This window comes from Takifugu flavidus, chromosome 4 (assembly GCF_003711565.1).
Source record: "Takifugu flavidus isolate HTHZ2018 chromosome 4, ASM371156v2, whole genome shotgun sequence".
NCBI classification, from domain to species: domain Eukaryota; kingdom Metazoa; phylum Chordata; class Actinopteri; order Tetraodontiformes; family Tetraodontidae; genus Takifugu; species Takifugu flavidus.
In genome coordinates, this window is record NC_079523.1 from 7456198 (window position 1) to 7593932 (window position 137735).

At 43.6% G+C, this 137735-nt stretch overlaps 14 protein-coding genes and 1 long non-coding RNA gene across 27 annotated transcripts in view; 9 read left to right on the forward strand and 6 right to left on the reverse strand.

Annotated features, from left to right (window-relative positions):
* The window catches only part of LOC130524811 (protein CBFA2T2-like), an 18462-nt gene extending 10721 nt beyond the window's left edge, over positions 1-7741 (forward strand). For all 3 annotated transcript variants that reach the window (XM_057031257.1, XM_057031256.1, XM_057031258.1), the window contains exons 5-11: positions 1360-1544; positions 1620-1873; positions 3687-3772; positions 3946-4138; positions 5630-5698; positions 5776-5966; positions 6368-7741. In XM_057031257.1, the coding sequence (XP_056887237.1) occupies positions 1360-1544; positions 1620-1873; positions 3687-3772; positions 3946-4138; positions 5630-5698; positions 5776-5966; positions 6368-6712 (1323 nt within the window). In that variant the 3' untranslated portion in view covers positions 6713-7741. The remainder of the gene's footprint in view (positions 1-1359; positions 1545-1619; positions 1874-3686; positions 3773-3945; positions 4139-5629; positions 5699-5775; positions 5967-6367) is intronic.
* A 4001-nt stretch (positions 7742-11742) lies between these two features.
* On the reverse strand, positions 11743-32313 carry necab3 (N-terminal EF-hand calcium binding protein 3). Of its 2 annotated transcripts, XM_057031272.1 has the most exons (13): positions 32036-32313; positions 27890-27914; positions 24305-24413; positions 23346-23371; positions 21519-21616; positions 20829-20965; positions 19296-19408; positions 18012-18091; positions 16756-16809; positions 15135-15247; positions 14724-14801; positions 13694-13785; positions 11743-12697 (listed from the first exon to the last, which is right to left on the reverse strand). In XM_057031272.1, exons 1-13 carry the CDS (start codon positions 32159-32161, stop codon positions 12669-12671), a joined length of 1080 nt encoding a protein of 359 aa, XP_056887252.1. In that variant the 5' UTR covers positions 32162-32313; the 3' UTR covers positions 11743-12668. The 2 variants fall into 2 exon arrangements, with proteins under 2 accessions (XP_056887252.1, XP_056887253.1); XM_057031273.1 differs by lacking the exon at positions 16756-16809.
* A 185-nt stretch (positions 32314-32498) lies between these two features.
* LOC130524819 (uncharacterized) lies at positions 32499-36205 on the forward strand. 2 transcript variants are annotated; one of them, XR_008950252.1, is made up of 5 exons: positions 32499-33832; positions 33916-34098; positions 34288-35324; positions 35408-35574; positions 35649-36204. XR_008950252.1 is itself a non-coding variant. In XM_057031274.1 (4 exons), exons 1-3 carry the CDS (start codon positions 33563-33565, stop codon positions 34507-34509), a joined length of 675 nt encoding a protein of 224 aa, XP_056887254.1. In that variant the 5' UTR covers positions 32499-33562; the 3' UTR covers positions 34510-35574; positions 35649-36205. The 2 variants fall into 2 exon arrangements, 1 of the variants encoding a protein (XP_056887254.1); XM_057031274.1 differs by having other exon boundaries at positions 34288-35574; positions 35649-36205.
* Positions 36206-38746: 2541 nt separating this feature from the next.
* Positions 38747-43104, forward strand: rbck1 (RanBP-type and C3HC4-type zinc finger containing 1). 5 transcript variants are annotated; one of them, XM_057031263.1, is made up of 13 exons: positions 38747-38786; positions 39403-39450; positions 39539-39683; positions 39951-40047; positions 40347-40545; positions 40669-40805; positions 40909-41082; positions 41407-41567; positions 41638-41734; positions 41825-42004; positions 42086-42184; positions 42493-42636; positions 42736-43104. In XM_057031263.1, exons 2-13 carry the CDS (start codon positions 39411-39413, stop codon positions 42814-42816), a joined length of 1554 nt encoding a protein of 517 aa, XP_056887243.1. In that variant the 5' UTR covers positions 38747-38786; positions 39403-39410; the 3' UTR covers positions 42817-43104. The 5 variants fall into 5 exon arrangements, with proteins under 5 accessions (XP_056887243.1, XP_056887240.1, XP_056887242.1 ...); XM_057031260.1 differs by having other exon boundaries at positions 38762-38786; positions 39286-39450; XM_057031262.1 differs by having other exon boundaries at positions 38765-38893.
* Positions 43105-43248: 144 nt separating this feature from the next.
* Positions 43249-46613, forward strand: LOC130524815 (homeodomain-interacting protein kinase 1-like). The gene is made up of 9 exons (XM_057031269.1): positions 43249-43701; positions 44416-44585; positions 44685-44867; positions 45062-45237; positions 45322-45445; positions 45508-45627; positions 45754-45837; positions 45930-46096; positions 46179-46613. Exons 2-9 carry the CDS (start codon positions 44457-44459, stop codon positions 46504-46506), a joined length of 1311 nt encoding a protein of 436 aa, XP_056887249.1. The 5' UTR covers positions 43249-43701; positions 44416-44456; the 3' UTR covers positions 46507-46613.
* Positions 46614-48238: 1625 nt separating this feature from the next.
* Positions 48239-51052, forward strand: LOC130524817 (homeodomain-interacting protein kinase 2-like). The gene is made up of 7 exons (XM_057031271.1): positions 48239-49056; positions 49430-49605; positions 49678-49801; positions 49864-49983; positions 50102-50182; positions 50249-50415; positions 50491-51052. The coding sequence occupies exons 1-7, from the start codon at positions 49021-49023 to the stop codon at positions 50873-50875; spliced, it is 1089 nt and encodes a 362-aa protein (XP_056887251.1). The 5' UTR covers positions 48239-49020; the 3' UTR covers positions 50876-51052.
* A 605-nt stretch (positions 51053-51657) lies between these two features.
* Positions 51658-56983, reverse strand: tbc1d20 (TBC1 domain family, member 20). The gene is made up of 8 exons (XM_057031270.1): positions 56607-56983; positions 56215-56400; positions 55999-56079; positions 55427-55613; positions 55119-55220; positions 54344-54485; positions 53850-54028; positions 51658-53752 (listed from the first exon to the last, which is right to left on the reverse strand). Exons 1-8 carry the CDS (start codon positions 56644-56646, stop codon positions 53494-53496), a joined length of 1176 nt encoding a protein of 391 aa, XP_056887250.1. The 5' UTR covers positions 56647-56983; the 3' UTR covers positions 51658-53493.
* Positions 56984-57525: 542 nt separating this feature from the next.
* Positions 57526-59251, forward strand: prr13 (proline rich 13). The gene is made up of 4 exons (XM_057031276.1): positions 57526-57775; positions 58137-58192; positions 58265-58692; positions 58814-59251. Exons 2-4 carry the CDS (start codon positions 58177-58179, stop codon positions 58850-58852), a joined length of 483 nt encoding a protein of 160 aa, XP_056887256.1. The 5' UTR covers positions 57526-57775; positions 58137-58176; the 3' UTR covers positions 58853-59251.
* Positions 59252-59595: 344 nt separating this feature from the next.
* Positions 59596-67337, forward strand: LOC130524814 (poly(rC)-binding protein 2-like). Of its 4 annotated transcripts, none has more exons than XM_057031266.1 (13): positions 59596-59761; positions 60681-60803; positions 60901-60924; positions 61013-61045; positions 61159-61275; positions 61367-61498; positions 61591-61719; positions 61863-61937; positions 62560-62601; positions 63433-63532; positions 63678-63730; positions 63957-64126; positions 66170-67337. In XM_057031266.1, the coding sequence occupies exons 2-13, from the start codon at positions 60735-60737 to the stop codon at positions 66207-66209; spliced, it is 984 nt and encodes a 327-aa protein (XP_056887246.1). In that variant the 5' UTR covers positions 59596-59761; positions 60681-60734; the 3' UTR covers positions 66210-67337. The 4 variants fall into 4 exon arrangements, with proteins under 4 accessions (XP_056887246.1, XP_056887248.1, XP_056887244.1 ...); XM_057031268.1 differs by having other exon boundaries at positions 63460-63532; XM_057031264.1 differs by lacking the exon at positions 66170-67337 and adding an exon at positions 64619-66102.
* Positions 67338-67430: 93 nt separating this feature from the next.
* LOC130524810 (mitogen-activated protein kinase kinase kinase 12-like) lies at positions 67431-80390 on the reverse strand. Its single transcript, XM_057031255.1, is given in 15 exon segments — positions 67431-69060; positions 69408-69708; positions 69902-69969; positions 70076-70787; positions 70920-71057; positions 71291-71407; positions 71517-71607; positions 71610-71625; positions 72860-72968; positions 73202-73360; positions 74827-74985; positions 75380-75571; positions 75713-75896; positions 78094-78623; positions 80040-80390. Coding segments are annotated over 14 exon segments (2823 nt in total). The 5' UTR covers positions 78584-78623; positions 80040-80390; the 3' UTR covers positions 67431-68973.
* Positions 80391-80816: 426 nt separating this feature from the next.
* Positions 80817-84805, reverse strand: LOC130524280 (uncharacterized). The gene is made up of 6 exons (XR_008950095.1): positions 84671-84805; positions 84300-84387; positions 83894-83947; positions 83600-83784; positions 83320-83450; positions 80817-81972 (listed from the first exon to the last, which is right to left on the reverse strand). It is a non-coding gene; the product is annotated as an uncharacterized LOC130524280 (long non-coding RNA).
* Positions 84806-87766: 2961 nt separating this feature from the next.
* Positions 87767-101869, forward strand: myg1 (myg1 exonuclease). The gene is made up of 7 exons (XM_057029801.1): positions 87767-88142; positions 88666-88778; positions 92096-92255; positions 92891-93040; positions 93871-93993; positions 95276-95457; positions 101494-101869. The coding sequence occupies exons 1-7, from the start codon at positions 87879-87881 to the stop codon at positions 101684-101686; spliced, it is 1185 nt and encodes a 394-aa protein (XP_056885781.1). The 5' UTR covers positions 87767-87878; the 3' UTR covers positions 101687-101869.
* A 1887-nt stretch (positions 101870-103756) lies between these two features.
* Positions 103757-108818, forward strand: LOC130524069 (leucine-rich repeat-containing protein 3-like). The gene is made up of 2 exons (XM_057029802.1): positions 103757-104601; positions 105854-108818. Exon 2 carries the CDS (start codon positions 105932-105934, stop codon positions 106787-106789), a length of 858 nt encoding a protein of 285 aa, XP_056885782.1. The 5' UTR covers positions 103757-104601; positions 105854-105931; the 3' UTR covers positions 106790-108818.
* A 254-nt stretch (positions 108819-109072) lies between these two features.
* col2a1b (collagen, type II, alpha 1b) lies at positions 109073-136351 on the reverse strand. 2 transcript variants are annotated; one of them, XM_057029799.1, is made up of 54 exons: positions 136037-136351; positions 133075-133281; positions 131954-131970; positions 131681-131713; positions 131123-131155; positions 130899-130952; positions 129725-129826; positions 129102-129182; positions 127669-127713; positions 127075-127128; positions 126089-126142; positions 125480-125533; positions 125172-125225; positions 125021-125074; positions 124850-124894; positions 124706-124759; positions 124582-124626; positions 124412-124465; positions 123482-123580; positions 123286-123330; positions 123108-123206; positions 122945-122998; positions 122582-122689; positions 122422-122475; positions 121566-121664; positions 121045-121098; positions 120764-120862; positions 120538-120591; positions 120247-120300; positions 119929-119982; positions 119764-119817; positions 119386-119430; positions 119200-119298; positions 118435-118542; positions 118286-118339; positions 117967-118020; positions 117830-117883; positions 117448-117501; positions 116844-116951; positions 116672-116725; positions 116545-116598; positions 115758-115919; positions 114795-114902; positions 113787-113894; positions 113545-113598; positions 113354-113461; positions 113157-113210; positions 112966-113073; positions 112789-112842; positions 112596-112703; positions 111665-111953; positions 111085-111272; positions 110754-110996; positions 109073-110569 (listed from the first exon to the last, which is right to left on the reverse strand). In XM_057029799.1, exons 1-54 carry the CDS (start codon positions 136128-136130, stop codon positions 110423-110425), a joined length of 4476 nt encoding a protein of 1491 aa, XP_056885779.1. In that variant the 5' UTR covers positions 136131-136351; the 3' UTR covers positions 109073-110422. The 2 variants fall into 2 exon arrangements, with proteins under 2 accessions (XP_056885779.1, XP_056885780.1); XM_057029800.1 differs by lacking the exon at positions 133075-133281.
* Positions 136352-137542: 1191 nt separating this feature from the next.
* The window catches only part of LOC130523939 (uncharacterized), a 1174-nt gene continuing 981 nt past the window's right edge, over positions 137543-137735 (reverse strand). The window contains exon 2 of the mRNA XM_057029574.1: positions 137543-137735. This exon is cut by the window's right edge and continues 359 nt beyond it. Within this exon, the coding sequence (XP_056885554.1) occupies positions 137543-137735 (193 nt within the window).

Below are 137735 nucleotides of genomic sequence, written 5' to 3' on the forward strand. Positions count from 1 at the left end.
ACATTTTTTACTTTCCAATTTCCTACTGAATTGCATCCGTTGTGCAGGAATAAAGTCATTTCTTGCTAGCTAAAAGATTCTGTTTTCATTTTTGCTGCATTTTTAAATACATTTGGTCTGTTTTCTATTTAAACATACTGCTTCAATGCAGGTAACAGAATCAATTGAAATATGTGTGTTGACTTGTTAAGAAGCCTCTCGAGCCTCAGTGTAACAACGAGAGCCTGCAAGAGCATATGTTTTAGCAGCTCGCTAAAGCTGCCCATAAATCTTTGCACACAAGCAGGCTTTTTTTTTTAACACTTACCTCTTTCTTAACTCTGGAGTCTCTCCATCTGTCTGTCTGACAGTACTGAGACAAGAATCATCTGTTCCCTTCCTTCCACAAATAAATCTTGTGCGATTACAGTCCCCAAAACCTGTTCAAGCTAGAGAAAAGATTCTGAGACTATGAAATGTGGACAGATGGGGCAAAGTCATGGGTTGAGGAAGTGGAAGAAAAGGGAACGAGAGAGAGGTGGTTGAAGAGGAGTGAGGGAAAAGTGGGAACTCGGAAGTGTGAAACATGCCCATAAAGTGTTCCCCCTCCATTTTTATGAGCTTCAGAGTGCCATATGGAGCTGCTGCTCCATTAAAAGAGCATTCAACTGCCAAGGCATCGGCAATCTAACGCTCGCCCTGCTGAACCCGGAGAGCCCTCAGCTCAGGCTGACACGCAGCACATGTGGTTGCTAGCTGCAGCCTCGGGGAAGAGAGGAAAAGCAAAATAGTATTGCAGTGTTATGGATATCAGCTCTTAAAAAAGGTACAACAAATAGGGTAAGTGCCAGAGAAGGTATCTACAGATCATCCACAGGTCAGATTTAAGGAGCAGGGGTGCACATACATAGAATCTGTGAGTTGGTCACAGGAGGAAGCTTGTTGCCTAAAAACGGGTGTGAGGAAGTGCTGTAATGGCAAACACGCTGGAGTCTGCTCCCAATTATGGAAATGCGGGAAACAAAAGAAGGTCAGCAGAGGGAGCAAATGTGCTCTCTGAATCATTTTCAGCTCTCTGACCTTTCTTGCCTCTCTATTATTGTGCACGTCTACGCTGTTAACTGAATTCAGCTGAGCTTCTGTCAAAAATCACGTCTTTTATCGTGTCTGCTTGATTTTCAACGTGTGACAGTATGTCTGATTCCAACACGTCTGGCCTAATGCTAGATTACATACTTCGAGATTAATAATCACATTTGATATTAAGAATCATTTTAGAACTTTATAGTCAGGGGCTGGAAACAGCATCAGGACCTCAGTGTCTCTCCTCCCCAAACCGGCCATCCTCCTGAAAATCAACCTTCTTTTTTCTGTTTCCAGGCCAACTTGCCTCTTCTCCAGAGGGAGCTGCTCCACTGTGCACGGGCAGCCAAGCAGACCCCAGCCCAATACCTGTCCCAGCATGAGCACATCCTTCTGAGCACCACCATGGCTTCCTCTCCGGACTCATCAGAGCTGCTGATGGAGCCCCCAGAAGTCGGTACCAAGAGACACAGCCCTGCGAGGTGAGGATGCAATAGACCTTTCCTCCAGCAGGTTTGAGTTGTGGCCCCTCTTCCAACGGCTGCTCTGCTCTTCAGAGGGAAAGAGAATGGTTTCCACGAGCGTCCACCCGTGGCCCTTGAACCCGCAGCAAAGCGCATCTGCACCATCAGCCCCGCTCCTCGACACAGCCCTGCCCACCCGCTGCCGCTGAGCACCCAGCTTCACCCGACCCCTCCACCTCTGCAGCATTACGCCTTGGACGACATCGCAGCGCCACACATCCTCCACCGCGAGCACAGCCAGCGCCTGTTGGAGATCCGGGAACTCAAAGACAGGCCCAGGCTACCTGGTACGTGATGCAAAACTACACTTCACGCGTGTCTACGCTCACACGGAGATTCGCCTTTTCACAGATGACCCTTAAATAACAGAAAAGCGCTGCTGTTTAGAGGGTCTGTAGGAAAATATTTGTCATTAGTGACCAAAAAGGATTCAAGATCAAGAGGCTGTTTTGTTTTCTTGCTCTAGCCCTTTTGTGGTCTCTGGAAGGGTGCTGGAGCCTAGCCGACCTACATATGGGCGAATGCAGGCTCCACCCCTGAATGAGTCCCCAGCTCTTTGGGAGCAATTTTGGGTTCAGTATCTTGCTCAAGGGAACCTCAGCATTGCTCTGAAGGTGTTCTGGCATCTCCCCTTTCTATTGTTCTGTCCGCATCAGGTCTTGAACCAAGAACCCTCCACTTCTTAGCCCAGTCCTCAACAGGCTGAGCTAGCACCGCCCCATTAGCCTTCCATTATGATTATACCAACACCGTGTAAGCAAGCAGCATCTAATATGAAAATATATGCAAACATGTAGGCCATGTATTTTCTGAGATCAGCGATGGGTGGTCTCGGCATTTTTAGAAGGTCTTGTATATCTCAATAGTCATTGTGTGTATAAACAGAACCACGCAGAGCAATGGACTTCATCTTCCCTCCATTTGGGGCTTGTCAGCACACAGTGGAAACAGCAGTAGCTCAAAGACACATGTGCAGAAACACACCTTGATATGTTCATGGTGGAGGTTGCTGTGTTTATGAGGCCTTAGACTGTTGTCTGACAGCCTCCCGCCCGCCTGCCGCCACTTAACTCACAGGCAGGCTTGCACACACACACACACACACACACACACACACACACACACACACACACACACCCGCATACACCAGTCCTTACGCTCTTTGAACTGCCGAACGCTGATGAGAACCAGAAGAAGGGAGGAGGTCACGTGGAAGGCCCTACTTGTGTGTGTGTGTGTGTGTGTGAGAGTGTGCATGTGTGTTTGTGTCTGTGTGCGCGCGTCACTACATTATAAGAGTTTGTGGTTTGTAAAATTAACCATTATTTAAGATATTTGTGGGTCCTGCTTGCAGACATCCAAAAACTATTAATGCTCTGAAACGAACCACCGCCTATAGCTTGCATGCATAAGAATGCATGTGTGTGCATGTCCATGTGCACACATGCATGCACACATGCATGCGCGTGTGTCCTCACTTGTAAGGGTCCACAGTGAGTGTCAGCACGGCTGGTTGTGTTTAAAAGTGGAGCCGCTCCACTCAGCCTGAGTGTCTCCCTACTGGAATGCTGTGAGCTCCAGGAGGGGAGGTGCTAAAGTGTGTGTGCGTGTGTGCGTGTGTGTGTGTGTGTGTGTGTGTGTGTGTGTGTGGGGTTGACAGCTGACTTCCAGATGTGCTGGAAGTCTGCTATGCATCACAGGCCCTCTCCTTCTTCTCTTTCAGCACACCTTTTTTTAACAACTTGCATCTTTATCATAATATTTCCTAAAACTCTATATATTTATGTTGTAATCATAATATATTTCAAATAATTACATACTTAACGATTATTTAAAAGGATTTAAAATGAACATAGACTGCAGAACTGAACTGAATCACAAATGAAATAGCTCGCCAGGGCCTTGAACCTGAATTCCCCCTCTCCTCTTTATAGTTTTATTGCTCCACTTTATTGATATTTTATCTCAATCCAGCTTCAGGACTACACACACTCACACACACACACTTTTGTATCGATGCTATTCATTGTGGCTTCTGTTACATCAAGTCAGATGCTCATCTAAAGGGCCTGCGGTCTGTCCTGTGTGTGTTTTAATCAGGCACTAATGGGGGATACCGTGAGGAGCCAGTGGACCACAGGCTGACAGACAGAGAATGGGCTGATGAATGGAGGCATCTGGACCATGTAAGTCTGCAGACAGACACCACTCCAGCTAATGGCTTCTGATAGTGAAAGCACGCAGTTTATTTCAGGAGGGTGTTTTTACTTCTCACAGCCATGTGGTGATATTTGGAAGACATTTCTCCTCCTGGCTACCATGATCAATGCCCGAATGAGCTCCTTCTTCCATCTTGTAGGTGCTGAACTGCATTGTGGATATGGTGGAGAAGACGCGGCGGTCCGTGAGCGTGCTCAGGCGGTGCCAGGAGTCAGACCGCGAGGAGCTCAACTACTGGAGACGGCGCTCCAATGAGCAGGAGGACCCACGCAAGGGAGGCTCTGGCTCAGCGCCCTTCTCCAAGACACACAGCCCACACTCGGCAGAGTCGGGTGAGTACCGCACTGGCTTTTCACTCATGTGGGCCACAGAAACCTCAAGAGTTGTCGTCATTCCTGTGATTGGCGCCTATTGTTGTCCACAAGAGGGGGATTTATTTATTTATGTTTCATGTATGCTGGAATGGACCCAGACCAGTGGAAGTCTGTTAGTTATTACAGGTTACGCTAATTGCTGCCATTTTGTGGCCTCGCTGTTTTATTTGTCCAGGTTTTCGTGATGCCCACCCTTAACTTGTGCAAAATTCCGTGTGTGTGTGTGTGTTTGTGTGTGTACGTGCGTGTGTGTGTGTGCGTGCGTGCTCCTCATGAGGTTTGGATAAGGAGCTCTTGGATTATTGCTGATGTGTGATGTCATTAGCCTGGACTTTTGATACAATCCCTAAAAAAATGTGTTATTACTAAAACCACCAGGGGAAAAAAGTTATTTAAAACTAATGGGAATAAAATGTGGGCTTTTCATTGAAAGCTGATGAGTGTCACGAAACATTGTTGAGATTAAAATGAATGTGTGTGTTCTTTACCTCTCTCGACACACATGTGTCATGTTGAACTTTGATCACTCTTCCATTGCACTGATCTGTAAGGACACCAAATGACCCAGAAAACAACATATGTTTGAAGTCAATTTGTGCAGAAATAGATTAGAAGTTGCATTTTTTTTAAAGTCCAAATGCTGCGTGTGTTGCTGAGTCTCATCTGCGTCGTCCCTCCCTCTAGTGGACACAGATGGTACTGCAGAATCGAATCATGCCACGTCGGTCCGTCTCTCGTCAGTTAGTCCTCCCTCAAGTCTGCTGTGTATTGGCACGGTTTTGTGCGCCAGCTTTGCCATCCCCCTGCTGGTGCACAGTCACAGACAGGTGCCAGGATTGGCCTTGGCCATATCGGGCACAGAAGGGCCATGCTGCCATCCTGCAGGCTCAGGGACCCAGAACTGGCTGCCTCGCCAGAACACCATCTGGGCTCCCGACCAGGAAGCCTGCGCGGGCTCGGGCTGAGTAAGACTGTAGAGGGGGTGGAAATGCGTGCAGGTTTGCTTGAGACGAAAGGAAGCAAATGAAAGAAAAGGGCGGTGGAGCATATACGAGCTGGGCAAGGAGGAGATGAGGCAGGTGGCAGCATTGGAAAGCCTGCAAACGCTGTGGGGCTGGATTGGGATGCACAGAAAGAGACATTTGTAGGGAACAGGCAGAATGTTGACACAGCTTGTGGGTGCGTAATTCCCTCCAAGTCAAACACATTCCTTTCTAAAGCTGTCAGATCTCAGATCAGTCCCAGACTCTGACAAACAACTGTTGTGCGGCAAAGATACGCAGACAAGGTCGCATCGAGCACCATATTAATGAAGGACTAGACGATGAAGAGCGCGTCGCTCTCCCCAAGCACCTGCCACTTTGAGCTGTGTGTCACGAGGTCAGCCATTGGGACAGCGTCTTTAAGCCCGTGCAGGTGATAACACCTTCCGCCTGTGCTTCTCTGCAGACTCCCAACGCGACTTTGCCCAGCGGCCGGGCTCAGCATACGTTACCGATGAGATCTGGAGAAAAGCCGGTAAGGAGAGCATCTGACTGACAATCACAGCATGAAGTTATAAGGAAGCTAATGCTCGTCTTCCCCCGATCGTTCAGAGGAGGCCGTGAACGAGGTGAAGCGCCAGGCCATGGATGAGGTCCAGAAGGCGGTGGCGGAGGCCGAGCAGAAGGCTTTCGAGATGATCGCAGCCGAGAGGGCAAAGATGGAGAAGACTTTGGCCGAGGCGAAGAGGAAGGCTCAGGAGGATGCCATCATGATAATCAACGAACAGGAGGACTCCAGTGAGGTGAGCAGGGACACGCAAGACAGTGGAGATGAAAAAGACAATGAAAGTCTTCCAAAAGCATCATCACCTCTTTTTAAATTCATGCCAAAGCTGCTGGTCTGGCTTCACTCGACGCCTTTTCTTTGAATCTCAAAGTATTGACAAAGTCCAGAAGCTTTTGGATGTTTGCACTTTAGAAAGACTTTGGTTGGGAATCACCAGAAGCCCCAATCCAACTTAAATCTCCGGGACGATCTTGTATTTCCCAACGTATGGTTAGCATCAGAAGAAGTGGTTTAGCGAGGCTTTCTTTTGAGTGACTCTCTCAGCATTGCAGCTCATCATGACTGAGCACATGTCGACCTGCGATATGGCTACGCTCAGAACTAATAAACTAATATGGCTGTGTTTGTTCTCCTCAGTGTTGCTGGAACTGTGGCCGTAAAGCAAGCGAGACGTGCAGCGGTTGCAACGCCGCTCGCTACTGTGGCTCCTTCTGCCAGCATAAAGACTGGGAGAGGCACCACCTCATCTGCAGCCCAGGCCTTCAGGCTCAGCCCAAACCTGTGTCCGCCATCACTGCAGGCAGAGCAGCGGCGGCGGCGGCGGCGGCGGCAGCTGGGGCGTCTCCTGTGGGATTGGCTGGGGGCAAGGCCCCAGACAGCGTTCCGTCTGTCTCCAGCCCCGGTGGAGAGAAGACAGCGGTTGCTTCTCGCTCCTCCACGCCGTCCACCCCAGCCTCAGCCCCCGAAACCAACGGACACTAGGCGGCGAAGGACATCTGATGTGAACAGACCTGCCTCTCCTGGTTTTTACTGGGAAAGAACAGCAGGAGGGAACAATATTCAGGTTGAAATGGGATAACAGATCTTTTTTATCATGACCTTTGGCAGGAAAAGGACGAAATCTGGATTGAGATTTGAGTAATCTGTCCACCGGGATCGTGGCATCAAACTCAAACACATCACGGCAGCACGTGCTTTGATAAGGGCCAAAAGTCCAGTAAAACCAGTGGCTCTCCAGTATACACACATTATTTGCTCGCCACACTTCTTGTCTTCTTGCAGAAACTTTGTGCCGTCAGTGAATATTGTACAGTGTTTTTCTTGTCAAAGCAATATTAAAGTGAAGGTTTTAGGCTTTCTGCTCCTGCGTCACCAAAGTTTCCACTCGCCAAGAGCCGCTGTCGTTACCTGTAGCCACCTGCGTGGGAAGGATGAGATAATTATACGCTAACCCCGCATCGTATGTACGCTTTTAACGTAAAGATCTAGCAAAAACACGAAAAAGACACTTTTAAAAGAGGTAGAGAGGGAATAGTGCAGGGAGATGCAGGGAAAGACTTTATTTTCTGGTTGCAGTTTCATGTCTGGCACTTGTTCGCGTCACCTGCTACGTACAGTCAGGTGTTGCTCGGAAGATTCCGCCAATGCGACATTTGCATCATCATCCTCCTCATCCTCATCGTTTTGGTGGGGGTTTAGAGCGACACCTACCGTCCAGCAGAGAATCTCAGGAGCTAAACTGTATTTTAATGTACAGATCGTTCTGTTTTGTTTTTGCTTCTGTCACACTTAGATTGAAGTCATGAGTTTTAGTGAGAAGGTCTGTCATACATTGTTCTTTGTCTTTCTTTCTTTGTGAAATGACTTTGTAAAGAATACTATGAAAGAACGCCTTTATTTAGAGTCACGATTTCCTTCGTCCTTTAAAAATGTTCTTTTGCTACGAAGCCTAAGTTCCTATGAAAAAAAGATATCTTGACATGAAGAAAATAAATAGCATTGCAAAAGTGATACTTTTCTCTTCTGTTTGACTGAAATTTTCCTGGAATGCACACAGACTATGGTGCAAAACATAAAGCAAAAGTCCCTATCCTACTCTTCTATGGTAAATAACAAATAAAAACAAAGAAAATTGGTGTTTGATGTTTTGCATAGTCCAGAGGCTGCAGCTAAATGAGTTAGTCAGTGGCTTTCAGCTGTCTTTGCTGTCTTAACATCAAGCACGAAGACGTCGGTTCAAGGCTGTGCTGGTGTAATACCTATAATAACCACCGGAGGGCACCAGAGGCCAGATGCAACATTGTGGTTATATATAACCAATATACCGGTATATAAATAAATATCCTGTTAGAAGAATGTACATATTTTCCTTCTAAAAAAGTGACACCTATAGAATCACTGAAATCTATTGCTAGAAGCACAACCCTGGCATGCTGTCAAGTTTAATGTTGCACAAAGCAGAAAGTGTAATTACCAGCTGTGGTTCTCCACACAGTAACCTACAATGAACACTTGTCAAGGTACAAGGAGCCTAGTTAGTGATGATGGATTGTACCTAAACTAAGGAGTGTGTCAATGTGTGCGTGGCCGTATGTTTGGGTTTATGGGTTAAATATTATACGGCTGCAGTCAAGCCTCAACATCAGACCGATGTTCTGTGTACATACAGCATCCAGTCAATATTTGTGTAATAATAGATGAATCACATGTAGAAACAGATGCAATTATGATTTTAGGCTTCAAAACACTCATACATTGTCCCTTGTTTGAGTGTACCAGTGTGGAATATAAAAGTGAGCATGCAATTACCGCAGCTTGAATAACAATTCACTGTGTTCACAATTCCATTTTCCTTTATGTGTTCGAAGGTCTGTTTGTCCCATTTGTGTGCAAAATTCACAAACAACAACACCAGTCCAATTCTAATATCCCCAAACTGCTACTACTAATGCTGTGGACACAAACCTGATGCGTTGTGTTTCCTGTCTGTTTATTTGAGTACATATTTCTGATTTCTGTATGTTAAATAAGATGGATATAGATTATCTTCTAGAGATCATTCTCTCTTATCGCCATGGTGAATATTCTTTTTCTCTCATATTCTTATTCTGGGTGGTTTATTTATGTGTCTGGTTCTGTCACCGTGGTCATTTCACATTCTGCCTGTCGATCCCTGAAATCATGTCGCCAACCGCAGCAGAGGCATAGTGCACGTGCAGTCAGCTTCCTCACACATGGAAACCACACACTTTTTGTAACTCAGGAATGAGAAAGTGTTTGAATGCTTTTTCTCAGAATCTTTGACCTCTCATCCTTTGAGACGCAGATTAAAAAAAATCCTTTTGTTCTAGATAATTAATGAGATCAACAAAAAGTAGGTTGCGGAAACAGTGGAAAATGGGAACGGCAACAGCGAGGAGGTGCGTAGCCACGGCAACAGAAAACATCAGTATCCATCAGGATGAGCCTCATCTATACCAGAGTAAAGGAACGATGACGAAAGATCTTATGAGGATGTGAGGGAAGACGACTGAGGAGCATCCACAGGCACCTGGAAAGAGGATAAAAGACGACTCCACAATTATGGAAACGTTTGCTTCTAAACTTTCAAGGCTAAACACGACAATGACTCAGCGCCCTCGGAACGCGCGTCCTCCCCCACCGCTGAGGTTCCAGAAATGATTTAGCTGTCCCCTGCATTCGCCCCTTTTCTTCTCCTCACTGACACACCGAGCCTTTGTGTGTCTTGTGTGTTCAGTAAACTGAAGTTGGGAGACGACAGAGGCAGCAGAGGCCGTCCGGCCACCTCCGCCCGGCCTTTGGCTCCCCGCAGGGACGGCACGCACGTCACATCCAAGGGCGACTGGAAGTGAATGGAACAAAGAGGAGAGTTGCAAACACAGGCAGGAGAAATTCATTACTTAAAAAACCTTGGCCTGGAGTATTCGCTGGAACCTCCGACTGAATTCGGCCCTGACAACAATGACTCATGGTGGGGAGAAGAATATCAGGCAAATATTACTGACAGAAGGATGGAGAATGTCGCAGCACCCGCTCTTTAAACCATAGCGGAGAACACGTGCTGTGATGTGGCATCGGTATCTTGCTGAGGTATAGAACTACAAAAGGAATTCTCCTGAGACGTGTGGGCTGCATACTGATGGAATGACTCTTTCCTCCGAATGGACTTTTTTTTTTATCAATACACTTTTTTTTTTCATCCAGCAGCAGAATCCCTGCAAAATGGGAGGAAAAAGCAGGTGAGCTGTACAACTGAGAATCTCTACACTTGCCCTCTGCCTCCCTCTAATACACACACACACACACACACACACACACACACACACACACAGGCTTGCACTTTCACAGACATAATAGCTCCCTAACCCTAAACCCTGATCCTAACCCTCAACATGCCTCCATTTCTCAAAAATGTCCTCACTTTGCAGGTGAAATTCTGGTCCAAGGACACAGTCATCCTCGTACTATCTTTGTGAGGACTTTTATAGGCATAATGCATCACCCAGCTCCTTACCCTAACCATCCCAACTAACCTCGGGACCCTGACCCAATTCTAACCTCAACCACAAAACCAAGTCTGAACCCTCCAACAGCCTTTTGTAGATGTGTGGCCTCACAATGTCCTCAATTCAATGTCATGGCTAGAATGTGGATTTTGGTATGTGGCAAGTACAAGTACACACACACACACACACACACACACACACACACACACGGTTTATTTGGTGACTCAAACTGCTGTTTTGATTTGCAAATCCCTGAGCAATAACGTGTCTAATGCACATAAAAGGTTGAATAAAAATGCAGATGTTAACTTTTTACCATAACGTGACAGGAAAAACATTTCTTTTGAATGTTTTGTAAAGGACTGCAGATAATTCTGCAACATATTCTACAATATATTCCAAAATAAGTTAAAAGAAAAAACAAGCAGAACTCTGGGAAGTGCAGATTAAGTATGAACTTTTTTCCGTGTCGATTAGGTAATTGTTTAGTTGTTTTTAGTTAGTGCATATTTCTACTCCTCTATTACAGATTTAAGTGTGCAGAATTTAAAGAATTCTTCATTCTCCAGAATCAAGTCTTGGCTCTTTAGAACATTCCAGGACTATTTTGGTTCTCTTAAGGAAGGTTTGAGTCATATTTAAAGTGCACGCTGGACTCGAGCCCGACTGGCGACATCATCATCCAAATCTCCCCAATAATCCCTCATGAAGCAGTAAGACGCTGTATGGTTTTAAGGTTTAGAGAAATCTACTGGTGTGGTTTCATCACAATAGAAGCAGCTCTTCTGAAAATCCCTCGCCAGGTTTCGCAGAGTTCTGGGCAGAATGGATCCATGAGAGCCTCGCAGAGTCTTTCATGACGCACCAACTTCCTGAGATCTCTGACAGACGCGCAGAACCTCAGCTCCCACGAAGGCTCTCGGTGTTGAAATAACGGCCCATCGTGGTTGCTGAGATATTAACAGTCACATTTCTCCTGAACCTCTGAACGGCGGCGCTCACGAACATCCCACCTGCCTCTCAGGCCGTTCGAGGGACAGCTGGCGCCCAAACGTCTGCGAGGCTGCAGAGCTGTCCCTCGCAGGCAGACAGGCTGAGAGATCAGTGGGATTTCCAGCCTTGATCACACACACAAACACCACAGCTCTGGTATTTGTGTGCATTTCCATTTTCAGCCGTGATAAAACATTCCGAGCCCCCCTTTTCCTTCCTCGTGACTGCGGTTAATTAAACTGGAAACAACCAGTAAAGCACGAGTCTGTCTATTGGAGTGTAGCGCCTGTAGAGCTCAAAGGCAGTAATATACCCCCGGATCGTCACGCGCCACACACACATTCATCCAATTATTCTAATGGGGAGGTGGAAAAAGTCTGAATGTTAGAAAAAAGAGCTGCAAATCCCATTATAGTCCCATTTCTTTCTATTGACGATATATGAAATATGTGCGACTTAAAACTGCTTTATAGAAGCACCAAAAACAGACACTTTATTGGTTTCCATGATTTTAATAAAGATGTTTGTGTGTTTACAAGTGGTTTGGGCATCACTAAACCAAAAAAATAAACCCAAAACACACAAAAGAAATATAAGGACACCAATAAATGAGCCTCGTATGGAATAAACATGTGGAATAAGCTCTAATACGATAGATATATTTATTCTGTGCCACTTAGTGACACAATGAAATCCAATAAGACACAAAGCCCGACTGTAATTAGTCTTTTCCTTGACGCTCGGCCCATGAACAGCCTCATGTTGAAGACCAAGGAGCAACTAACTGATAACTGTCGAAGCTATTTTGGCACAAGACGGTAGGCTAGCTACATTTATAAAGAACTACAAGCACTTCATATATCGTTCAAACAGAATATATAAGCAGAATCTGACTGAAAGGGTTTTCTGGCAGCATTCATCAGCATGCATGTTTGGATGACAGTAACACCTCCCTCCATATAGCTTATCCTTATTAAATAAATTCTAATAACACATAATTGCATCCAAAGCTGGTCAGAACTTTTCCTCTGTGACTCAGATGACCGTTTTACGCTCGTTGTTCACAGGAAATACCAGACAAAAACAACAGGGGGGCCTATGTGTGTATATTTACACATTTACTACAGTAAAATGATGTTTGCGTTACCGAAAACTCCCTCCAATCAACACACCAGCTACTGGGGGGCAACTATCCCTTATTTTTGTTGAGAAAAGCAGCAAAATGAGCAGGTGAAGAAGACAGAGGAGCATTAAAAGATGCTGCTGGGGGGGTCATCTCAGTCCCCTGGTGCTTTCAAACATATGGATCCCTTTTCCAGATTCCTCAGCACAGTTGTGTTGCTTGCGTGTGGGCGGGAGGATGTGCCAGCGTGTCTCGGTCCGTGCGACAGTGTGGGCCGAAGATGTGACACGGCGGATCAGTTGTTAGTCATGATCCACCAGGAAGCTGAGTGGGAGAGGGAGGCATATCAACACACGATGCAGCTCAGAGCGCTACGAATCCCCCACGGTGCATGTCAGGATCCTGGGAAGACGGCATTCATCTAAACGCTGCGCTCTTAAGCTCCAGTTTCTCACATTCATTTGATAAACGTTTCGCCAGAGCCAGCATAATGGAGGAGGGGGTGCCTGCTGGGCATTTAGCATTCGGGGGATAAATCACACTTACTGATGTCAAGTCGCCAACGCGGGGCTCTCGGTATTTTCTCTGGCAGTCTGGCGCTTAAAGAGGACATTTAGTGGCATGTTTGTCCAGATCTGAGTATCTGAGTCAAATAAAGCCAAATGTCTGGTTAATCTGTCTGTTCAAGTCTCCATCCGCCAAATTAGCAGGGCCCTGCTTGAGGTTTCTCCCTGTTAAAAGCGAGCGTCTCCTGCCGCTGTTGCTTGTTCTGTTTTTGGTGACGGACCATCTTGGTTGTAACGGACGCCACATAACTGAAATAGGTCGAAGCTTGAAAGCTACTCTTTCCATTTTTAAACTGACCTAGAACCGATGCCTTCATTTACACAGGAGGTGTTAAAAGCACAGCACGCAGATGCGGAGCCACAGACAAAGACATAAACATCCAATTACGGTCGCCTAGCAACGAGCATAACCCACGCACCCGAATCGCTGTCTGCGACAAATGGGAAGAAGCTGCAAACATAGCACGCGCCATCTTTTGGATGCGCACTTTGACTGTTGATCGATAAACGTGGTGAGAGACGGATGGTCGCCGTGGTGATTCATTGCGTGTGTGCGCACTCCAATAGAGTTGACGACGTCAAGGCAACAAATTTAAAATAACCCCCCCCCCCAGCTATCCCTGGTTGGGGTTTTTGACATGAGAACGACCAGGAAAAAGCTTAATAAACCTATAAACAGACGCATCAAAGCGATAATCCAGCAGGATATGTTGTGCTAGCTAAGAGGCTTCAAAATGCATGTACCGGTACACACCTGGGATCAGCATGGTGGAAACTACTTCAGTGTCCTCAAGCATGTCGATGATGTGGCGCTGGAAAACTTTACTGCTGTCGGACTGCAGGTAGCTGCACAAACAGGAACAAAAGGAGAAGGAATCAAAGTCAGAATCAGAAGGATGATGAATAAATCACGTATGTGCAGCAGCAGAACGTCACATCGACTCTTCTGGTGAAAACAAGCACTCTGAAAGTTGCAGCACCAGCCTGGAAGACTCGCGGCCCTGAACCTGAGCCTGAGAAGGTGGAGGCTTGCCGCCCCCCCAACTCAGGGGATGAAACCTGGCTTGTCAGTACCCGAGCGAGTGGCTTTATTGAAGGTCAGCGCCTGCAGTTAAAGCTGCTGCTGCTGGATGTCGGCGACCCTCTACTATCTAACAGCACAGCGGATCCAATGGAACCAGGAGTATAATGAATAAATAATGTGAGAAAGTGGGGCTAAATTTGGCTTTTGTTCCCCCCTAACACACTAACATGTGACACAAAGTTGTGTGTAACTGCTTTCATGACTTGTTTTGGACCAAAGCAGCATATACAACTGAATAAATTCAACTCTAGACTGGCACCACAAACGTTCCCACATCATCTTTATGCTGTTTGTGTGCAGAGATTAATATAGTCACGTGTGCGTCTATGAAGATAGAAAGCTTCATTTGTCGTGTGTGTGTGTGTGTATTTGAGTGTGTTTGTGGCTACATCAGAACGTTGCTTTAAAGCTGCAGCGTGACAACATTTAAGGAGGAAGGTGACAGTAAATCTGTACTGGGTTGAGGGGCTCGAGTGTGTGTGTGTGTGTGTGTGTGTGTGTGTGTGTGTGTGTGTGTGTGTGTGTGTGTGTGTGTGTGTGTGTGTGCAAGCCAGCGCCAACTGAGAGATGGGCCATCTGCTCATCGTCACTGGTGAGGAACATTTCCATCAGAAACTGCCAGAAAGAGCCAATACTGATTTATAAAACACACACGCGCGCACACACCAACACACACACACACACACACACACAGACTGACCTCATCCAGGAGATGCGATCTTGCCAGAACTCATACATTATGTAACACGACTTTCCCGGGAGCTTCTGAACGGACACGCTGACAGAGATGAAAAGAAGAGCGAAGAACAGGATTCAAAGTCAAAGCCAGTTTACATTCAGCACTCTAACGTGAAAATGTTTGAACTTGCTCAAAAATGGTATTTCTCCACTGAAACACCACTGAAAGGAACCTGCCAATAATTCCGCCATAACGGCTTTAGTTTGTGTCTTCGTTTGTGTTGAAACGGAACTTTCCAACAGGGCTTGTTGGAAAACCTGAAAGGTTCTCCTTATCGGAGGACTGATGAGTGCTGGTGTGTCGGGATGACAGGCGACAGAAAGCCTAAAAGGTTCTCCATTAACTGGAAACCTTCCCACACAGGACACTCACTGCAGGTTCTCGGGCTGGGTCGAGGTGGCATCGACGTAGCTCTTCAGAAATCCCCCGAAATCGTCCAGATCCTTATCGGTCACGGCCATCTGCCTCTGAACCAGCAGGATGTTCTGGGGGGAATCAGACCAAAAGACCTCAAACAGAAGACATTTTTTATCCTTGTATTTCCTCAATTGCTTTTATTCATTTGTTTTTTATATAAAAACTGTAGAAAAGATGACTTAATGTGTTTCCTTGCTGAAAACATCCAAAGCCCCCTAAAAAGATGCTAATGTGTGAACTCTTACAACGGCGACGCCAGATTTCCAAGTAATAGCAACACATAAAGTCGAATGTATGCTGACGATGCTGAAGTAATTAACTTCAGTATCATCATTATGCTGATGACATGATGAACAGTCATGTCACCCGGATCGATCCATCAGAGGAGGATTAAATAGGTAAGTTAGCGATTTTTAAATTTTGGTGGGAATTTTCCAAGGTGTGAACCTTTCAAGGAATTCATGACATCTTGATATAAAATGATAAAGCAACTCTTGGTGCTCTGATATTATCAGTCCAGTTATCAGTGATGGGGGGAAATACGGCCAGTTTAGTTTTGACAGTTTTCATCCAGAACATCAGCAGTTTAAACAAGGCAAAGCCAAACACCACAGTCAGTCAGTCATCCATGAGTTTTGGAATTTTCTATCCTTCCACTGGTTTGTTGCTCTCGTTTCACTTTTATTGTGGGATGCGCTCAGCTAACAAGCCGCATCCCTCTGGCGTCCTCGCCGGGGCTTGACCCCACCGTGGTCATCAATCTGCTACGCCCCCTCTTTGAATTCAGTGCTGAGTCCAAACTGTAGCAAAAAAGGGAAACTTGTCTCGCGGTGCCCCTCGTTAGCTCCGCTTCAGTCTCACGAGTTTTCCCTTAGCATCGAGCCAATCAGAGCGCAGGATGGAGTCGGTTCCAAAGCCGCTGGTGCTGATACAAATCTGTGTCCGATACACTGGACGCAGTTGCAACTCTTCGGGGAAAAAGTGAGCAGAAAGAGGTTCATGCTTGCTTTTTCTTCAGACCTACTGGTAACCTTATCATCAGAAGAGTGATTGTGATGCTATAGCTAGTTGCAGCATGTTGGGAAACAATACTGAAGACACTAATTAAAAAGGAGGATTTTCTTTGACATTTTCGAGAAGGACTCCTAAATATTCCATCATTAAAACTGCGTTTAGTTTGTATTTATCACTTTGGCTATTTTATTAATATTTAAACACAAGCAAGTCACCATATTGACTTGACGTACAAGTTAGCCTCCCACACACAGTGAACGAGCCGAGGATCCCAATGAAACGTTTTTGGAGCGTTCTGTAATTATAGAGGGTAACAAACCAACACGACGGCATTGATCTGAAGATAAAGATGCACTCGCAGATGAACACATTCACACTGTCCATGAATAAAATCATGCCCATTTGCAGAGTGGCTCAATTTAAAGCACCAGAAAACCTCAATTACTGTGAGAGCTATGCAGTAATCAGCCAGGTTCTGGTTGGAACAATTTAAAAAGTCAATATACAAGATGAAAAATGCTCAATGACTTCCAGATCTTTCACGGCAATTCTGTGGACTCACAGACTTGTACGTGCTCGCCAGCGTGTCCTCCTTCAGCGGCTCCAACTTGGGACTCTTAAAAAAGGAAGGAGAAGAAGATCAGAGGCAGCAACTAAACCAAATGCAACAAAGCCGCACGGCGTCGTCGAGCCACTGAAGACATTTACACCCCTGCATCACAGAACTGGAACTGGACATCTGGACAGACTCTCAGATCAGATGTTGGCAAAATCTGTTCCCGTCGTCACCAATTCACTGAAGATCTGCATTTATCATGGGTGAGCTGCTAATGTTGCTAATGGCTAACTGCTGCTGGACTTTAACTCCATTTGAACTGCCTCAGATGGTGAAGGTTATTGCTTTACTACCATTATTTAACAAGCATGTCACTGGATGCTACATGATTCCTAGTTTAGATTTTTTGCTAGATATTTATTTAGGTCTTTATTTTCTACAGGTTTTACTCTTTTATGTTGAATTATATTGTTTATAATAATTCTTTTATAGTCTTCGGTGTACAGCGTGGTAAACAAGGCATTCATGTTAAACATTTCAAGCTGTATTTGAAACGTGTCACAGGTCAAAGCTTTTAGCCACCGTAACTTTATTTATCAGTGAAGATCAGTCATTTACCAACCTGAGAGTAACAGTTAAGAGTGTGATTTAAATGATCTCCCACTGACCAGAAGATGAAAACATACCTTAAAAGCAAAAATTTAAAAATGCGGAGCAGCTCTGGAAAGCCATCCAATCTAAACGTATACGAATAGTTCAATAATAATCCACCCTAAAGGCTAGGCGTCCTTCTGTGCGTGCCAACAGGCTGAATTTCTATGGTCACGGAGGCGAGGAAAATAAGCTATATAAATGAGGTAGAACTCAGGCGTGCAGGGGCTGAGTGTGATGAAGGTGGGGAGCAAGTGTGAGGGCGGATATTGCACATAGACCCTCGTGCAGGTTATGAACCGCTCTGATATTGCGGTCTGAATCCCTCTGGCTGGTCACAGCCGAAGCCTGCAGAGCAGATTTCTTTGTTTGTGGGTTTGTGAATAAAAATCTGAACTTGGGGAGTTAGAAGCTAATAAAGTTTTTTTTTTTTTTAAAAAAGCAACCTAGAGCAGAGCAAAGGGTCAGAATCAGTCGGACAACAGAGGAGGTGTGTGATGAGAGCTGAAGCCTTGTTGTTGTTGTTGTGTTGTTGTTGTTGTTGTTGTTGTTGTTGACACAACGGCGCCACATTCAATGAACACCTCACTGGAAATTCTATTTCCTTTTACCTGACACTCCAGTTTATCCAGCAGCTGCTGCAGCTTGTTGATTTGAGAGCACCAGTTCTCCTCATCCTCGATGCCGCCCTCTGAAATCACAATCATATAATCTATAATAATCTATAGACGTCTATAATCTAATATAATAACAGTGATTCCACTTTTAGTGCCCCTGCAGTACCACTAGTGTTTTGGAGCTTACTGGGTGATTTGTACCATAGTTAGGTACCTAAAGCTTGTGGATAGCACCATTTAACCCTCCTGTATCATTTTATTAATGTTGACTACTAACTAACAGCGAGTTTGGTCACAAACTGACTTTATTGTTATATTAAAAATGGAACTGTTGAGCTGACAGAACTGTAAAATCTATTCCGCTCTGCGTGATATATTTGTTAACTGCCTGTTGGTAGTAATAGGTCATTACAAACCAGGAGTGTTTATGTTTAAGCGTTTGGCCTTTAACTGGCAACAGCGCGTAAACATGTCAGGCTTCTTTTACACGTGCGTTTATTTCATTACAGCAGAGAAATTCACATTTAATGTTTTGCCGGCTAGTAGAGTTGGCAAAAACAAGCGTCACTGCAAAGTGGAAGCTGACGATGTTGTTCTTTGGAAACGGCCACCGTTTCCTGGCAGGTCGGCCGTCCAGCCGGACTAAAGAACCTAACGGGGCCGCAGTTTGTCCACGTCTGTTACAAGCTTTGATCGGTGCCTTCAGCACCAGCGTTGAGGCTTGGAAATATCTGTTGAGCAGCCATGGTCAAAGGGGTGGAATCAACCCCAGGAGGCAGTCCTATCATTCACACACACACACACACACACACACACACACACACACACACACACACACACACACACTCCCTATCCTAACCCTAACGGTCACCTAAGAGTTAAGATCTTGGTATTTAATATGTAGTTATTGTGAGGCCAATATTTTGAGGTCATTTTTAATCTCCAGGCACCCGAGAGTATAAACCCAGAACATGCCAAGTCGGCACCATCAAATGTCTTCGTTAAAGGTCTGGGAGTGACCGGTTGAGCGAAATAAAGTCTTAATTATTTACTGCTACAGGTTAATTAGGCCTTAGCCGTATTATAGCCCAAGCCTGTTGGTTTACAGTGCAGATGTAGCCTATGAACGATCTGAAGTCTGGTGGACTCGATCTGGATAATATGGAGTTCAACAGCAAGAAGTTCTGCCTTTCACACTTTCTCAGTTGTTTGTTAAGGATTTGTTAAGATCATTCGATTTGCAGGAGGTGTTTGAGAGTAATAAGATGCAGTTCTTACCTGTGGCCGGAGCAGCGGAGCGGGCAGGTATGCAGGCTTTATTCTGGCCCCTGCGCGCGCACCGCCTGCCACTCCTCTGTGTGGCTACCTGCTCCACCGCTGCTGCTTCCCTCCTGCAGCGGAAGGCCAAGAAACAGACATCAGGCCGGAAGACAGGAAGCGTCATCGGGATGAGGATTAAAAGCACATAGCACGATAGTGCAGGGCTGGAAGAGGCAGCAGGCAGATGGGAGACGGAAGAGAGAAGCGCCACTGCGGCGTTGTGATCCTCAGCGCGTGTGTTTACGTGCAAGCGTGGGGCTTGATTTTGCTCCCCTCTCTGTCCTCTTGTCTCGTATACGTAAGAGCCCAATGTTTGTGAGGTGGGTGGGGGTGTGTGTGCAGCACAGAGGGAGCACGTTCCTTGGAGCTTCTCATGCTGAGAACAGCTTGGAGCCCAAAGGCCACAGCAACAGCCATGAATCCACTGCAGGGAAGCGAAGGAAGCGAAATAAGCTGTTTGCTGCCAACCAAACATATACGGAAATCTGCTATTTCGGCTAAAATTCAGCTACTGGGGACCAACACTTCTCTGCTCTCTTTCTTATGTCCTCCTCTTTCTACGCGTCTACTTTCTCTCTCTCTTTGTTGGCTTTCTCGTTATCACCATCCTTATATTTATCAGCCTCTCTTATCGGTCCTCTCTATATTCCCTCACCTTCCCCGCATCACTCCGCCATAAATCACCACAGTTCCAGCTCCATTAGATTCAGATTCAGACTCAGATTCCTTTATTTGTCCCACAACGGGGGGCATTTACGGTGCAACAGGAGCAAAAACACGCCGAGGAAAAGACATTCGGAATGTAAACGTCCTCATTATTTGAGACTCTGGATTGAAACTGTCTGCATGTCGTTGAGGTGGGCTCCTTCTCATTACAACTTCTTTGGTTGCACTGCTTCCCTTTAATAAATGATGCGTCAAAGAATCACGGTCACCAACCACAACGTATCCAGAGAAATATGAGAATAGAATATGAGAAATACGAGACAGTTTTAAGAGAGTTCCACACTGTTTAACCCAGTGCTGACTTCGCTACATATGGTTTGGCTGCAAGTCCCCAGCATTGAATAAATAGACAGTTCCTGTTAACATAATCACATTTAATTAACTATTGTGTAAAATTTGGTGACACCTTGTGGCGAAATATAGATTACAGGAATCAGATAAAGGGCGTCTCGGTACCAGGAATTCTTGGGAACTTCTTTTTGACTGGCTTAATTAGACCCTTTAATTTGTTTTGCTTTCACACTGCACGCTAGAAACTGAACCAAACAGATAATCAGGAAACAAAGCCCAACGAAGAAGAAATCCCAGTGCCCCATAGCCCCAGTGTGAATGGGCCCAGAGCCTCCAAGGGAAGGTTTCACGTTAGCATGATGCTAACGGTTCTGAATGCAGTTCTGGGGGTCACTGTAGCTACTCATATAGGCCTGTATCTCCAGCATAAACTTGAAACTTGTGAAATGTGAGGGGTCAGGGTGCAGTACTGACGGTGCGGGGCTGCTCTGCTCTTCCACGGCCTCCATGGCACACTGCAGGGATCTCTGCAGGGACAGAAGCTGACTGGACGTCTCTCTTAGCATGAACCTGGTGACAAACTGGCCCAACACACTGGACCCCTGGTACTCCTGAGAGAGAGAGGGCAAAGAGAGAGAAAGAGGGAAGAGCAACTGCAGATGAGTGCGTGACGGCTGCGTCCAGCTCCACAGTTTCTAAGATGGTGATTAGAAGATGGCTCATAATTGTTGCCGGAGTCCCTAAACACAGATGTGATTAAGCATTCTTGCAGGAGTTTTATCAAAGAAAACCTGCTAATGAAGCACTGGCACAGCAGCTCTTTGTCAGAACTTGAGGTGACAAGCAGCTGCGGCTGCAAATGCCTCTCAGAGGCAGCGGTCCACGACAAGGTCTGACAGCACAGCTGCTGAATAAGTGGCACCGTCCTCTATAGATTTCTCACTTTTGTCAGCGTTGGAGTAAAATGAATGAAAGCACTTTAGCTGAACATTATAGACTATATAGCAGATATTTCCACGCTTAGTTAACATTTCCCAGCACTTCCTCCCAGTCCGTCCTCTACTCCCTGGATTAGGGTGACCTGTCTGTTATTACACCAACTCCTCATTCATCAGCTTTCACCCCAAAAAACCAGCAGAAAGCAGAAAAAAGACACAAACTCACCTCTTTAGTCTTATCCATCGCCTTTAAAATGGCAATATTCAGGCTCTCCAGAGCTGAAAGCACATTGAGATACTCCCCCAGGTGCTGAGAAAAGTAATCTAATGGGAAACAAACAGTCACGTCAGAGCTATTAAAGGTTTATCACTTTGCGAGTCAGAGGCACAAGACGGACATGGAATGAGGGGACATGAGCATGATAGAAACAGCCAAGACTCTGGTATTTATATTTGGATTTCAATTTTGATGATTAGTTTGGAATAATGTAGAAACCGTGAAGATGCCGCAGAAACGCTGCATCTTTTCCTTTTCTGCCTCTCCCACTTTGCCAGGCTGCACGTCAGCGGAGCGTCAAAACCTACTTCCATGTGTATTCATCTTAAAGCAGCTCCATGGAAGAAGAAAAGCTGATGCTAGCTAGCTTTCTAATAGTAGCCCAAATACAGGATGGAACGGACGAGACCACCCACATTTGCTACGGACCGCGTTCATGACCGAAATACGATCACTTTAAATTCAGATGCGCTGTATATGTGCTGGCAGCAATATTACAGACTAATAAAGAAGCTACATTTAGTTGTACGTGTTCGTCAATTAGCACTAAAGTAAGCGACTCAATCAAGCAATGCAATGGTGAATAAAAGACTACATTATAGTTCTAAACCACCAACTGACAGTGCAGAGCTGTGAAGAGGGATATAAACGGGAGAGAAGCAGAGGAGGAGAGACGAGATCGGAGGAGAAAGATAAGTGCTGTTAGGAGAGCAGGCGCCCTCGGAAGAGCTGTGTCTTCAAGAGCTTTTTGGCCCTGATCTGACAGAGCTCGGGAGGTCGTCCTACCATTGGGAAACAAGGTGTGCTGGAGTAGTCTGGATTGCTGTGCCTGTACAGTCGGCTTTGCGAACAAGATTGCTCGCTTACGAGGGAGCAGATCCAGCTGGTACTGTAGGCCAGCGTCGGTGACTTGAACTTAATGCCTGCAGCTGCAGGTAGCCAGCGCAGCTCTAGTCTCTTCAGTTGGTTAGAGACCAGACAGGTGCTGTATTCTGAACCATCTGAAGCGGCTTCGCCACACTTTGGCACACTGGTTAGAAAGGCAGTGCACTAGTTGATGCAGGAGGTCACCAGCTTGTACAAGCAGCTGGGCGGCAAGCTGTCTGAGGAATGGCCTGATTTTTCTCATGTTGAATAAAGCAAAGCGACACAGCCGGGGCTCCACGATCAGGAAAAGTCAGGTGATCATGTCAATGTTGTGATTGGCTGGGAAAACCAGGCGTTCCGTTATATCCAAGTGGCTAATTTTACCAGCAACGCACACTCTTAATTCCCATCATTTAATCCAGAGGAAGAGAAAATGGAGATGACTCCTCCTGCCGTCAGCCGGAACACATGCCATTCCCACTTGATAAATAATGCACGTTTTATTTTGGGTACTACTGTTATTTACAGGTCAGTGTCCTATTTCCTCGTGTTATTCAGGCCATTTGAAAAAGCCACTGCATTTTTCAGAGGATGAAAAAAGAGGTCGGGATTTTGTATTTACGGAACAAGTTTTGCTGATGCTAGCTAGCTAAAATGGGGTTAACAGTGAGTTTAAAACGATAACAATGAGCAAATGATTCCCCTGTTTTCCCTAGATAGAAGAGAACAATGCTATTCTCATTTATCCATTACAGATGTGAAGTTGGCAGCACAAATAAAGCAGCCTGGGCTCCTTCAGCTATTGCTATGAGTTGCTCCCCCCGCTAATCATTTGAAAGTATGGATCCATGTACGAGGCAATCTGAAAAGAATGCACCGTGAAGCAAATACAGAGAGGATCTCACACACCTGATAGCTTCTCAGTGTCCAGATTGCTGCAGGACACAAGAGAGGAGATAAAAGGAGAACATTTGCTGAAAGTTAATGAGGCAAATTCAAAGCCTTCACTTCTCCAAGATAATAGCAGAGCATGCAACTGTGAAAAGATGGTAGTTAAGTTGAAAGATGGAGCGCTCAGTTATGTCCACTTCCTTTTTAGTTGGATCAGGAGCATGAAATCAATAACGTTTCTTACCTGTAACTCAACGTAACACTGTTGGAAAGCTGCGGCAAAGCGATGATGTCCACCGACCAAAAACATTATCATGAGCAGCCAAGGCTTGTGTTCTAGCCATTTAATACAGAGGGACGCTTGATTCAAGGTCTAGAAGGACACTGAATCATCCCAAGACGACTAAGTGAGCCAATAATTTACTGTCCTGTGTAAATGCTAGAGAAGTGTTATTTTAAATTGGCCCCTTTTATGGTTCATAAATATTTAAATTTGACATTATTTCGCTGAGTCGCTGCAGAAAAAGCCTCCCTGTTGCGTTAAAATTGACATTTTCGGTCCATTGTCACTGTTGGACAGTCTGTGGCAAATAGTTTTATTAGCTTAGAAAATGCAGCGTTGGAAAAAAAAAAACAGAGCAATTTAATTCATTCTTATCTTTTTGATCTTTTATCACAGGTGTGCTTCCATATGCTAAGCTAACTACACGCGTGTGACAGTCAGGTTCAAACCAAGGAGGGTATTTTAAGCCATCACATTTGCACATCCTGCAGTGGCCGTGCATCATGTTCACAATAATTCTGTCTGCATGATTCATGGCTCGCCCTTTGAGCATAAAACCACAGTCCACTCCTTCATAATAATATAATTCATAATAATCTTTAATAATAAATGACTCTTTAATAATAGCGCTGTAGAATAAGAAATAATTAATCCATTTTTCTTTTTTAAAGAATCAAATAAAACACAAGGACACCTATTTTGTCGCCCGTCTATGGAGTAGAAAAGCTCCTGCAGCTCCTCAGTGGTCAGGATCCCATCTGCGAAGTAAGTGTTGAACTCCTCAAATGACAGTTTACCGTCATCTGAAATACAAAAGACACACAGAACTATATCGCTGCTTCAGTTTCAAAACTGTCTTTAAAGTTTAGAAGAACCAATGCTGATAATGCTGAGCTGTTGCTGATTAAGTGCAGTTTCTAGTTTCCAGCGAGCGCAGCTTGTTGTGACAGACAGACGAACGTCTCTGTGAAGAAGTGCTGCATCGCCATCTGTACTGCGGAGATTACGTACAATAAAACAGATTTTTCTCAGGAGTTATCAATACTATGGATGAAAAATGTTGGGGGGGAGAGGGGTTCTGCACAAGCTAGTGCTACTACCTGCTAACAGCTCCACTCAAATAATGGCCTCCAGACCCCACACAGATAAACTAAACAGACACCAGGAGTTCCGATTGGATGACTTAGCTGAGAATTCAAGGGCATGCTTGACAACCATCTGTTCAGCTGGAGCCACGTTGACTTCTGATGACCTCTGACCAGAACGCATAACACGCAGCTCGAGACGAAGCGTCGCCCTCGCCGCCGCAGCGTTTCCAATTTTACATCCCACGCACGCTCTTTCCTCCACATACGCGCACTGTCTGCAGCGGCTGCCACCGATGCTCTCCCTAGTCGATTCTTAATTAGCCTGGTGTCATAAGAGAGCGTGTGTGTTCGGGGGAAAATAACCCTCCCTGGCTGCATGCCCCCACGTTTCCACCAACATTTCACATTCTCACACTTTCTCCATCAAGCAATTTTTTTCAGGCAACAAAATGTAACTTTGAAAAAAGGTCAGACAGTGGCTGGACCACCGAGTCCAGCTGATAGAAAGAGTCTCACCAGTTTTTCATGCCTGAGAGTCTGAGAGTTCTGAGGTAACAGCAGTCTCAGGACTTCCGTGGATGGACTAACGCGGACCGCTGACACTCCCCACGCGTGTTGACAGATCTGGGTTACACGTCCTATTGCAACAATCCATCAATTTTAACCGCCGCTTATTCGCAGCCACCAGGGTTCTGTGGCCTCCAGCATCAGTCAGTGAGCGGGAGGCAGGAAGACACCCTGGACAGCCGAGTTATTGATCGAAGACATTAAAAGGCGGTGGGAAAGCATCTGTGAAAATAAATGTATCCAAAGTGAACTGGGGGCCTCATACACAGTATGTGGAAGGCTACAGCATTAATCTCGGGGTTTAACGGAGCTCACACAATCAAGTCCTGTAATTTCTTGTCAATACTAAATAGCGGATGATGGATGGCGACAGGTGGCGTTCGCCGCATCTACTGTTGACTGTTCTGATCTCAGTCGTTGGCTTGTAAGCTTAAAAAAAAAGAAAAAATAGAGAGAAATGTAAATAATTATTAACTTGGGCAATGTTGCTATAACGTGTTGTTTGAGGTGGCATTAGGACGTGAGTGAGTTTGGGTGGCTCAGGCGTCGTTCGCTTCCCCCGCAAAGAAACCAGCTGCATTATCCAAACACCAGCTGGTGCCCTCAAATGAATAAAATATTCATGCAAAGCCCAAAGAATTATAAGCAGCACATGGGCTCTAATATTCCCAAGATTCCCATTATAAACGCCACAGATTAATTATTCTTTCCTGTGGAGTGTCCAGAGATAGTCGCGCCTTACAGGACCAATTATTACATTTATATTTAAAGTTTCACCTGAATGCACAGAAAAGATATTTTTAGATCATCTAATAACTTAACAGATTACAAAACTCACCAACAAGTAAACCAGAAGCCAGAAGTGCTGTGAAGTAGGACACAAACTAGGTCGGACTCTGAGCTCTCTGACGTTAGGCCCACCGCTGCCTCTCCTAAGTGGTTTATTGGTTCCCTGAATGCACCGCGGAGCCACCAGCGTCACCAAGAGGGCTGCATCCTGTAACTTTATGTCAACGCTTGGGAGGCCCACAAACACCTCAGACTCTGACGTCCATGGCATCAGAGCTGAGACGTCTGTGCCCAAAGCCCCCCCCCCTTTTCTTCTGTATTCATCTATCATCGGTCTCTTTCTCCATTCTGCTCTTCACTAATGGTCTGAGGCTGACCGCTCTGTTCCTGGGCTTCGTTGGGAATCTGGAAGCCTCAACGATTCAGGACCTTCCACACATGCAAACACGTGCGTGCTGCTCATGCAGCGTACGCATCCATAACTGCTGCTTCCACAAACAGAGCCGTAAACAACAACAAACACCTGTCACCTGACTGACGCCCTGCCTTAAACACTGGAAATACTGAAGAGCTTCTACTGAATAGAGAGCTATTTTTAGATTCTGACAGTACATCAAACGCTGCTTTGACTATTTGCGCGCCTCTTCGTGTAGATTTTACAATCCCATTATTTAGCTGCAATATAAGAAATGGCGTTGACGACCTTCGGTGAAGAGGCTGCTTTGTTTCCAGGCGCGGTGAAGCAGACTTTTAAAATCTGCAGATGAAACCTCAACAAACTCTGTTTTATCCCCCACAAATGGCCCCTCGTTCTGGTTCTGCTTTCTTTGAAATGCATTTTTAATGCCCTCTCAATTTCTCCCAGCAGTACTTTACACCAATATTTACATATTGTGTTAAGCCACGGTCCAGAATTGGATAGAATGAGGTTCCATCCAGTTTATTATTGAATAGAAATGCACAGAATATTCTTTCATTGTTTGTTTTGTCTCCGCTCCCTGCGAATGCGACTCCTGCCTCCTCCTCCTCCTCCTCCTCCTCCTTGTTTCAGCTCGGCAGCTTGAGCGATGACGGACTCGGCCGAGCTCATTATCGAACTGGGAATAAAGCTGGTCAGCAGCCTCAGAACAAGTGAGCGTGCGCAGGATAAAGTGACGGTTAAGGGCTGTTGAAAAGTAATTTCTCTGCAGGAATGATAATTACAGCCCCCCCATAAATCTCACGCCGTCCCATTGACGTGCCCTTCTTCTCCCGTCACCTCCTTTTATAGGCTGTTGGACTGAAATGACCATCTTCTGTCATTGATCTGATCATTACAGAGATTTTTAAATCTCATGTGAGGTAGATCAATACTGGCTCATGTAAACGCGGCTCATTGGCTCTTCGGGCTGTTTAACTGATGGCGGCATGTTGCAGGGATGGAGGGACGTCTGCAGCAGGGCTGATGTTGATGCCGCGCTCCTCGAACTCCGGTGCTCAGCTTTAATGATGATAAATGAAGCCACAGAATTCAGGCAGGCTTTTAATTTCCCAGCCAGGCTGAACTGTTCACAGGTCAACACAACCAGACAGTTTCAAAAAGTCGGCGTTCAGCTAGAGTATAATCCAGTCAGTGCAGCTGTGTGTGTGTGTGTGTGTGTGCGTGTGTGTGTGTGTGTGTGTGTGTGTGTGTGTGTGTGTGTGTTTCCTATAAAGCACATCATGACTGATAACACTGATCTCTAACATGCTGATTGCAGAAATATCACATTTCTGTGCTCACACATGTATGACGAGCGTTCTGAAAGCACCGGTGAGCCAAGTTTGATTGCTCAATATTCACAGAAATGACTCACCATTTTTGTCTGCCCGGCGGAAAATCTAAAAAAGAAGGAAAACAGATGTCAGCCGTCATAAAGAATGAGAACACAGAGAGGGAACGACAGCAATTAGTCAAGAAGGCAAGAAAATGGTTGATGTGGTGTAGATTTGTTTCTTCTGTGGCAGCAAATAATCATCCATCCATCCATCCATCCATCCATCCATCCATCCATCCATCCATCCATCCATCCATCATCCATCCATCCATCCATCCATCCATCCATCTATCTATCTATCTAAAGACCATTACCAGTGGCAACTGGGGACTCAGATGCACCAGTTGCACCAGTTTACAAGGCTGGGAGTAGCTTAGGTCTCTAAAACATGGCCTGTTAGAATGTTAGAATGGCGTGAAAAGAAAAGTAAATCATTAAGCAAAATCAAGTATAAAATGAATTTGAAAGAGCGGCAGAGAATGTTGAATAAACTCTAAATGTCTGAAGGGCTTTTTTGAACAGTTAAACCAGTATTAAGTAAGGCTCCTGCCCAAATGTCTAACAAAATGGATTAAATGATATATTATTTACAATGGATTTTAATTCCTCAAACACTTTGTGACGTGTGTCCCACTGCCAGAATAACAAAGAGCATCTAATGGATAAACTAACATGTCCGGGTTCCACTGTGTGCTGGTTCTGCAGAGAACACTCAGCAGCGCAGAACACTCTAATCTTTTTAACTAGTAGGGGCTGGTATGCTGCATTTTCCACTGAAAATTTCCCGTTGTACGATCAACGGAGTGTTGCCATGGCCACGGTGGCGTTTTTCTCCAGCCACTCAGTTAGCGATCCGGCGATGGCGTGCCACGCGACCTCTCCGACACGCGCGCTGATCAGCGGACCGAGCAGAACAGAGTTGGCGCATCATTATCGCAGCTTCAAGGCAACGAGCGTTTCAGAAGTCTTCGAAGAGTAATGCAGTTGCTCGGCAGTTACCGGGATGAAAAAGTCAAAGCGGAAGGCGCCAGCCCAGGCTGCAGAATCCTTCCACCTCAGCCAACACAGGAAAGCTGGGAATGTAAAAGGAAAGAATTCAAAATCTAATTCTAACGCCTGCACAGCCTTGCTTTCTTATCACGTTAGCTTGGCACACTCAGCTATGTTCCCTCAGTTGTTGGGTACTGAAAGATGCTACATTAGTGATGGACTGACAACAGGCCTCAGACTCAAACTCAGTCCACATGGAGGATCCAAATATTGCCCATAACAAAGACATGGCGTAAAACTAACCACTGCTCAACCTCAACGACCTCTGAAATGGTGACGGAGGTACAAAAACACGAGTCAAAAAAGATCTTTACCCTTTCAGTGCGTCATTATCAGCAAATTGTTTACTTGTGAGATGTGACGAGGACCATCGAGAGCGCTAGGCAACAGCACAGGAAACAATGGCCAGTGCCAGCCCCAAAACCTATTGTAGCTCGTCTGTACAGCAAATACAGAACAACAGATTGAAGCAGAAGTGCTTTGTATGGGCTGTTCAAAAGAAAAACCAATTTGAGGGCACAAAACTGAAGCAACAGCTTTCATACCCAATAAGTGGTTTGGATGACTGGACTAAGAACAACAAATATGTCAGCTGGCCTCCTGTAAACAAACATAGCAGCAATGCTGATGGAGATGGATGCTTGCTAACACACTGGCGCTGAGGTGAGCCATAGCAACCAGCTGGTTACATCCCTCCAGCTTGCCTATTTCGCCGTGGGCCCCTTGGTTCTATTAAAGGTGCTTTGTTTAATATTATCCTGTTTTTAAAGATCCTTTTGTCCTAAGACTGCAACATAGCCTCTTTTACACTCTTTGATCACTCTCTTTGATCCTGCTGTGATAACGGAACATGATCTCTGCACACACTCCTTTCAGCTCAAGGATTCCTTCACTCAAGTCAGAAAATGAGCAGAAACCATTTAATCTCTACATCCTCATAACTCCACACTGTACCTGCTATGCTAGGTACGCAGCAAATGCTGTACTCACTCTCTCCAATGACTTTTCCCTCTCCAACAAAAGCACTTTTTCTCTTCAGTGGACTAAAATGCCAGATAGATCCCAGGCACTTCAAAGCATAGCATTATTGTATTTCTGAAGCAGCTGTCTAGACCGTGAACCTGCCAATTACATCCAACTTGTAGCTCTAACATATTCAACCTTGCGGTCGAAGTACTTTTCCATTCACAATTTCCCTTTTTATGTGATGCTTGGACCCATGTGGAACACGCATTTCTCCTCCTGCACCTTTCTGAAGGCCATTGCTCACACGTGTTTGCAGTTTTCCTTGCTTCTTTTTGGTTTGGAGCACTTCAAGATGACGCTGCAGGTCAGGCCTGCTTCCCAGAGTGCTGCCGCTCTGACGCCAAGACGGCAGGTGTTAAGACAGTGGGAATTCTCACACTCCACTCTGATGGCACCGTGCTTCATCCAGGGCTTTAGAGTCTGCGCCGAGATATGGGAAGCCTGTGTCCCAGGGACGTCAAGCAAGTAAAACCTTTAGAGAGATTAATCACAGGGATTAAAGCGACCGAATAAAACTCCCGATTTGACCTTTATTTTACTAGGTTGCATCTATTTATGTTGTTTTACATGTGCCACATTTTTACCACCCTGGTAAATACTGAGGCTAATAAATATGTAAATAGTGACGCAGGGGGGTGAAAGGATGATCTCTGGGGACCATCAGCAGAATTATTGATTGTCCCGGGTCTTTAAACTGCAGGTCGCTGGAGGAGCCGAGCTGACTTCAACAGCAAGGTCGCACAGTCTTGGCACAAGATTTGACTCTTTACCTTGTGGAAACGATACGGTGGAGCCCTGTTTTGAGAGCGCGTGTTCTGCGTGCACAGGAGCACAGGGGCACAGGGAGCAGCTGTTGACAATCGATGCGTGCCATTGCATTAATTAAGTTCATCTACTGGCATTTTCTCTGAAAATCAATCGCTTATCGATCCGCTTTCCCTCCCAACTGATATGCTTCTTTTTGACACTTGCAGAAAGGTCTTTGCAAAAATCCACTGTCGCATCTATTTGTTCAGAGCATCAACACAGGTTGACCACACATTCATGGGATGCCGTCACAAACACTGCTGCTCGAACTTGCTTTAAATGACTCATTTCACAAGGATTCATGTACCAGTGAATGCTATAGGCTGACTCAGTGGCAGATAATGTGGCTTTGATTTTGTCAACTACAGCCAATAAAGAATTTTGGCCAGCATGCGTTTTTTTTTTAACACATTAAGAGCTAAATTGCACCGCTGCTAATGTTACAGGCTCACCTACTAGAGCAATTATAGTCTTGCTGAGCATTTAAAAGTCATTTCAGAGAGAGCTGCACTTGGAGACGCGCTCTCTATGGAGAGCCATCCGGCAAAAGGCGCCGCACCTGAATGTGACAGAAAGGGCCAAACAAGAATGAGGAAGGTGTTCGTTCATAACTATTGGAATAAATGAGGGAAACAGCAGGCGAGTTCTTAAGAAAAACGCAGCAAAAACAATGAGGAAACCAGCAAGGAGGATTCTACTCAAAGCTCCCAAATTTTTAGGAAGAAAAGTCAGCAGACGTCAATTTGGACGCTGCTAAAAATGGCACTAACGGGGAAGGACCACAGCACGATCATAAACGCTGACAGTAGCAGTGGAGGCTTCTAAACCTCCAGGATCAAAACCTAAAATCAAAAGTTATGACTAAATGCACATACAGTCGACTGATATTACTGCACACCGTCAACACGGATGGCTGATGAGATATGTTTGGCCTTAATGGCACATGAGGTTCAAATTCTGATGATTAAAATTGTGTTTTTAGTGTTACAAACCCACGATGCAGAACACTCTGCAAGATACATTATTTAAATCATCATCAAAAATTGGTGAAGTTAAAACATGTTATCACATGTGCTGTGGCATTAGACAATTTCAGGGTGGTTGCAGGAGAGACCCCCAGCAGCCCCTAAACCGCTCCAGCTGTGAAAGCTTCATTTTACACACAGCAGGTCCTTTCGCAACTTTGCCCCCCCCCCCCCCCCCCCCCCCCCACTCACAAACACACCACACACCCAACACACACACACACACACACATGATGGATGCAGCTGACTCAAACCCAAGTTTCAAAATGACACTCACGTCGTAAAAGATGGTTAACCCCTGACCGGCGGTGGGCAGCGGCGGCTGCTGCTGCTGCTGAGCCCGGAGATGCTTCTTTTTGGCCGACTGCAGGCACATAGTGATCATCTCCGCACAAGCCAGCATCTTCGGGACGCACCTCGGTGGCGGATCGCTCCAACTCTCGGCTGAATGAGGGACGGCTGCCTGGAGGAGAGGCGCGCTGCAGCTGCGACCGTGACGGGGAGGATGGGCGGTCAGGTGGAGACTGGAGGAGCGGTGCAACTTTCTGGCTGCGCTTGTGCGCCGAATCAGCAGCTCCTCCTGCTGAAGAAACCGTGATTGGCTCCTTCTATATTTTCACTGCATCTGGGACGCAGACTGGACAGAAGCAGGAACTTCATCCACAACAAATACGCACAGAAAATGATGGCTTTTTTAATGGTCTTGGTTTATTTTGTTATCTCAGAGTGGCGAACACACCGTTAATATTACCGGCAGTCAGGTTTTCGATTCAAATACTGACACTTTATGTGTAATTAATCCATTTTTAGATCTGAGCGTTTTGATTTTTCATACGCTGCCATCTGCAGGGGAGTTGGTGTATGTTAATATTCACCTAGACTTGATTCACAAAATCAACACACGAGCAGTAGATGAACTGTACGCCAATGCAAATGTATTAACTGAACATTTTTCTATGGTGAGGGCAATTTTGGCATTTAACTTATTTATATTTCAGAATCATAGCAGAAAATCATACATTTCTGTGTCTGTCTACCCAAATCTTTTTCTCCCCAAATGTTCTGTCCCTTTAGTAGACAGAAGAAATCTTGGCTTAAGAGCTGAATTGAGATCTGAATGGCTGAGAACATTCATCTGGTCTTTCTGGCTCACTACCATAGCTCCACACTGCTGATAACTATCTAACTATCTAATAACGAAACTCTCAGACCTCCAGTTGGCCGGTACTGTTGGCCTCTCAGGCCAACGAGAAGCAAGCTATCAGTTCCTAACCCGTTTCCAAGCAGAACCCTGCAAACCCAGAACATATGGAAAATTGTGGCACCTTTTCTGCTACCAGCACATTTTTTTCTATCTTGGTCTGCAAAGGTAGTTTGAACCAAGAGCCCTCTGTGTCCCACCCAGCACAGTCCCCTAGCCTCCCCAGTATGGGCCACACCAGCCACCAACCCCCCAACAGTTACATGTGTGTTGGGCCAAATGCAATTTCAGTATTTTAAATGTTTGCTTTGATGTCTTTGATCTAAGGTTACATTATTTCTGCTTTTAACAGCATAACTTTAATATGGTTTAAAATGAAAGCTACCAAAGAGAATAGGTAGCGACAGGTAAAATTTAACAATCAATAATCATTTGGATGTAACCGTGTTAGAGATGAAGAGACTCAAAGATCTGAGGAGGCAACTGTCCTCACATTTTTTCACCCCAGGTAATATTTGCATCAGTTTATTACCTGTTTTATGGGAGGGGCTAAAAACATTTAAAAATATCACAACGTTGCACAAATTCAAATAGGCCTTACTTATGATTATGTTTTTCAGGGGTTTAATTACACAAAGTAGAACAAATGACACAGATATGACCAAAGAGAGTTGCATCCTCCTTTTTCCCATGTTCAACACAGTCAAGGTCGGTGACGTCCTCCCCAGTCTAACAACAGATTATTTGGTGCTGAAATCAATAGGCGAAGGCGTCTATGGTGAAGTGGTCGAGTGCCTAGACATCAAAAATCAAAAAATAGTGGCTGTGAAGATCCTGAAATACCCTAACTCTCATCGGAACGCGAAGCACGAGGTACATCTTTTGTTTACAGTTTGAAAAGGATGAAAAAGTCAAACTTTTGGAGCCTGCTGAACTTCTTATTGTTTCTCTTTAAGCTCTCCTTCTTAAAGATCATCTCTCCCCTCAATCACAAGAACCTGGTGAAATTCTTTGAGAGGTTTAAATACAAGAGGCAGGAATGTCTGGTGTTTGAGATGTTGTACAGGAACCTCCATTATTTTATAATCTGCAGCCCCAAGAGGATTCCACTAAGTAAGATCCGGGCAATTGCAAAGCAGGTATGGATTACAATGAATCCAACAAAATACCACTCTTCTGCTGCAAGATTGATCTAGTTCTGGAAAGGCATTAATGAAGGAGACATGAATAAATAACAATACAGCTGTTTTTGGAAGCGCTTCCTTTATTTTATGAGACATAAAATAAAGGAAGCGCTTTCTTTTCAGCTGTTAATCTTTCATTTTCAGCTGTTCCTGGCTCTGAAAGCCCTCAGTGCTGTTGGTGTTATACACACTGACATCAAACCAGACAACATCATGCTCAAGAATTGGTTCGACATGAGGATTAAACTAATCGACTTTGGAGTCGCCATTCGGGATGCTGATGTTCTGGTGGGGGACAAAGTGCAACCCATTGGATTCAGGTTCTGCAGATGTTGCTGCAACACCGTCCACTTGCAGCTGGTCTAACCTTTGGTCCGTCTTCCCTCTTCAGGGCGCCAGAAATTTTGCTTGGACTGCCCTACACAAACGCCATTGATATGTGGGGCGTCGGCTGCGTCCTTGCAAATCTTTACCTGCGGTTCTTTCTCTTCAATGCTCACACCGATTATGAAATGGTAACTCTGTAGAGAATTGTAAATCACCAAGATGTTGGCTAAAGTGCCCAAAACAGGACAGGGATTGTGTTATTTTTCATTTTGTACCTATTGTATTTGCAATTAATTTTCATTACATTGCATAATTTATATCTAACCTTTTGTTGTATTTGAACAATTCATCTTTTCCATTGGGGAAAGTTATTCACCTTTCATTTATTCAGGATAGACTCAATATAGAAAGTGTTTCCCCTATATTTTAACACTATTTTGTATGTATGCCGGTAACTATGGCATCCCCGTTAATAACTTAATTAATAATTTAACTTAACTTGGTGGGTGTAGATGAGGCAGGTGGTCCAGCTTCTGGGTCAGCCGGAAGACTGTCTGCTCCATGCTGGGATATACACCAAGAAATATTTCACCAAGGTCAAAGGACCACATGGGTCAATGTGGAGGCTGAAGGAACAGTTATCTTTCGCTACAGTTTCTGAGGTGCTGCCTTTTTCATCAATTATTTTATTTCAACAGTCTAAAAGCCATAATCTACTGTATGTGTTTGGATAAACTAACACTACATTTGTGTTGATTTAGAGACCGACAGAGTGCACTGAAAGCAAAAGAAAAATAAATACATGTCAGAACTTTAGAGATTACATTTTCCCAGGTCTGGATGAGTTGGTTTATGTGAGTAATCTATTGTTTGTTGTTTGGTATGTTTGAATGAACACTGGCATTAGCTGGCTTAATTTTGTCTTTTCCAAATCCAGGTTAATTCCTTCAAAACGATCGTTGAATTTTTGGATTGCCATGCCTTTGTGGACCTTCTAAAATTACTGCTGTCTGTTGATGGAAACAGGAGAATCTCTGCCTCCCAAGCTCTTTATCATCCATTTATCACAATGTCTCATCTGAAGGAGCCAAGTTATGAAGTCTAGTAAGTGACAGCAGAAAGAGGAATGTTCTGTCATGTTTGAACATCAGATGGAGTCTCATATGTGTCATTTACAGCTTTAACAATGCCGAATGTTTCATGAAGTGCTGCACAGAGACCGTCTTAGCAAAAGCTGATCCTCAACAAGAAACCACAACAACCTGTCAGTCGGAAGATACAGAAAGACGCCAAAAAGAAACGGAAATTCATTCACCAGAGAAGAGAAAATCCCTGCAGCAGCATGAAGAAAGGGATCAGGAACTGAAGGCTGGACAAGATAGAACTGGAACCAAACACCAACCTGGATCAGCTTCGTCCTCCTCGCAAAAGAAAATCTCAAAGCGGCATTGCAAATTTAGGAATATGTTTAATGCTTGCTATATATGTGGCTGGTGCCCCCAGTGATAGTGGTGTACATCCGCAGTTACACACAAAGGTTACCACTGTTGGTGTCTAGTAACAGAGTTTACATCATCAGAACATGATTCATGATGTATAATTCCCCAATGTCTTTCACTGTGGGGGAAATAATGCATGTTAAAAAGGCTAATGTTAAAATAAAACGGTTGCTCACCTCTTTAACGGACGTGCGCGTTCCTCTGAAGATTCTTTTCAGGGGATGAAAACAAGTGGAAGCAGTTCATAAAATGGGCTGTGAAACCTAACACGAGCTGAATTGTTTGTATCAAGGGTGCCAAACTTATTATGGTCGAGCTCAAGTTGGCTATACTACTAAAATAGTATCATAATACTTTGATAATGAGAATTTTAAATGGATGTTTTATAGATTGAAAATGTTTCCTCCTAGGGGCCATATTGGACACCCAGGAGGGCCAGTTCTGTTCCACAAGCCATAGGTTGACACCACTGTTTACGATTAAGAATGTAAGTTAGTTTCTATCCTGGCATCAGTCATCTTAGTGTAGTAACAGTTCTTTTACAGAAAGTAATGCTTCCCTTTGCTATGATTATGACAGGAGTTGTTGGTGCAAAGGCAGGATGGATGCAAAGGCAGTCAGCAGCAACAGATCTTATGGCATTTATTGCCAACAAACCAGAATTGCCCTTTTTTAGAGCAGATCTGTGATGGTGCAGTGACCTGCAGCCAAGAAAACAATGGGGGACTAGTCAGAAGATACACAATAAAGGGAAAAATCAATTTCTGCAGAAAAATAACATAAAAGCCTCTTTGAAGATGCTGGGAAGAGCTAATGATCATTCCATGTGGGCAGGTGACAAACCGGCACAGGAGTCATGTCAGCAGCTGGTTTTTGAAGCCAGGTGATCCGGGAATAAAACTCAGGTGTGCTGCAGGGACCCAGCATAGCTGGTCACACTGTCTGCTGCACACACACTCGCCAGAGAGAGAAACAAAAGATGAGGAGGGAGGGACACTCAATAAAAAGGAGCAGTGTTATTTCTGTCCTTATATAGCACCTTTTAACAGACAAAAAATAAGTGATGACACAGTTTTTCTGGACGGAAATACAGCACACAAAAGCACGTCTCTAAAATCAATTATACAGAGGGGCAGCCAGTGAGGGGAGCCCAGTACAGTTATTATATGATGCCGTCAGAATCTTTGAGAAGCCTCAATAAAACATTGACAATTACATGTAGGTGGAAGAGGGACTTTTGGAGGACAAAATTCAGCTGTTGTTATCCAACCTGCTTTAAAAGAGGTCGTACCACATTATGTTTAAAGGCCAAGAGGAAAGTAATTGTTACGGAGGACAAGTGCTTCATAGGAAATGAAGTGACTGATCTAACAGATTAAAAACCTCTCTGAGAAAGCTTGTGGGTATGAAATAGAGAGTTGTTGACTGAATATGCGGCATAATTTCTGCTAATTTTTAAAGGTGCTTGTGAAATTCAATCAGATTCTATAAAATAATAAACTAAAATGTGCCCCTGATGCATCTTTATAACTGCAGGGTGAGGCAGTGGCAAGACTATAACCAAGCAGGGCAGCACACGTGTGTTGAATCGTGTTAATCGTTTCTCTACGGAGGTCTGATTGAAACAGTACAAAGGATTTTTGTTTTTTTTCCATGCAGATTATAAAATGGGCCTCTAAAAGAGAGGAATAATGGTGGACTTCAAATTCAATTCTTCGGAAATACTCCCCAGCCAAGGTCGTCTTTCTCTGTTTTGTCTACTGAGAGGATGTGTAAATTGGTTTGCCGTGGCTCCTATTCTTGTGATAGTGATTGAAGGATTTTGTCAAGGATGACAGGCGCGTGACGGGGAAAAGCATGTGATGTATATCAAAACATCCAAAGCTGGTCCTTAGTTTACCTTCAGGCAGGCTGAGAAGACTTGGCTGAGCTGGGCGCAGCGGCGGGCATTTGAATGCTGGCACGGGACTCTGCCATGCAGGACATTTAAGACAGGTGTGAGCTCCAGCAGCTTATCCTTGCAATGGGTTTCTTCTTTTAGCTCCTGTCATCTTTTGACGATGTATTTATTGCTATTGTTATTTTTGATTTTTAAAAAAGGAAACAAAAGAACACGATGGACCCATAAAACAAAACTAAAGTTTCAAAAACAACAGAAAAGGGGGAAAATTGTGATCTTTTGTGGCACGGTAAAGAAAAAACCAACTCATCAGAGGCAACATCAGCAGAGTGCTGCTTGGTTTCTTTGTGTTAAAGCAGCACGACCACCTCACATTGTGATATCCTTGGTGCCCTCAACGCTGACCAGTCTAGTAGTCCCTGCCTGGAGCCTCCCCTTTCTTCTGTGCTCATCTATCTATCTCTTTCTCCACTCTGCAGTCTGAAAAATGATGCTAGAAGGTTAATTCTCATCAGGATTTCAGATATATTGCTTATTATAAACGAATGGTACACAGGAAAGCTGGAATATGCAATGCACACACAAATTTATCATAATTAACTAGACTTACTCAAGAGCAAGTTTAAATAACAGTCGGTGCACTCGCGGCATTAAAGAAGTTAGGATGTTTGGATGAAAATAAATAGTTTTGATGTAAATAGTCGTGGTAAAACCTATCACAGCGTTAAATGCTGAAAATGGATTTATTTGTGTTATATCGTTTATATTAATTGATTTTATTTCTTTATTATCTTTCATGCGTTTGTCGAATACTGCCATCTGCTGGATATTTGGGCAAGTACCTGTTTTCGTAACGTCATGAATAATAATACATGACGGGTGCGGCAGGGGAACATGAGCTTGTAAAAGCGAGCCTGGTAATTTGCTCACAAATACATGTCGCTTAACTGCTCATTAAGAGCAAGTACTAGCTTAATTTATTTAACTCACAACTAATTCAATCTCGTGTTTGATGCGAAAAGCCGTAAGTAATCAGTTTAACACAATTGAACTCATAGAATTTTCAGAGTAGGCCTTAACAGGGTGTTTTTGTCTGTCAGCTACATTAATCTGATATTGTCCAGTCTATAAAAGCTTAAAACCATCATAAAAACTGATTTTGCTTCAGTCTTTCATCGGCCACTTAGGTACTGTATGTCCCAGCTCAATGACAGAAACGTCCAAAATTATTTGACTATCATTCGCTTCAAAAGGCCGACTCGTTTGGGACAACCACTTCCTGAACTTCACAGTAGCTACTTTCACTTTCTATTCCACCTGTCAGCGTCGGACAGTGGAACCCAGTTCAGAATTTGCGTCACTAATCTGTATTTTCGCTGCTCAGTCGTAACAATTGGCCACTTTTCATGTGTCTAGAAACTTAAATCGCCTCCACGTCGGATGTCAACCGTAGCTGACCAAGTTGAGACAAGTCTGTCCGGTTGTTTGTCAGTAGGTATGTGCTGCTGTTCAGTGTTGTGACTACTTTCCCAGGTGTAATTATGACCTCTCAAGGTGAACCGACATCGGCTTTGAAAGAAGGTAAGTGGCCGTTTTGGGGGGGGATTTTGTTGTACGACTCCACAGTAGAATAAATGGATTTTATGGGATGTCTTGGTCTCCGGCGCAGCTGAAGAGTTGGCCCTGTCCCTGAGTGAAGCCCTCAGCGGCGGGGACGAGCAGGAAGCGGCGGAACTGAGCCGCAGGCTGTCACAGCTCTCCCTTCCCGTGACAGTCAGCATCAAGAGCCAGGCGTATCCCCAAGATTCCATAAGGTGGGGACAAATCGCTTTTTAGTGGTAAAATAGTCAGGATCATTTTTACTTCCGATTCTTTTAGATCTATTATAGATTACATTTTTTATCCTGATGGGTTTGTGCTCATGGGGGGAACAAAGAAAGTGTAGTTTGTGCACAGCTTTCAGACAGCTGCAGATATCATAACACTGATGTTACAGCAAAATAAATCACTGTTCCGCATGTTTCTGTCCATTAGGCTCTAAAAACAAAGCAGAAAAGACAGTTGTGCTTCCTTTCGTCTAGATTGCACATCGGAGTGGAGGATGGTCAGTCAGAGACTTATGTCCTGGTGACTGCTGTGGTCTCCCCTCACATGACAATTGCACAACTCAAAGAAAAGGTACCGGTGACTAAGCAAGTGTCCTCTGAGCAGCTCTTTGAACATCCACAAAAGCTTTCTGTATTGTTTAACTTAGTTAGCGCAATTATATAACTGCACCACTGATTTACTGACTGAAAGCTCTCACTGGAGACAACAGAACATTCAAGTCTTAAAAATGAGCCTGATACGAACAGGAAGTCAGCAGTGAGGGGCTGGGGCCTTGTGTTCATGATCTTCCAATCCAGATGAATCTTCTGTGGAATCTTTTTTTTAAAAGTCATCTCTACTTTTTTTTAAAAGTCATCTCTACTTCCCAGTTCAGCCAGGATTATGGCTTCCCCCCCGCTCTGCAGCGATGGGTGATCGGGAAGCGGTTGACTCAGGACCAGGAGACGTTATTCAGCCACGGCGTCCGTGTAGATGGAGACAAAGCTTTCCTCTTTATCCTCTCCGCCAACGCTGCCTGTCTGACACGACAACAACACAGGCTGGATCAGGATCAGCAGCGTATAGAAGGTGAGCTGCTGATAGGGTAAAGATTACAAGTGATGAATGACTCGGTTTATATCCATTCTGTTGAACACATGCTGCACACATTGGGGCTTGACTGAATCACAAGGAATACTGATTTATCTTTAGGGATTGTAGAATCGATTCAGTCAATGCAACTCTTAAGCAGAGGTCCAACTGTAGATGGGGACAAGACAGAGCCTACCTTAGAGACTCCTCCTCCTCCTCCCCCTCCTCCAAAACCTGCAGTGGCTCCTAAACCAAAGGTGTGAATAGAAACCATTCTCAGTGAACATTCCCAGTGCCCTGTCATTGAGTCTTTATCATGGTGCCCTATAAGTCCTTCTCTATATCTCTGATTTGATCTAGTTGGGCTGGACTTGCACTGTGTGTACTTATTTTAACAAACCTACATGGCCCGGCTGTGAGTTATGCTCATCGGAGCGACCACTGGATTACAAGGTGCCCCCCATCTACTTGCCTGACCAGCAGGAACTTTATCGCATTCAGCAGGAAGAGCTGGCGATGCTGCAGTATATACAGGTACAAAACTACAATTCAGCCTTTTTTCTTGAATTGTCTCTTTAACTGAGTTTTTTCGAGGGCCACAGAACTATAGTTTTTCTTCATTTATGAGGATGATACATCTCACAATCAGTGAAAATCTCACTTCAAACAGATTTCATAGGATGTGAGGAAGTAAATATATCATGTCTACAGTGCAGTAGTAAAAAGGGGATGATCTGAGCATAAAGCACCTCCTTTCACCCACCCTCTACTTCTTCATACCATCCTGTCACTAATGAACTCAATAATGTACCTGAACTCTTTCTCTTACATGGTCACACATGTCTCTGTGTTGTAAAGGCTCAGCAGGAGGAGCGCGAGAAGAACTACACAGAGTTCTTGGCAACAGAAGAACAGAACCTTATCCCGAACAGCACAGAAATTGAATGTCCCATCTGCTTCTCCGCCATCCAGCCAGGAGAGGGCGCTGTACTCAGAGAGTGTTTGCACGCCTTCTGCAGGTCTGACCCGCTGAAAACAAGTGCTGTAAACACATGCTGTGTGTAAACTTCATTTTTCATTGATTAACAGAGATTGTCTAACGGGGACAATAGTAAACAGTCGAGATGCTGAGGTGGCGTGTCCAGAGGCATGTGAGAGCAAGCTACAGGACCGAGAGATCAAAGCAGTGATTGTCACACTTCTTCACTCAAATCATGCATGAATGTAGCCAACGTCATCCTTGTTACTGTTAATCGCTGTTTTACTGCGGTCGCAGCTGCTGAGTGAAGAGGAGCACGTGCGCTTCCTCGAGTTACGCCTGAGCATCGCCGAGAGCCGCTCGGATCACAGCTTTCACTGCCAGACACCGAACTGCCGGGGCTGGTGCATCTACGAGGATGAGGTGAATCAGTTCCCATGTGGACTCTGCGGTGAAACTAACTGCATTCTGTGCAGGGTAGGTCTCCTCGTGTGTATAAATGAACTAGTTCAAATACAGGTTTGAGAACCAAACATGCAGGAAGTTGTCCTTCGACAGGCTATCCATGATGGGATGAACTGTAAGGACTACCAGGACGACCTGCGCATCCGTGCAGAAAACGACGCCGCCGCGCTGCAAACGAAACAGCTGCTGACGGTGAGTGGACAGAAAGGAGAACACTTGCAAGGCACCCTTGTGATTAGGGTTGTTTTCAAAGTGACAGATTCTGCCAAAGTGGGAGAGAAAATGCAAATAATTTACTGAAGTCACAGAACTAAAATTCAGTGGGACTATAGATCCGTGTGCACTCTATGACTGGATAAATAGATGTGATGCCTTTTATTTTATTAAGTGAATGTGAACAATAATTGGGCCTTTGGAAACCCAATAAAAACCTGCCTGGCAGTTTAAGTCCAAGAAGAAAAAAAGGCTTTTTTAAATAAGTATAAATATTCTCACTGTAGAGGCTGCTGCAGCAGGGCGAAGCCATGAAATGCCCACGGTGTGACATCATCGTCCAGAAGAAAGATGGCTGTGACTGGATTTGCTGTGTCATGTGCAAGACAGAAATCTGCTGGGTCACTAAACAAGCTCGATGGGGACCAAATGTAGGATCATTCTACTGAGCGTTTCATCCGTATTCATCACTTGTATCTTGTGTCTGAACTACCAATCTAACATGCTTCTTTCCTGCTGCTGCTTTGCAGGGTCGTGGCGACACATCTGGGGGCTGTAGATGCCTCGTTAACCATCAGCCCTGCCACCCAAACTGTCAGAATTGTCACTAAGATGAGGGTGTGGTTTTTTAAACCCAAAGAATTCCAACAAACCTATCCTACAAATACAAATATATCAGTCTTATAATCACAATAAACACTACATATTTGAACTCTTTTATCCTAAACCATGATTGTGAGTATCAACATTATGGGGCTGATTTTACTACATCGTCTGTTTACGTCGAAGGAATGTCAAATTACGAGGAATGTGTTCATACTCAAAAGCTCTAATGCACTTTAATGCGTTTCTACTGTTAATGCGGGGACAAATAAAGATTATTTTTGTTAGGTGTTTAATCAAGTGTCCTGAGTTTCTTGAGATTTAGTTTAATATACAACGTACTTTAAGTCAGTGTGACATGAGTATTGTGTGAATTGCTTTGGAGAAATAAACCACAAGTAGAGCATTGCTTTAAGGGGGCCACGACACGTCACATTTTTAAAAAATCAATTTAATTGGATGAGATTCAACTGATTACAAATGTACAAATTCTAGGTGATGAAATTATGAACATTAGTGATGGCACTCCTTTACACAGCTAAGGTGTCACTGTTTGAATACAGACAAAAGGAAGGGGGGAGGGGGGCAAAGAATAGCTGACGATGGAGGGTCGGAAGGCAGTTGGTCCTGACGAGGTTGTTCAATGCGTTTCCAGAGGGAGAGGGAGCTCAGCGTTATGACGGGGGCGTGCGGCTACTGTGAACAATGTCGATTGCATGCAAAATCATCTGCAGTGCAAGGCAACTCCACACCAGGCAGCCACTGAAAGGAACAGTGGCAAGGCAAAAGTTTTTTGTTTTGTTTTGCAGGGACCTGCTCTGAAGAGAAACTCCTGTATCTACATTTTATTTCCGGAATTAAAGTCAATGAACAATCCTGGTATCAGTCTAAAGGTCAGACTTGTGTAGATGTAGATATTGTAGATGTTAGGCTACCACAATTTTACTGTAAAAGACTACATAAATTACAGATTTAGCTCTCATTTGACAAAAAGCTGTTTTTGATGTCTTTTATTTGCTTTTTATGACCATGGCTTTGATGTATCCAATGCTTTGAAATGCTGTTGAACAATGGTTTTATTTATTAAATACTGTAAGTGGCTCCAAGCTATGAACATGTATTTCAAAGTCATAATCAGGTGCTCCATTTTAGAATTTCCAGGCTAAACCAGATGATTTCAAAAGCACACAGAACTGATTTGACAGGTATTAACTGATCTTGACTCACATTAGCCATTTAAGTGGAAGGTGATTTTTTTTAGTTGAGGTAGTTAAAAAGAAATTGTTGATCTCCTAAAACCCAAACCTTTAATTTTGCAAAGTATGTACTTTGAAGTTGCTATGTCCATACAACCAAACAAGTAAGAACACTTGGCCTATAATGATAGCATATTAATCACCAGGAAGACTGAAATATTCTAGCTTATCTCCAATGTAATATTTGATGTAATTTTAGTGATTTCATGAGGAAAATGCTTGGTTTGTGATCTGTCTGTACAAGATGTGACATTTGCTCTCACAAATTGAGCTGTCTGCTTTGGCTTTGCTTCAAAAGTGCCTCGTGGGAGCCTCACTCTCATTTCTTCTCTCTTACCTTCTGAAAAACAGTCAGAATAGGTGATGTGCTCTCCAGCTCATCGGCCGATTACATGATCCTGCGATCGCTGGGCTCTGGCGTCTATGGTGAAGTGGTCAAGTGCATAAACCTGAACACCAAAAAAACTGTGGCTGTGAAGATCCTGAAAAAACTGAATGCTTTCAACGAGGCTCAGCGGGAGGTGCTGTCAGATTAGCTTACTATGATATCTGCTTCGCTCCCCTATAGCAGGTTGAACTCTAAACCCTGTTATTGTTTTTCTCTCTCTCTCTCACTTTAGATGTCCTTCTTACAGGTTGTCAATTCCATAAATCATCCGAACATTATAAGATTGTTTGAGGAGTTTACATACAGGGGATGTGAGTGTCTGGTGTTTGAGCTGTTGCACAGAGATCTCCGCAGCACAATCAAAGTACACCCACATGAAATGCCATTGAGAACGATCCGTCCAATCGCAAAGCAGGTACAAATAGAATGCATTTAATGTTAACATTGATCTGTATTTTGAGACACTGGTTTTATACTTTCCTGTGAACTAACTTGCTTGTTTCACTTCGGGCAACACAAAATGTATTTTGTCTCTATAAATATACAGAGAAATATTTTAATGGTAACAGTTTCTGTATGATAAAATCCATTATTTACTCATTTTTTCAGCTGTTCATGGCTCTGGAGGCACTCAATATTGTTGGCGTTATACACACCGACATAAAACTGGACAACATCATGTTCGTCAAGTGGTATGACCTGAGGATCAAAGTGATCGACTTTGGACTTTCCCTTTTAGTAACTGATGCCATTGTGGGGAAGAAATTGCAAGCAGTTAAATACAGGTGATTTTTATAAAAATAAAATAAAATATTGTCCTCTTCTGGCTATTTGGGGTCTTATCTTTGGCCCTTGTCTTCTCTTTTCAGGTCTCCAGAAATTTTGCTCGGGCTGCCTTACACAAACAAGATTGACATGTGGAGCGCCGGCTGCGTCCTCGCACATCTCTTCCTTCAAACCAACCTCTTTGAGGTTCACAGTGAATATGAAATGGTAACTCATTGATTAAGCGTAATGTTCATCAGCAAGAAGCATCTTGACAATGTTGTGTGCAGATGAGGCAGGTGGTGCAGCTTCTGGGTCAGCCAGAGGACCGTCTCCTCCGGACTGGGATATACACCGAGAAATACTTCACTGTGATGGAAGGAGCTGATGGGCCAATGTGGAGGCTGAAGGTAAAGACATCTTTCACTCCATTGTCTGAGCTTATTTCATTGGACTGTTAAATGTTAAAATGCTGCATATTCCACACTTGGTTCCATGAACTCAATACAAATATACTACTGTTTTGGCTCATATAGACACCAGAGGAGTACAGTGAACACAGAACTGTAGACAACAATGTCAAGGATTCCATGTTAAAATCTCTGGATGAGTTAGTTTGTGTAGGTATTCTTTGGTTTACTCATTTAATGATTTGTGTTAATAGTCTTGTCATTGATCAGGATATTTGATTCTTTGCCCCTCAAAAATCCAGATCCATAAATTCGAAAGCGTAGCTGAAAAAGAGGATTGCCATGGGTTTGTGGACCTCCTAAAGATGCTGCTGTGTGTAAATGGAAACAAGAGAATCTCAGCCTCTGAAGCTCTCAATCATCCATTTATCACGATGTCTCATCTGATGGAGCCAAGATATCGAGACTAGTACGTGATACCCTCAAAGATAAGGAATTTCCTGGAATTTACACAAATGTCAGACCAGCTCTTTTATATTTGTTATTTACAGCTTCAACGATGTTCAACGTTTCATGAGGTGCTGCACAGAGATGCGGTTAACAGGAGATAAATTTAAAGATGAAAACAAGAATAAAATAAATTCCACAGAGCAGACAAAGGTGCAGCAACAGAACAAAAAGGACTATCAGGAGCTCCAGTCTCAAGAACAGACACAGAAAATAAACGCGTGGAATCCATGTAAGTTCCCAATAGAAACGGATGGCCAGGAGCCTGAGGATGGAAGCAAAACAAACAACCGTTCAACACCATCCTCCTTCCTTCAATTTGGGAAAGAATTTATGGCTTGCTTCACATGTGGCCGGCGCTCCTCATCATAGAGGACTGATCCTCACTTATCAAAAATGTCAGTTTTCAGCCAGAGCAGCAACTGCCTGCATTTAAAATAAATATAAAAACCAAAATAAAAAGAAACTTTACATTTAAAGTCAATGGTTTTATGGCAAATGTTGCATCTGCTAAGCATACAAGGACCAAGATGGATGCTATGACGTCTGTTGTGAATGTCATGAGCCATTCAACAGTTCACATCCTTGAGGGTCGTCAGGTTAGTAATGGGCAGAGGAACCTTAAATGAGACCTTGCAGCACACCACAGGTCATGTAGACTGGTGAGTACTTGTTAGGAGTCAGTTGGGAGTAGTGTCATCAAACTCAAGACCACCTTAAAATAAAGGAAACCATTAGCTAAGGATAATATAAATGGACAGGATAGAAAAGCTGGGGTTTGTATGAGAGGACCACTGTGCATATTTGCTTGTGAATCTGTGCTCAGAAAGATGCAGAATGCACACCTCAGTAAGTGTTTTCATTTTATTTCTCCTTTCCCATGCACTCCATGATTATGATGAAAGAGGGCAGCATCTATAAACCTGCTATTTAATGCAAAGAATCATGCATAATGTTAGCACTGCAGACCTGATATTAGCCTGATCAGCCAGAGGCTACGCCTCCCCAAGTTCAGGACCAACAGACTGGGGAACTCATTCATCCCGAGCCATCAGGCTGTTCAACTCCTCACTGGGGGGGAGGAGGCCAACAGGAAACCGGAACATTTTATAGTTTTATATTTATATTGTTATATTCATATTCTATTTTTAATTATTCTATTTTATTTTATTTCTTATTTTCTTATATTCTATTATCTTTAATAGGTTTGATGGGGGAATGGTGGTGGGAAATTTTGTAGATGCTGTAGATCTTTGGAGATGCTAATTTCCCTGGTGGACACCCCCTAAAGGGATCAATAAAGTTATCTTGAATCTTGAATCTTGAATCTTGAATCAAGACCCCAAATGCAGACACACACGACTGGGTGAGGTTGAAAATCAGATTTACTGAAAGTCTGGTTCAGAGCAAAACCAAGTGGTGCTGCAAGCGGACAAACACAGTCAAGCTGGAGCACAGGTGTGTGTCGATTGCCCGACGAGGGACAATCTGAAAAAATAAAATAAACACACCTAAAGCTAATTAAAAAAAAATGAATGTCAAGATCAATCTTTATGCAGATGAGGTATTACTTTCCCTTTAATATCAAGTCTTAGGTGGCGTGCATAAACTGTCCCGTCAATCTTGTCCTACAACATTGTATGACTAGAAGAGTAATATTAGCAATTAACTAAGTCATCCATCAATAACGCTACAGTCAAGAAACCTTGGAAACCTGAGCATCACGAGGTCCTCCAGGCTGTTGGCTCTATACAGAGTAAATCCACCCCGCTGGTATCTCCTGATTAAATACTCGGCTAAAATAACTTGGATTTACCATTTATAAGCTACAATATCATACGTCATATCTTTAATAAATGTATAATATAATAGACTTTGATCTACCCAATGCTTTGAAATGCTGTTGAAATGAATTGTTTCATCTTTAAATAGGTTTCTCTCAGATATTAAAAATTGTTTATGTATTAGTCAATTGGCATGTTTTGCAATAACCAAGCTTGAGTTCCTTCTTTCTTACTGAAGAAATGAAGAAACGGGTTTCAAGATTACTAAGACTAGCCAGACAACAACAATTAGGTAATAACGGACCTTGGCTCACAATAACTGACACTGGCTCACAATAACTGACACTGGCTCATACATTTTTTGTTCCTCTCTTAAAACCAAGCCTTTATTTTAGATCCAATGTAAAAGATGGCACCTACAATTGTTCTGTAACTACAAGGTGTAATTAAACTTAAGGCTAAGACATCTAAAATGCCTTCAGTTGTGTAAGCAAGAGATTCAGTCATTGTGACTTAATATGAAACTATGTGAAATATGGAATTCTGTGAGACAAAAATTACATTTTTAGAGTAGGTTTATTAAAGCTATGTCAGCTCAAGTCCCCTGCAAAAGATAGGGGTGCTGGATTTGTCTGTTCCATGCTACACGGGAGTCTCTTATTTTCATCTTTCTCTCGTCTTGTACCTTCTCAGAGAACTTGGTCAGAGTAGGTGACACTCTCTCCAGTCCAATTGCGGATTACGTGATCCTGCGATCGCTGGGCTCTGGCGTCTATGGTGAAGTGGTCAGGTGCATAAACCTGAACACCAACAAAATTGTGGCTGTGAAGATCCTCAAAAATATTAACGCATTCAAAGAGGCTCAGCGGGAGGTGCTGCTCTGCTCTGCTCTGCTCTGCTCTGCTCCCCGTAGTATGTTGTACTCTAAACCCTGTTGTTGTCATTTCTCTTGTAGATTCTCTTCTTACAGATTTGCAATTCCCTCAATCATCCAAACATAATCAGATTGTTTGAGGAGTTTACATTCAAGGGATGTGACTGTCTGGTGTTTGAGTTGCTGCACAGAGATCTGCAACACACAATCGCAGTATACCCAAATGATATGCCTCTGAGCACGATTCGTCCAATTGCAAAGCAGGTACATGAATATTTTGATCACATTGAACACATTGATCTACTTTTTGTAAGTGATCCTAATTTTTTACCTTTTCCACAAATGCACTTGTTTACAAATGTACTTGTTTGACTTCTGGCAACATCAAAGATATTCTGGTTTATGAAAACTGCATACACACACACACACACACACACACACACACAAACGCACGCACACAGCTGACATATAACATAGAGGGGCCCTGGAAAGATGAATCCATGAACATTTGAAACCTGGCAGAAGGTTGGAACTTAAAATGGAAAAAAGTTTGGACCGTTAATGGTGAAGATATTGATGCTGAATTAATTTTTATCATGCCCCTTCCTTTCTCATTTAACTGTCCGCTCTTTTTCAGCTGTTCATGGCTCTGGAGGCACTCAGTACTGTTGGCGTTATACACACCGACATAAAACTGGACAACATCATGTTTGTCAAATGGTATGACCTGAGGATCAAAGTGATCGACTTTGGACTTGCCATTCGGGACACCAACATCATCGTGGGCAAAAAACTGCAAGCGCTTGGATACAGGTGACTGAATTTTTTGAAAAATCGCCTGTATTGCTAATTGGGGTCTAATCTTTGGCCCTTTTCTCTTTTCAGGTCTCCAGAAATTTTGCTCGGGCTGCCTTACACAAACACGATTGACATGTGGAGCGCCGGCTGCGTCCTCGCACATCTCTTCCTTCAAACCAGCCTCTTTGAGGTTCACAGTGAATATGAAATGGTAACTCATTGATTAAGCGTAATGTTCATCAGCAAGAAGCATCTTGACAATGTTGTGTGCAGATGAGGCAGGTGGTGCAGCTTCTGGGTCAGCCAGAGGACTGTCTCCTCCGGACTGGGATATACACCGAGAAATACTTCACTGTGATGGAAGGAGCTGATGGGCCAATGTGGAGGCTGAAGGTAAAGACATCTTTCACATCTTTCTTCCCATTTTTGAAAATGAAAACAGTTTATTTAAGCAGTTTATATTCCATACTTGTGGAGATCAACTAACAATACTTTACGGTTTTTGCGTTAGACACCAGAAGAGTACAATGGAGAAAAAAATGCAAAGAAGGTTATGGATTCCACGTTTAAATCTCTGGATGACCTGGTAGATGTAAGTATTCTTGGGTTTACTAAGTCAGTCAGTCTTGTTAATTTTTTTCAAACTCCAAAAATCCAGATCGATTCATTCGAAACCATAGATGAATATGAAGATTTCCACGTATTTGTGGACCTCCTGAAATTAATGCTGCACATTGATGGAAACAGGAGAATCTCTGCTTCTGAAGCTCTTAATCATCCGTTTATCACAATGTCTCATTTGTCAAATCCAAGATATCAAAACTAGTAAGTGACGACGGCATATGGTCATGTTCAAACATCAGATGGCCTCAGTCACATTTTCATCTGCGTCATTTACAGCTTCAACGATGCCGAACGTTTCATGAGGTGCTGCACAGTGTCGAACTTGGTACCCGATGATCAGCAAAATGATAATGCAGAAACCCTCCAGCCTCGTGATATAGACTGGCAGCAGTGTGAGGACGTGGAAGAGAGGATGGAAATGCAGAGATCTGAGAATATCACCTGGCAAACGGCAAAAGAAACAGAGTCGAATACATGCGAGTATACGAGATTTGAGCTGCCTTCAGAAACACGGCAGCAGCGTGAGGATGGAACCAAAGCACAGCATCATTCTGCATTATTCTTTTCCTCTCGAAATAAAATCACAAAAGGACTTTCCAAATTTCAGAAAAATGTTAAGGCTTGGTTTACAAATGGGGGCAGCCCCCCCCATTACAGATGACTGGATCCTCATTAGCCCTTTTCATCCACAGCAGCAACTGTATACATTTGAAATTAAAAAGAGAAAGAAAATTCAACTAAGTACAACTTGTTTGGTAGTTCTAAACCCTAAAGTATTTTGTCCATTCAAGGCACATCAAATAAAATTTTATTAAAAAAAAAAAAAATAGACATTTAGAGACGCTTAAGCGTAACGATCTGTAAGAAACGAAGGATCGCTTTATGGGTAGAATTGAGAATAGTTGATTCATTTTAGGCGATGCAAGTATTTTATGGCAATTCCTCCCATTAATAATGGGTAAGTTCCCCCGATGTATAACATTTATTATGCCGTATGTATGATATTTATTGTGACAATAAAATGTATTTGTCACATGCGCAGTAGAATGTACAGTGAAATGTCGTTTTGGTACCTGCAGCTAGTCAGAAATTAAAATATCCACATGACAGCACACAAAATAAACTACTTAATGAGATATTTCTCTCTTCCTGTAAAACAGAAATTAAATGTTTCTCATTTATTCTATGAAAGGACAAATTAATTCTTAGTTGAAGTTGCTTACGTGACCTTTATGGGTTTTAACAGCTCAAATTGTCTTATTTCTAAACTGTAATGAAGATTAACTTTTGCTTTCATCTGCATCTAATAATCCTTTGATTTATGGTGGAAAAATGTTTCCTTGAAATGGAACTGAATGATACTTTAATGATTAGTATATTTAAGAAAGAATAATCAAAATATTAATTTTTCCATCCAGGATTTTTAGAATGCACAGTCAACGCTTGTCTTTTCATCAAATATTATTTTATTAAATGACACATTATTGTGCAGAAAACCTGTTTTTAGTATAAGTTTTTCTCAATGTCTACATGTTGTCTGCTCTTCTTAGTTCTTTTAAAGGACTGTTTTATGATAAAACTGCATCTGGGATAAACTGGCATGGAATTGGGCTGCCTGGGGAAAGTCTCCCTCATCAAAACAGTACAGATACGTTTGCAGACACATTGATTGATTACACTGTTATTTTATCATGACATTGCTCAGTCAAATAAAAGTCTTAAATAAAAACTACTTAACAAGATTCAGACCGTTTTAACAAGCACAGGGAGGCCGCATGAAATTATCGCGGAATGAAATATTCTTCATATCTTTAATCCTCTGATATTACACAAGAAAAATGTATTTGTAAGGTTTAAAAACAGTGAAAACTTGGTATTATGATGTCACCTCATCACATGCCAATTTCCCATGAACGTTCCATTTTCATTGCTTTATTAGTATTCTCTTGTACAGCTTTACATTTTACTGCCATAAAATAAAACAAAAAAGTGAAAAGGCAGATAAATTATTTAGTGCATTTAGATGAGAGACATGACTGGTTTCAGACATTTCAAATCAATTTTAAAGATAGTAGGCCAACTATTTATGTTTTGTCAGGCAATGGTAGACTTGTGCTGTATATACGCATATTGGGCCTTGCCCAATACGTGAGCCAAAAAGAGCTGGACGGCACCTAAATTGCAAATGACTCTACATAACAAAGACTGTTTCAAAATCAAAAGTTCGGCAAGAATAAAAATGTGAAGGCTTATAGACTGACAGGTGCACCCTTTACACTAGTGAGCAAAGTGCCCATCGACCGCTATTTTGAATCGATGTATTGTCAGAGCAAAATATAAAATACAAGGACCCAGTTTTGATGTTATGGAGCAGTGAATGATGCTTCTGCGTGACCACAATATAAGAAAATTTAAAGATTTACTCCAAAAATGGTGTTAAATTTGCTAAAGACACTATATAAAATGGGTCTAAGTGGTGCGTACAATGAAGAGACAATATAAGAGAGAAATTCGACTCCTCTGAATGCTGCCTGGACCTCAAATTCAAGTTTTGTCATTTCTAATCAAGCTGGCTACACTTTCAATCCTTTGCATTTGAAATTCAGCTTTAAGTACTCTGAGCTGCCCACAATACGAACTATGTCACAGCTGTGATAGGATATTCAAACTCAGATAAGAATATTATTTTTTTGGGTTATTCAAACCACAACTGAGTATAATGAACAGATTTTTTAGCAGTTGCAATATACCTACAGTAGCAGTTATAAAAGTAAATTATCGAAAGAGGATTCCAGCAATCCTCAAGTTGGTCCACGTACCAAATATATAACAAAGGATTTTGACACATACAAGCACACACACACTCTCTCGTTGTCTAAATTGCTGACAAGTGTATAAATCTATCCATGTAACTTTCAGCAAGTATCTCTGGAGTGTAGCACTAGCTATTCTCATTCCAATCCTAAACACCACCATCAGTTCTTGGCAACAACGTCTCTTCAGTTTCTACCAAGATGATTCTTCATTTCAAAAAACAGCAGCAGCTGAAGCAGCCGTTACATTTCTGCTGCTCAGGAGTCAATAAAAAAACCACTCTGCAAGTTGTCTGGATGTGTCCAGGAGTGTTACAGAAGAGTAGCCCAGGTCTCTCTGAGAGTGCTCTTCAGTCTTTCAGTCAATTGCAGGATCTGTAGTGAAATCACAGGGATTCAAACCCACCACCATGGTGCAGGCATGGCCAGATATGTCACAGAATGGGAGAAGAGGAGCTTTAGCAGTTCAAGGAAACAAGTCCAGTTTGGGAGCCCATTCTAGAGCAGTGTTAACTACAGCCAGAGCTGCGGCACCTAAAGCCACCGTGAGACCCATAACAGCCAGTCGAACGAAACGCCGAGTGGCTGAAGGTCGGGCTACTACTGAGTTTGAAGCTGAGTTCTCCAGTGCAGCCTGTTTCTGTCTGCGTCTGCGGCGAAGGACAGAGTCAGGTCGCTGCTGAGTAGATGCAAGGTCAAAGTCCTTAAAAGTAGAGCTCGCCATGCTTTGAGAGAGCAAGAACAGAAAACAGAAGTTATTGCACCAGTTAAATTGTGCTAAATCTCAATGTAACGTATCAGTAAAGGTTATAGATTAATTACTGTTCATGTGAAGCAGCCTCACGGGCCAGTTCGGATGGAGGGAACTGGACAAAGAGGTCTCCTGCTCGGCTGATCAGTGTCTCATATGGAAGATCCTGAGGAATTTGAGACAGTAGGTGATGCACCATGGCCATGTCGCATTCACAATCCAGCACCTCATCTTGTCTGTACAGTACAATCTGCAACACAAATATCAACAAATCATAACGGCAATGAGTCAGGTCACATGAATTTATCAAAAACGAATTAGTCTCTAATCCAGGGTCGATTCATTGGTATGAGTCTAACGGCAGTTCAGTGTCCATGACCTTCCGTTCAACTCTAATCAGCTGACTTCTCACCCTTACTCATATGGAGGCTTGTTAACAGTTTAAAATGTTACAGTGAGGTCTTTCTAAGCGACTGCATGAGACTGAACTACAAAATAGACAGACTAAACTACAAAAGAATGTGACACATCTGGAAATTCAGAATACAACTGAAGTCCAACTCACCACAGCTGCAAAATAGATGGGCATTAACGGGTGACAGGCCAGGAAGAAGTCATATAGCCGGACAACGTGGCGAAAGTCAGACAGGACGTGGCCAAACCAGGTAATCAACCAGCTGAGAGCGAAGACTGTACCCACCTCAGCTCTGACAAATCAATGAAAAACATCAGGACAATCACCAGCAGTGCATAATAAAGCGCCACTTCAGTTCTAACGATTAGCTCTCAACGGATTGTATTAATGCAGTGGACTGTGTAAAGGAATGAGACACATTAACCGTGGCGGTAGAAAACTTTATGACATCAGTCGCTAAGTCCTCAACGACATAATTGGAGCTGCTTAATAGGATCAGTATGCTTTAGATTACAGTCGCCCTTCCCTTCGCTTCTATATGTATGTCACAAACAACGTTAAACAAACTCTCATTCCAAGCATTAAAAAAATATTAAAATATTAAAAGCATAGAATTTCTGGCAGCCGCAGCAGAGACTATCAGAGAAAAAGTTTAGGATTTTACAAATCTGTGTCACTTTATATAGATTCAGTGTAAACTGTTTTAATCTCCAGTAGATTGATTTCAATCAGAATTAGGACGTCTTAGGTGTGTAAACAAAGTGTAGCTGCAGCAACTAGCATCAAAGAAGGTTGAATATTTTTGGATCACACAAGCTGTGCTAAGTAAACCAAGAAAGGGATTCAGTTCACAATTTCAACTGCTTTACCTTACAAACAGTATTCAAAAGTGTTACCCGTGCTAGATGAAACAGCTGAGTCTTACTGTTGCATGAAGTCATGTACTTCAGGGTTGACCCTCTCAATAATAGGCATCAAATAGTTCAGAATGTGTTTTGTGTTGTCCATGGTGGGATCCATGAAGTCCCTGTGGGAAAAAAAAAAATCTGAGGATATTGTGATATCAAGAAAATGTGACATTTATTGAGGATACAAGAGTATGAAGTTGTAAAATAGCAACAAGTACTTTGTGTATAGTATTAATGTGTTTTATCTTTATGTTCACGGTAACCACAGATGGAGATATATTGCGTAATACACATAAAAGGTTTGAATCATATTATATAGAAATACCTGAGGTGATGTGTAGAGAGCTTTTCCACAAGAGCTGTTGCCAGACGCTCTTTCACAACCAGTAAAAAGGTGACAACAATGTCATGGTATCCTTGATAGTAGTGCAACTGAGGATTACGTTTCAACACTCGAAGGATGATATCGATTAGCTCTTCTTGAAGACCCTCCCTTTGCTCATCTGGCATACCTGTATATGTCCACCATAATAAAATAGTCAATCATTCACTCAACATAAATTTACCAAGGTCAAGATTTGGGAAAGAAAAAGATTGAAATAATGATACAAAGGCAACATCCATGCCCTGCGTGTCAACTTTTACTGATTTGAAATGGTTGCAGAAATGCAATTTTTAAAAAAAGATGTATGAATAAAGCTGAATATAAAAAATCCTAAAGATTAAAAAAACAAAACAAGATTTAACAATAGCAAATAACACTGTAAATTTTCAACTGTAGAATCATTTGACATGAATATAAGACAGGAAATAAGTTTGGTTGTGCATGTGTGATCTAAGATCAAAGGAGTGGTGGGACTTGATGAAAAACCGAACCTTGAACAGGTGTCAGCTCACCTGGTGGAAACCGGCGCAAAGAACGTTGGACATCCAGCAGCACCTGGTTGTAGTCCTTGTTATTCTCCCGGTCAACGTTTTCTGTAAAGGACAAAATTGGCATCAGGGTGGCACACACAGCAACATTTGTATGCTCTCTTGATTGGAACATTTACGAGAACTTATGCATGTGAGTATCAGCATGTGTGGTTCTGTTTGTATTGCCGAAACCAATACCGGGCTCTTGATCCAGGATGTGAAGGGGGACATTGAGAAGCCATGGCCAGACTTGGCAGCGTATCTCATCGGTGAGCAGTCCTCCTTCACTGATAGCCATCCTCCTCAAAGCTGCAACATCCACCGGGCTCACACTGAGGGCCTGCGTGATGTCATTCATTTTCTTTTTGCGCCTGCTGTCCCCGTCTAGAACATGAGAAAGCACCACGTCCAGTGAGAGTTCACCTTTATGTTACAGGTGACGGTCAAGTTATATCAGCAAACAAGCCTTATGATTACACTGCAACGACAAAATCAAATCTGCACGTTTAAAAAAGCAATGCATTTTGTGACCATGTCTGCAAAAAATACGACCCCTCAGACAACGAACCTAATTAAACGGAGCAGCTTACCACTATGTTCTGGTGACGAGGCACGCTTGGGGTTCTTCATATTTGTCCGTTCACTGTTGTATCCCTCTTAGAACACAACGTTTGCCATCCCTTTCTGTTGCTGTGCTAACGTCAGTTCAGTTGCAGACTGGTAGCTAGCTCTAATTAGCAAAGCCAGCCCGGCAGAGAGGCGATGACACAGCTAGCTGCGAGCTCGCCTGTCATGAAGCTAACACGGCCAAAAAGAAAAAAATCACTGAGCAACAAAGCCATCATTTGGCCGAACGAGTTAGTAATTCAGGGCCGCAACCGTTCTACCGGTGACATGGCTACATGTTTACACTATCAGTGACGGGAGAGACCAATAGGAAGCTATGGTCACTTAGTCAGGCGGAAAGATGACGTGGACAAACGTCATCAGGCAAAGGGCAGGACTAGACCGTTCAATTGTCTACTTACTGTAACAATTAATAGTCTGGTGTTTAATTTCTATGTCGACTTAAAAGCGTGTTTCACTAACTGCTTGACTCGGCTAAGAGTACTTTTAGGATTTCTTTTTTTTGTTCATTCCTCACAAGGTTTTGATGGGTTTCGAAGCCACTGCTGGATGCTGATGCTGGAAAGAACCGAATTAAAACAGTCAGACATGGTGATTTACTAGGACTCAGCTTTTTTAGCACCCCGAGGACTTGATTATGAACTTTGATTCATGTTCTCTACCAAAAGGTTCTATCAAGCCTTCAGGGTGTGACGTCAAACACAAGCATATATTGGGGGTTCTGCAGCAAGACAGTAATCTAAACGATTTCCTACAAAGAATATAGTATAAAACTCATCACTCCCTTTTAAAAATGTAAGATAAAAAAATTCCCTTCGGGTCGCGAATTTCAAAAAAAGTGTACCACATGTAAGGGAATAAAGCATATACCTAAAGAAAACAACGTCTAAATTAAAATTTGGATGCAATGTGCTTAATTATATTACTTATAGTAATTATATTATTTGGAGCAGTATTTCTCGTGTCAACATTATTATTATTATTGTGAGTTTACTTGCGTTATTTTAACATTTTCCCATTTTTCACTCAATTCAGTGACGCATGACGCACGCGCGATGGGCGTGGTCAAGTGTTTTTCCTGTTTCTCTCGAGTGCGGAAGTTCAACACGAACCTAGAATTGTGAACTCTCAGGTACGACTTTAAAAACGCTTATTTAAAGTTGTCACGGCATGTTTTATTTCAATTGTCCAAATTTTGGTTTGCATTAATCGGCCGACTGAAAGAAATGTCTTTGATATAAGTGATGAAATGGTCTTGTGGCAGGATTCTGTTGTGAAATGCGGTTTATGGGTTTATAATGTAGTCTTTGATGTGGTTAAAATAATTTAATTTGCTTTAAAATTGGTTAATCATACTGAGGGTGTCTTTTAACTCCATCCCATAATCACCCTATCCCTATAACAGGTTGGATCCAGTTTAGGGACACACTGTTTCAACCACAAAATAAAAATATTTGCCTTACTAAAAAGTTTTATTTGTTTTTTTCCACCAGAGACCTCAAGAGTTCAGGTAGACAGCAAAACCCTCGAGCCATGTGGCCAAATCAAGGTAGGGATATTTTAAAGACACGTGTATAGTTGTGATTGGAATTATTTCAGTATGTGCACTTGTATATTTCAGGTCCTCCCCCTCCAGTAGGCCCTCAAAATCCTCTGTACCCGCCTGGATACAACCCTGCTTACCCTGCTGCCCCAGGACCAGGTATGTTTCCCCATCCAGGACAACAGCCTCCTATGGGACCAAGTGCACCTCCGGGGGCCATGCCTTATGGAGCTCCAGGACCCCAGACTTATCCAATGGCACCAGGTGGATACCCAGTAGTTCCTCCTGGAGGTGCTTATCCAGGTCCATACCCCCACTCTCCAAAAGGGGGTCATCATAAAGGTCACAAAAAAGGTCACCACCATGGAGGTGTAAATCCCATGGCTGCAGGTTTGGCAGGAATGGGAATGGGAATGGGTGGACATAATGTCCACAAAAAGATGAAGAAGATGAAGAAGAAGAAGGGACACAAAGAACACAAGCATGGCCATCACAAACATGGCAAGGTAAGGTGTGCGTGAATCAGTAATTAAGCTGATTTCTAACTCTAATAAAATGGGCGCCCAGGAGAAAATAGAACCACAGGTTTAATATGATAAATAAACTATTTTTTGTGTTTCTCTGCAGTCCTCCAGCAGCAGCAGCAGCAGCAGTAGCAGTGACTAAGACTAAGGCTGCTGGTCCAGGACAAGACTTTCTCTGCTTCTTTCAAAAAAAAAAAAAAATGCTGAAACACTCAACACGAAAGAAAACTAGTGCTTATACTTTCAAGCTGCCATGTATATTAAACCCATTTATTGCATCCTTTTCCTTTAATCATACTGGTTTGGCTACTGGCTGCAATGTAAATCACTATAAATTACAAACATTTCAACAGAGAGAAATTTACACTGTGAGCATTCTTAATGTCTTGGGAGACTGATAAGTTGGGTTGCATGGGTTTATCTTTATTTTATTATATAATCAGTGCATCTTAAAAGTGTATATTGAAATAAGTATTAACTAACAAGGGTGCATGTGTTTTTGTATGTACCCACTTAAATCTCAATAAATATATGATTGCCATGCCTGTTGTCCTCTCTCTTTAGTTAAACCTACCACCACGCACTAGTAAAGCTTATGTTTTTACAGACAATGCTATAAAATATTGCTAAAACATTATTAATTGCATGCTAAGCACGTGTAACATAGTTTTAAAAAATATATATATATAAACCAACAACACGCTCGATTTGTTGGCTATTTAAATTAGTGCAGCTGTAATTAAAACGCCTATAAGGATGCTGTCATGTTTAACACCATAACCCCACAATTTTGGAGAATGTTTTTATTATTGTGCGAGTTTGGGTCGTGTTGGGGGCGGGGCGGGGGTGTGATGTCAGGTGAAAGGGTAAAGGTCAGAGGTGATCATCTTGTTGTCTTTGTGTTACGGAGTGGAGCTCCAGCTCGCGTCACTCTTCCCTCTTCCCCGAATCCTCTCTAAACTCTCCCCCGGGTTTCTACCCTCCCAAACCTCTCCCCTTCTACCCTCACAACCCCACCCTTCCCCCGATCACGCACCGGGACGCGAATCAGGTGAATTTTGTGTACATCTCCAATGTTTCAGTCGGTTTTTTGTGCCGCGTAGAAGTATCGGAAAGAAATTGCGCGCAGCAGCTAGCAACATGCTAACAGGCCGCGTGATGCTGAACGCACAGAAACATTTGGGCTAGCTTAGCATGTAGTCACAGAGAAAGTTTGATTTTAATAGCTTCGCAAACTCGTGCTTTTGTTAAGTCGCTTTAATTATCAACAGCGCACATAACTACCATTTGACAGTGGCTGCATTTATTCGGGCTGTTGGTGGTAACGTTGACTAATTAAGCGAGTAGCCTCGGTAGCCTTGCTACGTACCGTTCGCGTGCTTCATTCATTTTAAAGCGCGGTGAGCAGCCACGATGTTTATCGGTAAATAGCTTTAAACGCTTTACGAGCCCTACAATATTTACACCAAAAACATAATTGAAGTTCTCACACTTGGATTTATCGTCCAACATTTACTTGTCGAAAATACTACTCGGAGAATATTGGTCTTACGACTGTAAATGGAGTGTTTTGTCTCCTATTTTCTTAGTTTTCCAAGACAATTGTAATGCCTAAACGGTTTCCATCATAAATAGCTCCATACTATCCCTAAATGTACAGTCAGAAATGATTTACTTGATATCATTATTACTGAATCCACCCGTAGTAATCCGGATTAAAAGCCATTTGCAGACCATGCCCGCCCTTGTATAAATGTTGACTGCCCAATATGAATTAGCGAATATGTTTTATTTGATTGTAAGATGGAAGTGAGTTGGTGGAGTTAATGCTAGTATTTTCATGGCTAGACAGTCTAATCTACCTTTTCTTATCGGTAGTAATAGTTCACCATTCACAACAATGGGAAAATGGTGGTATTAAGCACGGCATGTGTTAGTAATGAGAATAATGCTTAAATGTATGCCCCTAGAACCATCTCGGTGGTGAAGACTCTCAGTACTTTACCAACGTCTAGGCTGCAGCGATGGACCCCTGTGTGATCGAGGGAGGTCTCAATGTCACCCTTACCATCCGGTTGCTCATGCATGGCAAGGTAGGTCCAACAGATTGATAATAATATGAATTATTGACATTAAAACGGCACAAAAAGTATCCAGGGATGATCAATAACTCTGTTGTCTGTGTTTTAGGAGGTGGGAAGTATTATAGGAAAGGTAAATTATGTTATATTAAGTCAAACATATGATAAACCAATGTTTTTTTCTCACTGAGTTTGACCTAGTTGTGATTCTTTGCCAACAGAAAGGAGAGTCTGTAAAGAAGATGAGAGAAGAGGTGAGGTGTTGTACAGTAGAGTGGGAGATAATACTGTCCCGCAGGTTTTTTAAAAAGTGTAACAGAGTTGATCGGCTCATAAAACAATTTTCTGTCCATCTACTCTGTCACAGAGCGGTGCACGCATTAACATCTCTGAGGGCAATTGTCCTGAGAGGATCATTACTCTGGCAGGTCCAACCACAGCCATCTTTAAAGCATTCTCTATGATCATTGACAAACTGGAAGAGGTAGGCCAGAAATGAGTTTTATTACATTTGCGGGTCAAATAGTCATTGGTCCAAATGCAATCTAGATGCATTTCATTATTATTTTTTTTAGGACATAAGCAGCTCAATGACAAACAGCACAGCCACCAGCAAGCCACCAGTCACCCTTCGTATTGTGGTGCCTGCCAGCCAGTGTGGCTCCCTCATTGGGAAAGGTGGTTGCAAGATCAAGGAAATTCGCGAGGTATGGCTACAAACATGTAATATAATTGTGCAACTTGCACATTTTCAGAACGCTCACCCTGTTTTGTTTTTCTTATTTGAATGTTTTCGCAGTCAACAGGTGCTCAGGTACAAGTAGCAGGTGACATGCTTCCCAACTCCACAGAACGAGCCATCACCATCGCTGGCACTGCCCATTCAATCATTGAGTGTGTGAAGCAGATCTGTGTGGTCATGCTTGAGGTAAGCGGGAGTGCGAAAGCCGCGGCGCAGCCGTTGACCTGGAGGTTGCTAAAATGATCACGGGCATGCTGCTCTTGTGGCCAGCTTGTATGGTGCCATCTGTAATGAGGAGCTGACATATTTACCTTTTGTGCCTCCCACAGTCTCCTCCCAAGGGAGTTACTATCCCCTACAGACCCAAACCTTCAGGATCCCCAGTCATCTTTGCTGGCGGGCAGGTACGTTCGATACCTCAGAAGCACTCTTTAGACATGTTTCTGTGAATTGTGCTGACCGTTGTACATCATTTTGACTGCCCTATATTATAGCATGCACTCAGTGGCCAGTTTATTAGAAATACTGAGGAATGAATGCAGTTCAGCACTGGTGCTTCAATCATATGACGAGTTTTGCTCCATTTTTAAAGAGACGTCTACTAATTTTGTTGCAGTTTGTACTAAATGTCTCCCTATTCAGACAGATGGTCTCGCAACCCGAACCTCCTTTTTTCTTCATTGAAAATTTGTGAAAAGTTTTGCCCAGTCCCTCAACGGCTGGTGGCCTCTTTCCCACTCTGCTTTTACATGCACTTCTTGCTCATTGCCCCCCTTAAAAAAAGATCTGTTAAAATATTCTCTTCATTTCAAATTAATAGACATCGCAAGATTTCTCCTAACTCAAACGTGCAGAGTCCTTGGGCACGACTGGCATCCCAACATTTGGAATGGTTCTGAATCAGCATCCACCTAAGATGTAGCTCCAGTATTTGATGAGTGTCTTGTAGCAGGAGCGAAGTTCTGCAGATGAATTGACCCTAACCAGTCACAGAAGAGGCCTGAGAGCTTTGTTTTTATGTTTCAGGCATATGCTGTACAAGGACAACACGCCATTCCACAACCAGATGTAAGTTTTTGGGGGTTTTCATCCACATGTGCAACACTGCTCATCCTGTGTTATAGCCTAAAACTGTTGCCGACATTTTCAGAGTTATTGAAGTATTTAGAATGCTGCTTTTTTGCAACCTAATGTTTGTACACTCCACACCATAGCCGACTGGTCACCAATCCAATTATTAAATGAAAATATGCGTTTGTCCAGAGCCTCCACTTTGCCGAGAGCCCTGCTCCTCCTGCTACCTCTTTTGTTTCTCTGTTCTCTCATGTTTTTATGTCTCTTGACTAGTTTTGCTGGACAGGCCTGTGGTCTCCCCATAGAAATAAGCATCGTACTAAAGCAAAAAAAGACAAAACCCAATAGTTTAAATAAAAATAAACTGTGACCTTTGCAGTTTCTATTACGGCCAACTTTTATTCTAACTTTGGGTTCTGCCCGGTCATCCCACTTCTTTTTTGCAGGGATCTTTAAATGTTCAACTATCATCAGTTCTGCATAGCTGGGCTTAGTTAGATAACAACCATCCTAATTAGTTTGAGATGATAAACGTGATTATTACCAATAAACATGACTGTGCTGTGTCCCTGCAAAGTCTTTGAATGAATGGCGTCTTGAACTTAATTCTACCCATTTGCAGCATAACTATGGAGCTCATGCATCACTTTTACCATAAACACAAGGCCTCGCTGAATAAATCACAGTTCTATCTGCAGTTGTAGTTTTTATAGTGTTCCTTCGTGTCGCCGTATGTATTGACCGTCTTGTCTGTTTTGCTTTTCTCTCTACTGTGTTTCCCTGTTTTCTCCATTCCTCCTCCTGTCCCCTCTCTCACTCTCACAGTCTTCCTCTGCTGCTATCTCCCCACAGCTCAGCAAGCTTCACCAACTGGCCATGCAGCAGGGCCCATTTCCCATGGCAACATGCAACCAGGGATTCACTGGTATGAAGAACACATCTCTTTAATGATTCTTGTTTAATATGACAGCACACGCCTCAGTGGTTGGGACAACTGAGACGCACTGCATTTCATTTGCACACATTGACAGATGAATTTCAGCGGTGCATTTAATCTTGATATTTGCTAGGGATGGATGCTTCTGCTCAAGCCTGTTCCCATGAGATGACCATTCCAAATGATGTAAGTGTTTCAGCACGTCCAATGATTCGATGAACAGACAAGCTGTGCTATTGTGAATAATGTCAGAACTGCGCAGTGTGTGGGCTCAGTGCTGTGAACGAGGCATTTTGACCTTTATACCAGATAGTTTCCTGTTGTTTGGAGACTGCACACGGCCACATAGCAGCTGAAGTGTTATGAAATGTTATTTGAGCCTCTTAAACATCTCTGCTCTTCTCCAATACAGCTCATTGGTTGCATTATTGGCCGTCAGGGAGCCAAGATCAGCGAGATCAGGCAGATGTCGGGTGCTCAGATCAAGATTGCCAATCCAGTGGATGGATCGACTGACCGCCAGGTCACCATCACAGGCTCACCTGCTAGCATTGGTCTGGCAGAGTACCTCATCAAAGCAAGGTGAGATGATCACTACTGGCCTCCTCCTCCCACTGAGTATTCACTAAAATATACTTGGGTTAAATCTAATTGACTTAAAATCCAGGTTTGCTTCCAGCCAGATAATTACTGTAAATAAAACACCCACTCACACACCCACGTGTGTACATATATGTGTGTGTCCAATCTATCGTTAACAGTATAAATGAGCGTACTGTTGTTGCTAGGCTTTTTGTCAGTGTTTACTTGTGCTGTTTCCATTTTCTCCTTTAATTTCTCAAGCTCTGATCCATCAGTAAGGTTAACGTAATGTCTCCTTTATGATTGTGCAGACAGGACTTCTAAGCCTGTCTGGTGTTTTTACCACATTCTTGTTTCTTTCTTTCTTTATTTTTCTTTACCTTCACACCGATTCCACCAGTCCTGCTTCCCCTAACCCCTGCACTGTTACCAACCTGCCCTGTGATCCATCTCGACTGTGTTGTCCCTCTCTCCTTGTCTCTCTTTCTACAGTGTAGAGTCCTCTAAACCTCCTCCCTCTTCCTCTTCCTTGAACCCCGAACAGACCAGCCTGTGCCCTCCCTCCACCTCTACTACTGCTACTACTACCACTACTACTACTACCACCACCTCCTCTGCTGCTACTTCCTCCTTCTCTTCCACCTTCACTTCCACTTCTTCCTCTTGTGTGGTGCCCCCCTCAGCCTCCATTCCTCTGTCCTTGTTGGCTCCAGTGCCACCACCTCCTACTTCCTCTTCCTCCTCCACTGATTCCCCAATCCCCAGCTCTCCTGCCTGTGTGTCGAGTCTCCTTTCTATCAAGCCCCTCCCGCTCCTGGCCCTCCATGTTGTCAGTGGAGCCAGTAACCCGGCGCCCTCTATTGCCCCTGAATCCAAAGTTGCCCCAGAGTTGAGCTCCAAGTCTAAAAGACGAAGGCTCTCTCCTTACTAATGAAGGAAGCTTAGGTCTTCTACTAAAGTACTGACACTGCTCTCTGTCTGTACCTGCACTTGCTGTTTGTGTGTCACATTGTGCTTTCTACACAAACCCGACGCACACAGAAACGGGGTACACAGCCATATTTCTAAAATTCATCCTTGCTTGATTTGGTGCGTTTCGCTTCACAGATATGTTACGATGAGACCAGTAAAGGCTAAACGACACACGCTTTTGAGCTGTTTTCTCGATATGTGGAAAGACCCATTTCACCTAATGGGACGCTCTTATTACGGAGCACAATTTTCTGGATGAAACCTTTAGTTTTATGTCTTTATTTCACCAATAGATAATATGAAACAAGCTTTGCTAGCCTCATGTAAAACCCACCAGCTAGCACGTGGCAAACAACAGCAAATATTAACAAAATGAAAACTGTCAGTGTTACCATGACTGCTCAAACCAACCAAATGTGGCCTTTTGTTAATGTTCACTGTTGTTTGCTACCCGTTATGTTGCCGGCCATACGTTACGTCCTAAGTTGTGGAGCGATGCAAAGGTAAATGCATTTAAATGGTGACACAGCTATGAACTGATTGATGCATAATTTTAGCTCCACGGTTAATATTTAATAACTCTGAACCTGTCGTGGACAGTGAATTATTGAACAGGGGTCTCTCTTCTGTAAGCTCGGCTCAGGTAGCAGCTCCATAAGACGTCGTATAGAATCCTGCTGTAGTTGTAGTGAATTGACAGTAACTCTTTGTATTGAAATTTCTGGTTTCAGTGTGTATAAAGTGTTTGATTTTCCTGCCCTCAGGTATCCGAGGCACCTCGCCTGCCTTTATTATTGAGAAAAGTATTTTAACAGCTAATTTAATTTGGAAGAATTGGATGATGACACGGAGGACATGCTGTTAGCATTAAGGGCTGGTTGCTAGCACTTTTATGCTATAGAAATCTACTCGGCCACAGTCTTGCTTTTCCTCCACTTCTCAACAAGAACGCAAGATGCTTTTTTAAACAATAAATTGCAACTACAGAAGCTGATGGGTAAATATTTGTGGTCTGACTGCTCCTTATTCTTTCTCCCTGCCTGGTCTCCGGGTGTCTCTCTGTTTCTCCAGGCTTTCCTCAGAGGCCACAGGATTGGCATCCAACAGATAAGACACTGCATCTGCACTAAATCTCACTTTTTTAACCTCCTCCACCATCAATCAGTAAATGCAACCTTCCCCCCAAATAAGAGTTTCTATATTATATTGCCTCTTTCTCAAAATCATCATCTGCCAATGAATTGAACTGCTGAGTTCATTATTTATTTGTTTTTGGTTTTTTTGGTTTTAGTCAAATGAAGCAAACTGTTTTTTAATTCCCTTTTTTCAGTGCGGTCAGGTTTTAATGGTTTAAACTTTTTTCCTCTTCCCCCTTTTTCTTTCTCGATCATCTCAGAGTAGAGGTAACAAGGCGAATTATGCATAGATTTAGTTCTGTACAGTAATTTTTTTTTTTCTCTCTTTAAGACGGAAAAGACAAAAAAAAGTCCAAATAAAAGTTTGAACTAAGAATAGAGTGACTGTTTTATTGTTTGTATACACAACCCTGTTGTTACCCTGCCCGGTTACAGAGATCATTTTGTCCGTTTTGTCTCCGCTTCACATTTGTCCCCCTCTATCGCCTGTCCAGCCAAAGTGCTCGTCACGTGGATTCCACTTGTGTCACTGATAGTATGTAGCCTTATATTCACCTCACTGAGTCCACCTCAGCTATATGTCTCACTCACAAAAAGGGTTTTCAGGAGATGTAAACTGTATCATTTTGTCACCTCCCTCTGTGTCATTCCTGCCTCCATTTTGTGGTCCTGAGATTATATTTTGCTGGGATGGGAGATTTTCAGGGTTCGGGTTTGGCTCTAAGCAGAAGCAGAGGGATTCTCCTCGCTTTTTTGTAAAGAATGATATATATATACTTAAAAAAAAATGTTTGAATATTTGTTTTAAATGGAGGAAATATTTTTTTTTAACCAAAACAAGAGGGATTTAAACTCCATGACATTGGTTGTTCTGTTTATTCTTAAATGCGATAATGGTGAGAAATGAAATAATTGAAGCTCTGGAACTTGTCAAAGAGGGTTGTAAGCAAACACTACTTTCCTGCTCTTTTCTTTGCTCAGCTCAGAATTTTTATGTGCGGGAAAGAAATCCTTTGTGCACGTCTTTTTTTGGAAACTGTATATCTGGGTGCCACGACATTGTTTAAAAAAATATCCAGAAATAAAGATGTGAAAAGCTCAAACTGCAGTCTTGTTTGTCATTATAACACATCGAGTTTAGCCAAGTTTTTTTTTTTCAACAGTTTCTTAAATATATTTACTATACAATAATGACGTATTTTTTAAAATTTTATTTTATTTTTTAGAAAAGCAAACGTTTCAGTTGACAAAGCATGATTTCAATGAGCATTGTGAGGAAAGTACCACAGTCTGAACAGTAGAGGGCAGTACTTTGCATTTTGGCAACAGTAGTCCTGTAGGAGGGTCTCGGCTTTGAAACTTGGGGACACAATCGATTTAAAATCGTCTACAAGCCGAATGTAGTCAAACTGGTTTTGAGGGGGAAATACAAGCTGCCTGTTCTAGCTTATTGGGACCTGATGAAGTTGTTAATGGTGCATGGTGTAATGTGCTGTTGTACTGTCAGGGTGAGCTACTAGACAACAATGCATGGACATGGTCACCCCACGGATAGCTTTATCATAACTCAACTGCATTTCTCTGAACCGATGAGCCTTTCTGTGCTTGTTAAACTGCGGAGTGGGGAGAGGCCAGTTCTGTAGGAAACGACTGTCATTTCTGTGTTTAAGAAGCCATTAATGCTGTGAGGCTTGTTCTGCTGGTCTGTCATCCATAAATTCAAGTGATTGAGGTTTACTCTTTGTCTACCAAACATCTGCTCTTCTTTCCCCCTCAGTAGACCAGTAAGTTATTTTCTCCACATGCTAATCTGATGCTATTTACATTCCCAGAATGAATTTAAGGGACATTTTTACACAACAAAAAAAGCAAAACCCATTAAAAAAGCTTGTGGTTCTTTTGCCCTGTGATGGGACATGACAGCGAGCAGACATATTGCTTTTTCCTTGTTCTCGTTGCTTTTTTTTCTTACGTTTCTTGATGCTCAGGCATGAGCAGCTACAGTACATTCTACTATCGTAAGCTTTTTGAGGTTCAGATTAGTGCCACCTAATTAGAAACATCAGCACCATTAAATAATACAATCTCACCTTTAGGAAGTGTCCATTTGACAGCCTCACGTATTCACATTTATATTAAAATGTAGAAAAGTGAAAAATAACTGACAATAAATAAAAATGCAAAATATAAAAAGAAAATCATCTTTAACTACAGTACATTTTTTAACGTAAACAAATCCGTGCATAATGCTTTGAACGTAAATGGCGATAAGGAAATAAGTAAATTTCTTTAAGTGCAAGCAGCAACGTCAGCAGTCAGTATCTGTCCGAGTAGCATCAACAGAAACATCAAAATAGAAGCCCTGATAGTTTATAATGTTGTCAAAAGACACCACAGAAAATAACATGACACCTTTTCCGATCAAATGTCCCTGGAAGATAAGAGAGAGTCTGAGCTGATGGCCCGTAGCCGACACCTTGGAAAGGTTCTTGTAAAGATGAGTGAGGGCAGCCACGGTTGCCCTCACTCTGGTGCCCTCTGGTCAAATCCAAAAGGGACGCTACAGCTTGTCTTCGGTCATATTTTGAAGACCTGAAGACCAGGGCTGCTTTTGTGTTTGATGGTGAGACGGGGAACACAGATGGTCAGTTTCTTCCTCTTGTCTCTGCAACTTGTGTGTGTATTCATTGTTGTGTTGGAGCGAATGGTGCGTTCAAAGTCCGTTTCCAAGTCCGATTTTCACCAGTTGCCAGTGGGCTGGCTGGGTTCTGCGCTGCCTGAATGGTCCAGTTCGGTGCTGTCACAGTCTGAGTCATCGTACAGACCCTGGTGGGGAGGAAAGACAGCAAGATGTGAAGAATTCCAATCGTCAACCATTTTAAAGCAACTAATCGTCAAGCGTTCATCACGGAGTTTGAATAATGGCGAAATGTAATTTAATCTACTTCCCAAAAGATGGCGCTACTGAGCAAGTTGCCAGAATTGGGACGATTGTACCCTCTGAGGCTGATTTGGGTTTTTAAATTTCATTGTACAGTCTTAGTTTCTAAAATATTCATTCAAATTTTTTGCAATAGCTGTAATGACATTTGAATTCAGTCAGTAAACTTTGTTTTTTTACTGTGTCTATGTGCCTTGATATATACAGTATGTATATACGGTATATACAGTACCTCATAATTTTGGTCGTTGGTCGTGAGCTGGGATTTGACCCGTTGAAGAATGGCCTCTTTTTCAGAAAGCCCATCTGAGCCCAGCTGGGTGAGGTCGGACGGGTCGGCGGGGATCTCTGAACCCTGAGAGAGCAGGTCGTCGCTCTTGTCGTCAAGGCGCTCGTCGGTGTTGGTGCTGACAACATCCGGTGTTCCGCTGTGGGAGTGGTCGGTGGTGTTGCCTTCCTCACCGTCTGACACAGACAAGTTCTCTGAGCTGAACGTGGACAGGGACTGGCACTTGGTCATGCTCACGGTGCGCCTGGAAAAGGAAAGTGTGCAGAGACGCCATTAATACCGCCGTGTTGGCATCCAAGATGCTGCACAGCCACTGTGGTCGTGGTGGTCGCTAACAGCATTCACATGCTTGCAAATGCAGCGTGGCTGCACACCAGTTTGAAGATAATGCCCTGCGTTTTCTATTAATGTGTATGTGACATCACCGAGACTCTTACCGTCTCCTTGGTAACTCTACTTCACTGTCCACCTCTCCTTCTTCTTCCTCTGAAGAGACGCCACGTCTCTGGAGACAAAATGTAAAGATTACAAACCTTAAAATGGAAACATATTATAAAAAGTCGGCATCATTTAACGACCTTGGGCCCAAGTTTGACCCGTTTCGGCCTCACCTGACTGCGCGTGACTGCCGCCCTGTAGAGCAGTGCTGCGGGCGTGAGGCGTTGACTCCGTGGCGAGCGCGTTATCACCGTCCCCTCCTCCTTCTCCTCGCCCTCGTGTGAAACGCGACTGTTTCCAAGCACGGATGCCCTTCCCACGGCTGCTCCCCTGCCACACGGGGAGTCGGGACTACTTGAGAATGGAATGGAAGCTGCGTCCTCGCTTGGCGTGTCACTGCGTGGAGGGATCCCTGCCAGGTCCTCGGTCCCCACATCTGCGTTCGGCCCTTCCCCCGTCCCCGGAGTCCGTCTGCCATCCACGAGCCCAGTCGATGCACTCAGGCTGCCCACTCGGTCCAGCCCTGGACTGACCAGACCCTTCCTGCGTCCCTCGGCCTCCACCGTGGTGGAAATGAGATCCGGGCTGGAGGAGTACATTTTCTTGAGCAGCAGGTCATGCTGCAGGCCCCTGATGGCTGCGCTGGGGTCTAAGCGCTGCTTGCTACTGGGAACTGATGTGGTGGAGTTGACGATCGCTAGTGATGAGGAGAGAGTGGCTTTGAGCTGAGCCAAGTCGCCGGTGCTGCCTTTACCGGCCTTCCGATAGCGAGGCTTTCCTCGGCGTGAGCGGCCAGGGGAGGTAGAACCCTTGTTGTTGATTGTGACCTGAGTCATTGAAGAGTCCAGTTTGGGAAGGATGACCTCTGACTTTAGTAAATCCGGCCTGAAAAGCAGTAGAATTCAGGAAAAAGAATTAACAATAAGGAAAAGGATGGGGAAAACATGTAACTATTCAACTAAACAAAAGGTTTCATGTATGAACACTGCACGTGCACAGACGTTCCCGCTGTCTCACCTCTTGCTGTGTGGGGGCAGTTTTTGAGGTATGTTGCGTTTCTTCATGAGTTTCTCCATGGAATTGGAGGAGGCCGACTGTCTGGAGCTGTGATGCTTGAAGCAGCCCTGGTACTTCTTGTCCAGTGACTGCTCCCTCCTGAGGAATCAGCACAAAAGTCAATCAAACTGGCATTAAATGCTGTTTACAAATAGCACTTTTTTATTTTTCATTGGCCACGAGTGACCGATTTAACGACCCTGTGCTTCATCTTAAATTTAAAGTTGCTTGCTGTAGTGTGACAGTGTGAAAAATTCAGAAAGATTGTACTCTTTTTAAACCAGTATTTACTAATTTACAGTTTTCATCCAAAACTGATGCGAGTTTCTTACTTGTGCAGTTCTTTCTCTTTGATTTCCAGTTGCAGCATAATGGCATTAAGCTCCATGTACAGGTTGTTGGCTCTCTCCAGCTTCCTCTCATAGTGCTCCCGGATGTCCAGAGCATGCCTGCGGACAAATGTAGAACCGTTCCATTTCTTTACATCTGTCACTGGTGCATGTGCGTCTCAGAACTGGGGTCAGTCGTTAATGATGGGGCTCGGTGGGTTCTTCTAACCTGAGCTCTTCTCTGCGTCGCTTGATCAGCTCCTCGTCCAGCCTGTGAAGACACGTGCCCTCGGATTTGATCTTCTCAAAGTGGTGCCTCACTCGTCCCTCCATTCCACCTGGAGAGATGAGCAATTACACCCGTCAGAACCGGATTTTAAGACTTACTGCTGTCATTTTAAGGGTTAAAATAAAAGAATGTCTGTGGAAAAAACACCATCAGATGCTTATGTTGTGCCATACAAGCAGAAATCAGAACTTCAGCAGAGGAGCAAGAAGGTGCCTGAGTGATACTCTGCACATTCTTGTCTTTCTACTTCTCATTAAATTGCATTTAACGGATGCGTTCATGTGGTTTAGATTGTAAAAAATGATGGATATCGACTGAGTAATAATATTAACAGCAGAGAGAGCTCATGTGTTCTTGCCAAATCATCCTTTGATTTGCTGAATTTCATGTACAACACTGACAAAAACCTTCCAGCTATCAGATTATTAAATAAAACAAAATTTGCTAGCGTGCGCGTTTTCGTATGCTGTGAAGCACGAGAGTTGACATCTGATACCAGCGATATCAAGGGACAAAGGAAGTTACGCACGCGCACGTGTGTGTCGCATACATCCGAGCATGACTGACGCTCTTTTTATTAAGATAATGGACTGTGCTCTACATGTCTCCAGTCCCTCCTTTCTTCCCTCTCCTTGCTCTCTGCCATTAAAAATAATCAATACACTCCAGAAAATACGTCTTTGAACGTCACAAAATCCATTATGAGGCGGAGAGGAAAGACAGTGAGCAGCGTAGCAGTGGGGGAAGGAGAGAAGGGAGGAAAAAAAGGGACCGGGGCAAGTGAAAAGAACACATTGTATTGTGTGTTGTGAGGTATAAATGGAGGGGATATTGAGAAGAAAAGAAATGACCGAGCGTCCGTGAGCGCGTCTCCCGATTGAATGTCACTCAGTCGTAACAAATCTGTGCTCTCACAGTGATTAAACACATATCTTCCACACAATTATAGGCTTCCTTCCAAATCCCCGGATTGTTTGGGTGCGCAGTGCATCAAACATATCTGTCACCGCTCCCCATCCCCCAGCCCATTAGTGGCAACGGCACACGCCCTCTTCCTCACGTTTATGACGCGGGTTGCAAAAGGGTCCCCCCTTGATGCTCAGATGTGTCACGGGGCAAAAACCATGGAAGCAACATCATGTTGTCATCAAATCAGCTCACGAATTTCACCTCCTTCTCTCTGTACCTGCTTTTTGTAGTCGACATTTGTATCCAGATGTCATCTCAGTTTAATTAATAACCATTTAAATACTATCTATTAATAAACAGTAAGAGAGGCTTACCTGAGATTGAAAGTATGTTTCTTGAGGAGTCGACAGGATATCTGCTGAAGCGATGTCCAAATGCAGGAGAATCTGTCGAAAGGAAGGCCTGTTCCTCGGCTTACAGTTCCTGGAAGAAAGTCACCAGTAAATTGAACCACCTTTGCCACAGCTGGGTTTTTTTGAAGGCGATGCTATTGAAGAGGCTACTTTAAAATCAGGGGCAGCCTGACTACCCAAGGCAAGGTCCCCAATCATTGCCTGAAAACTAGAATGAATATTCCCACTGAGGAATTAGCAACAGTCTGTCAGTCACTGGTGACTCTCACTTCTGGTCTCTCACCAGCCTCCAGCCACACTCACCAGCACTGCCTCAGCAGCAGTTTGAAGCTGTCTGGACAGCTCTCGGGCACAGGCAGATGCAGGCTGTTGTTGCCAACTCCCCAGATGATAGCGGAGGAATCCACATCCTTGTAGGGCACCTCTCCTGTTAGCATCTCCCACAGCACCACACCAAAGGACCTGCACGGAGGTGTGGCACATTTACGATCAAATGCTTTGATCAAAGCAGAGAACCGTGACTGAAAAAATAACCATAGGTTTGGAGCGACCAAAAGGTTGTAAAATGAGTCTGTATTTGGTCATTTGGTGGAATTTCAGGTATATACAGTCAAGTTTATTTAATAGAATTTTTGAGGTAGTGGTTTTATTTTAAAATAGCTTCCTTCACCACTGAAACTCCAAAATGAAGACAAATATTCAGTGCAATGAAAGTTCCACCTGGATGGATTCTGGCACAAAACATTGAAGCTTATTTTGGAATCTCAATATGACAGTAATTTGCCATAACTGTGCGCCTAATAAGTTTACCAGTTTGCAAATGTTTCTTCCTATTTTGTGAATTATGATACATCATTTGTAGCTTATATAGTGTAGGGAGACGGTGTGTAATAAAAACCGTGTGTATCAATATTTTTACGCACATAATGTGCAGATCAACACACCGGATGCTCTACGTCTCTACAGTTCATTGCTTCACTGAGGAGCTCCAGCCCTGTTTGTTAGGAGAGCAGCACCCTGTGGGAAGGTATCCAAGCAAAATCTGTTGTTGGTGACTGTGAACGTTGCCATGGCGACCATGTACAGTATCCAAGGTGCCTGTAGCATCATGCGCAGCTTTGAGGAGGTGTGTTATTATGCGTATATATTTGGTCTCTTCATGCATGCTCCGTGTAGATGAAGCAGTACTACTACTGAATGTTTTAATTACTCTACACTAATTATTTCATTAGGCAATGTGATAAATTATGGAAATATTATATTAAGTACAGATGTGATGTGATTCAGTTAAAAGGAAAAACGGATCACTAGGATATTTTTAGACGTTTCCTTTTATCATACTGTAGCCATTTGTGAGCTTGTGACATGTTTTCACAAATGCAGCTGAGGCACGGGTTACGGTGCCCTTTACATAAACTAAAACAAAACCGGGCAGTAAAGACCCATATGCTTCACTGTCTGTATGCACCAAAAGCTTTTTAATCCTATTTTCACATCTTTGCTAATGCACTGATGGCTCTGTGCCAAACCCTCTGCAGGCTCAGAAGGTTATTCCAGCCTCTCCTGAGCACTGCAGCATCTGGCAAATCAATTATTAAATTAGCCATCACTCCTTTCAGGATACAGGCGGAAGAGCGATGGAGGGATGCGGGATGAGAGAGAGAGAGAGAAAGGGAGACATGAGAGAGGGAGAATGCATTGAGGAGAATCGAGGCTTAAACACAGGATATCCCATCAGATACAGCAGAGGGCCTATAGAATTTCCTGTAATGAGATATTGGATGTAATAGTGAATAGATTTTCTAGAAATGGGATCCTGTGCTCTGTACTGCAGAGGGCTGCAGATAATGAGATTTTATGGCAGCTTAGGGAAATCATAAAAGAAACTGATAAATGTTCAGATGGTTTGAAAGGGATGGGACACCTACCAAATATCCACCTTCTCCGAGACAGGTTCATTGCGTATGACCTCGGGGGCCATCCAGGCCACCGTACCAGCAAAGGACATCTTGGTGCTCTTGTCGCTGAGCTCTTTGGAGGTGCCGAAATCCGAGATCTTCACCGAATCGTCGTAAGTGATCAACATGCTGAGAGGGAAGAGGGTCCCCAAAGTTAAGGTGAATCGCTCAATTCAGAGAAAATATCTCGCTCCACAATAAGGTTTTGTTTGCAAATGACAATGGAAGCAACATGTGATGTAAATCCACAAATTAGTGAAATCAAAGACACTTTACATTGCAACAGGAAAAAACAACCAAACATCGAAATAAGACATTAAAACCACATCATTTATTAACCATTATTATTATTGTTCACTTCATTGTATCCATCATTCATTTCAGGCAATAAATGTCAAATGGTAATTGTTTATTTTTTATTAAAGTATTAATATCAACCTCATATAAGTATTGTAAAGGTTAGAATCATGCTATGTGATTATACTTATTAATATTTATCATCCCCGAGTGTCATTTCACTCACTTTGGGGACTTCAGATCTCTGTGGATGATCTTGTGGAGGTGCAGGTAGTTCATTCCTCCAGCGATGCCCATGGCCCAGTCCATGAGCAGGCATGGTTGGATCTTCCTGCCTGCTCTCAGCACCTCATACAGCTGCCCCTGTGCACAGTACTCCATGATGATGCAGTAACACGGAGCCTGCGTGCAAATACCTCTGGAAGAGTGCAGAAGGGTGCACGTTAAGACGGAACAGAGTTCACAGCATCACTCTATAATCTGCATTTCTTAGTTCTTCTCTGCAGGAATGAATCAAATTCAGCTTAAGAACCTGCACTGTGATCCAATTTCTACTAACTTGAAAGTGATGATGTTGGGGTGTTTGAGCTTGCGTAGGTGCTTGATGTCCGTCTCTTTGATGTTCCGCACTTTCTTTACTGCCACTTCCTGTCCGTGTAGCTTGCCCAAGAAGACAGCTCCCTGAGCGCCACTGCCCACCCACTGCAGGTCAGATATCTCCTCAAAGGGAACCTCCCAGGCCTCTGAGGTTGGGGGAAAGAGAGCATGTTTAGCTTAAGGGATTTAGGTTTCATTTATTTGGCATAGCCTTTAATGTTAATGCTCCCCAGTTATTTTAGTCAAGAGACAAAACTCCATCTGTCCTGTGATTTTATTAGCATATATACTGTTATGTGCTTTTATGGACACAAGTGATGCCCGATCTATTAAAGAAATAAAAATACAAATGGCAGATTAATCTAACGAAACCAAAACAATCGAAAATCAGATGGATTAGGTGGCTGACGGGCAGAATAAAGATAAATCTGAATACAAAGCTTGTTATCTGGTAACAACAGTGTCGTATTTAATGTATGGACAAGAACTGCATCTTTCTTCCTGCATTTAGAATGACAGCAAATGCGCTTACAGGGCAGCAGGCCCAAAAATTCTAATATGTTATCAATAATATTGGGGCATTGTTTTTATGCGATTAAGATCAAAAAGCGCAAAAGGCACAATGTGTGAAGCATTATTCAAGGAACAATAAACATAGGTGTTTAAGAATAAAAGACCTATACAAATGCCACTAAACTGTGTAGTAAGCCCTGGCTTTACCAGTCGGCACAGTGCTCACACTGATAGTGTATCTTCTTCAACCTCATCTTAACCTAAGACTGGAGTGTACAGACAGGAAGCTGTAATCTCCTATGGGTAATTCTCCCCCAGCATCCTAAATCCTGCTTAGTGCCATTGTGGGGCTGACACGAAACAGGGGTCCAAGGCTCAAGGGAGGGTTGGATGAGGGAGGGGCCATGGGAGAGGAATATTACTGCTGCAGGGTGAGGGGGGGTGGAGGGGTTAGTGTCTGCGCCGGTAATGTGGGTTTAAAAATACCAAAATATGTATTTCACTAGGAAAGTGAGGACATTTGGGCTGGTCCGCATTAATTCAAAGGTCTGGTTGAGGGATAAGAAATGGTTTTAAGGTCCAGGTTGGAACTGAGTTTTGGAGAGGTTAGGGTCTAGGTGTGGGACAGACATTTTAGTTGTGATGAATAGGTTTAGGATAGGCAGGCTAGGCGATGTCTTCACAATGATAGAAGCACAAGGATGTGTGTTGGGGTGTGTGCGTGTAAAAGAGAAAGAGGGTCATCAGGGTGCGTGTGACTAAAGGCAGACGGTTAATACAGAGGAAATACACCTCCTGCTCCGCAGCTATTCTTGAAGAAGATTCAGACACATTTATCATATTAATAAGGACACTGTGAATGATTAATGCTCTCTGGTGATAGATTGAGGACATATAAAAGCATGAGCTACATCTGACCCAACAAAACAGCAGCGGTTCGACTGCTCAGCAGCTCAGTCCTTCACAATCAATAAAGGACAGGCGACGTTCCTGCTTTCTGTAACGATACGTTCAATCCAATCAAAGCCTAAGAATAGACTATTGTAATATGACAGACAGGCATTCAGCTGCAATAGCCATATTTATTTCGCTTTCATAGTATCTGTTTTACCCCTCGATGGCGCACACGACTCCCTGGGATGCAGCACAGAGGAGCAGAGCAGCGAGGTGCAGATGGGCTGGGAGTGATAACAGCCCGGGATGAAAAGAAGGTGGAAAGGAGACAATGAGGTGGAGGAGAGGAGGGGGAGGCGAGGGGTGAAATGGGTGATAAAACAGCAGAAGGGTAAAAAAAAAAAAGATGACATGTAAATCGGCCACCTGACTTCCTGGTGTGCGATGTGTTTATTTTAACAAGTTTGTTGGTGGCATATTTCTGTTTTTCTGATGTTATGTGTTTCACTCAGGCTCATTAGAGAGTCCTATTTGTGGGCATGAGCTGTGCGTGGGTTCAGTCATCTCACATGTGTGTTTGTCAGGTTTGCGTTAATAGAGATGAGAGGGTCAGAGCGTGGCCATGCATTATTCATGCGGCAGATTTGGCAGAGGAATCCCAGGGGAGCCACGCGTTATTGTAGTAGCTGCAGACATAAACAACACAGCATTGCAGGGAGCTAGTTTCAATGGGGGGGGTGGAGGATGGGGAGGGCCCAAACAGGAAAAGGGACGGGGAGGGGCTGTCAGGGGAAAATAAACCCTTTGCTGCTTTGATAGAGTCTCTGGCTGCAGCTCCATCATGTCAAGGAAGGTGTTTGTTCACCACATGGCCATTGAAGGAGTCACTTCTAGGATCATTTCATTAGTTTCCACTGATTTCACTTTCATACTCACCATCCAGGTCGTGTTTATGCTCCGTGGAGTATGCTTTGCCAATCATAGTCCAGACGGGCCGAAGACACCCGAACAAACCCTCTAGAAACCCTCCTGCTGTGGACTGGCACTGAAGCCTGCCGTCACCTGCCTGGCTTCTAACCATGCTGCCGTCCAGGTCCTGGCCCTCTCCCTCCGTCAGTCCGGGATTTCCACTGTGATCGTGGAGCTTCAGGATGCTGTTGGCAAAGTGGTCCGGTTGTTCCTCCCCTGGCGTCTGGTTTTGCCCAGCAGTGTGGCCCTCTTCTCCCCCTCCACCCCTGGGCTCAACAGCACCGCCAGTGTCTATGGACAGAACGTTACGAAGGACGCACTGGGTCGGGGTGAGGTCCATCTCCGGGGTGCAGGGTGTTTCGGCATCGAGGCGGCGAAAGGATGGAGGATCAGAGAGGGGTGTGTTGAAGCCCGACAGGGAAGGGGAAGGAGCGCGAGGTTCGTGAATGAGTGCCATAAGTGGTCGTGGTCATCAGAACACTTAGAGAAGCACAAACCTTGACAAGATCAAACACAGAGAAAGAAGAGAAAGAGCGTGAAAAAGAAACCTAAACTGCAGAATATTATTCCATATATTAGATTAATAGGAGAGCATCTCTTCTGTCAAACAGGTATTTAGCAACTAACAGTTTTTATCTAATATGCTAAATCTTAATTCTGAGTCATTCATTGTGTCATCTAAAAGATAAAAAAAGCATAAGGAGTAAATAAAACAATGGCTACAGCAGAAAAAAACAAAATGGGATCTTAAAAAAATCACTGAACACTGAACAAATTATGCCACTGAAGGACATTAAAATCTCAATTGCCCCCCCATAAATGATATATTGGCAATTAGTTTCAAGCTGAATGTAACAAGAATGACTTCTTGAGGCATTTAATTTGATCCAGGTTGAGGAGGAAAGCATCCTCACTCTAGGATTACTTTTAATAAAATGTGCCACAGATAATACAAGACCTCCATCTTGGGGCTAACTCACTTTAATTAAATGTCTCCTTACAGGGAATATTACTCAAAAACCAGCCAAGCGTACACTGATTGGTGTCACCAATGTTGTTTTGCTTCAGCAATATTGCTGCTATATTGAAATGGGATCAAAATGAAGGCTGCATAGAGTCTGCGAGATGCTCCAACGCTTGTCATTTCTCCTTGGGCAGCAGCATGAACAAGCTCAGCAGAGGTGAAAATGCACTACTTCATGTCAGGTGCTTTCTGAAGCGATTGACTTCACCTCTGCTATTCCTGACAGGCAATGGAATCTGACAGCTTTTCCTGAATTAATGACACAATAATGCGCTAGTGTTCACGTTCTAGATGGATGGATGGCTGTTTTCCAGATAGGTCTAATATATTTGGAATTGGGAGGCTCATATGTTGGGAAACCACTACTGTCCACCTACATAATTAGAAGGAGAAACACAATAAATCATTTCCATCCTGTCCAGGAGGATCCATTAGCCAAACCGCAACCATAAAGCTCACGAGAGAGAAAAAAATCTCTCATTTGAATTTTGGGTGCAGACAAACTCCATCACTGAGACACATCTGGTGTCTGAAACCTGGAACAATCACACATCGTTCACATCTGAGTGAGCCAGCCTCTCCATAAACCTCCTACTATTTATTGGAGGTATCAGCTGCGGGAGCTGCGGGGAAGCTGGTTGAAACGCTCTGATACAGGCCAGCGCGTTGTGGCTGCATCACGGGCGCCTCGTCGCTTTTTCACGCACCTGCTGGTGGCTTTGGATCCCCCCTCAGCATCACTGACAACGCGAAATTTGCAGGCAGACACGGAAAGCGGATTACATCGCAAAAACACGGAACGCGTCTAAGCACAAGAACAACTGCAGACCTTCAAATTGCTGCCCACGACGCGGCTGGACGATGCCATCAATAAAATAGCGCATCCTACCTCAGTGCCACAAGCCGACGTCCATGGATGTGGCTGGAAAAGCGTATTCCACACTATAGTTTGGAAATTTGTTTCAATCGCCGCCTAATAAACGTCCCTCTTGCTTAGTCTTGACGATATAATCACTTCCTCTCCTTGATGTACACCGCGGTATCTCCACACTGCCTCTCCTCTCGCGATTTTTTTTCCAGGGGAGATGATTCACAGCTATATTTCTCTCCCTCTTCACCTCCTATACCCTTTCCATTCTCCAGTAAGGATGCGGTCTGCGCACACTCGTGAATATATACCACTCTCTCACATAGTAAACAGAACCGGAGAGGAAAGCAGAGGAGAGGAGAGGCAGAGAAGAGGAGGCGAGGGAGGGAGCGGTGGAGTCCTCCTATGAGAGGGCCAGTGCGCCGTGACGAGCTCTGGTGCGTTCAGACGCGGGACGTCCGCAGGTAGATGGAAGTATATGCACTTGAGTAGGAGGGTCAGTCGGTATGTGAGGTGATCGAAATGATGTCATCTCCAAAGCATGCAGCATTTGACTGGACAGCGTCGCGTTAATCCTTTCAAACCGCATTAATGCCCTCTGTATCGAGCATAATTGGCGCATAATCTGTGAGAGCTGCACCCCAAGGAGACCTTCCAGAAGGAGCACCTTGTTGTTGTTGTTGTTACTATTATTATTATTATTGATGTTGTTGTTTTGTGTAAAACAGAAGATCCATTTTGGAGAGTTCCTGTTATTATACATACATGGAAACTGCATCCCAAAGTCATACCAGCTAGACAAATGTGCTTTTTACCTTCCATGGAGGGTAGATTAAAACATGTGCTAAAGGCCATCTCTGGGAAAGCACTGCAAAGTCACACACTTTACCATGATCAAGCCTTTTAAAGACAGTCTGGGTACAGCTTTTAGGGGGATTAGTAAAGAAAACTAAACTAGATGTCAAAGGATGCCGTAAAAGATGAAAATGCGTCTCACTTTACACGTCAGGAAAATCCACGAAGATCATGAAATCAGTGTAAACACTGGAAAATCTTCCAAGAGTCAAACTATTTGGCCAACAAAGGGGGAGATGCAATTTGTGGGACAGCTGGGGATCCCATCTGAGCCGAGCGCTGACAGTCTAAATGGTACGTGACCCTTTTCGAGTGCTAAATCCAAATCCCAGCCCTTATCTCCCAGATTATGCCCGTGTTGGGTTTAAAGCCCAACGATGACCTCATCGTGTCGTTTATAGACAGTGGGGTGGGGGGGGGGGAACCCCGAGCAATAAAGTGAGCGTGTCTAGAAGACAAATTCCTCCCTCTGCAGAGTGTCCTGAAATTCAAATGAAAACAAAGAGTTGCGCTGGTGGAGTTCGAGTCATCCACCTTCTGCTCCATTATCCAGTGTCAGAAGATAAAAATGTCTGTGGACAAAATGACCAGAACATGAAGCCATAGAAACATAATATGTTCCCCATTTCCCGCAAGCAATTAATGCCTAAATTGCCTCATTTAAATTTTGACAGCTGAGTCAGATGGTTGTGTTGAATTTTACACTCTAATAGGGATTTGCATCCAATTTCTCTAATTAATAAAAATCACAGAATCCCAGCCAAAAAATATAATTAAGGAACATTTGATGTTTGGAATAAACAAAATGGCCAGCAAAATGGGCCTCTTGTTGTTTTTATACCATTCATATCTGAGATTTCTTGTATTCCTACTCAAAAACAGTAAGCTAAAAAAAACAAGCGATGGACTTTCCTTTTTTCTCCCTAAAAACTGTCTTCGTGATTTATTTATGACTGCTTGTAGTTGCTAGATGGCTCCTGATCAGGGATGTTCAGTCCCACATGGGTCTGTGCTGCTGCCTGTGATGTCCAACAAAATCAGCCTCTGCCTCTGTTGTTACTCCAACTTGCACAGAACGAGCGCTGCGGGGCATCCCTCCCTGTCAGGGAGAAACTTCTCATTCAAACAAGGACAGGTTTGTTTTAAATAATACATATACGGTGGGATAGCACAACGGGACCAGAACATGCTGTGTTACATACAATTTGTGTGCAGGATGGGGGGATGTAATCAAAAGAGACCTGATAAGGCTTATGGAGCAAAACAACAACAATGAAAAAAAATCAAAATGTGAACAAGAAAAGGAGAAGGCTTTGAAACAGCTACAACACTACACAATGCTGTGGCACCATTACGCTGATGTAAAATGTTGCAGTGTTTGGCAACATGCCTCATAATCTGTAGGAGGGAATTAACAGAAGCCTGCAGTGACTGGTGCCAGCAGGAATGTGTTTTCCTATGTGTGTGTGTGTGTTCTGGGTACTTGCCTCATATTGAGTACCAAAATAATTATTCTACTAGCAAAGTGGGAACATTGTTGGGAAGTGAAGACATTTTGGCTGAGCCTCACAACTTCAAAGGGCTGTTGGAGGGAACAGACTCGGGTTTACGGTTGAAGATAGAATTGGATTTTAGGTTATGGTTGGGTGGTTAGGGCTAGTGTCGGGGGTTAGTGGGATGGCTGGTTTAGGGTAAGGAGCTGGGTAGTGTATCAAACCTATAAAAGTCTTCACAAAGATAGAAGTACAAGGGCGTGTGAGTGTGTGTATGTGTGTTTGTGTGTGCATCCCTTTGATGAATACCAGCCTATAAGGAAAGGCTTGGTAGAGATTGGTTACAGACTGTCTGAGTCCAGTTAAAGGGGAGGAGGTGTAGCGAAGGTGTGTGTGCTCGGGTGTGCGCATATGTGTGCGCACGCACGCGCTTGGCTGTTGGATATGAGGGGGAGGGAACTTTGAGAAGCCTATTTATAGATTCTTTCTGAGAGCCACTTGTGTTAATCTTCGTCACTTTGGCTGTGGAATATGTGGCCAATCAGCAAATCCAATTGAATGCGATCCTGAAGGAAATATGACAAAAAGATGAGATCATTGGCAGTGACTGACAAATGACAGCTTTCAGATCTTTTTTCACCTGCTGTGCCATGTCTGAGATGATAAAAAGATGACATCCTGTTTATTCCAACTGTTGGGAGAAGCCGATACTGGTCTGACCTGTAATCAGTCACGTTGCCACGACTGTGTGTTTTGGTCCATAATGCACATTGATGGGAATCATTAAGACTGGCGCCAACCTTGGTTGGCGGGTGTATGAGGGGAGGCTAAGAGGGAGGATTCTCCATTTCAATACGATGATCTCATCTCCTGTCTGCAGCTCAGGACGAAGACTTTTCATTCATAAAGTTCACCCATTCAATTGCACGCACACACAGGCTGCGCCGCCTTACCTCCCAACGGGGCCAGTCGGGCCAATGAGGCAATACTCAGGTGAGATCACTGCCGGACGCCAAGGTTCCTCTTTCCGTGATAAAATCCCTGTCCAGGGTGAGTGTTGGACATCTGCATTACAGTAATACATCTTCAGGAAAGGAAGAGAAAGATGATGTCATGACTTTGTTGATGGGCTCCATCAATCAACCGAGTATCATCAACTTATTTTTTCAGTACAATTAAAAACACATCCAAAAATATATATGGAATTAACCATTGTCAGTTGAAAAGAATAACCTGATTATTAAGGTCAAGATATATTGGGCTACTAAAAATGAACATGGTTGAAAGTTGACGTGTCTCCAGAATCATGGGCAGCATGTGGAGAGCTGCAGCTGGCCCGTGTGGTTCTGAGAGAAAGGTGTCACAACACACACTGGATCGATCAAGTCTGCTCCATGGAGACAACATAGCTGTTTTGGCTGCAAAAGGACAAAATATTAGACATCTGGACATAATGCAATTCCTCATCATTCAGTATAAATGAACATATTTTAATAGTGTATAAATACTGATGTATTGTATACATACAAGTATAATGTTGCTCTGCTTCCCTTTTACAGTAGCCCAGATGGACAGATTTGACTATAAACCAATAAAATGTAGGCATTAATATAACTTAACAACAGGTTTTTACAGTTTGTTGAATTTCACCTTTGAAGTTATGTGTTTAAATTTAATACTTCTAAGATTTGGACTGGAATTACTTGTGGCTGTGGTCATTGAAAAATCCATTTTGTTACCTGAGAATATTCAGGACAGGTGTTCTACCTAAAAGTCTATATTCTCACCACTACAGGGCACAAGGCCTAAATCTTACACACTGGTCATCTTCAAAATTGATATTATACTTGTTAAGAGGCTGATACTTCTTTGTATTTCTATTTAAAATCATCTTGCTAAGGTGTAAATAAAGAGATAATAGTGGTGCACTTACCTCAACCTGTGCAGACTGGACCTTGATTGCTGAGTCAGCAGTGAAAGAAGCATGACATCATACCAGCACGTGGCAAAAGAGCCCTCAACTAAATTCAGAGAAACACAGAAAATGTATAACTTTAATTACACACATTCCAGATAAAAAAATACAAACACACAAAAAAGTAAATAGCACCAAATGAGCTACTAAAGCAATTTGTTAGATAATATGAAACTGTTGTTACATGGAATGTTCAAATGTCTGTTGACCAATCAGTGGGTTAATTTATAAAATCATGTGTATTCATGCAAAGTTTGACATCATCCCCTTTAAATTTAAAACTTTCTACATTTTAAAATTGTTGTTAAAACATGAAGAACCATACTGACTCTCTCTGGCACGTTCTAAATATGCAAATTTTCACTTGGATCAAACACTGCTTTGATCTTCCAGGGAGATTAGAGCCCATTCCCTTTGAAACCTCTGAGAGGCGAGCATCATTCCCGGCAGCCTGCTGCGAGGAGCCCCTGGCTGCTCTCTGGTTAGGAGAGGGTTAATAACAGTAAAGGGGAGGATGGAGAAGCCTTCCTGAAAGTCACATGGTCTGTGCCGGGAAGGGGGGAAGGACGGGTGGGCGATGGTGGAGGGAGGAGTCAGGAGCTTGTTACCCTAGAAACAGAACCCTCACTTGGCCAGTGTGGAGTCAGATGCACAACATTAGGCGGTGACTAGCGCTCGATGCTGCTGGTGGTGTGAGGTTGGTGGATGGGTGGGGAAGGCAGCAGTTGGGTGGGTGGGAGGGAGGGAGGGAGGGAGGGAGTTTGGGTCGTGACTCACACCTCAGGACGCACTCTGCATTCTAATAGGTGGACACACATAAAGTCCTCTCCACACCACAAGCCCTCAATCCACTCTTTTATTTTCTAATCTTCCATTTCTCTTCTTCTTATCTTCAGTGCGGCTGAGCACATATAATTAATTCATTAGACATTGGAAGGACCATTAGTGCACGTCTTGGTGCTCCCGCTAGCTTGTGTTGATAAAGGGCATCTATTAGGGGGGAACCGAGACAGGATGGTAAACTATAGCCGTGTAATTTGGGATGGTATAATTGAACAGCACATGTAGCAATTAAAGCGATAATATGTGTAAACCGTTCTTAAGATTATCATTGGATTAACTACACTTCCAAAATGCCCCTGAGTGTGGATGCTCACCAGCTGTTACACGGGAACTGTTTATAATTATGCACACTTTTGGGGGGAGGTGGACTGTTCTTTTGAGGATGTTTCTTTTGGCTTAAGGGGAATCAGTGTGTATGACATAAGATTTTTAGATTTTGTGTGGAGATTTTTTTTAATAAAAAATGTATAAGGGGGATATTTTTTTAATACCTAAGTTTGTGCAGAAAGGTGACTGAATGTGTTTGTTAATAGACATTAATTATTCCCCCTTTTGAAACATGCAAATTTACCACTATTTATTATGAATGTGTCAATGTTCCCTTTTACCTTGTGTACATTTCATTACAATGATGTCACCAATTTCATACTACTAACAACCACAGTTATAAGTTCACTTTCTTCGACACAGAACTGAGGCACCCAGACTCTGCGCCGTTGCAGGGCTGTGACACAGGGGAATGTGACGTTCACTTGCCCTGTAGCTTATTATTGACTTCTTGATTGAACTCTGTTCTGTGCTTCCTTTTAAGGAAAGCTGGGGCAGGTTCATTTCCCATCACTGCTGCATGTAAGACTGGAATGGGCAAGAGGAAAATCACAGGCAGCGTGACGTTTTCTTGGTCACCACCCACAAGCGAATCTGATGGTTCGGTGCGAGCCAATGACGGGCAAGCCTGTCTGTCTTATATGACTGCGGCGAGCTATGTAGGAGGGTGGTGGATGAATATTTTCTTCAGGCTTGTTTATTTTGGTTTGCCTGTGACTGTGACTCACTTAAGTTTTGGGAAAAGTGAGACTTTATCAGATCATAACAAAAAGATTCTCAACACAACAGAATCTGAGTCCCGCATATTCATAGATTAATTCCCCACATCCACATATTATACAAACAGTAAGAAATTCTGGCACAAAATTTGTAATAAAAACCTTTTTTTAATGAGGACAATATAGATCATAAGTTGTTAAAGCTGAAATTAGCTGTCCTTCATTTGCCTAATTTATTCAGAATATCAAGGTAGTGGCACGGAGTTCCAAATTTATATTCTGGACATCAACCAGGCACCAATTATGCAGAATTATGCTAATTACTCACTTGACTGGATCACATATTAACCGCAATAAAGTCATTAATTCAGTCAAAATGAGGAGGCTGCTGTCTATGATGGTAGTGACATCTTTAGGGAAAAATAGCAAACAAAGAAAAACATGAGAAAGCTCCTGCAGAAATGTTGCCAAACACCCCAAAAACGATTATGGAACGTGCAACACGAGCCTTTGTTTCCCTACAGTTGCTGTCCATGGTGCTGATTTGGAGTTAAGAAGCGCTGTAAGATTTCTAATATGTATCCAAAATACACACATAAAACGGACACATGCCCAATTTTTGTGACTTTGATTTTTGTTTCGTTGAACGAGAGTAAATGATTGAAGAACACGCCAAAATCCACAAACTTTTCAAATTCAGCATAAAGAGCCACATTATCGATCTGCAACCATATTCGCACTCGCCTTTGACAGGACAAACCCTCCATCTGACCCTCTCCAGTAAAATGGACGCCCACGCTCAAATCAATGTGCATCGATTGCATTAAGCTGTTGTAAGAAGGCACAAATGCGTGCAGTGTTTCCAAGCGACAAAGCCCGTCATTATCAGGGCTGCCTTTCAGCGCCACCTGTTGTTACAATATAAACACACATCTAATAGCGTCCGATCACATTTACTTCGTCAAATCTTATTGCTTTAAAAAACAAGAAAAGTATTTCTGAATACTTTTTCCTCCTCAGACATTTTTCAGGGGATATTGCAAGATGTTGATATATCATATATAAGTTTTTGGAGAAACGCTCACCTTTTTCAGACTATAATATTGATGGTTGGACGATTAAAGAGCAAAGTCCCTCCTTAATCCGGACGTCACCAAAATTAAAAGAGCTCTTTCATGGCCCATTATCAACAAGTTTATTAAACATGTTGGCAACTTTTTCAGTCATTTTACTAACAGGACAGACGCTTTCACATAGCCTCCACTGTGGAGATTTATATATATTATTAATTTGCTGTGTAATACTCGGGCTGCAAAAGCACACATTTATTCCCACATACACTGGATGTTTATCAGAGCATTGACTCAACCCCTATAGTTGATGCAAATTATTATTATTATTATTATTATTATTATTATTATTATTATTATTATTATTATTATTATTATTATTGAGATCGTACGTTTAGTTGTAGTACAGTAGTGGTATTAAAATTCCCGTGCCCAATGTTTCCATTGGTCCACAAAGCAGATGCACCATTTCCTGTCCGGCTGCTAAATCTGTCCGTCACGCTCTCAACTTGTGATTCCATCGTGTTTGCTTTGCTATACGTCTGAATCATACAGAAAAGAGGTTTGAGTGTGCGCGTATGTTTACTGTAGCAGGTAATTTATTACGGATCACGCCTAGAGCAAAGGCATTTAAAGTCTTCTTTATATCAAGACGGTTCTGTCCACAATCTTGCTGCTTCTCGCTTAATGTTAGGCGCGTAGAGAAACGATACATGTCAAGTGAACCGAAGAGATTCTGCACTAAAGACATGACGGGTAAAAAGATTGGAACGCACAACGGCACATTTCATTGTGACGAGGTTTTGGCCTGTTTCTTTCTCCGTCAGATACCGGAATACAAGGTAAGTTTCAGTCCGGGTCTCGGGATTGTAGAAGGATGCTATGTGCATAATTGTGCCAAAAAAAAACCCTAAAACACACTATTGTTAATTAGGTCTGTTTAACCAATGTGCAATTCTAGATGATAATAACGAATTTAAACGATTCCTTGCGACTGCAGTGGCTGTTTTAGACCAGTTTTCTTTTTTTTTTAAACTTTTGCTCTCGTCAGGGATTATACTGTAATACTCCACATGGTGGTGCTGTTATACAAAAGGGCTACCACAAATATGCATCACTACAGATCGTAATAATTACAGATTGTATTATAAATTTAAATACTATATCTGATATTCATTTAAGCACAAAAGAATGAGCAAGTATGGGTGCATTAAGTAAAATACCAGATGGTTTTATTTTATATTGACACTAAACTGGAAAACACCAAACCAATTGGAACATAACAAATGTAATGTTTGTGCTTAAAATTTTAAATCCTTACTCATTGCTAATCACGTACCTGAAAAATGTTTATTCGTTTTAAAGGATGCAGAAGTCATTCGGACTAGGGACCCAACACGGCTTGCAGAGTGTGACATTGTTGTTGATGTAGGAGGAGAATTTGACCCAAAGAGGCATCGCTATGATCATCACCAGAGGTATGGCTAATACAATGACTTTATATTTGCATACGTCACAATGGTCACACTAGCAGTGTGCAGTAAGCATTAATATTTTGTCTGCACTCCGAAATGATTCAGTTCCATTGGTGTGTTTTGTGGACACACAATGCAGCCACAACACAAATGCAACCAGTGTTATCGGGGGAAATGCCCGACTGCAAATAACCGAAACATTGGATGCTGAAATCAGGGAATTCTACCTAATTTACTGATAAGCCAATGCCAGCCAACAAGGGAAATATCGGCTAATACCAATATTTGTTTCCCTGTATCTCTGCATCCCTAGTCTGACGCTACCCCTACTATCTTCAAGTGAGAGGAGAGGGACACCCTAAGTTTAATTGTTAATAATAAACAAAATAGATAAATATTAAAAAACAATAATATTAATCTTTAGTTGTGAATTGAAGCCAGCACATTTTCCCTCCTGAGTTGGCTTCCGTTTGAGAGAAGATTTGAAATTATGTTTCTCAGTTTGTTGCATGCCTGATGACATGAAAGCCAGCTTCATTTTGAGGGTTTTTAAGGACCTATAATGATTAACAAACATTCATCTTATGTATATCCTTATCATCAAAACCAAATGATATAAAAATGGCTTTTACAAACATTTTATGTGCCACTATAAATGTTTAGTGGATATTAAATGAACAATTACAGCAACTTTAATTCATTGGAGCTAAACTGATAAAATGATTCATCCAAAAAAGCACACTTGGTTCCTCATCTTCTTTTCATTCAGGTTTGTTGTTGGATGTTTTCAACTTGTGGCATCTGGGTGAAGAAAATGAAAAAATCTAGTTTTCCTCGTTTCATGGAAAAGTTTTTCTGCAGCATCTGTTCAGTCAGTGAAGCATCCTAATTGCATGGATCATGAAAGGAACTGCATCAATGCCTTTTGAAAAATATCCTTCCAAAGTTTCTGCAGAGAGCTTTGCTCCGCTCCAAACTGTCATCAGCTCATTCATATTGCCTCGTCAGCTTAATGTCCTGATGATAATCAGTGATAGCTCTTATGACCACAATGACAAAGATATGCCAGACCTCTCCTCCCGGTAGGTGGTTAGTGATAATTAGCATTGATACAAATGAATGCCCTCCTGCGGTGGGTTCACGAGGCACGAAGGCTGCCACATCTCTGTCAGGGGGCCGCAGGAATACGTCTTTGTCACTCCCATGTGCAGACGACAGTTGCGACGGAAGGGGGCCCGGATGCTTATAGGAGCAATTAGTACTATATTCTGCAGCTTTTTTTTTACCCAAAGTGTGACGGTGTCAGATGATGTTGCCAGCAGTGTAAACACATTATAGTGAGGAATGTACAAGTGCATCGTGTTTTAAAGGGACAGGACAATACTGGGACATTTTCTTACACAACAAAATTACGTAGTTTATAAGGTGTTTCAGAAAACATCTGTAATAATAATAGTTCTAATGCCGTAGGATTTGTACTCGGGCTGAAAATATTTAAACATACTTTATATGACATGGTATAGACATTAAAAGTAATTAATGTAACAGTTTATTTTTCTGTTTTGATGTCATTCAGGTTGTTTAGGGTCTCAGCTCCATAGTTGTTATTATTTACCAAGAGAGTCATGTCTTTATCACAAATGACTGCTTGGAATGCTGCTTAAGTTTATATGCACAAAGTTAGAGTTTGGCGTTTTATCGGAATTTAGTCCTTGTCCCAGTTTACCTGCAACGGAGAAAATCGAATAACTGGTTGGAAGATGTCCTCCTCAACACTGGGTGGCGATATGCATATTTTAAGTGGGTTATTAAGGCTTCCTCTCCATTTAATTTATTACATCATTTAAAAGACACATCAAGTCATGGGGCGGGCCGTTATTTTGAACAACAGAAGGATAGATAATGGTACACCTTTTACATCTTGTACGTAATGTTCGTATTCTTCTGCGACCTGTTTTTATTTTTTTTAGATGTTTTTGTTCTGGGGTCATAAACCAGCTTGGGTATTATTGAGCATGTATGCATGCCCAGCCTAGATGAACTCTGATCAAGGAGTGTTGCTTCAGCTCACTAAAATTGCCTTTCTCTCTACGATGACGTCAAGATTTATAGGTCATGGCAGCCTGCACAGAGAATAACGAGAGTAGATGTATCGGTGACATATTTCCCATAGTATGAGATGAATGCTAATAATATTTTATAGGAGTTGAGCTTTTTCATTCAAGGGTGTTTTATGATGCATTGAAAGATATAATTGCACTGTTGAGAGATATCAGTCGACACTCTTGCTGCTCCTGTATGAGAGTCAAAGTATATAAAATTCTTTTGCTTATCTTATATTCTTATTGAAACATTTCTTAGTTTTGTTCTCACCTCTACCAACTTATTATTAACAATTAACGATCATTACATCCTAACATCCGTTTCTCTCTCTTTTTCCCGTGGTATTGGCACCCATCCCCTGATAATCAGCAGAGAAATGCCTCAGCTTGGCCAATTAGGCCCTCTAATGGCTGTGATTGCCTCTTGCTTCACTAACTTGTCACTCATTCATTTGATGGTCTGTCTTCCGCCGTGCTGCATCCCGAGCATCCTAATTAAGTCTGAATTAAATGACCAGTGGTGCCTGTGTGCTGGGGACCATCATTTCAGCATGTTGTTGAGGAGAAACCTCCAGTGTGCTCAGGCTACTAAAGCCTCCAGAGCGTGTCTTCTCTCTGCGGTCAATGCAGACTCGTGCTCTAAAGCTACAATATATGATGTTTTTTAAGGACGGGAATCCTCTTTTTATTGATTTCTGGTGCTCAGGCAGCCATGTGCAGCGTATATCTGGAGGCAGCGGACGGCTTATTGAAGAAGCATTTAAAAGGGGACCAAAGAATCAAATTATGTGCAGAACATCAGTGTTTACTCTGCTGGGCCTCTCTTTTAGAATGAAGTGTAAGACATTATCGCATGAAGGCAGAGAGATTTTGTAGGACCAATGGTGTAAAATGTTTTTTTTTAAAAATATAAATCAGTTTTTATGTTGCAAGGCTTTTGCTCTGATTCCAACAAATTACAGCCATACAGCTACACACAAAATATCTGTTGTGCATTGTAGTTAACAATTCTCACACTGTTTGTACCACAATCAAAACTGTAAGATATTTGGGTTGTTGGGTCGTTCTTTCTGCTAACAGTGCCTTACTCCTAATCAGAGTCAGAAAGGGGACTGAAGGTCTTCCCTCAGCATAATGTGGATGGTTTGGTCAATCAGGTGTTCACTGAGTAGAAGTATAAATATTAACAACTTTATATGTTGTCTTTTCTCTTCCTAGGACTTTCACAGAGACTTTCCACAGTCTGTGCCCAGAGAAGCCTTGGGTGACCAAGCTCAGCTCCGCAGGCCTCGTCTACATGCACTTTGGCCGTCAGCTGTTGGCTGGGCTGACCAAGTTGAAGGAGCACGACAGAGAATTGGAGGTGCTCTTTGACAAGGTGAGAGGAGAAAGGTGGAGATCTTTAATTGACGACTAAATTCAACATTTTTCGAATATGGACCCTGAAGAACCATTGCAAAACCCTCCAAGGTGTGTCTGCTGACTGACCATCATACAACTGGTGGAGAACACAAGAACAGTTCATCTGTCCAGAGACTTGAAACCAGCCAAATCCTAATTCACCTTTGATATCAGCGCTGCACATTCATATCGTTTTTGCCCTTTTAATGTGTCATTTTACTTAAAACTGTGACTAACTCAAAACTCTGGCTTTAATTTTGGAAGTTGCAATGTGTCATCCTCTGCCATTTGTGGCAAAGCAAGACTGCCTTCCACTTGGAAGAGAGTTTGCAAAATGTCAACTCTTTGATGAGTGACCTTTAAGAATCTTTGTTGTGACACTTTGTCTTATGGTTTTGGTCCAAGTCGTGCTCTCCATTCTTCAGTAAATGCTCACATAGTGTGAACCAATAGACGTCAGTCAGGATAATGTAGTTCTTTAAAAACAGTCCAGTCTGTGTATCTGTGTATGTCTGTTTCTAATACACAATACACATTTCAAAAAAAAAAATCATTATGGTATCATTATCAGTCCATCATTCCTCCTGTGGCTTCTCCTTGTGTTCCCTGTAGCTCTATGAGAACTTTGTGGAGGAGGTGGATGCTGTAGACAATGGCATTTCACAGTATGACGGAGAGGCACGCTACACTGTATCTACCACGCTGAGTGCACGTGTGGCCCACCTGAACCCACGCTGGAACAGCAAGAGTCAAGACACTGAGGTGAGCTGAAGGACAGCTCAAAGGTTTAAAGACAGATAATTATAAAGGGAAATCTCAACATATTATTTATCTTGGGTTTTTAATTCCAAGGCTCAAAATGGCTTCAAATTAAATGAAAGTTTATCTCACAAATGCTAATTTGTTTTGTGGATCTGCAAAACATATTCAGTCAAGAGAAAGCACCAGAGCACTTTGCATGTTATTTTGTCGTCTATTCATGAGGGAAATGAAAATGGGGAATTGTAATTTCCAGGTAAGGCTTCAAGCAGTCTGTTTACAGCCAGTTGGTAATGTTGTCAGAGAGGATCTCGAAATATTTTCCATCTTTGCCTGATAATTAGCTTCAGTAATTGGTGCAGGTATCAGAGTAGGGGCTAAATAATTCACCTAATCAGTTAATTATTACAGGATTATTTTTAAAATACTGTATAGTCATTAATTTAACATACTTCTAAACAGAAAACCGAAAATAAGAATGAACAAAAAGGCTTTAAAGCAGCGTCTATGTCTGCTTTACAGATCCCATAATTGTTAGAATTCACTGAAGAATTATACAGTTTTCACCACCTGAATACAAACCTTACCCTTCAAAACATGATTTCATCAATAATTTCAAAATGGTTTCTCTGAGCACAACTAATATTCAGATGAAACGAGTCCTTTTTGTAACCTTTTGTCGTATATATTTGGTTTGTCCACCTTTTGCAGCAGTTACAGCAGCACATCTCTCTGTCCTTCTGTCAGCATCTTTCCTGGATATGTCATCTTCATAATGGTCTTTCATGGTTTGAGGCGCTATTTCTGGCGTGTGATTTGCTCTTTTTTTGAAGGAGGGTTTCAGAAAGGCCTTGCAGATGGTCGAGGAGGAGTTCCTGGACCGTCTGGAATTTTACCAGTCATCTTGGCTGCCTGCTCGTGCAGTGGTGGAAGAAGCTGTGAAGAAGAGGCATCAGGTATGTTCAGCACAATCTAGTCAACAATCAAATTTCAGCTACTTTGTCGGGTGTGACACAAATTCAGGATGAGTGAAAGTGATTATTTGTGCATTACAGACTTCACCGAAATTGGGTTGACCTTTGCTGAGGTGTGATGCTTTTAAGCGCATCTGCAGCACTGCAGTATTTCTGGAATCATTTTCTTTTTCTTTTCCATTTGTTGACGTAATCAAAGGTATATGGATTCAGATATTGCACATAATCATTTTGGGATTTAGATTATTTCCCGCCAAACATCTAATTTGTTCTAATTTGTTCATTTTGGTGGATAATTCCATAAAAGCAAAGGTTTCTTCTCTTGTATCTGATCTTACCGGGGTTAAATAAAAGGGAGACGTTGTGTCATGAAGAATACTAAAAGAGATAATGCTTGTGCTTATTTTGTCTTTAGTATTAATTGCATTAATAACCACTATCTACTCATATTATGATTGTATGAATTTTTGCATTGAAGCCTCTAATATCAAAATAGTAGAGGTGATGCAGTGATTCCTGAAGCTGGAGTGTTTCTTTGGCTTTGGCCTCCAGCCGTGTAATGTGCATTTCAGCTGTGAAATGTACCTGTTTATCTACAGTAGTTGCCTATCTGCAGCTGCAATAAAAGACATCCACGACCCTACAGTATATCATCACCTAATTTGGTTAGTGAGCTCCAAACTGTGCAGCTCCTGCCAATGCTGACGGTCCTTGTGCATGTTTTTTATGTACAAATTGTATATACAAATGTAGTTTAGCTTTTATTTTGAGTTATTTTTAACAGATCTGCCATGGGAATTTTTGTAACTCCCACTGACCCACCAGAACAACACCCCCCTCCCCCCAATCTGTGGTCTTCATATAAAAAATTTAGATGCATGAGCATCAAAAAGCAAACAATATACAGTGATATTCCCTTGTTGCTGATGTTTGCCCATCTCCTCTGATCTCTTGGAGTGTTGGCTCTTAAAATTCTCTTATCTTTCTCTGAAACTGCAAAAATCAACAACTCTGACAACGTCTTTGACTCCCCAGTGTACATGACACAGTTTCGGTGACAACTAATTTTAATTTTTACAATTTTTAATTCTCCAGTTAGTAAAAAATGAGATGTTTGCAGCATCCATTGGTCAGCTATTGCTGTTTTGGTGTGATTCTTAAATTGCACATAAAAGCTGAGATGATTTCTGAAAATCTGCCCATTTGTCAGTACAAACCAGCATCGTGAATCTGATAAGAGGCCTTTTGATTCTTTCATTTCCAGGTGGATCCCAGCGGGGAAGTGCTGCTTTTCTCCCAGGGTGGATGTCCCTGGAAGGAGCATCTTTTTGCTTTGGAGAAGGAGCTCAATGTGGAGACACCCATCAAGTTTGTCCTTTATACTGACCAGAACGGACAGTGGAGGATCCAGTGTGTCCCCGCTGGGCTCAACACCTTTCAGAACAGGTGTGGCACTAGATGTTTTTGTTGCTTTTGTACTTTCAAACCAAGAACGTAGGTAGGGTGTCAGCTGCACCTCCTTCGTTGGAAAATCTTCTTTATTTGGAGGAGGGACATCTTGTAATTGCAGCAGACGTTTTATTTTTGGATTCGCTCCACAAAAGAAAGGACATAAACCCTCTTATCCCTTCACCAGACCCACCTGAACTCTCTCCCCACTCCGCTCCTCTCACGTAGACACTGCCTGTTATAAACAGCCGACTGCACCACCGCACATGTTTGTTAATGACTTGAATTTACAGCTGCTTTAAAACACATTTTGATTTTAGTGGTGTTGACTTTTGATGAATATTAGATGCATAGCCTGAGCTACTGCCTACAGACAACGTTACTCAGCCTATACATAAGCTATTTCGCTTTTGCATAGACAAACCTTTACCAGGTTTATTTTGATTCTTTGGTTTAGTTTTGTTGTTGTTTTTTTTCATTGGACGCATCAAATATTCATTGTGCAACTTTTTAAGCTTGGACCACAGTGAACTCAAACCATAAAAGCATCTCTTCCAGGACTAAAAAGCCTGTCCTTGGGCTTATTTTGGGTGCTCGACAGATGAGGCTCATTCCCTATTTCAGCGCTCTACTTCTTACCCAAAGTCCTCTCCACAGTCGTTGCGTGCTTTTGAATTGCTGAAGTTATGGAAAAATTACTTTTAAAAGTTTAAAAAAAAAAAAATTATTAATTTGAAACATTATTTTGTAGCTGTATCAGGAGGGTATTTGGTACACAATGACCTTCAGCCACTTACAGGAAATGAGGAGATCCATGGTGACATGTCTTACTGAAGCTAAAGTTCACTTGTCTTTGACTCAGGACGTTAAACACATGATTAGCACTGACCTGTTTGCTGTATCCAGACTGCATGTTCCATGGCAGGTGTAAACAGTCCGTATCTGTGGTCTCATCCAAAACCCCCGCAACATTCTTTGGGCATGAGCTTATTCGAGATGGAACAAGGCAAAGAAAAACTGCGCTGTGGTCGGATGAGTGGAAATTCAGACTCCTTTTGAAAATCTTCGATTCTTCGTCCTCCAGGCTGAAGATGATTATAACCATCTGGCTTTTCATCATCAGTATCGAGCCAACATCTCTGATGTAATCAGGAGCGTATTTTGGTCCTAAAGCTCCAAGTGCTTTGTAAGTCAATGGCAGAATTTTGAAGTAAATTGTTAGATAGACAGAAAATCAATGTAAAGTTCTGAGAACCTCAGTGATTAGCAGCAGTGCTTCAAATTAGCTGCTGCTGAACGGGCGTGTTGTTTTCTTCCTTTCAACCCCAGCAGCACTTTCCTTTGCCACGGTGCAAACAGCATAATTTTCTTTCCATTTTCCTATTCCAGTTGCGTTTTCGCCTTATACATCATTGCCTTGTGCAATTTGGCCCACTGTTGTTATGGAGCATTTGTTGCATCTGGCAATAATAATGAGATCCCTAAAACCTTCGAGTCCCCCCTCTTAGCTCGTTTAGTCATATTTGTCTTCTTTTACTCTGTCCCATATTGACAGCAAACACAAGCCAAGGACTGTTTCTGCACACTTGTCTCTGGATTAACATCTTTTGTGGCCATGTTTGTTATGTGACATAGAGCCGACTTGTTTACCAGAGGCGTCGCCTTCACTCTGACCCACAATGGTGCTCTAATAGCGTCATCGGCATTCCCTCTGGAGCCCTTGTGTGTTCGACTGGTGTTCTAAATCCCAGCATACAGCACACATCATATGGATGAGCAAATATGCTCTCTTCAGTGGCTTTATTATAAGCCTGTTTCTGAATTTTCAAGGCTTTGGGATTAAGCAGGATTTGTGATTTTAGTCTACTGTGTTCAGTTGGTTCAGCACAGGAAAATCAGTGCTAACTCTGTGCTGATTGAACAACAGAGCTATCGGTGAAAACAATGTTTTTTGACGTTATCATGTGATGGAAGCGGTCACACGTGCGCTTGCTTACCGTGTGAATAATAGAAAGCTGACTTTTTACTACTGCCTTCATTGGCTACACTCACTTACTGTCCATGGTTCAAAGATTAATGCTCTCTGCAGGATATACTTTCTCACTGTAGAGAGTATATCTAGCACCTGCCTTTCTATTATTTCCTGGAGATCAAGTTGAACCCTGAAGCACCTGAAATATCTTGTGCACACACCAATGTGGTCCACACAAGTTCATTCATTTCAGGAAATGATAAATTGGCCTTTAACTTTTGTCAAGTGAAAGCCCACTGTGTCGCTTGACATTTCCCTTCTTATTAGTTGTTTTCCCTGGAGTATAAATCCCACCGACAGTTTTTTTTGGGGGATGAGTAATGAGAGCAATAACCTGCACTTTATCTTTTTGCCACCTTCCTCCATCAGGGTCAGTTTAAGGAGCATTCATTTTGCAGTTGAGCTCAAAACCATAACAAGGAAATGTTTAGTTGAAAATCCAACAATTCCTGTAGAAGATTGTTTTTCTTTTCTTGATTTTGGTTTGGGAAGATATTTTATATTAAGAAAATGTTGGTTTCGTAGCAATTCAAGGCCCATTTAATTGTTTTTTAAATAATATTCTCAAATGATTATAGTCTACATAACATGTATTTTAAAGTACTGTATAGTGGACGTGATTCCACATTGATGTGCAAGTGCAGTGAACAACTCGGTGCTATTGCTGGACAGACTGAGGAAAGTCTGACATGTATTACGAGTGGTCCTAAATGGTAAAAATGACCAACAACTAAGTGCAAATATCTAAAGACATTTGTAGCGGCATTCATAGCAAAATCCACTGAAGGAGGGACAAACTGTGTCCACTGAACTAAAGCCCACACATTTGCTGATGATGTGACACTGCAGCCCAGAATAAAAGCTAATATCTTCCGTGTCATCCACAAATAGCCATAAACGTTTGGGATTATAGATATTTGATAATTTGTATTGTTTTCATGGAAGAACAGCCCTCTGCTGTGTATTCTGCTTTCATTCATTTCTGTATTCTACTGCATTTTTATTTAAATCTGACATTTCCCCACATACTGTGAGTGAGTTGAGAGTGAGTTACCCCTGGAGTAAGGTAGATATACACTATATATATGGGCAGTAGTAATACAATGTTACACAACATAGTAGATAAGCGCCTTGACTTTGATCTTTGGATCTTCAAAGGTCAAATTCCCTCCAATTCCTTCCGGAATCTCGAACATCACAAAAATTGAATCATCTATTCTTTGGCCCATTATCGACATTTCCTGAAGAATTTCATTATAACGTGAGTTATTTTGCTAACAAAAAAGCAAGAGCCAGCTGTCACATAATGTACTTGATAATTAACCTTCTCATCTTCCCAATTTCAAGCTCCTCTGCCGATTTTCCATTAAGTGCAGGCAGCAAAGTTCCGTGTTCTTTAGATTCCTTGCTACCATTGACAGCAGGTGTCATTACGCTGTAATCCTGTGCTCATTGATGCACTGTAGCCTGCAGGGACGCAGCAAAAGATTTCTGATTGAGTTCTGACCTGATTGCTGGTTACTCGGCTTCATTTTTCTCCCCTCCACTTACGCTTTTCTCGAACATTACTTTTTTTCTCTCGCTCTCTGTTTTTCAGAGTGTGTCTCACAATTTGGAGTACTTTTCTCCCTGTCAGATAATCATTTTCCTCAGTTCCATCCCATTTGCTCCAGCCTGCATCACCATTTTAACCAGTAATTGTATGTCTCCCACCATCCGCCCTTATCTCAGGGTCTCACCTTTCACAATTTCTGCCACATCCCCAGGTACGCATTTTCCATTCAGAAAAATAAATTGGCGGCGCTTTCAACTAAAAGTCAACCACGAGGCTCATGGTTGAAGGAGCGCTTCAAAGAGTTCCTTTAATACAGACTTCTGTGCTTAGTGCCGAGCTGCGTGAAACAATGGCTTGTGAGCTGGATTTAAAAAAGCAAAAACCCACAGAGCTACAGATGGCCCTTTCCCCGGGTGGTCTGCTTCCTCCCAGTGGGCATGTGCTGGTTCTGTGAGAGGGGTGTTTTTATCACCTGTGTGCCAGGCACTGCACCTGTAGGGAAACAGGTCTATTTTTATCAGGATCACATTATTATGGAGAAGACAGAGAGAAGTGGAAAAAGGCCTTCCTCGCAAGTGTAGCCTGCAGGATCCTAAACACACTATGTCAGAGTGCAGAACCGCTTCAAATATATGTTTTTATTTCTTCTGATTTTTGCAATTATTTTATCAATCAATTGAAAAAAAATGTTCAAATTTGCTGATTTTGTGTCCATGGTTCAATGTCAGCCAGTTCAATTCCATAATTGTTGGTTAAAATGTGGGATGTGTCTCAAAAGGTTAAATGAAGGAAGGCTTGAGAACCACAGATGAGTCCTTTGTTGGAAAAATAAGGAAATAAGGAAAATGTAGTCAAAGTGCATTTTGTTTTCAGTTTGGCCTCAGCAAAAGAATAGTGGGCGGAGCTTATTCCATCTTTGCCACCTATACATGGAGGGCAGTCCAGATGCTTTATCCCAATTTAATACAGGGTTTAGTTGTAGCGTATTTGGATTGTGTTTGGTGCTGTTGTTCTGGGTACAGACGAGATAAAGGTCAACTGGTGTAGCTCCAGATAAAATTCAGATGACAAGCTGCAGTCATTTTAAGTCAGCCATCCTACCACCGTGTTTTCGTCAGCATATTTACCTGCTATTCTTTCCTTCCTCACACGGAAGCATTAAGTCTGACTCTGTGTCTCATTATGGGGTAATAAAAGTCCTGGTGAAATTTATTTGCTGATTGCGCCCTTGTTTTAGACAGGTCATTGTGAGAATCGCACCTTCCTGGTCTGTCATAACAACAAGTCATTTTCCACCTACTCTTTCCCTCATTACCAGCCCTGTTGACCTTTCCTGTTGAGATCGTTTCCCAGCCATACTGTGGAGCTATCGATTGTCTGATTCATTTAACAGGGATTAGAGGTTTGCAATGCTCTCCTCCCCATGTTGTCCTATAATGGTCCTCATAAGAATAAGATTGTTCTCTCTTTCTCAGTATCTTTTCTTAAGGAAAGGTTATGTGGTTGTTTTTAAGACAGGAAATGATTTAATGTCAAATTCGCTCCTGTTAGAGGTAAAATGTATCCTTTCTGTGACCGTTGGGGAGGTGTCATTGAGAGTTTTAGCTGTAATACTAGTAGGAGATTTTAACATTTATACTATAAAAGCAGTGACGCTGTTAAGAGGTAAACACTGAGGTGTTGATGTAAAACATAAAACGCTGCTAAGTTTACCATTTGTTCACGATGGTGACCGACCCCATCGGGACAAGACAGTCTGCTCTGATTGACCAGCCTGCAGACATCAGCCTGGGCTACTTCCAGATGCTGGGAGCTGAGCTGGAATCCTAAGGATCTGTACGTTGTACCCTTTGGTTCGAGGCTGGCTCCTAAACAACCGTGCACCCGTGTGTCCTCCCAGCTCCTGTGCCAGTGGATGATTTTTTCCAGACCAGAATGAAGCTGACTGTTACCGGCCTGCTTGACGGAGCTGATTACAGTGGCACTTGTGCCGGAACTGTTTTGCTATTCTAGTACAAAGCTTCTCTGAAATAGATTGCCTAAGGATTATAATTACAATCAAGTCGGTCACAATTCTAAGGACCTTTACAAATGTTTTTGGTGCTTAGTTTAATCACGTCGTAACTAGCAGTTCTTTGTAATTGTTATTTTAATCATGGGTCAAAAAATGTTGAAATTGTTTAAAAATGTAGCCTTGCTTTACAGCAACATGGTTGATAACATCTAATCACATATCAATATTTCTATATAGATTAGAAAATATAGATTTGAATTGATGATGGCAGCATCATATTTTAACACAAAAAACGAGTTAAATGATAAATAATGTAAAAAATAAACATTCTTTTTGCACGTGGATGTGTTTGGGTTGATCAGCAGGAAGTGAGCAGCTGACCATACAGCATCCATCTGTTAACACACTCGCCCTTCTGTCTTCCTGTCGCAGGCTGCCCCTGTTGGAAGAGTGGCGCGGCGTCCGTGACGAGGCGCTGTCGGAGCTCAGCGGGATTAAGGGCTGCATCTTCGTCCACGCTGGAGGATTTATTGGTGGGAACAAGAGCATGGAGGGCGTCCTGGAAATGGCCCGGAGGACCCTGCAGGCTGCCGCGAAGGCCCCCGCAAACGGAAGCAGCAGCTGAAGGGTGGACCGCCATCAGCACAGTTTGTTGGAAGTCGGGGTACGTGCTGTTCTCCTTTACCGGAGTTCAGGTGGCTTAAAATGGCAGCCAATTATGAATCAATGGTGTCCCCTCATGCCAGTCTGGATGTTCAGTTGTTTTGTTACCAATTATTCTTTAAATAAAGCTCTTGAACTACATTAACATGGCTCAGCGTCTTAAAATATCTTATTTAAAACCTAAAAAACGCTTTTCCCTGCTGTCTTTTCCCCTCCCAAGGGAATAGAATGCAGAGAGACCAAACGTCTTCAAAGCCTCAGAAGCCCCCTGGTCTCACCTTTCAAGGGTTGAGTTATAGAAATCTCCAGCGGTTGACCCTTTCATTTCCAGCACGCTGACAATATATGCTGTCACAACAAAGACAGGCGGCGGCTACATCGGCGTCGCCCCAGCATCAAAGCATCGGTAATGAGGTCTGATGAATCCCGAGAATTTTCAAACGCCACAAAGGGGAGCTTCTCGCGGCAGCCCCGTTGCGTCAAGGCTACGGTGAAACACCGGGTGAGCCACAGTCACTCTCCCCACGATAACGTCGCAGGGCGCTGGTCGAATTTTCCTCATTACCGCTCCGCTTCAACTGTCACATGGATGCTTCCATGATTACCAGCAGTGGCTGCGTCCACGTGTCATCAGACATTTTTCCGCCTTCAGTTCCGCAGTGGTTTTACAGGTTTGAAAGTGTTTTTCTGCTCAGTCTGGCGACGTTAGTGAAACACAGGTCATGTCATCTCTTTAGGTTTGAGAGATGGAGATGACGTCCCTGTTTCCCCAACATTTACCTCTATAGAAAGGAGCAGGACTCAGCAACGGTGCACACTGTGGCCGTGTAATTGCAGGCGTGCTGACTGAAAGGACAAAACAAGCTTGTAGACTAATAAGTATTGATCTGGGCTCGCAGCCACCACTTTTCACTTTCATGCAAGATTTCTGGCTGTTTTCTGTAAGGCTGATCTGCTCGCGGTGCTCTTTAAGTGTTACTTTCAAAATTCAAAGCACCAACACAAACATATTCTTGACTTTCTGTTCTGTTTCCAGCAGTAATCCTTTTCTTTGCACCAAATTACCCACACAGCTTCTCTTTTTTGCCTATACTTTGTTGTGTCAGCAGGGATGATTTTCTGTCTGCGCTGTAGTTTCTCTCAGCACAGCCGACTGAGCCTCCGCGCTGGTTTGAAAGCAGTTTTTAGATGACTCAAGCTCTGGCAACTCCCGTTTGGCCACACTGAGAGCCTCAGCAGAACACCTGCCCCCAGCCTGACCTGTTGTTAGTGGATTCAGTCCCCAGAGAAGTCAGGATAGTTACACAAAATCTTCCTCTAGGTTTATCTCCGCCTCCTGCTCCGGTCTCAACACGCCACCTGCTCAGCTCTGAACGCCATAATAAAAGGCTGAGATTCAAATGACGTTTCCGTTCCGATCGATTAGACCGCCGATCTTTGCTTTACTGAAGCTTTTGAACATCAGACGCTGTGCATGTGCATCTTGGTGCACATATGTGTGAATATGTGCGAACATGCTCCGCGCCTCCGTCTCTCCGGGCTCACTTTCTTAGCTCCACTCAGGCTCTGAACGGATCTTGCCCGTCACTGTGCCATTCACTCCAAGCTTGGTGACCTGAAAAAGAGACAACGTGCAGTGCATTTGGGGTGTGGATCTTCTCTCTCACTCTCTCTCTCTCACACACACACACACACACACACTCTTTTTCCCCACCACCGCTGTAGCTGCAGATACGACACCTGTGCTTTCAAACAAATCATTGGCTTCAGTTGGAAAACGGGACAAAATGCCTGAGAATTGTATAATTATTTATGCTTTTTTTTGTGTGTGTATGATTGTGGGAAGGGGGCCTGGGGGGGGGGGGGGGGGGGGCAGATATGGCTGATGCTTATGGGTGAGAACGACAGACAGCAGGACAAAGAGAGGCGCACCATGAATAACATTTTGAGCATGCAGCACATGTCGGTGTGCATGTGAGCTGCCAAATCTTAATATTGATACGGAAATGTGTGACCCCGGATGTGAGTCTTGAGTTTTCCAGACCCTCCTTGAATAAAGACGTGCACTTATGTGCATGCGTGCAGGTAGATACAGACAGATGCGCCATTTCCTTGTGTTTTTAAGTGGTTGCACAGCAATAGATGAGGTCTCATTCCATTTGACCTCCCGTATTCGGCCCGATAGGAACGAGAAGGCGCTGCAGCCTCACTTTAATGATGTTTTTCTGTAGCTCTATCACAGGGGTCATGCTTTGTGTCGCCGTGGCAGCTGTGAATGGAATATGTTTATCCAAATAGCCCCAGTCTGACATCAGCCACACATGCACGTCGGTTCTGCAGTGACAATTCTTATTTCAAATGGAAACACAATGTAAGTGTGTTTTATTGCATTATTTGTTATGAACTGTCTGCACTGTACCTGTAACTGCCTGGGATTCCTATTTTGAAGGAAGCGTGACAGCGGGAATCTAATTGTATCTGTGGCTAATTAGGTTAATATCTCATACAGAAGCAACCAGTGTCTCCTTTAGGAAGACTGATGGTGGGGACAAGAGGGGCTGATGATAATGATACACCTCGCATGTTTGCATTTGCGCGCGCGCGCGGACACGCACGGAGAGGGAGGAGGGAGTTTGCCCCACATCATTGTTGCTATGAGTCCGTCTGCAGGCGACAAACCACGGCGGCGCTCCCGCTGCTCCTCACACTTTATTTCTCTCCTAATGAATCCTCGCTGAAGAAGATGATGAGTCTTGGTCTGCTGTCGCGACGGATCCGAAGTAGAAGCGCGAAAGGACTTTAACCTTTAAAGAAAAAAACAACAAAGAAACTATTATCCACCTCTTGGAGCTAAAACTTAAGGCACCGTTTTTACAGGTAAGACGCGCCGTGGCAATTAGTCGGATTTAAACTGGGACGCGTTTGGTGGATGGATTTTATTTTTTTTTATTTTATTTTGCGTTTTAGTTACCAATAGTTGTAAGTGTGGCCGTAGGTTTCGGGAATCTTTCAAAAAATCCAACGAAAACAAAATTTTAAGGTGCGAAAGTTGTTATAATTAATGTTGCGCGATCACGTGATCGGGGCTTTACATTTAATATCATAATATGAATAAAAGAATATTTAAAAAGAAGAGTGGCTCACGTTGATGATGATGTTATCCTCTAAAGCTGTCAGCCGTAACCCTCTGCTCGCCTTTTCAGCCCCCATTCATAATTATCCTGCAGAGATGTGTTGCTAATTGAACATTTGCATGCATGCATATTCGGTTATAAATGTTAATTTGCTCACAAGACGCACCGGGCCACTTGACTGACGTTCCCGGGCCGTCAGTCACGCAGTCACCGTAAGCTCTCTCCTTTAGATCTGAGGTCCGTGCTGAATCACGGAGACAGCGGCTCTGATTCTACAGACACGGTGCGAGCCGAAAGTGCTCCACCACATCTCAGGGTCCTCTCGTCTGATTCAAGGGGAGAGGAGGGGGGCGAAGCATGTTCTGAAAACACCTGATTCGCTCCAGCAAAACCGCAGCGACACCGTTTTTCAGGGAGCCTAAAAAAGCAGCCTCAAATAATTTAAGACTCATGAAACATGTATTCAGGAGCCCGTTTGAGAAGTTCTCGGTCGCAGTAGTGGCGACGGGAGAGATGCTGGCACTTTTTCCTCCCATCTCTGTCACCTATTGACACTGTGGTGCAAGGGCAGGATTGATGCTCCTGCTGTTAATAGTGCAGTAGACCATCGATCCCACCCCTCTTTCTAACTTAATCCCGCCCTCCCACTTCCTTGTCTTCAGCCTATGAATTATGATGAAGTGGCCAAACGACGTCTTGGAGGAAAAGAAGAAATGCATAAAAGAGACGGAACGAGATCAGCAGTTGATGCATTTGATGTTTATTTTATTTGCTGTCCTCCTGTGTTTGTTTGTGTCCAGCGTTGTATATTTTAGGCCGACCGGGCTTAAGCTTCCCGCTGCATTTCATTGTCAATCCCTTTACCCACTGACCCCGTTTTCTCCCCCTTCAAAATATCATAATCTCCCCTGTTGCTGCTCATTCTGATTGCATGTGTTTGAATCGGGCAGTGGGCGGGACACTCTTTTAATGCTGACCCCCTTTCTTTCCCCCAGTCTGTCGGATTCTCCCGGCGTGACCCTGGGTGGTGTCTGATTGGGACCTAGTGTGCGTCAGGGGGCTATGGTGAGGCGATGTGCACAGGCTGGTGTGAGGAGAGATGTGGCAACAGCGCAGGAGGACGGTGGCGTGGAAAAAGGGTGGATTTTCAGTCCTGGCTTCCCTTCTCACTGCTGTTCCTGGTCCTGTGGGGCCAGGCCTCGCCCCAATGCCCCACTAGCTGCCTGTGCTCCTGGGACACAGCTACGGTGCAGTGCTCGGACGCGGGGCTGCGGGAGATCCCAGAGGGTATCCCGCCGGAGACCGTCACCCTCCACCTGGAACACAACTACATCCGAAACCTCCCAGAGAGCGCCTTTCGTGACTTGGTCCACCTGCGGGACCTGTACCTGTCTCACAACCGCATCGACTCGCTTGCTACAGGGGCCCTGCGGCACCTGGGGCCCGAGCTGCGCCTGCTGGACCTTTCGCACAACCAGCTGAGGCAGGCCAATCGCGAGGAGTTCGGCTCCACCAGGGCGAAGACGAGGCTTTACCACAACCCCTGGCACTGCAACTGCGCCCTGCAGGAGCTGATGGAGACCCTCCACCTGGAGCCCGAGACGGTCAACGGGATCATCTGCGAAAGCTCCGTGCGGGGGATGGGTGAGGGGAGCAGGTGGGAAGACCCGGGGTCGCAGGGGGAGCACGCGGGTCAGCCTCTGGTCAAACTTTTGGATTCGGGAGTGAACTTCTGCAGCCTGCACAGGAAGACCACCGACGTTGCCATGCTGGTGACCATGTTCGTATGGTTCTTCATGGTCATTGTGTACGTCGTGTACTATGTGAGGCAGAACCAGGCCGAAGCCAGAAGACATCTGGAGTACCTGAAGAGCTTGCCAAGCCCGCGCAAGACCCCCACAGAGACGGACACTCTAAGCACTGGTTTCTGATATACAGCCCAGACGAGTCGCACTGGAGGACAATGGCATGCTGCAGGAGATGAAAGCCCTATTATCTCTCCTCCCTGGGTAATTTTTGTCTGTCTGTGGTCCTTTATCTTTCATTAAGCCCTAATTAGGAGTTTTTGACCAACTGACCCTTAATGAAGCCTTGAAAAACACTAATCAGTTTAAGTGTGATTAAAAGGTCAGGAAGGAGAACTCTAATGATTGCCTGCTTCTAATTGTTTGTCTCTCTCTGTGTGTGTTTTTTTTCTGTCCACTATTTTTACTCTTCCACACAAAAACGTTTTTTTCCGACACACAGTCTCTAACCCAGTTGTTTCCCTCCAGTTACTGATCTAAACTTACCCTCAACAAGCCACTGAAGCCATTGGTGAACTGGTTTGTTCCAAGCTGCTGCCGTGAGCTCTAAAATATCCAGACGGCTTCTTACAGCTGCTACTGATAAGTACAAAGGCATTTCAAGACCAGATCATCAGATATGTATTGTTGTTTATCCTGAGGGGAGCTGATCTTTAATTCATCTGCAGTCGTGCGCCACTCAGTCTCCTTCGTGCTGATTGCTGCATATAAATTGTCCTGATTTCCATATAGCTGCAGCGTAATTGAATGTCTTTCAAGGTGCTGTAAACAAATATCAAGGCATTGATTTTTTTTTTAAATATTAGATTTCTTAGATTTATTTTTTAGATCGCTTACCGTAGTTCCCCTCCATTTTAATGTGTGTCAGTTCTGAAGTGAATTTGGTGTATGTGCTATTTCATTCATAAAACCCAAGTGGATGAAGAGTCGCATTTCCAAAGACATGTTTATTGTAAGTAATAGTGGTGATAACTAAATCACAATGTTCAGTGAAATTAAATACTTGAGTTCCCTTTGAAGAGCTCATCTAATTGCGAACAATCCATTCAGCACTGATTATTGAGGATTAGTGACTTGAAATTCAATGAGAGAAATATGTTGTTGCAGAGTTCTGACTACCCATCCGTGCTCATTCAAAATTCTTTTGGGCTGGGGGGGGGGGGGGGGGGTTCAAAATGTATTTCACCTCCTTTTTTCTCCACCTGCTCTTGGAGAGGATTCATTGAGTCCGATAATCATGTGCAAAGATTAGCGCTACCTTCATGATGTGTTAGTGACAATGTCAATGTCTGTGGGGCACTTTGGATTAATTTTGACCCAAAGGAGGTGAGGACTGTGGCGATGTCAGTCACCAAAATGAAACAACAAAACCACAGGCTAATCACTCACAGATTAGGCCGTCTGTTAGGAGCAAAAGGAGCACAGAATTGTTTATTAGCCTTTAGCTTCAAGCACCACTGTGCCTATTGTGGCTCACAGAGCTGCTTTAGCACGGTAGCCAGTCTCGTCCTTGTAGTCTGAGGAAGATCATAACTGTTTAGCTGAATGCTGAAGATTGTTGTTCTGGAATTCTTTCAGACAGATGTTCAGACATTGTAAAAGCCAGGGCCTAGCATAAAGCATCTTTCTGTGTACCACAAAGTGCTAAATGTGTACTTGTCAAAGTCATTGGAGTGTGTTGTTTGAGTTGGAAATGAAACCTGCAAATGGAACAGCAGGGTTCAGGTCAGGAACCGCTCGTGGGAGACTACAGGAATATCGATGAAGACTGTCTGTGGGGAAATTTGTGAAACGCCGTCGTTGTAACTTCTAGTTCTTGAATGTTAAATGTAACGAATTTGTGTCTAGAGCTTGACTTGATTTTCTGCATGGCTAAATGCCTTTAGGGTTAGAGGGTTCCCCCCCTTTTTGTCTCCCTCTTGTATGCTGTAAATGTTCTTTTCTGTGGATGTTTTTTTTTAACGGTGATGTCTTTTGTCCCAGTGATTTGGTTCCTCTGCCACAATAGGATCCATTGAATCAAGTAATTGATCTATCAGATGTGGATTTCCAGAATAAATAAAAGTGTTTAATAAAAAAATTTAAAAAAACAAAGATTTGTAGCTGATGGTGCTTTGGAAATATTTCCTTTGGAATAAAATCAGTTTAAAATTGACATTACTATGGACACAATGCCAACTCCAACATTATTTTTCTTGCACAAATTTCCAGGAAACAGCTGTGATAGATAGATAGATAGATAGATAGATAGATAGATAGATAGATAGATAGATAGATAGATAGATAGATAGATAGATAGATAGATAGATAGATAGATAGATAGATAGATAGATAGATAGATAGATCCTTACATTTGTAGTTTTATATAAATTAACAGAGGATACTAACAAAAAGGGACTTTACACTTGATTGGTTTTGTTTTTTATTTCCAATTTACATTAATTAAAACGTAACAAAAACAAGTCATGATCATAATAATATAATGCTATCATTATTAATAATAAAGCTATTATTAATAATAAAAATATACACAACCTCACATAAGGGAGCTCTCTGCGCTGGCGGTACAGCAGAAGCATGAATCTTGTCCTCTGGTGAATTTGCACGCCAAGGCAGAGGGCACGTTCGCTGTGAGGGGACTGGAGGGTCAAAGGTGACAGCGGATGGGAGGGCGTTCAAAGATGAAACTCAAACTCATTCGCTTTGGTCAAAGAAATATTGATTCAAACTCAGGAAACTAGGCGGGGGAGAAGGCCGTCGTTTGATTTGTGATGATCATAGCGTGAGGTAGCTTTGGAATAACACATTTATACAGGAAATTTAAACTCCAATCAAATCCAAATTCAACTGAAATATTCCGAATGGGCATGTTTGTTTAGAGTGAAGCAGGCGGGGGGACGCAGGTACATTTATCACCCCAACACCCAAGCTCACGTACGAGACGCTCTCTCCGAGAAACTGTATATATGTATACATATACACACGTGGCTACATCTGAGAATCCGGTTGTTAAAAAATAGACTGTCTTACAACAATAGCACCATTGACTTTTATTATAATACACAGTAACATTTTCATACACATGGTAGAAACAGGAATGCCTGCACTTTCTACGTAGCTCGATTTGGTTTGGTTTTTGGCGTAGCAGATATGGCGTCTGGAAGGAAGGAAGGAAGGAAGGAAGGAAGGAAGGAAGGAAGGAAGGAAGGAAGGAAGGAAGGAAGTGCGAGAGGATGATGGTCGACAGCGTTCGTTTAAATAACGAGTAAGCGGGATTCTTATTACTCGGCAACAAACTCAGTCCTTCCACACCCGGGACCAAAAACCTGAACAATAAATAAATAACGCCGACACATTCCTTTGCCTCTCTCTCTTGCTCCCTGGTGCGTTCCCTCGTCCTCCGCGTGCTTCCTCCATCTCGGGGGGCAGGTTTGGCGTGGGGGGGGTTGCTGTTCGCTGATTAGGGCGAGTGCTCTGTGTCCGTTTGGGAGGGATGGGGGGTGCACGAGTGGGGTGAAAGAAAAGCTGCAGAATCACAGATGACAGTTGCTGGTGCCAATCAGTGCAGATATCCTACGGCGTTTGACTTTGGCGGGGGGGGGGGGGGTGAAAGCACTTTTTATTTTAAAAAAAAGTCCCATGAAAAAAAAGTGTCTTGATTTTTCGTTTCTCACTCATTCTGTCTTCCTTTATCTTTATCTAGTGTGCTCCTTGTTCGCTGGTTCCACTTCTCTCTCTCCTATTTTCACACCTCTCTCTTTACAAGAAGCAGACCGCGCCGATCTCCACTCCGAACTCCTGATGTGCTTCGCCAATGTCCATGGGGGCGATGTCCACGATGGGCAGGCGAGAGGTCTTCTGCGATCTATATTCGATCAGCGTCTTGCCCCACTGTCCTGTGTGTTTCTGTGCAGAGGGAAGAGGAATACAATGGCTGCTAAATAACCTGTGACCTCCTGTCAAATTGCACATAATAAGATTGTCTGGGTGACAGGAGATAACAAGAAACTACGTGTGTGTGTGTATTTGTCCTCCGATGTTCCTCACGTGTGCACTGGATTCATGAAATCCTGCATCAGTTCAGTCTTACCGTGCAGCCGTCCTCCAACACGCTGTAAGTGAAGCGGCTGTTGCCCTCGGCTCTGATCTCCACGTCGTTGGAGCCCTGCAGCAGCACGGCCTTCTTCAGGTTGCCCGTAGAGGCGTCCATGTAGGCCACGCTGTTCTTGCAGTGGTAGGTGAGGTTCTGAGAGGCCTCGGTGGAGAGCAGCCTCAGGAAAGTCATCTGGATGGCGGCGGTGTTTGGCGCCAGGCTGTCGTCGCCGTAGCTGAACTGCGTGGAGCAGCAGGTGAGGACGATGGAACCGTTAATATCTCACGACTGCAGCAGCAGGGACAGAAAGAGACCGCGTGTCACTCACGTGGAATCCTCCGTTCATTGTCTCGCTGAACCAGACGTGTTTGCGGTCCTTGCTCTTGCTGGTCCACCAGTTCTTGCGCGGGATGCTTGATGGCTTGGGCTGGACGCAGGTTTCTCCCGTTTCCATGTCGCAGTAGACCTTGATGGCGTCGACGGTGCATCCCTGGTTAGGATCGATCCAGTACTCTCCTGTGGGGGAGGGGGGGGGTTATCCCAATATACTCCAGCTTACATCAATGAGACAGTTGTATGATGCATTGCAACGTGTGATCAGATCTCCTGTTAGGATGAGGTGTTAGCTCACTAGCGCATATGCTAGGTGGGCTGGTAGCAGCTCCCCCACTCTGACACGTCTCCCTCAATGATTGCAAGTGCATGTGTTCATTCATGGGCACCACATGCATCTCACATGAATAAACAGACTGTTTGATGAACTCAGTGTCTTAGGTTTGCGTGAAGTTAAACAACATTGTTACTTTAATATTGAAGTTTCACACAATACATTAAAAAAAAAACTATCCTCAGCTTTTCCGCTTCCCCATCTCCCTCCACTTGCTCCGATTCCTTTTGCCATCACTCACCGCTCTTCCAGTCAGGGTGGCAGAGCTTCAGGTCCCTGCAGGTGCGAGCAGGGTTCTTCTTGGATCCCTCGGGGCTGCGGATGTTCTCGATCTGGTTGTTGAGAGACTTGAGCGTGGCATCGACCTCGGCGTCGTGCTGCCGCAGGTTTCCAGAGGCCTGGTCGGCCCGCATGTACCTGAGAGGGTCGGGACCCTTCTCGGTCTGACCCAGTCCGGCAAAGGCGGACATGTCAATGCCAGGACCAGGGGGTCCAGGAAGACCAGGTGGTCCAGAGTTTCCAGGGGGACCCTGACAGGAAGAGAAGAGAGGTGTGAGAGTTCTATACGGTAAGAATCAACATTTAGACATCTTTTTTGCTGGTTTGCACACAGTTTGTCTGCCAGCGCTGTGAAGGAAACGTTGCCATCTGTTCAGCAATCTGCTCCCTCAACTTGGTGACTTCTCACACGGCGCCACCTTTTTTCTTTAGCTCAATTTCTGCTTTGGTTTTTGCAACTTTCTCTCTATCGGCGACAAATCATTGCAAATAGAAACAAATTCAGTTTTTGTCTCGCAAAAACGTGCATTTATGAAACATGATTTATATGATACATTTTTAATAGCACCGAAAATAAAAAAAGATTTACTTTAGATTTAGATTTATTTTAGATTTACTGTTTATATTTAAATGATGAGGGTAGAATAGGAACAACAAAATACCACCATGAACATTTTTACATTTTTTACATCCCAAATAATTTATGTAGTCATAAAATCTCAAACAACTTTGCTATTCGATTGATTACACTGAATAGATATGGTGATGTATTCATTACCCCCTCACACCGATTAATCACATGTGAGCTGAGGGATTCAGCATCATTTCTACTCTGTTTCTTCTTCTGTGCTTTTTTTAAAAATCCCACTCGGATTGAAGGTTCAGACACTCACGGCAGGACCGGTTTCTCCACTTCGACCACGTGGTCCAGGAGGTCCGATGGGTCCAGGCAAACCAAATGCTCCGTCCTTTCCTGAGGGGCCGACAGGTCCGGGCGGTCCCTATAGTCAAGGAGATGAAGGCATTCGTTTTGTGACTGGAATCATGGTGGCAGTTTGGTGGACTTCTGTCAGCACCAGCACTCACTCTTGGTCCAGCAGGTCCAGCAGGTCCAGTGGCACCCTGATCTCCAGCTTGGCCCTAAAAAAAATGGTTACTTTGGTTTTTAATTCTAAGCATATAAATAGCATTTTAATCCCCAGATATCTGATATGGATGTGATCACCAACATAGAGGTGAATCTTTGTGTAAGTATCCATTTACCGGAGGTCCGGGAAGACCCTGCAGACCTGTGAAACCTCGGTGTCCCTTCTGTCCTCTCTCACCAGACTCTCCACCCTCACCCTTGTCACCACGGGGTCCTTGAGGTCCCTGGTAGCGACAAGAGAGTCAGAAAGCGCTTTGGGAAAAATGATGAAAAATGCCAATTATGCCAATGTTGAAACTGAGCCTACTGGCATTCCTCTGGCTCCAGCTGGTCCTGGGGCTCCAGCAGGTCCTTGGGAACCCTGCCGTCACATCACAACATCCATTTAAAGTTCAGTTATTTCCACTTTTCAAATTGCTTCATGTTAATCATATTGACCTTTTAAACCGCTGCAGTGAAACAAATTAATCTGGTGTTACCGTGTTTATTGGAGTTGCTACTCACAGACTCTCCTCTGTCTCCCTGCTTGCCGGTTTGCCCGACTGGACCCGGTGCACCAGGTGCGCCTGGAGCACCAGGTGATCCAGCAGGACCGGTGTCACCGCGATCACCCTGCAGGAAGCCAACAAAAGAGTCGGTCAGATCACAGGAAGTGTAAAGCAGACTTGGCTCTGCCGCGTGGGTGTGGTTCCAACCTTGATTCCAGTCGCACCGTCTCTTCCAGGAGGACCGTCAGATCCTGGGTTTCCCTGTCACATGACAACACAGCATCAAGCATTATTAGCTTCCACCTCCCACCAGCACAGAGGTCCTGCTGAACACCGACACACAACGGACGCCTCCCAACCACACGTCCACAAACACAACAAACGGATACACGATGCAAATAACCGCTTATTTTGAATCAACGCCTTCATCTCGACTGTCGATGCCTCACCTCTCTACCGGACTCTCCAGCAGGACCGGTCAGACCGGGCGGTCCGACGGGTCCAGGGGGTCCACGGTCTCCACCGGTACCAGGAGCTCCCTGTTTCCCAGGCTCACCCTGGAAGAAGACAAGAGACCCTCTCACCAAATGGAAAGGTTTTTCCTGACATTGTTTAGACTATATATTACTAATTGTGAACAGCTACAGGCAGGACAGCACATCATCATCCTCATTAACACGAGCGATACAGCACAGTTTATCAGCAAAAAAGAAAACTCATCTAAAAAATGGAGATCCAAGAGAGACAGAAGAAAAAAATCAGTGAGAAAGGCTGTTCTGTTTCCAGGTAAATGGAAAATGACCAAATCCAGGGATGCTCAAAAACAGTCTCTCGATCCAATATACAGCTGCCAGGACCGGGTCGCAGTGTTTCACTGCTCTTCAAATTACACATCTATGAAGCTTCTCTGGTTGATTTGTTTTTTTGGTCAGTTTAATAATCAGTTTAATAATTCATAGTAAAGATGCAGCCACTGGGATTTTGGGCTGGCTTATTTCAAAAAGCCAACAGTCCAAGAGGCAAACTGAAGTCCCACGTGTCACTTTCAACATTACATTGTGGACAATTTACCAGAATCGTCCCGGCTGGTGCGCGAGACGATGTGTCTGATGAGTCCAGAGCCTGTTTTCATTTTATGGAAATGAATCAAGGAACACTACGCTCTCAGATTCTTGAATATTTATGAAGTCTGTGTCTTTTCTCTGGCATCTGATCTTACCACATGTCAAAAAACAACCTCATGTAGTCACAGCTCATATATTATACTCTAAAGCTGACAGACACTTCATTAATAAACTAATATCTAATCAGGTAAGACGGAGAAAAACAGCAGCAGCTTGTGAAAACAAACCTTGATCCATTTTTTTCTGCATGAGTGTGATTTTCTTCCTTTATTTAATGGTAATAGAGATTATTGCCTTTAGTCATCTGATGAACCACGCCCTGTGTTTACTTACAGAAGGTCCAGGAAGACCAGGGAAACCTCTCTCTCCACGCTGCCCAGGCAGACCGACGATACCGCGCTGACCACCCAAACCCTGAGGGCCTGAGGGGCCTGGGGGACCCTGAGAGGGTCAAAAGGTAGGAAAATAGAAGTCACTTCATGTAAAAACTAATAATTTCTATGCTATAAACATTATTTCTGATGTCATTTCTGTTCATCACCATCAAGGATCTATCTTTTAACCCCCCAAAGGCAGTTGTGTTGCTGTATCATCATCTCCGCGCTACACTAGCACGCTTTCTTGGTGTCCTGTTTTTCCATTTACTCCATTTTGTTCGCTTCTGTCATATTGGCCACTTGAGACGAGCGCCTGAATCCTACACCAAAGAGCGGCCATCGATCCGCTCGCTTTGCTTCATCCGCCGCGGTCGGTCCCTTCACGCTGGCAACAAACACCTGACTCTCAGTGACAGCTGAGACACACCGGTCGGTCGATGGAGACGCTAATGTGCAGAGACGGCCCTCCAGATTTAATATATGTCCTCCATAGGGAGGCAGGTAGCAGCTGTCATCATGAGTGTGCGGCGATCTGTCATGTGTCATTATCTGGACGGGACTCTCGTGAGTGATTCTAATGCTCATTGTGCGTGTGTGCAGGGATAAGAACGGGGTCATTACTCCGTCTCTGGGCTCTCGCTGCCCTGTGCTGTCACTTTCCTATGTCCGCGATTACAGTCGGTGATGGACACAGACGGCTCTTCGCGTGTGCACGTGGACTGTGCTGCGCTGCTGTCCCCCACTAATCAAAACGTCTCTTGGGACGACATGAAAGTCAACATTTCAGCCCAAACTGGAAGAAACATGCATTTATTTATCTGATGACAGCAGTAGACCCATGGGGGGGTTGGTGGGTTCTTTAAGTGGCACATCAGTTGGTTCCAATATATACAAAGAATATAAAGAAGGACACACTCACAACTGGACCGTCCTCGCCAGCATCTCCTTTTTCTCCAGGAGGCCCAGCGGGACCTCGAAGGCCAGCATCACCCTGTCTACCCGGGGGTCCACCATCTCCCCTTATGCCCTTGGGTCCATCTTTACCAGGAGAACCGGCAGGACCAGCAGGTCCAGGATTACCCTAGAAGTAACACATGGAATGACGCTGTTACACACGTGACATTAAAAACACGAGTGTGTCACGTTTTCAGAGCCTGTTTGTTTTACACTGTAAAAAAATGGCATCAGTACAGGGGCTATAAAATACCATTTTCATTTATGTTGCCGTAATTTTTACAAAATATTCAGCCAACATATGAGCTGCTTGACACGCTTTCTGGCGAGCTGCGCGACACACATTTAGGTGTAGAGGCAGGAACTTCAAATTGATTCTAATGTCTTTAAATATCTGTGTATCAACACGTCTGAAATCAGCAGGAGGAGTCTTTGTTCACAGCGTGTGGCACTTTGGCGCCACATTATTCTGAAACAAACAGCAGCGTCAGACGAGCGTGTGGGTGTGAAGAAATTGGAGGCGAAAATTAAACGGGATTCTCAGGTGACAAAAAGTCAGGCGGTTTTCAGAAGACATGCTTCTGTTCGGGCCATTTAATAGAATTCAGCCTAATTCATCACATCTGCTGTGTGACGCGTGAGTCCCACAACTTGTCAGTGAGTAATTATTATTTAATTCACAATAATGTAGAAAGGAAAATCATTAAACCAAAGTGACGCGGCGAAGCTCAGTTAATGCTCAGGGAACTTACGTTAGCACCGGGGGGTCCTACTCGACCAGCAGCGCCGGGGAAACCAGTGGCACCCTGAAAGATAAATAATAAATTAGACAACAGAAAAGGGAAAAAAAAGTAAAATGACTTTTGTATCGTCACCTACAGGAGGTCCCTGAGCTCCACGGGCGCCTTTAGGTCCAGAAACACCCGTAGGACCCTAAAAGACAGCATCGACCCTGTCAGTCAGTCTTAGCATCACTGTTGCCTGATCCTGCATCACAATCTCTACATTTACTCGCACACAAAACACACAAAATCACAAGCGAGAAACTCACAGCAGGTCCAGGAGCACCAGAGGGCCCTTGGGGTCCTGGGGCACCGGCGTCTCCCTTCTGTCCAGTCTCTCCCTGCTCGCCCTTGATTCCAGGCTGACCGTCAGCACCCTGAAGGAGAAGAGCTCTGAGCGTTAGCTTTGACCCATCTGTGGCTCTAGAACCTAAAAAGCTGAGGGATAAACGTGCGCTCAGCGTTGTTGTTTACTGCGAAGGGATCGTGTCTGTGGCGTTATTCAAACTGACAAGAATCCAATAATTAATCACCCGGAGACTTTGAGAAAATGGATGATGAATTGTGCCGAAGCGCAAAAAATAATGGCCGGAAGAGTTTTGGAGGCGTGCGGCTGATTAAACGTATTTATTTGACGTCTGTCTGACGTTTGGATCGATGACGCCATTTGTCTATAACGACGCACGGCTGAATATTCATATTTATTTAAGGTACAATAATAGTATAATAGAAAGGTTCCATTCTATAATAGAAAGGTTTAAAATGAGAAAAGCTGGGCCGACAACAACAGCTTAACGTCTCTCGGGAAAAATATAGGTACACCTTCTATTTCTATATCGAAGGCTATTTAGCATTCTCAGTGATGGTACGTACAGGCGGTCCAGCAAATCCTGCAGGCCCAGGAGATCCGGTCTCACCTCGGTCACCCTGAAAGGCAACAGACAAACACTCAATGCAGACAACACACAGCATCTCGAGTCTTATCACGTTCCCACACAGACGCTTTTACGCACATGTTCTTCATATCTAATATATATCATATATTTTCTGCCCTCACAAACAAAGGTTATTATAAATCGGCCCTTGTGGGGGCTTATGTGCAGCTACCCGAGCGACACTATGAATATTAAATGAACTGTTGCTCCGCCCACTTTCACTCCACACCCAGATAAAGGTGAAACACATCTTCACGAATACAATATATTAAAAAAGGATTTGTCTGACACATCTGGTGTACAGTGACAGAGACACATACAGGAGTACCACGGGTACCAGGAGCTCCAGAAGGACCCGCGGGACCAGTTTCACCCTGTAAGAAAACACCCAGAAGTTACACGGATGATATTATAGTGGTTTATTCGCTAACTGCTGTAGTAAATAAATATCTGATACCTTCTCGCCATTAGGACCAGAGGGCCCAGGAGGACCAATAGGACCAGTAAGACCCTGCAGATGGAAAAAAACATTCTCAGAGTCCCACTTGACATTTGCTGCTGTTTCTGAGCCCAAATAAAGTCAATGTGTGTTTCAATCAGAGGAGGATCTGACTGGATCTTTCTGGAGGCCTTTGATTTAAGTGAGAGATGAATAGACAGTAAGCGTTTAAGGCCTTCAAATCTAAAACACGACTGCTGCAGTCACCGACTGCCATGTTAGTCAGAGTCGTCGATCAATCAATTCATTCAAAAGTAAACTAATGAACATCACTTACCCGGGCACCATCTTTGCCTGGAGCACCCTCGGGGCCTTTCTCTCCGAGGTCGCCCTACAGGGATTTTTTTGAACAAAACAGGTCAGGTCAGTGCAGATCAGTCATGTGGTTGGTCAGAAAGGTAACAGTTGCTTCTTATCTCCACGCACTCTGTCTCCTTTGGGTCCGGGAATGCCGGCGCCTCCTCTCTCTCCGGGCATACCCTGCAGACCGGGGGGTCCTTGAGCTCCAAGGGAGCCGTGAGGACCGATGGCTCCCTGTTGTGTACCGGAGAAGGCAAAATTTAATGGGACTACTTTGCAAAGGGCAACAGTTTATTCACAACTTTTATTTTTTATGCCTTTATATTAAGGGCAGAAGCAAAAGGGCCCATAAAAAATGCCCTTTTTGGGGGGGGATCTAAAACATTTTAGTTCCGACGCAGAAGCAAACTGCCAGTGCTAATCCTCGTCCCGTCCATCTACTCCTGCCTGACCTTACGGGAAGGACTGAAGCCAGATAAACATCCAGCCAGATAAGAAAATGACTGCAAGATTGAGCCTTTCCTCTCCACACAATACAGCTGATTTTTGTGATTGCTGTTTCCTGAAGTGGGTTATTGTGAAAAAAGGCACCAAACATGCAGAATGGCTGTAAGAATAGCAACATCTTAAAAACAAACGTGATGCAGACTCTGAATTTAAACAAAAAGAGCTTCCTTGTTCTGTGCAAATGTTCCCCGTTTGATTAATCATTAAGTTATTAATTCTCCTGTGACCTATAGTGACGCATCAAAATGAAATCTTCTCATTAAGCGCAGAAAGTGAAGGGAAGCTATTAACGCGACGAGGTGATAAAAACGGATCAGACAACTGGCGCAATTAGCGCGGAGGTGCGCACGCCTGCTCCTGCTTTCGAAGAAAAATTGGATTCACCTTGGGTCCATCAGTTCCTGGAGTTCCAGGAAGACCTCGAGGGCCCTGCAGACCCTGGGGACCGGCAGCTCCTCTCTCGCCGGGGAATCCGCGCTCCCCCTGCACGGTGACAGAGACAATCAGCGGCGGCCATGACGGCGGATCGCTCAAACAAGTGGTGACATGAAATGAAGTGTGTCAGCTTACCCGGGGCCCGGTGGTACCAGAGGCTCCAGCCTCTCCAGGGACACCCTGGAAGGTGAAAATGAGAAGTTACACTTCAGGTGAGATCACAGCAGCTGCGTGTGACAAGGTCGTGCCAGTTGACTTAGATTACGTTGTCATGGGGCTTTTTGCAGGACTGTCATGGAAATATGACACGCCTGGATTTTTTAGTGGCAGTGGTGCAGAAATGTTCTTGAAAACACGGATGGCCGGACGGGACTCGTGTATTATTTAACACACATGGAAGGTTCCAGTTCATTTAATTTGTTTGTCCAGAAAATGTTGGATTTGTGCAGCCTTGCCTTACGTTCACGCTCCTCCCTGTTTTGGGCTATACTTAACAAAAAAAAGCCAACTCACCTGATCTCCAGGCTTGCCGCCCTCTCCTGGGGGGCCAGGAGGTCCTGGCAGACCCTTGTCAGTAGAAAAGAAAAGAAAAGAACACATGAGCAAAATGATAACCCCCCCACATCAAATTGATGTGCGGTAATAAATTGTGGCGTTCCCATCTAACACCGGACCCACCTGGAAACCTGAGGGACCAGGCTGTCCCTGCTCTCCTCGCTCACCAGCAAGACCCTAAACACAGCACATAAACTCTGCTTAGGGTGAGATCCAACACAACTGGCTGTAGTAAATAATAATAAAATAAAATGAATGAATGAATTTTGACTGATGGTCATCACTGAACCCCGCCTCTAACACTAAACAAGCTGAAGCGTCGGTACCGACCCAGAGACGGAGAAACCCGTTTCTGCTTATTTATGTGCAGGGGGAGCAAAGAGGGAGATGATATCAGAGGTGAAGCAATATGGAGAGCGGTGAAGAGTCAGTGATACGTACAGCGGGGCCAGGGGGTCCGGCGGCGCCGGTTTCGCCATCTTTGCCGGGAAGACCCTGAGGGGAAGCAAGATAAACGAGATGAAGCAGGAGGGCACCAAAAATAGGCTGATATGTAGAATACCAGCCTTCCATCGATATTACCAGGATCCTCAGCGTGATAGGAGCCGAGCAGCAGGTCAAGTGTGACTCAGAGTAACATTTAAAGGGGCAGAACTGTAATTTCTTTCATTTCTATGCAGCGTTTTGACTTTGGTGCATTTTTAAAAGAGCAGGTGAGCTGCAGGGACTTACTCTGAGACCAGGCGCTCCAGCCAGACCTTTCTCCCCAGACTTGCCAGGTTCACCCTAATAGAAACAGGGAGGAGACGCTGCAGTTAGTCACCAGGCCGTGATAAAAATCTAGTTGGCCCCATGTTGTGTCAGCTATCTTCATGGAAAACATATCCACTCCCCCCTAGTGGTGGGCTCCAAGTCTAAGAAGTGATTTCTGTATTTGACCAAATGTGTCAGTACTCACAGACGCTCCCTTGGGACCGGGGAATCCCATGACACCAGGCTGTCCGCGGGCTCCCTGGGGGCCCGGGGGTCCGGGACGTCCATCCTCACCAGGAGCTCCCTAGTTGAGCAAAGCAAAATCCAACTGAATAATCCGGGTGGTGACTGGATGATAAATGAATCCTCCTGAGGACGCTGGATGAGAGGGGACCTGCTACACGTGGTCCTTTAACTACTCCACTGGATTTAAGCAGAAAGGGGGGGGCTGCACGGGGATTTCTATCACTGATGATGTGCACTTACAGAAGGTCCAACTTTCCCCTGAGGCCCGGCATCCCCGGGACGTCCGGTCAGGCCCTGTCAGAGAAGGAGACGCAAAGTCCAGATGAGTCCCACCTGCGTGCAGACTTCAGAGGAGCATCACGGAGGAGCCGTGTGGCACTTCTCATCAGCTCTGCGGGGGTTCTTTCTGCCCAGCTTGGGGGGATCGGACAGAAAGATGAGCGCTTGTTTAAACAGCTGCTTCCTGTCAAACCCACAGAGCCAAACTACTCCTTCATGAAGACCTGATGACCGAGGGCATGTGATTTAATCCCTTTTTTAATTTTATGACTACAGGAGCGTTTTTAGGGTACGTGTAAATGTTTTGTGGTGAAACATCAGGTCTTCGAAGTCCTCTGAACAGTATAGGTTTTTTTCATATTTTCCATGTTTTGTTATTTAATATTTTGACTAAATGAGTGTATTTTTAAATGAAATTGAGTAAGAATACATTATTTAATATCAGCACACATGTAACAATTGTGGTAGTGATCAGCTCTTACTCTGGCACCAGGCAAACCAGATTCTCCAGGACGGCCAGGGTCACCGTTTGCACCTTTAGGCCCACTGGCACCAGAGGTTCCGCGCTCCCCAGGGGCTCCCTGCGATCAAAAGAGAATCCCACTCATTCATTCGCTAAAGTGAAGAAATATGTTTCCCTTTGTGAGCATGGAATAGTTCCATTGAGTTTGTGGGATTGGATTTTCCAGGAGATAAATGAGATGATGGTAAGTGAGATGGTCATTAAGGGACATGTAGGTCACCACCGGTCTATCATGACCACTGAGGGGGTTCTGCGTTAATACTGCCACCGTGTGGCCAAAAGAAGAAGTTCTCTCGGGTGACGGTATTAGAGATTGAGGGGATGACTGAAGCAGAGAAACTGCTAGATATGTTAGTTTGTAGCTTAATATGTTCAACATTTTTGCATTCGTAATTCCAAATGTTGTTAAATCGCAGCCTCTCACTGTTTTGTAATGCGGATTTTATGAAACGATCAGTCTCAGTCGGTGTTTCACAGCTGCTTTATGCATCTTTTCCACCTTCAACCCAAGCACAGCCAAAGTAATTGAATTTAGAATCTGTTTTACAGACTGGGAAATGTTATTTTCTCTCTGCACTGGATGAAACAAACACAAGGCCGGCAAGAAAACAGGCTCATGCAATTTCTTCCAGCAATACGAAGCAGATGCAAAATGGTAATTGTCAATTTCACACGCAAGTCTGGGAGCGGCTGTGAACATGACTTCATCTCCTCTCTTCTCAATCAGGTCTGCATTTTTATTTGCAGCATCTGAAATCCTTGAGTCTTCCTGTCACATCAGTTGGGAATTCTCATGACTGACGGCACGGACTCACCTTTGACCCAGCCAGACCATCCTGACCGGGGAAACCACGGTTACCAGGAGCTCCCTAAGGGAAAAGAATAAGACACTGCAATCACAGACTTGATCCAAGCAGAAGAGTCATGAATCAGAGGTTTAAATTCATGAAAAGTCAATTTAAGGTTGTTACTTACTCTCTCTCCAGGTGGTCCAATAGGTCCAGCAGCACCAGGCTCACCCCTGGGCCCCCTCTTTCCTTCTTCACCTTGTTGTCCGGGAGGTCCTTGAAGACCAGCGGGTCCCTGCAGTGCAAAATAGTTGCATTTTTCATCAAAAGAACAGAAATTGTTGCAACCTCTTAACTCCATCTGGGTCACTGCCCTTAAAAATGGAGCTCACACATTTGGGAGGAAGCAGAGAGTGTTTCTCTCATCTGGGTCGGGATTTTGCTTGAGGAGAGCAGGAGGAACTAACTGGGGAGAGCTTCTGTCCCAGACCAGGATAAACCCGAGATCATAGATAGATTAAATAAACAGAAAAAGTCTATCACAACTTACAATCTCTCCTTTGGGTCCAGCTTCTCCCTTGAATCCTGCAATACCAGGATCTCCCTGAATAGCAAAGAAAAAACAAGAAAGGCAGAAAACAGAAGATGATTATCATTTTCTGTGCCAGGAGAAAGAATTAACGGTTGTTTTTTTTAAAGAATTGTGGACATACAGATGTTCCTTTGGGTCCGAGTGGTCCAGTTGCTCCCTGAGGTCCAGGTGGTCCACGAGGGCCGGGGAAACCAGGAGCACCAGCAATACCATGAGCACCCTGACAAGAAAGACACAGTGAGAATGTTTATTTCTTTGTAGTAGTTAGAATAAGAAGGTTGTATCATGGTTCTACTCACAGCTGATCCTTTAGCTCCGGGTATTCCGTCAGTACCAGGGTTTCCCTGCACACAGCATAAAACACAGCAAGTGAGCGTCCGTCTTTCTTTCTTAAACATTTTCATCCTTCTGCCCTTCTAGCTAGGGCAAATATTCAGGACAATAACTAGAACTCATATTTTGCTCAGCGTCGCAAGTGATGACTTGATCACTTACAGAGGCTCCGGAGGGTCCAGGTGATCCAGGCGTGCCAGACTCTCCACGGGGTCCCTGAGCCCCCTCAGGTCCACGAGCACCCGTAGGACCTGCTTCTCCCTGATTAGTGATGCGAAAAGGAGGAAAGAGATGCACGTGTGAAGATGTTGCTCCTTCAAATAGGACATTTTTAAAATAGAAAGTTAAAATTCACAGATAAAGTGAAACAGAAGCAGTCGTCTGCCTCTGCCACATCCTTGAAGCATATAAATAAAAGGGAAAAATCGAGTTTTATTAATATAAATCTGACAAATAAAGCTTCATTACTGTGGCTTCCTATTACGCACATTCTGCTTTTTAATATTTTCATGTGACGTTTCCGTGGGTAATGAATCCTTTAAGAAGGTGCATCGCGTTCTCATAGGCGTTGAAGTCCGCCCTCTGCTGGCCATTGCTGATAATGCATGTTCACATATTTTTACGTCATTATCATTAATATATTTTATACATTTTGAAGAATAATTATCAGGCTTTTCAAATGAAGGTGGATTAAAGATTTGAGAATCCAGGTTATTCAGTTACAGTTCCAAAAACCCGTCTCTCAGGAGCTTTTCTGATGATGAGTATACATCACCATTTAATTACTTAGGGAGACTCACCTAAACACACTTTAATTCCTAATTGATTTTCTAAACTATTAAGTGACCTAAAGGAGGGACTATTAGCGCAGTGCTGACGCTGCTGTCACTCAGGAAGGGAAGCAAACACACACAATTAAAGCAGAGTGAAGGAGTGAGATGAGGAGGGAGGGAAAGGTATCTTTTAAAAACTTTCTTCAGTAATTTGCTTGTTACAATGTATTTCGGACCTTTATAATTTTCTAATAGATATGAACAGAAAAGACAACAGGGCTACTGACGATGGCGTCAAAACTACAATAAAGTGACTTACTTTAGAACCAGGAGAGCCAGGGAAACCTGGAGCACCGGATGGACCTACAGGGCCCTGGAGAGCAGAAGGAAACCAGCTCAGAGAAATGTGTTGGAAATGTCAGTAACTTAGAAAATGACTAATTAGAAATGAAATCAAAATTATACAAAATGCTGAAAAACAATACTTACTGGGGGACCAGCAGGACCGGGCAGGCCATCGTTACCACGGGCACCCTGAATAAATCAGCACATGAGAAGTTAGCTAGACTGTATGTTGTCAGGGAGCGTAGAATGAGAAAAGAATGACACTCACGGCAACACCACTGGGCCCAGGACGGCCTCTCTCGCCAGGCAAACCACGAGGTCCCTGTGTGAGGAGAACATGTTCAACTCACTTTCAAATCGAACAACAAATTTTGGTTTCCGTGTCGAGGCAGTAAGGTGCAGCGCTACTCACCATCGGTCCAGGGGCTCCATTTTCTCCTGGGGCACCAGACTCACCCTGTACAGGAAAGAGCAGCGCGTGTCACTGTAGTGCAGGAAACAGCCTTTTCCAGTCAGGATTTTTTGTCTTTCTTCATTAGCATTAACACAAGATGGCCAATGGATTAAAGCAATAGAAATGCACCTTGGACCCGACGGCTCCAGTCTCTCCCTTTGCACCATCAATACCAGAGTAACCCTGGAGAGAAAGAGCAGAGCAATGGTGCACATTTAGGTCAAGATATCACTGATAGCCATGCAATGTTTCCAGATTCTATTTTAGTAAAAACACTCACTCTGTGTCCCTTGATTCCAGGCAGGCCAGGAGTTCCTGGGAATCCACGAGCTCCCTGTGTTACAGAAGGGATGCATCGACAAGTTTCAATACAGGAAATTAAGTGTGTGATGTGGATTTCTCCTGTGTGCAGCATTCATGAATAATTTCCTTCAACATAAAGCTATCATTGAAAAATAATCTATTCATTTAATGACCTACATAAGATGCTCTTATCAGAAAAGAAAGAAGTGAAACTTGTCTTTGTTGTTTATCAATACATTCATAAAATACAGCATTTATATTGGATATTAAACACACGATCCTCACCTGAGGTCCAGTAGGTCCACGCTCACCTGATTTGCCAGGTTTTCCAGCCTCACCCTGAAATTAAGACATAGAGTAAGTCATTTCAAAATCAACCTACAACACGCCAAAATGTTCTATATAATTTCATTTAAAAAGGTTAACTATAGATTAGACTTAAACCACTTCCAGCACTGTCTGTCGCCACCGTGTGGTGGAAGTCTAGAACTGCACCCAAGTATTTATGTAGTACAGTAACTGGGTCAAATAAAAGAGAAAACATCACCAAAAGATGGCTGGAAATGGTAGGAAAAAAGCCGTGTAGGTCCGTGTTTGCATAGCAAACGTATTTTATTCATCTAACAATTTTTGTCTTATTTTGACATTACTATTCCGCAGTGTTTTCAGTTAAATGAAAATAGCTGAAAAAAGGCTGTAAATAGTGATTCAATATATTTCATGATAGTGATACTATGCAAGTTTTATGGAAGTGTTAAGTGAATCATGTGTTACTTTTCCCCTTTGAGCTGGAGAATACTGGTATGTGACGTGGCAACATTGAATATGTTTTATCATGTATTTGCTTTGTCTCTGCTAGTTCAAAATAAGCAACATTATGAAAGACATATTTACATCTTCTCCAGCCTTTCCAGAGGGTCCAGGAGGGCCACGGGGACCCATGGGTCCCTATAAAGAAAAAGAAAACAAGTCAAGGTGAGAGACAATTTCCACTCATGGTCAGCAGAGGGCATCATTTCACAGCTACCTGTTAGTCAATAACAACACATCTACCTGATTAGAAAAACACAGTTTCTTACTGAGTCATCATCACCCCTTTAAAATGTATTAAATATTGCATTATTTTGGTTTGTAAAACAATACCTTTCCCCCCTCAAATATCAGACTTGCAAAAGTTTGATAATGTGGAGACTAATGCAATAATATTTCAAATCATTACTTTGGTTTTCTGCACATATACTGATAAAATAAATAAATCCTGTGTAAAATTCTGATTTGCAACAAAGTAAGGGTAATCTTTAAATAGATTTTAAGAGCATACAGTATGCTTCTTCTGCTGTTGGATAATTAAAGGTGTCGTGTTTGTAATTTCACGCTCCGGTGGAAAACTCCATCTTTGACTCGCCCTGATTTCAAAGGAACAAAGCTTGATTTTAATCGCACATAATGATGCGCTGAAAGACTTTTTAAAAAGAGGCTCCCAATCTAATCTCCACGGGAGCAGATTAACACAGCAGCGCGGAAGCTCTGGACCTGTCTACCTGCTGAGGGAGCAGGATAGACGGGGGGGTCGGACCGATTTCAGGTGTAAAAGCATGGGTCAGAACAGGGAGGGTGGAAGGAAAAAAGGGTCCTCTGTCTGGTAGGGAATTAGTAAAAGGACGAACAAAATGCGACAAGTGCAACAAGAGGATATTTATATACAAAAGTGAATGTCAGCTTCATTTAAAACTACTTTGTTTTACTATTTTTTTTTTTGAGCACTAGCATTTTGTAGGTTCACCTTTGTTTCTGCAGGTAATCCTACGGATACATCAGCTCTTACATGTAGAGAGACGTGTAACTTGAACCACATGAGGAGGAGCGTGCAGGGTACTTACAGCTGCTCCAGGCTCTCCTGCGTCTCCAGGGCTGCCTTGGAAACCTTGTGGGCCCTGAAATACACAAAGGCAGAGATAGTCAGGTGATGCTGTGTTTACTGGCTGCAGACAAAATACTGTAAATGTTTGTCTGGCTGTGGAAGGAATTCCTTGCCAATCCAGCTCACAAGTCCTATTAGTCTGATAGCTCTTTTTCAAAAAATCATCTAATTTAAGCAGAAGAGCAAAAGCATCAAGAAGACTCAGTTGAGGTGGCTAGCGAGCTACAGGTGGAGGAAGGCATGTGCTGTACGCTTATGGGCTGTTAGGAAAAAGCCCTGGAGCCACTGGTTAAGACCCAAAAGTATTCCCTGTCTACCTATTATCCTCCAGCACACCGCCCCGGAGTAAACAGTTATCTGTCTCAGTCTTTTTATGTGGGCCACACTGGTTATTCTTGTTATCAAACACACTCAGGGGGAAATAGAAGAGGAACAGGGGATCAAGCACGATACAATTAGGAGGTTTCAGTCAGAGCCGTCTGTGGCCGGGCTGGATGGTGTCTACAGGTGCACAGGGCTCATGTGCTGTCTGGGACATACAGGAGGTACTTACAGGGGCTCCGGATGGTCCAGGTGGTCCTCTGGGACCCATGGGGCCCTGGGGAAGGAAGAGAAAAAGCATTAACCATCAGGATTAGTGCACACATTTTGTTTATATTAACACATAAACATGGAAAACAGACCCGTGCATATATTTGCTTTTAATATTACAAAAATCAGTTAATGTTTAGTGGGATTTGTTTCCTCTTGAATTCTGTCAAAAGCTCTTAAATAAATGCCATCTGCTTTTCCATCAGCTGCCAGGACCTCCACAGCGTATTCAGGATTCCTCCGTGGCATTTAAAGTTCCCTTTGCCGTCTGTGATGTGTTTTATTATTTCTCCTATTCCTTTTCTTCAACCCCTTTTCTCCTCCCGCCCAACGTGCCTTCCTGTAGTTCAAAGTTCACCAGCGGCACCGCTGTTCTCTTACGTGAACTCTGCATGACTACTTACAGTTTAACACGGAGTGCAAAAAGAATACGGATCCAGCTGGGTTTTTTTTTTAGAAAATGTATCCTTAAATCTTTCAGGCACCAGTAACAGGAGGTGGGATGTGACCGACTAAGTTCTGTCTGATTGGACTATTAATCTGCTCTGTGAGACGCTTCTGGTTGGAGTCACACGCCAAACAGATTTCTCCTTCAGCTTTATGCATCGCTGCTTCAGGAGAGCATATCACATTCTACAGAGGCGATGAGCCGAATCTCTGCTGCTCTTTTACCCCGTCTGACTTCCTCGCTCTCAAATGGAGAACATTCGCTGGACATCTGCAGAATTTGGAAGCTGTTGCGATGCTGGAAAAGGCGTCGATTGCTGTACATTTCCTCTGAGGTGACCACACTTCCCCGTAGACTCGACAGCAGGCGCTCACATGTGAGGCGAGTGGTTGCACTTTACCCAAATCAGAAGTGGCAGCGAGGGGGAAAAAAGCCGCAAATTGACAACAAATAATCCTCTGAAAGTAATGAAAGTCTTCTTTGAGTGGCGGTGGCAGGGGAAGGGGGAGGGGGGGAGGGGGGGGCGATGACCGCAGCAGGCTGAAACATATCAATGGAGCTCTGTATCTTCATGGCCGTTGGAGGTTTTTGAAGGACACAAAGATTTTTTGGCGCAGTTGCGATGTATGTTTAGGCAGAACGTGTGGGGGGTGCAGAGGGAATAATGAGCAAACATCAGCATCAATAAAGGGGGAACCATCAAACAACAGACACCAGAACTGCCAGACGGGTTGCTGCTGCCCTCATGGGTCTGATCGGTTCTTCCAGGCATCTCAAAACTCATCTGACGTCTGATAAATGCAACGAGCTCTTGTTTTCTACCAGTCATGTTTTTCTCTGTCCACCCTGGAGCCTGTGATGATGGGCCATCACAGGTCCTAATTAACATGTAATACAGTAAAACACTTAAGCTCAGTAATAAAATAGGGAGCGCTACGCTTGCTCACCATTGGTCCTTGCATCACACCCATCTGGGCGCCACCGCCAGCCTTCTCGTCGAAACCACCGGCCATCTGAGCAGCAAAGTTCTTCAGGGCAGAAAAGCAAAATAAGCCAATAAATATTTAGGATACATCAAGATACAGTATTCTAATTTTATATTTAAGCAGTTGTGAGGGAAACGGCCTTTTCTGAGGAGGGATATCTGTCTTGGCTGGGTGCGTTTCCATTTCAGAGTTTTTTTTCATTTTGAAGGCGACGTGTGTTTAACAGACTCTTCAGACTTCATTATGTGACTTTAACACAAACAGAGGAGAAACAGGAGCCCTCTTTGGCTCTCTCATCCTCACAAAGACTCTTCTTGTTCCCCAAATGCTAAAAAAAAAACCCTCTCCCCCACACGATCCCTTCCAATGCCTATCACACTCCCTCCTGCCTCGCCCCTCTGCCCACCTCCACCCTCCTTTTCTCCTGCTAAGAATGAGAAGCATTCCATCTATTCTTCCTCTCTGCATCAAGTCACCGCCGTCCTTCTCCTTCTCCTCGCAGCATTAGCAGTCCCCCTCACCCTTTGTGCTCCGATCCGCCCAGTGAGACGATACTTGGCCCACGAGAGCAGAGAGATACTTACTCCACCGAGCCCAGGAGGGCCGGGAGGTCCTGGAGGTCCTGGGTTCCCAGGGTTTCCAGGGGTGCCAGGCTCACCATCTCTGCCACGAGGGCCAGCACTTCCCTGGATAAGATAATTGATATTAACATGAACAATTAATCAGAGTCCACAAAATATGACCTCTTACTTTTCATTTGGTGAATTTATTGTGACAATGTATCAAAACTAACTAAAACTTAGTTTTGTCGCATTAAAATTCACAGTGTTGCAGCTTTTTCTGTGGATTAGTGGAGTCTAAAATGACAAATGACAGCAATTCACACACAATTCACCCATATTGTGAAATGGCATGAGGAAAGCGAGTTCATTCATCACGACACCAATACACCCGCCTTTCTGCTCGCTTGTACTGAAATAAATCATTACACAGCCGCGAACAGGTGATGGATTACAGTTGTCAGATCCTGTCGATGAAGACAGGATGAGCAGGTGATGCCTAACAAACACCAGCTGTCTGCATGAAGGAACTTGACTGCACCCGACCGTCCGGCAGAAATCCCACGAAACCATCCGAAGACGGGACATTTGTGGAATTTTGCCCGAACTAAGATGAATAAAGCCAAAGACTGAGCACCCGCAGCTGCAGATCCACTTTAAACCCGAAGACTGTTTATGTGAGAGGCAGTAAAGCGCGCAGGTGATTTATCAGAGGGAATCAGACTACTTGGAATACCTCTGCATGTAGTGACAAATGACCCTGGGAGGGGAACTAGAAGAAGAATGTTGTTAACACCTAAATACCCACTTATCCTCTCTGTGCTACGATGCAATCTGCTCTTCAATTTACATAAAGCAGATGAGGGCATGAGATCAGACAAGCACTGCACAAATGAGACATTCAAAGACATGAATGAGAAGGCACTTGATTGAGACACCGAGGACATGAAATTCAGCCGGTCATGGCAGACAAACAATCCAGGCCACACGAGCTAATGTAGCAGCTCGAGCCAGTTAGTCTGCACCTCTTATTGAAAGGCCTTGAGCAAAGGCTCTCCTATAACCAGTTAAACCATAACCTGTGCACAAAGCTGCCTGATTTACAGGACACGCCATCACTCTTTAAAAGAAACAGGATGGCAGTTTATTTTGTAGTGTAAAACTAATGATTTATGGGCAAATATTGCTCCTAACCCACCCTCTCTCCCTTCTCTCCTCTTGGTCCGCGGGGTCCTTGTTCTCCAGATGGGCCCTGGACAGAAGAGACGGTAAAGAAGCAGCTTCCTAAAAAGCATCAGCTGTTGCTTGAGCTGTTATTCCAGATCAGTTCAGCATTTAAAGAAAATGACGTCCGGTTGGTACACGTCTGTCCCAAACATGTGACACGTTGAGACGGTGACTTGAAACCAAATTGCAGCATACCATGGGGCCGGCCGGTCCTCTCGGTCCCACAACCTGCACGAAGAAAAGACAAGAACGTGATGGTTTTATCTCTGGCCGCACCTTTGAATTTTAGACCTCGGATGTTGGAGGTGGATTGGCACATGTGAGCACTGGTCTTGTTCTTACAGGGGAGACATTATCTCTAGAATCACCTTGTTAAGTGCTAATTTCTTCAGGGCAAAGTATTAGCGGGAACCTACAATAAACAATGCCTTCTCTTTTCCTGGCACGAACTCCGTTGCTTTCAGACGGGTAAAGCATTTCCAGGTGCTGCTGTGCAGCAGCAGAGACGTTAATGCGCTCTCTAACTCTGCCTGCCTGTCTGTCTGTCTCCCTGTCTGTCTCTCTGGGCTCTGGCCTTTACGTATCTTTACTAGAGACCTTCGCTTAATCAGGTAGTTGATTGCAAATATGCAACAAAACACTGTTTGTTTTTTTTTTTTACTGAGAATACACTTTAACACATCAGAATCAAATCTGAAAGAGGATGAATATATAAAGATATGATGTTTAAGGGGCAGTATAGTGTCAACTTACATCAGTGATGTCTCCTGGTTCACCTTTCTGACCCTGATGTTGCAAGAAAGGAGACAGTTAGGACTAAAACTATAAAATAATTTGATCAATACAGAATTCATAAGCGACAACCTGTCATCCCTCACAGCGAGTAAATGTGAGCGGATGAGAATTAAATCCTCAAAATCCCCGCAGGGGCCTGAACATTGTTATCAGTTCAGTACAAATGCAGGTTTTACAGCAGGTGGTGGGGAGCACACATGCACAAACGCACACATGCAGTCAGGGCCTCACCTTTGCTCCAGGTACTCCTGTTGTGCGAGCAAGGGAGGGGAAAAAAAAGATCAAAGTTAGTGAATAAATAACACATAGCAGTGCTGTTTCCTAAGCACCCTCTCATGTACTGGCTGACTGCATTGCCTTGACTCAAACTACTCCAAAGACCACCACCACGTTGAGGGCTGTGCTTCCCAATAAGCCCATCGAGATCTTTAAAAGTGTTGGATCACCATCTCCAGTAAGCTGCAAGCTGAAGCAAAGCACCTGCGTGAGAATGCAGCCTTTTGTCAAAAAGGTGGCTGTTACACCTGATGTCGGCCACTTGATAAGCAGTGGTGAGTAGCATTGGTTCTATAATTTCAATGAAATGTGGAAATGTTGGATTATGCAGACAGGAATGCAGGTGAGGCTGGACGTTTCAGTTAAAATCGATACTGATGTTTGACAAGCAGCCACACTATAACTGGCTGCCAGCTTCAGATGATGCTGCACATCTGTTAGCTAGATCATTAAAAGCGCTCCATCTAAGCTTGAATGGAAGCATTTTGTAAAGCACTTTAACCCACAAGCACGCAGTACAAACAGTGACACTTCTGCTTTGCATCATGCTCCTCAGGATGTTTGTATTTCCACAGCTGAGACCCTTTTCTTTGTTAGGAGGCAGTGGCAGGCTTTTAAATGTTCCCCATCACTTAATTCTGGAGGCTTCGCTAAACACCCACAGTTTTCCTTGCCATCAGAAATCTACAGAGGATTTGGGGTAGAAATGTGAGGCCGTGGCTGCCTGGCTGAGGTATTTCCTAATGGCTCCCACATGTCTTCATGATGGTCTGGGAAAGGAGAAAATATTCAAACAAGATGGGGGCCAAGGTGGGCCAGCTGTGGAAAAATGACATTGAGGTAGCATTTCTAGGAAATCTGCCCAGATGTGCCACTGCCGATTTTGTTATCATGTGTTTGCTTTGGGGAGAAGAGATGGTATTTTAAATCAAAGGGAGGGAGGAAAAACCTGCAGAAGTGGTTAAAAAAGCACCTGACCACCCTTTGATTGACTTTCATTCCTTCCCCCAAAACAAACAACATGAGAATGTGCAGTAATTTATTTATGATGAAGTGTGAGATAAATAAATTACGACCGATGGGTGGCGACTGGTCAGCTGCGCAGATGGGGCAACACTCTCCGAATGGGATTTCTGGATTGCGGCAGTCTTTTAGCTCCTCGCAGACAATTTCATCGCACAGGACGGTTCCAGTGTCACACACACAGATGCGACAAGGCTCGGGCTTCCACACGTCCTTGTCGCTATAGCGCTGTCCATCCTGCATACAGCTAAGAGTGGCCTCTGTGCACGAGGCCAAAGTGAAGGATGCCCAGACGCAGTTGGTGGGAGGAAAAGAAAAATTATTTATCATGGAGCAAAAAAAAAAAAAGACTGTGATTAAAATTCCTTAATACTAACGTACATGTAAATGCATAGTATGTAAAAGCTCAGCAGAACATTTTGGAACAGGTGAAACCCTATAAATATCTTGATTGTTCTTTTATTTGCTTAATCATCCAGTAAGAAACTGGAAAATCAATGAAAAATTTACACAGTTGTAGTTATTGATATCTTCTTTTTTGGTCAAAAACATTTGAGATTCTAGTAATCTAACAGTCATATAAGAAAAATAAGGTCTACGACATGTCCTGTTTTTTTCTTCAAGCTCTCAAGGGTAATTTCAAACTAATTTATAAATAAGAAAACAAATCGCCTCATAAATGAATACTGGAAAAAACAGTTCCACAAATCGCCACAGGGGGGCGGTGTAAGAGAATCCCAGTGAAGCTGCGGAACACCTGCAGGAAACCTCCAATGACTTAACGAGACCTGAAAGTATGGCCTAAATTCCTCCTCAAGTTAAATACAGGGTGTATTTATATTGTGGAAGACACCCTTAATGTACAGTAATTTAGACCCCAAAAAAAAAAACTACAAACACACAGATTGCTGCTTTGGGGGGTGCATATGTCACTACAGCCACTATTTGGTCTAGATTATATCGGTCAGGAAAAATGAAATAATAGACTTGGTAATTATATATACTAAGTCTGAGCACAGATTTTTTTTTTTTAAAGACAAAAACAAACAAGCAGCCCAACAGCTAATTAACAAAAGTGCTCTGACTGGAGCCCCTGAACCTGAATGAGTCCAGATGAAAGACTTCGGGGGACGCAAGCGTGCAAGGCGAAGGAACAAGTACAGTAGCTATATTTACCTCGGAGCACTGCTTAAGTTAAGGCTACCTGAGGGAGCTCAGGGGGCAATGAATGAGGTCTTTCTGGAACGATACAGAGTGGGTAATTCACAGATGATTGCCTAGTATAAACACGGGGGTGCGCTTTCAAACCCCCATCTGGAAGCCATGGCTGTGGCAGATGCCAGGTCAAACACAGGACAGAAAATGGTCAGCTTTCATTCAGATCTACTTTGTGTCTTTGGCATATCACTTTGCAGGCCGGGGTGTAGGCTGCACCTGCCCTTTCACTGACTCAAATATGAAAGATGGTCCTGATAGGGAATAGTCTGGGGGGGACAAGGGCCCCTCTGTAAAAAGGAGCTGCTTTTTTCATCACTGAGGATAATTTGTAAGTCTTCTCTCTCAGTGGTTGGCAGCCACGGTGCTTTCCAGAGGTATAAAGTGCAGAATGAAACTTTTCAAGTGCAGCCAGGTGGAGGACAGTGGAGACAACTGTCTCTACTTACTTGAAGCGAACGCTCACTTTTCTAACTCAGTCAGATTCTGCTCGATAGAAGGTAAGATATGAAAAATTAAAGCAGTGACCCCCTGGCTCGTTTTGGGTGGAAACACTGAGGTGCTTCTGCTGAGAATTTCGTGCCATTTTAGTGTCTTCCAGAAAAATGTGAAGGAATGAAGGGATTGTATTTTGTCCAGGGGCCCATTTCTCTGAACGGGTAACCTGAGACATTTAATTACTTTTGCACAAGTATTCTGCCTCTGCTTCCCCAATATTATTCTTTGAAAATGACACATTTTCTTTGCACAGTAAGCCTGACTTATTGCATTCAGAAAAAGACTGAAGAACTCTAAAATATCGATTCTCACTTCATATTTTCCCCATCACCTTTCTCCTGCACCTTGGCTCCATCTCTTTGGGCTCACTGTCACAGCTTATGGTTAAACATTTAAACAGATGGAAATCCTGAAATCACATGGAACATTATTTCTGGCCCTCATCCGCTGGAGCACCTTCACTCTCAAATGTCTCAGGATCAATAACAATGAGGAAGATCTACTCAGAATCAGAAAACTGCGAAGACAGTCCCCAAATATCAGGATAGACACAGATGGGACGTTCGGATTCTTGTGGACTGAATTAAAACCATTATAAAACCACCCTAAGTGGATATTTTCGTTATTGGTGCACCTTTACCCTCAACAAGCCCGGATTTGCCTGGATGCCCTCTGACAGCATTGGAATGTGAGCACTTTGCACCAAAGAGCCTTGAGCCTGGCCACTTTTCACTTTTTTCCCGTTACTCCCTTTCTCCCTCCTCTATCCTCCAGTCAATGTGCAGTTTAACGGCGATCCGCAGAGCACCCACAGGTGGCCAGCAGCCTCATTTAGAAAGGAAGAATGGTCGAGAATGAGCACCTTCTACACTATAAAAGATGAGACTAGGCTAGGTTTTGTTCCTCAATAAGTACTGACAACTGAGATTGAGAATGTGGAAAAAAAATCATTAAAAAAATATAGACTATAGTCATTTATTACTTTAATCCTCAATCAAGAATTTGTCTTGCGCAAACTTGCCATCGCTTTAGTTAATCTACTTCTGAACCAAAACGCTATAAATCAGTAATATAGTTTTTTTTAATCGTAATCAGACCAGCAAACGAATGATCCGCAGATTTTATGGATTAGATTCAATCTGCACGTCAAAACAATCCAAAATTTTGCGTGCGTAAAAAGTGAGTACATTAAAAATAAAAATCGTATCTCTGGGCTGAAAAATGAACACAAAAAAAATCAAAAAAGCGCCCCGATGAATACTTTTAGATGTGTTTGAAATGAACATTTAAAACATCACTTACGGTCGTCTTCTTCCTGACATCTCACAACGGTTAATAGACACACTTGGGATGCTACAAGTAGCAGTACAATCCTGGAATCCATAAAGCTGAACATGTCTAAATATTAGACATGCAGGGCCTTCGGAGAAGTGGGAGTGGGAGCCGAACTTTCTCTCAGTATTTGGTGTGTTTGTGTCCCCGCTTACGGACGCTGAACCATCCGAATTTCACCCTTTCCAACAGACCGATGGGATGAATCCAGCGGCAGGACCCGAACCTGCAGCGCAAACTCAACACCGACCTCTCCGGGCCAGCCGCTGTAGTTTTATGTCCACGACGCCTTCAATGAAACTTCGTATATTCACAAATATCAGTCCTGCCCCTTACCCCCCGTCAGACTGAAATCCGAGTCCGGTTTCCCTCCCATTGGGTCTCACAGGTTCCATTATCCCAGTCTCAGACCACTCCTTACTACACGTGCCGCTCCTCAACCCTTGAAAAACGCCCCCATCTGCCTCCAAAGTCTGATGACCTCCCTTCTTTTCCTTCATCAAAAGCAGGAAAATCGCTACAAATGAGGAACCTTCGTTATTTTAAGTGGACCTCCACATGAGCTGTGTACCTGTTGTCATTCAGGTACTGACTCACACCGGGGGCATCCGGCAATAAAACTTTCATTTCTTATTCTTTAGCTCAGGTGAATTGGCTCAAAAGTGCATGACATTTGTAATAGGATTCTAGATATCAGGAATTTTACGAAGTGCATAGTTAAGATAAAGTTAATTCAACTAATGTACCTTATAATTCCGTGTTTTGTTGTTTTTTCAGTCAAAATGGTCCTGACAATTACAGTTTTTCTCAATCACTTTGGTACATTTTTCCAATCATTCTTGCAATTTGCAGATCAAGTGCATTTCTCAAAACAGTTTGAACAAATAGCAAAACACCGTGGATCACCTGCAAAAGCCAGTCTCTTGCTCAAAATCCTTAGTCCATCCCTCAAAAGCAAGTTTTTGTGTCAATATACTTGTCAGTGCCATCAGAATGTTTAATCATTGTGTCATTGTGTACGGATAAGACAGTCAAATTCATTAGTCATGTTGGCAATTGAATAGTGCACTTTGAAGGGACATGTTGATGTAAAATGTGGTTTAGGTGTGATGACAAGTGTTGTACATTTGACCTCATATAATGTATATGTGTAAGATTGATTGGAAAAGACAAGATTCACATTTACAGAATGACTTCTTTATTGGCAAACATTGACATTGCAGTGCGTAAAGAAAAAAAAAGACAGCACTGCACATAACAAAGGTGAAATACAATACGTAAGTAAACATAGGTCAAAAATATAAACATAGGTCATACAGTAGGTAAACAAAAAAATATGAACAACTCCCCAAATTCTAATCTCAATCCTGATCTTCAGCTTCTTCCCGTTCCTGTCTGTTAGGCCACAAATTCTCATCCACGTCACACCTGATGTCCTCCCGTGCAAGGCAGCGTGGATAGTATCTTCTTGCATGCCTAATCCATGCTCTGCAGGAATCTGCAGTAATGTCTTGGCATGCTGCATCCATTGCAGCCAGAAGGGTCACTTGTGTGTGGGCTCTGGTCATACACCTTCCACCTCCAGGCTGAGAAAAATTCCTCAATAGGGTTGAGGAATGGGGAGTATGGTGGTAAGAACTCCATCACCATTCTGTTATGGTTTGCGTAC

Bases quoted from the DNA above. Each gene is read 5' to 3' on its own strand.
- necab3 (XM_057031272.1), bottom strand. From the start codon at position 32,161: ATGCTGGCTTGTGCGGAGATGATCACTATGTGCCTGCAGTCGGCCAAA. The intron at 15,248-16,755 runs GTGAGTCCACAG...GATTCCCCCCAG, and splicing joins TGGCGAGCACGTACAAGTCT to AACATCCTGCTGGTTCAGAG. The intron at 12,698-13,693 runs GTGTGTACCGGT...TCTCCCACTCAG, and splicing joins TTCCACCATGCTGATCCCAG to CTTCCTGGTGGATCATGACT.
- LOC130524819 (XM_057031274.1), top strand. From the start codon at position 33,563: ATGATTATGTTTTTCAGGGGTTTAATTACACAAAGTAGAACAAATGAC. The intron at 33,833-33,915 runs GTACATCTTTTG...TTTCTCTTTAAG, and splicing joins ATCGGAACGCGAAGCACGAG to CTCTCCTTCTTAAAGATCAT. The intron at 34,099-34,287 runs GTATGGATTACA...TTTCATTTTCAG, and splicing joins TCCGGGCAATTGCAAAGCAG to CTGTTCCTGGCTCTGAAAGC.
- rbck1 (XM_057031263.1), top strand. From the start codon at position 39,411: ATGACCTCTCAAGGTGAACCGACATCGGCTTTGAAAGAAG. The intron at 40,048-40,346 runs GTACCGGTGACT...TCTACTTCCCAG, and splicing joins TTGCACAACTCAAAGAAAAG to TTCAGCCAGGATTATGGCTT. The intron at 40,546-40,668 runs GTGAGCTGCTGA...ATTTATCTTTAG, and splicing joins GGATCAGCAGCGTATAGAAG to GGATTGTAGAATCGATTCAG.
- LOC130524815 (XM_057031269.1), top strand. From the start codon at position 44,457: ATGATCCTGCGATCGCTGGGCTCTGGCGTCTATGGTGAAGTGGTCAAG. The intron at 45,446-45,507 runs GTAACTCATTGA...TGTTGTGTGCAG, and splicing joins TTCACAGTGAATATGAAATG to ATGAGGCAGGTGGTGCAGCT. The intron at 45,628-45,753 runs GTAAAGACATCT...TGGCTCATATAG, and splicing joins GGCCAATGTGGAGGCTGAAG to ACACCAGAGGAGTACAGTGA.
- LOC130524817 (XM_057031271.1), top strand. From the start codon at position 49,021: ATGCCTCTGAGCACGATTCGTCCAATTGCAAAGCAG. The intron at 49,057-49,429 runs GTACATGAATAT...GCTCTTTTTCAG, and splicing joins TTCGTCCAATTGCAAAGCAG to CTGTTCATGGCTCTGGAGGC. The intron at 49,802-49,863 runs GTAACTCATTGA...TGTTGTGTGCAG, and splicing joins TTCACAGTGAATATGAAATG to ATGAGGCAGGTGGTGCAGCT.
- tbc1d20 (XM_057031270.1), bottom strand. From the start codon at position 56,646: ATGAAGAACCCCAAGCGTGCCTCGTCACCAGAACATAGTG. The intron at 55,614-55,998 runs GTGAGCTGACAC...GGACATATACAG, and splicing joins TTTGCGCCGGTTTCCACCAG to GTATGCCAGATGAGCAAAGG. The intron at 54,486-55,118 runs GTAAGACTCAGC...TTGATTTGTCAG, and splicing joins GTACATGACTTCATGCAACA to AGCTGAGGTGGGTACAGTCT.
- prr13 (XM_057031276.1), top strand. The intron at 58,693-58,813 runs GTAAGGTGTGCG...GTTTCTCTGCAG, and splicing joins GCCATCACAAACATGGCAAG to TCCTCCAGCAGCAGCAGCAG.
- LOC130524814 (XM_057031264.1), top strand. From the start codon at position 60,735: ATGGACCCCTGTGTGATCGAGGGAGGTCTCAATGTCACCCTTACCATC. The intron at 61,499-61,590 runs GTATGGCTACAA...ATGTTTTCGCAG, and splicing joins AGATCAAGGAAATTCGCGAG to TCAACAGGTGCTCAGGTACA. The intron at 64,127-64,618 runs GTGAGATGATCA...CTCTTTCTACAG, and splicing joins GAGTACCTCATCAAAGCAAG to TGTAGAGTCCTCTAAACCTC.
- myg1 (XM_057029801.1), top strand. From the start codon at position 87,879: ATGTTTACTGTAGCAGGTAATTTATTACGGATCACGCCTAGAGCAAAG. The intron at 93,041-93,870 runs GTGAGCTGAAGG...CTTTTTTTGAAG, and splicing joins GCAAGAGTCAAGACACTGAG to GAGGGTTTCAGAAAGGCCTT. The intron at 93,994-95,275 runs GTATGTTCAGCA...TTTCATTTCCAG, and splicing joins CTGTGAAGAAGAGGCATCAG to GTGGATCCCAGCGGGGAAGT.
- LOC130524069 (XM_057029802.1), top strand. From the start codon at position 105,932: ATGTGCACAGGCTGGTGTGAGGAGAGATGTGGCAACAGCGCAGGAGGA.
- col2a1b (XM_057029799.1), bottom strand. From the start codon at position 136,130: ATGTTCAGCTTTATGGATTCCAGGATTGTACTGCTACTTGTAGCATCC. The intron at 125,075-125,171 runs GTGAGTGTTTTT...CTTTCTCTCCAG, and splicing joins CTGGAATCAAGGGACACAGA to GGTTACTCTGGTATTGATGG. The intron at 117,502-117,829 runs GTATGTGTCTCT...GTTGCCTTTCAG, and splicing joins CTGGTACCCGTGGTACTCCT to GGTGACCGAGGTGAGACCGG.